This window comes from Aythya ferina, assembly GCF_964211825.1.
Source record: "Aythya ferina genome assembly, chromosome: 1".
NCBI classification, from domain to species: Eukaryota; Metazoa; Chordata; class Aves; order Anseriformes; family Anatidae; genus Aythya; species Aythya ferina.
Window position 1 is genome coordinate 35060841 of NC_140296.1, and position 144179 is coordinate 35205019.

Consider the following 144179-nt stretch of genomic DNA (forward strand, 5'->3'; position numbering starts at 1 on the left):
AACAAAAACAATCAAATCACAGATCAACAATTGTGTCTTTTATTCAAATGACCACCACATGGTACTAAGTTTAGTCCGTATGCAGTATGTTTGCTCTAGGCTAACCCTGAAGAACCACCCTACAAAATTTAATCTGGAGAACAAACGTAAATTGACAGTAAAATCACATTTAGCAGCACGTATTTCTAGGGGTGTGTAGGTAATGGTGAAGTAGTAGAGAGAGTCCTCTTAGGATGAAAATTCAGTCCATTGCTCTGTCAATGATACTTATGTAAAAATATTTATTAGCAAGTTTTGTAGATGACAGGCTTTGGTGCAATAATAAATGAAGACAAGGAGAGGTTATTTCTGTGCAACTGGAATAATCTGGGTGAATATCCAAAGTGGGAACCATTCACTAAGACTGACTGTAGTCTAGTGTGGTGAATCCCCCCCTCTGAGATTAATTAGTCTCCTACTCTGAACCGTTCTCTGGAGGATACCATCATACAATCTTCTTCTACTGACTACAGGGGACCCTAGGGAAATTAGCCTTTATAGACTAAAATTAGCCTTTGGAAATAAATTCCCTTTCCCTGATCTGACAAATATATACATATCTCCAATGTGAATAATGCATATGCTTTTAGAACTTCTTGCAAAATATTGCTTGGGAAAGAAGGACTCTTGACTTCCATAGCACAAAGAATATACCTGATTTGGAATCTGTGAGAAGCACAGCTACTCTCTGGTCTAAGACATAATGGTAAGCCCTCTAAAAAGGAAAATCAACAGAATGTATAAGAGACAAGAAAAAAATGTATTACAAGAAAATGCTGATCATCGATCATCCCTTAGTACATGTACTTGGAAGAAGTCTAGATTTGCATGTATTACTGTTGCTTCCATTTTTCCTAACTATCAGATAAGGATAACTTGCTGTCTAACTCTACATAGTCACAACCTGTATGAACTCTGTCACTATAAAACCTCTTTGTCAGAGAACCTGTCCTCTTAATGGGCAAGCATTCTTAATGCACAAGCCCACGTGAGGGCTGCACCAGAGCTGATTGCCTCGGCAAGTGTCTACAAAATGGCGGCGACGCCTGATTTAAACATCCCGCCACTGAAGCTACTGGCCCTGCCCCCCACGTCTCGTCAGAGGGCCCACGAGAGCTGCCGGGCCCTGGCAGCTCCCTTGTTATTGTATGATTCTGTGCAAAGACACAAAAATTCCTTGTGATTTTGTTGCTTATAAAATAATAATAATAATAAAAACCTGCAAGTATCCTCACTGTGTTTTAAGATTAAATGACTAACTATATTTTGAATAGTAAAACTGAGACATACTTTATTCTAAAATAGAGATGACATACAGACGAATTTATTAAGAGGGAGGAGTAGTTTGTACTTACTTTGTATTCCACATCATAACCCAAACGTGACATATGGATGGTTCCTCTGTGATCTGCAGGCGTCTGTTTCTTCAGAAACTGTCCTCTGCAGATTACACAGTCATTTCTGAAATATTCATAGAAAGAACAGATTTCATTTACCGAGCTTTCTGAACATAAGTAATAAGGCAAATTTATATTATTTAAACATAATTCCCAAAATAGAAGATCATGTCTGCAGATGGATACCAATACCATTCCAGAGAAAAACTGCCTGTGAGAGCCAATAGGTATGGTCTGGCTTTATAATCATCTTGCTTAGATTCTAAATTATCTCAACAGATTTTCTTTGATGAACAGCAAGCTGTAAAGTGAAGTATAATTTAGGCATCTAAGCTTTGACTTTTAAAAATGTTGTTCATAGATACTTGAATAAAACTTTCTGATATGACATCAGTAGGTAAGTCTTGATTGAAAGTTTGAAATGTCTAATGTTTGTCAAACATGTTAATAATTGCCTTTCCCTCTATAGATTTTCTCATATTAAATCAAGATATATAATTTAGATACTTGGTGTGGAAGTTGCAGATTTGAGCAATTTTAGAGCAATACCTATATTGCTCTAGTTGGTGTTAAATTGATCTAATTATGCAGCCCTTGATTTCACCAGCTATAAAAATGCAGAGGAAGATGACAGCATCATTGCTGATGTCCACTTTAGAACTGGAGGTTTCATGCAGTTATCAACAAGGTCAGAAGGGGTTACAGGAAATACCCTATACGGAACCTCGTGTTTTTCTCCTGTATGTCTTTTTCTTCTTATAATTCTGACATAGGTAAACTGTTGTTATGCTTGAAAATCAGATATACTTACAGACATATCAGTTAAGACTTTCCTTTCTAACATGTTTTCCTTCCATGTACCTAATAAAAAGCAGGACAAGAACTGTGCAGCATATGTACTACTGGTTTGATAATGTTAGAATGGAGATAGCAAGATCAGAAGATGGAAAGAACTATATGAAAAGACAAATAAATGTAATTTAAGACTCATATTTGTGATTTCTTTTTGTTGTTATATATTCCCATGGAGACTCTTCCCTGTCTTAGAGCCTAATAATGTAAAGTTAAGTTCTTCTCTGTAATAAGAACAGTTTAATGGTGTTTATGAGCCCACACATTAAGACATCTTTTTTTTTTTTTTTTTTTTTTTCCCCTCAGGTAGGCTTTGTGTCATTTAAAAAAAATAAAATAAAAAAGTGGATGTTGAAGATGAAAAACAAAATCTGTGAATCAGAAAAGCAAAATCCGACATCATCTTCAGTGGATAAATCAGGTTCATTTTACTTGTGATCAGTACAGTGACTTAATGTACAATTCAAAAAAAAAAAAAAAACAAAAAAAAACCATCCAACACAAATCACCTCTGTACAATTGTGCATGCGATTTCATAAAACAAGTCAGAGACACAGCATGAGGTTAAACATATCTATATATTAGTAAATTATACACATAATTAAACACAGATTTGACTTCAATTATTCTTATTTTGTAAGACATATAATACTCAAAAGTGATAATCAAATGTAGGGAAAACAGAAAAAAAAATAAAAATCAAATGCAGGTTTTCTTATTTCAAGACCTTAACCTTCAAAAACAACCATTTGGAAAATTTTGATTTAGGCTGTGTCATTCAGTCTTTTTGTAACCTTGTCTATTTAAGGAGACTCATGGTCATAAAATAATATAATCTAAAGGAAACATTTCAGGAACAGTCTTCAATAACTCATGATGTTTGCTCTCTATAGCCTTCCTATGCTTCAAATGTTTATATAGTCTTCTCATTTTACTATTACTTTTTAAGAGGATTCTGGGAATGTCAAGGCAGAAGAAATATTTCTTTGACTTTTATGAGCTGATTGACTCACCTTAAATAACAATAATAATTATTTTAAATTTTAAGTAAATGCAGAAATAGAAAATGAACAAAATGAGTGCATTGAGAATGTAAAGTATTTTGGAGAATACTGAGCCACTATTAACCAAACCTCAGCTTGCTTTCTAGTCACATATCTTAGTGCATTTCTACTTTGCAGTGTGTTTTATTTTCAGTGTTTTTATGCAGAAATACATGGGTGTTTTAAACCAGAAACTCCTATATTACACAGAATCACACAGAATCACAGAATTTTCTAGGTTGGAAGAGACCTCAAGATCATCGAGTCCAACCTCTGACCTAACGCTAACAGTCCCCACTAAACCATTTCCCTATTACTTCATACGTAGAGAAAGAGATTATCTTTTTTTTTTTTTTTAATCTTTCTTTCTTTCTTTCTTTCTTTCTTTCTTTCTTTCTTTCTTTCTTTCTTTCTTTCTTTCTTTCTTTCTTTCTTTTTACTCATTTTGACTGTATAAGTGAACCTAGCATCTGTCCATTCTAGGTCAAATTCCTGAAAAGGTGGCTCAAAAATTTCAATTGTGTGATTTCAAAAATTCAAAAGTGCAATGTTGTGCTTTTTTCTACACATGTACTAGCTTATTTTTGAAAAGTATGATTTAGTGTTTATGCAGAAGTAACATCTGCACCATTTAGTAAGACAAAGATGATGCTTGGACTCTAAATTCCAGTATTTGGCACAGTAGCAAACAAGTTGACAACATGCAGAAGGAGTATGCACAGAACATTGGTACAAGCTTTCCATGCTGTACCATACTTTACTCTTTCTGCAAAAAGTTCCAGAGAATGCTGCCTCTTCCACAAAGATTGCTGACACAGCAAAAAACATCTGGGTTTTTCTGTAAATACAGAACTCAGACAATTAACTCATGTACAACACACACGTCATCATATTCATTTGCCATTTTCATGGTGGCTTGTCCTTTCTACATTTTATTATTCATTTATGATAGCTATTATATGCCTTTCAGAGTCTATCTGGCTCTCCTGAGGAATATTTATGACTATTATAGGGCTCTTATGAGAAGACCTAACGATAGTTATTGCGGAAACTCTGTGAAATGCTACATTAGTGCAGAGATATGCTGGTAGTAAAATACCTGAACTTGTTTCAAAGTATCCCTTGATGGATATTAAAATACAGGATTTTTCTGGTGAGTTTCTGTATCTCCTCTAACCCCATCACCTCACAGAAAAGAGTATTTCTGATTGGAAGTTTTATATTCAATGATTGCAGCTGGTGCCTGAAAGCAAGAGACTTTGGAAAAGCTTCCACTGAGGAAAAAAAAAAAAAAAAAAAAAAAAAATTCAAGGTATTTTCTCCAGTAGTAGCATAGCAGAAATAATGATAGGTGAAGATAGATGTGCTAAGGATGCAACTTCTGACACTCAGGTACTCCTTTATTATCCTTAACCCTTCTACCTCCTTCTATTTTAAAGGAGGAAGGGTGATGACTTGATGTGAATCTGAATATTGCAGTACTGCACCACCTTCTCTGAAGGAGATACTCTGGAAAGAAGATAAAGAAATTGGGTGGGTGGTGGTGGGAGGGGAGTTCATAGGTTTTGCTGGCATTTATCAATGACTAATTTCATCCTTGCATCCATAACCACGAATAAAATTGCTGAATAATATTTTGCTGATCCACAGCCATTAAAATCCTTTCTATGCTTCCCCTATTTTGGCCTCTTTATGTAAAGAACAAGTAGACATTTCAATTTAGAACCAGATTTTCTAGCACACAAGTGGTTGTTATAGGAGCAAGTATTCCATGCTGCAGGAAAATCTGGGAAACATCTTGGGTGGAAGGTGAAAGGAGAGAATTTATCAGTTCAGAAAATTAAAGAAAAAAAATAAAAATTAAAAAAAAATAATAATAATGAAAGAAATATGAAAGCAAAGGCTTGATATGGGTACAAGATAAAGATAAAACAATTTGGTGCAAAATTTGATTTACATTATATGGACTATAAATGTCTGTGATGGGTTCATGTCCTATGAATGCAAGAAATAGATTGCATTATACCCAGAGAAGTTGTGGATGCCCCACCCTGGGGATTGTTGAAGACCAGGTTGGATGAGGCTTTGAGCAACCTGGTCTAGTGGAAGATGTCCTTGCTCATCTCGGGATGTGGGGGGGAGTTGGAATTAGATGATCTTTAAGGTCCCAGTTTATATGATTATCACCTTATACAATTATCACAGCTGCTTAATACAATTGTTCCAATTGTACAGGTTACACGGTATCCTTATTAACTTTTTGGAACAGAGTCTTAGTGTTTCAAACTTAGTTTTTTTCTCACTCTAAAAAAAATTTGTTGAAAAAGTCACTCAAATGTTGCTGAAAAATTTTTTATATTTATATTGTCTGGGCTATATAAGCAGTTTAAAAGAAAACTTTTATAAGAAAATAGCAGTTAAAAGAAAGCCAATGTCTTGGAATGCAATGTACTGCATTTGGACCACTCCAGCATTTATCTTGTGTAGAAAATCTTGTGGCTATTTGAGGGAAACTACAGAAAGAGATTTGCAGTGACTAATCTGATAACAGGGAAGATGATCTCCACAGGTATCTTCCTTAATTAAAGGAGAGGAGCAGATTCCACAAAGAATATGTTTCAGAACAAGGGGCTCTTAATCATCACTGAAGGTGTCTTCCTCCACTGAAGATGCCTAAGAAGATTCTTCTTCACAGGTAAGTCAGTCTTTTTGACTAACCTTTCAAAGGCTTGTCATACTTCATTACAAGATGATCCTTTTAAAATATTTCCTGTCATGGAGTGTGTATCAGTGTTTAGGGCTCTAGATTTATCTTTCTTTTTTCTTTGTGGCATATTTTTCCCTTCTGCCTCACAGTTACAGGCCAACACTTTTATACAAATTATTAGAAAAAATGTTCTTTTTAGACCAGGATGAGTGTCACACCACAGGAATAAAATATTATCCCCACTTTTGTGTACCCTTGACCATAAGCTGACTGGAACAGGAATTATTTTTTTCTTCTGATCCACATGCAAAACCCAGCATACATATTTAGACAACATCAAAGAAAAAAACAATCAAGCAAAACCAACCAACCAATCAAACAATAAAACCCAAACACAAAGTGACTTAGTAAGTAAACTAATTGAAGTCAATAATGTCAGTTTACTCTAGCTGAGGATCTGGCCCTGAGTATTTATTAAGTGTGGGATTAAGTGTAAATAAATCATATTGCACTGTTGGAGTGTATGGTAATTGGGTTATTTTGTTTTCTGAATTCCCTGGCTTTTGCTCTTCTGGTTTACTTTAATTAACAAACAGCATGAAGCTTCTCAAACCTGTCCTTGATGTTCATTCAGCAAGAGGGAGAGCAAATGCCAAACTTTAACCTATAATTCATCACAAATAGTGAGATACCTTATAGGAGGTAGCAGAAAATATATTCACTCACATTTAAATTAAGTGTTCCAAATAATGATTTAATCGAAAATTAATAAGCCAGTTATTGCAGGTTAATTAAATGCCACTTGATGATTAAAAACATATTATTTATTCAGATTAACAACTATTAGGCAGTAGTGTAGCCCCACACCCTGCTGTGACTTATGGCTTTATTATTGCTTTAAAAGACTGTCAGCGCTCTGTTGTTGTTGTTGTTATTGTTTTTCCCTTTGGTTTTTGTTTGTTGTTTTGTTTTGTTTGTGTTATGTTCCTTTTTAAAAAATGTTATGAGAAAGTAACCCAAAATTCATAGCATATGACTGCTTTCCCCTAACAGAGACTATTTATGTACTTTTGGGAGCAGTGTTTCTAAAAGTTCAGCTATAACAATGGTAAGGAAAACACCACTGAAACATTTCAAGTACTGTACATGTCCATACATATATAAAATAATGGGAACATTTGCAAAGAGTGTATAAAAAATAGCATAAATGAAAGTAGTCAAATATTGAGTCTGTAAGCTTCCAAAGAATTTCTCTGAATTGCCCTGTGGGCCAAACCCAATTAATATTCAGAAGAGCTGTACACCTATATATGACACCTACATTTCAACGTAATGTGTGAATACTACCTTGTGGTAGTCAGGAGTGGATGCTGGAAAAATTAGCAGCACCAATTTTTTTTTTTTTTTTTTTTTTGTCCTCTACATTACAATCTTTCTTTATCCATATTTTCTTTTATGAAAGTCTTTTTAACAGCCCTTTAATTCTTATGTTTTGCTATGCTGATACGTTATTTAGAATTCCTTGTACACGAAGGATTACCATAATAGAGCAAACTTTTCATCCATACTAATGCACAGTATGAGCACCATCTTTTCCTGTCTTAAATCCAAAACTACATTAAATCAAAGCAACTGTTCAAATCAGTTTTGCATGCACGGTAGGACAGCAGGGTTTTCCCACCTTCAGTTTGTACAAAAAACTGCAGCCTGGCAAGTAGCCTATTACAATTATATCAGTCTGGAAATATTGCACAGCTTTCATGATGTGAGGGAAGTGGCAGAGTTGTGTATGCATATACTGTTTTTTTGCTACTTTTGATTAAATGATTTACATTTTCCTCAATGAACTGTCACTGCACTAGAAGACTTTACTGTACAAACCAGGGGCACTGAGTTTCCTTCTGCAATTTCACAACACCTCTGAGTGCAGTAATGACATCTCTTTTTGCCTGTAGTAAAAGTTTTCCTTCCATATTTTCTTAGAAATCACTTATTAGAAATTCCAGCAACAATTAATTTCAACAACAATTTCAACAACAAAAAATGCTTTCTGGAGACCAATATGATATTAGAAATTTAGAACTTGGAAAAAATAACTTTATCACCTTTACAATGTTATAGGATGTTATAAACTTTTGTATTTTAAGGGTAGCTTAACCTAGATCCAGAATTTCCATGCATCAGCCCTGTGACATGCATCAGTGAGCTTGAAAAATACTGGGCTGCCTCTCCCTGACTACAAACTTTGCTGTCCTAATACAGAATTCACTATACCCTCTTCTGACATGGAACCCACTTGCTTAGGCCAGCTTTGTTTAAAAGATAAGAAAGAGAGGAACCAATAAAAAGATGATTTTTTTACTGTGTTTTACATCAAAGACTTTCTATCAAACCAAGACAGACAAAAATATTCTATGAGCTAGTTTACAACTATTGTAGAAAGTCAACTGTCCAAAGCATAAAACACAGTTTATTTTCAGTACTGTATATTGCATTGCCAATGCCATTCTATAAAATAAACTTATAAATTTCTAAAATCAAAGGCAGTAGAAATAGCATCACATTGACTGGAAAACACTTTATTCCAGCATACACAGCTGTTACAGCTTCTGAGAGGGCAAGAACACAGAGAACCAGGTCTCCTTCCAATCTTCTTCTCTAAAGTTAAGGATGGTTTAATGACCACCATTCTTCTGGATCCATAAGGTTTATAAACAGTCCTCTAACACTACAGTAGTTGAGTTAAATGTTATTTTACAGAAACAAAATCTTCCCAATCTATCTAAGGCTTTAAGAGAAAGATAAACATGCAAGTGAAAGGGTCTTGAGAAAAGAATCAGTTACACAAGCTTATATTCCTTCAAATTCACTGACTCTTAGGCTTGAAGAGAAGACAGTTAATACCTTTGTTTTCACAGAAGCTGAGTGTATAAGTGCTTTCTCTAGCAGTCAAGAAGGTCAGGCTTTCCTAAAGGCAATAAGTAACAGAAAAAGTGTGAGCTACCATGCTGAACAAGAGGGAGGACCTTTTCTTGATGAAAAAGTCAGCAATAAGAGAGGAGAATCGAATGTCATTTATTTTACTTTTCCTTCAGATGGCTCCAGCAGGCAGCTTCAGCAACTTCTCTGATCTCTGCAGTACTCATTAAAATGATATAAGACTGTGTGAGGATACAAATGGTATTTTTCAATAGGTGTCAGGATCTTCATATTGTTTGGGTTAAGCATCTGAAGATATTTAGTAGTAAAGGTATTTAAACATTTAAGGATTTCCATTTGTATATAGAAATATCTGGATAGTATATAGAGTCATTTTGTGTAACTCCATGTGCCATATATCTATTGAGGATGTAACTGGTCAATGGTTCTATGTCCAAGTGACAAGCCATTGACAAGCAGTGTCCCTCAGGGGTCTGTTTTGGGACCAGTTCTTTCCAATATCTTCATCAATTACATAGATGATGAGACTGAGTGCATGTTCAGCAAGTTTGCAGATGACAGCAAACAAAACTTGGGGGTTCTGATAGATGAAAAGCTTGACAAGAGTCTTGTTGACAATGTGCACTTGCAGCCCAGAAGGCCAGCTGCATCCTGGGCTGCGTCAAAAAAGGTGTGACCAGCAGGTCAAGGGGGATAATTGTCCTCCTCTACTCTGCCCTCATGAGGCCCTACCTGGAGTGCTGCGTCCAGGTTTGAAGCCCCCAGAACAAGAAAGATGTTGACCTGTTAGAGGGAGTCCAGAGGAGGACTACAAAGGTGATCAAGAGGGCTGGAACACGTCTCGTATGAAGAAAAGCTAATAGAGCTGGGGATATTCAGCATGGAGAAAAGAAGGCTCCAGGGAGACCTCACTGTGACCTTTCTCAACTTAAAGGGATCTTATAAAATAGATGGAGAGGGTCTCTTCACTTGGGTAGATAATGATAGGACAAGGGCAAATGGTTTTAAACTCAATGAGGATAGATTGAGACTAGATATTACTTAGAAAATTTTCACTGTAAGGGCAGTGAGGCACTAGAACAGGTTGCCAAGAGAAGTTGTGGGTGTGCCATCCCTGGAGTTGTTCAAGGCCAGACTAGATGGGGCCTTGGCCAACACGATTTTGTGGGTGGTATCCCTGCCTATGGCAGGGGGGTTGGAGTTGGATGATCTTTAAAGTTCCTTTCAACCTGAGCCATTCTCTGATTCTATGATATGACTCTTAGAAAGACACACTGCAAATTATAAATTGCAATCATGTTTCTAGCAGCTTGGTATACCTCAGAGCATCCTCTGCAAACCTCAGCTTGTCCTAAACCTACCTCAGCAGACATTAAAATGATGGAGCAATTAGTACACAGATCACTTATAAAATGCATTGTGTCAATTTTATTAAAATTTCAGTGGATAAGGATGGTAGTGGTAGTGGTGGAAGTAGAGGATATAATTTTTCAAATAACTGAGAATAGATTATCATACATTTCTTTTGTACCACTTTGGATTCATACCATTAATGATTCAAATCAATACTGTTTCAAAGATATGAGATGGTATAAAGATAAAAATAGCTTTCAAACTTAAAGAAGCACATATTAAAATACACTGAGACATCCATACCTTTTAGTGCTATTTAATTCCGACAAAATAATTGAACTTTGCAGATATTATTCTCTTTTTCTGCCTTTCTCTTAGTAGAAAGGAAAATAATTAATCAATGGCACTTCTATTTCAATCATTCCTATTTTCTTGTTTTCATGTACTTAAAAGAGATTATAGTATATTAGTTTCCAATACTTAAGCAAAATACTGAAATACAGAGGAAACAACTCATGGTTTTAGAATTAGTATTTGTTAGTAGTATGACTGTGTTAGTGACAGCTGATAAACAAAGAAGAAACTTTACAGACATCTGCAATTTCAAAAGTACCCTATTACAGTTGTCCTTTTGCTCTTTTTTGAATTTTTTTCTACAACTTTCTCTCAAATTTTCTTAAATCATGCTACAACATAGCAAACCAACATGATTTATTTGTTTTTTAGGAGTCCTGTAATTCTTTTGAATTGATACTGTTTTAAAAATAATGAAATGAAAAGAAAGGGGAAACAGAGAACTCTATGAGATACAGAGCTAAAGAATTCTGGTTTCTAATAGATATGTGACTCTTAGTTATTAATGAACTTCCTTGGGGTGTTTTGTGACCATACTAGATACTATAAGTAGTGAAGCATCTGCTCTTCCTTCAGTTCAGCCAGCTTGCTGCTTCGCCCTTTCTTCCTTCAGTGTTCCATTTCACATTGAAAGAAACAACTTGCACCATGCTACATAATAGGAAGAGGGCTGCATCAGCACATCTGATGGGGAAGACAAGTCTCACAATATGGAAAAAAAAACAAACACAGAGTCATGGTAAAATGCTGCAACCTTTTGCTTATTTGTGTTCCTTCCCAACATGGAACCACTTAAAAAACACCTGTCTTCCTTCTGACATCCCATCCTCTCCAGTAAGAAGTATATCATAGGTGATAAATTCCTATGCCATGTTAGACAAGTGAAGGAGTCTGGAATTGGAATCCGTGCTGCAGGGCTGCAGATGTGTGAAATGTAGCCTTCTCTGTTTTGCTAAGTGAGCTTGGAGACTTCATTATGCTGTAGCTGCACCTGAAATACTCAGGTTAGTGAACCAGAGAGATCAGAGGCAAATGGTCAAGAGCTGAGCATTGCATCTCATCTCATCACAGAAATGATGTAAAGGACAAAATATTCAAAAATACAATGAGGTTAATATACAGGGTATAAACAGGTATAGGGATCTGCAGGAGTCAGGAATGTCAGGGAATCTCTAACCTCAGGGTCAGAAGGAAGTCATGATCCTGGAGGTAGGTCTGGTTTGCTTTCTTAGAAGAGAGAAACACAGAAAGAGTGTGGGGATGTAGACAAGGAGGTATGAGAAACATTTAGCTTCAATTTGGGGAAAATGTAAAGGGTGGATAATGGCTTTAGTCTACATGGAAATGTTGTGTGCAGGAGGGACGGAACTACCATTAAAATGTATAGTTGCCTTTCATTTCTCTGTAACCCTCATCCTTCAGAGACTTTTTGCAGAGACTGCTGAAACTATGAAAGAAGTTAAAAAAATCCCAAGAGGCAAATTTGTGAGTGCTTCAGTCACAGTCTTCCCTCTTATAGCAGCCTATTTTTGTAAAACTTTAGGACAAATCAAGATATTTGTGAAATGCAATTGAAATTCATCAATAGGCTGAAGCATTGGCGTGGCTGGACTTGGAATGCAGGCATTCCCAGAGCCACATGCTGTGATCTCATGCCTTGTGTGCTAAGGAACCAAGATAAAAGGGAAAGAATGAACTCCTGTAGGACATATTAAGTGCCTTTTTCTTTCTCTCTCTCTCTCTCTCTTTTTTTTTTTTTTTTCTTTTTCTATGTACAACAGTAAGAAACGCTATGAGACAACTACAAAAAATAATTTTTAAAATCTGAAAAAAAAAGCCATTTCAATTTGCAATTAAAAAAAAAACAACAGTTTTTCTCTCTCAAATGTCTTCCTCAAAAGAAGTTATTGAAAAATATTTATAGGAAGACACATTCTTCAGGGATTCTTCAGGGAGAATTTCACCATTCAAGACATTTCTGTCAGCTCTAGTGAAAGTGTTTTTAAATTGACATAATTTTGTGTAATCATTTTTTTTTTTTTTAGTTATTTTTGTTAGGCTATTTGAGTAGCATTTTTTTTAATTGATTAATTAGGGAGGCTTAGAGTTTCCACTATGAATACTAGAGCTTCATATCAGTGTTAAATTTATATATATAATATAAATAAATATATATATAATATATATAAAACCTTATATGTATATAGGGTTTTAAAATTGTTCCTGTCCTCCTATAATCATTAAGCCAGATTGATATATAGATAGATCCAACAGACATATCTCTCTAGAGTACAGCTCACAGGGAGGCTGCACAACCAAACACAAACACCTAAAGGAGGTGTCAATTCAAAAAAAAAAAAAAAAAAAAGTCCAAAATACATTGATACCAAAATAAATAAATACTATTATCAGCAAAATACATTGATCCAAAGGAACTGATATGTTGCATACATAGGCAAGAATGTATTTTTGTGTGTGTATATGGAAAATATTGTGACCAGTCTGATGTTTTCCACTACAAATCCTCTCTTGATTCACTTCTGCCTTTTTCCTACTGACACGTGTTTGTTCTTGAGCTTAATTGAATCTCACGTCTGCAGCCTTGGCTGCTGTTTTGTTCCTTTAGACTTTTTTTTTTTTTTTATTCTGGCTCTAATTTTCTCTTTGCACACATTTTCGCACAGCTCTCTGCACTTTCTCCCTCCCTGAGGTTCACCTTTATCTCTCTAAATCTCCTGTTTCCTCTACTTCAGTAGCACATTGTGGTGACCCCCTCTCACCCTAACAGCACTTGACCATACTCATCTTCCTTGCAGTAACATTTCCACCACAGAAGAGCAGTTACAATAACACCAAACTATTATTGTATATTTCAATGAACTCTCATTTCATGAAGAAAAGAAGTCAGTGTACCAAAAATATTATGCTTCAATGCTTTCTAGATGAAGCATTTTAATCTTTTAAAGCATTCTTTAAAGATTCCCTTTGATTTCGTTTCAGACTTACAAGCTCAAAATAAATTAAAATAATTCTAAATGAAATATTTTAAGATAACAATAATGTTCAATTTATTACTTTTTAGCATGCTTCTTAGATAGCAACAAGTAATAGTTATAGTATAAAAGCAAAAGTTTACTTCATAGTTTTTCATCCAATGGACAGAAACCTGAACACTCCTGTGATGGATTTATGAGGAGAAGAAAGGACAAAAAAGGGGTTAACTTAACTGTTTAGCTGCTGTTCCAGCAGTCTGTTTTCCATTCTTTTTGTGTGGCCCAGAAAAGCATGACTTGCTAGCACAGCTCCTGCCATACTTTTGGTGACTTCAGCTGCCAGATTCCAGACTGAATTTGATAGGTTACTTGTGCTGCTGTACTATGAACATCAATAGCTTCAGAGTTATGACAATGTCTAGGAAAGTAATAAAAAACAGTCAAACAAATAAAAACCAAAACACCTGTCTGCTGGAAGGTTACTTGATCCAGCAGTGCCTTTAACCTACATAGGAAAAGGGATAAGGAGTAGAAAACAAGGATGCTCCCCTGACAGTCAGTCACTGGAAGAATATAATTTGCTTCCCTCTATTGTATAGTATTTAGATCTTCATGTCAAAACTAAGGCTGTATTTTCCAGATTCTTTTGATTTAAGGTCTAATTTATGTTTTGTTTTGTTTTGTTTTTCCATATATATATGGCCAAATTTGTTGTTCAGTTTCACAGTATCTGTTAGTCATCACAAAATCCTTTGCTTTGGCCTTGACAATTGCCCTGGGTACATCTTTCCTTACTTGTACCCAAAATGCTATTTCAAAGATCACTTTTGTGGCCTGTTCCTTTGACCATGAAATCTTTAATGGACTTTCCCTTATCAAATATAAATTGTTTTAAAAGTTAAACTTCATCTTCAAGGTTTTATACAAATTATTTTCATCCCAGATTTTTAGGTACCTTGAAATTTCTCCCATGTTACTCCCATACTTGGAAGATTTTCTTTTTAACATCTATAAAACTTTATTTTCCCCCTTGAAGTTTTTCCTTCTAGTTCTTCTTGTTCATGATCCTCTTGGTGAATTTGACAATAGACAGACAATCTGAACATTGTTCCAGTATGATTAACACTGTAAGGGTGTGCCTGTATTTCACTTTTACCTGTTTCATTTTAGCGTCCCTTTGTCTTAGATTTTGGTTTTAAGCTTCCAGGGAAACAATCTATCTATTCCATCTGAACAGTATCTAGGAACAAAAACTCCTGACAAGGGCTCCCAGTTTGACCTATGATGCAAAATAAAACTAAGAATGATAGCAAAACAACAGCTTCAAGTCAGAATGAATGAATCTGAGCAAGAGAGAGAATATACAAGGTATCTACTCCTATTACATTTTTTTTTTTTTTTAAATAGTATCTCATGTAACCTATGACATATGTGACATATTGTGTTGGACTAAAGACATCTTTCTGGGCTCCATAATATAAATATAAAAAGGATGTTAAGAAACTTGAAAAGACCCAGAGGAGGGCAACAACGCTGCTAAAAGGCTGGAAGCCATGTCCTACAAGGGGAGGCTGAGAACATTTGGATGGTCTAGTCTGGAGAAAAGAAGGATAAGAGGTGACCTCATTGTTCTCTGCAACCTCCTGAGGATGGGAGGTGAAGAAAGAGTTGTTGGTCTCTTATTGGTAACCAATGACAGGACAAGCAGGAACTGAACAAATGTGCACCAGAGGAGGTTCAGACTGGACATTAGGAAAGAGTTCTTTACTGTGAAGATAGCCAAACACTGGAACAGGTTTCCTTGAGAGGTGGTTGATGCCCCTGCCTGTCAGTTTTCAAGAGGCATTTGGATAATGCCCTCATTAATATGCTTAAACTTTTGGTTAGCCCTGAAGAGGTCAGGCAGTTGGACTAGATGGTCTTTGTAGGTCCCTTCCAACTGGATTGTCTGGGGGATGAGAGGTTGAAGAACAACACTGCAGAAACGTATCTGGGGGTTCCAGCTGGCAGCTAGCTGAACATAAGTCAACAATATGCCCTGGCAGCCAAAAAGGCCAACCATAATCTGGGGTTCATCAAACAGAGCATAGCTAGACAGTTCAGAGAAGTGGTTGTGCTGCTCTACTTTGTTCTGGTGTGGCCTCACTTGGAGTACTGTGTGCAGTTTTGAGCACCATGGTATACAAGAGGGACATAAACTATTAGAGACTGTCCAAACAAAGGCTACAAAGATGGTGAAGTATCTAGAAGGCAAGATGTATGAGGAAGATCTGAAGTTCTTTGTTTTTTTTTTTTTTTTAAGCCCATGCAGAGGAGACTGAGGGGAGGCCTCATGGCAGCCTTTAGCTTCCTCAAGAGGGGAACGGAGAGGCAGGCACTGAGCTCTGCTCTCTGCGGACAGCGACAGGACCAGAGGAAAAGGCATTAAGCTGTGACAAGGGACATTTAGGCTGAATGTTAGGAAAAGTTTCTTCACTGAGAGGGTGGTTGTGTGCTGGAACAGGCTCCCCAGGTCACGGCACCGAGCCCAAAGTAGTTCAAAAAGCATTTGGACAAGGCTCTCAGACGTATGGTTTAATTTTTGTTCTGTGTGGAGGTAGGAATTGGACTGCATGATCCTTGTAGGTTCCTTCCAACTCAGGATATTCTATTCTATTCTATTCTATTCTATTCTATTCTATTCTATTCTATTCTGTTCTGTTCTGTTCTGTTCTGTTCTGTTCTGTTCTGTTCTGTTCTGTTCTCAAACATCTGTAAAACATCTTTGACCTAAAGCACTGTTGATCTCTTCTTTCTATGCAATGATGAAGTTTTCATCACACCCAACCACTCTATCACTGTGGCTCAAATAACTGACCAGCTGTCTTACTCCAAACAACCTTGATGTATTTCTTTGTCTTCTGTTAGATTCTCAGAATCTTTTCCTCAAATTCTTCTTGAAGGAACAGGGTATAAGACATTGTAAGGGCTCCATATAAATACAGCTGAAACATCATAAAATGCTACCCAATTGGCATTGGGTATTGGTAGCTCCTATCAATGGCAGAGGGAGACAATACCCCTAAGCAATAAAGGAGCAGAAATAGAGAATCCCTTTATTTATACATACCTGATAAATATTAATAAGGAAAAACAGTTGCAAAAAGACCTTGTTACTATATATCTATACCAGCCCGCACTAACAGGAAGACACTCCTTTGTATAGATGTCTGCCTGTTTTTTTCCCCTTCCTTTTAGTATTTATTAGGTCTTGATTGGAGAATCACAGAATCACAGAATGGCTGAGGTTAGAAGAGACCATTGAAGATCATTTAGTCCAGGCCACTGCCGAGCAGGATCACCTTGCACAGGATGAGCACCCAGGTGGGTTTTGAATATCTCCAGAGAAAGAGACTCCACAACTTCTCTGGGCAACCTGTTGCAGTGCTCTCTCACCCTCACAGTAAAGAAGTGCACCCTCATGTTCAGCAGGAACTTCCTGTGCTTCAGTTTGAGCCTGTTGCCTCTTGTCCTCTCACTGAGCACATCTGAAAAAAGACTGGCTCCATCTTCTTGATACCCTCCCATAAAATATTTATACACATTGATGAAGTCTCCCCCCTGTTCTTCTCTTTTCCGGGCTAAACAGGCCCAGTTTGATCAGCCTGTCCTTGCACAACAGGCGCTCCCATTCTCTAATCATCTTTGTAGCCCTCCATTCAACTCACTCCAGCAGTTCTATGTCCCTCTTGTATGGAGGAGCCCAGAACTGGACACAATATTCAAGGTGTGGCCTCACCGGGGCTGAGTAGATGGGGAAGATCACTTCCCTTGACCTGCTGGCAACACTCTTCCAAATGCACCCAGGATATCGTTGGCTTTCTTGGTCACAAGAGCGTATTGCTGACTCATGCTCAGGCTGCTGTCAATCAGGGCACCCAGATCCCTTTCTGCAGAGCTGCACTCCAGAAGGACACCCCCCAGCCTGTACTGGTGCTTGGGCTTATTCCTCCCTAGGTACAGGACCCTACACTTGTCTTTGTTGAACTCCAAGAGTTTTCTCTCAGCCCAACCCTCCAATAATTTCCAGTCTCTGAATGGCAGCACAACCCTCTAGGGTATCACCACTTCTCTGAGCTTGTTTATAAGGATGTTATGTGAGACAATGTCAAAAGTGACTTTTTATAGGTGACACCCTTCTCAGGGGAACAGAGGGCCCTATTTGTTGGCCTGACCCTACCTGTAGGGAAGTCTGCTGCCTCCCTGGGGCCAGGGTCAGGGACGCTGCCAGAAAGCTTCCCAACCTGGTTTGCCCCTCTGATTACTATCCTCTTTTGATAGTCCAGGCTGGCAGTGATAATACTGAAGAGAGAAGCCTGAAGGCTATCAAACAGGACTTTAGGGGACTGGGATGGTTAGTGGATGGAGCTGGAGTACAGGTGGTGTTTTCGTCTATCCCTACGGTGGCAGGGAGGGGTACTGAGAGGACACGGAAAGCCCACCTGATAAACACGTGGCTCAGAGGCTGGTGCCAACACAGAAATTTTGATTTTTTGACCATGGGGTGTTTTACTCGGCACCCAGCCTGATGGCTGCAGATGGGTCCCACCTATCTCTAAGGGGAAAATGGATCCTAGCCCAGGAGCTGACAGGGCTCATTGAGAGGGCTTTAAACTAGGTAAGAAGGGGGCCAGGGCTCAAATAAGGCTTATTAGAGCTGTGCCAGGGGGAATAATGGCTAGGCTGTGAGAGAAGGCAATGGCCCAACTGAAGTGCATCTACACTAATGCATGCAGCATGGGTAACAAGCAAGAGGAGCTGGAAGCCATCATGTGGCAGGCAGGCTATGACTTGGTTGCCATCACGGAAACATGGTGGGACCACTCATGACTGGAGAGCAGCAATGTCTGGCTATAAGCTCTTCAGAAGGGACAGGCAGCACAGAAGGGGTGGTGGTGTGGCTCTCTATATCAGAGAGTGTTTTGATGTCATGGAACTTGAGGCTGGGAATGATAAGGTTGAGTCCCTATGGGTTAGGATCAGTGGGAAGGCCAACAAGGCAAGCATCCTGGTGGGGGTCTGTTATAGACCTCTGAACCAGGATGATGAGACGGATGAGGAACTCTACAGGCAGCTGGCAGAAGTTGCAAAATCATCGGTGCTTGTTCTCGTGGGGGACTTCAACTTCCCTGACATATCCTGGAAGCACAACACAGCATAGAGAAAGCTGTGTAGGAGTTTTCTGGAGAGCGGGGAAGATAGCTTCCTGACACAGCTGGATAGTGAGCCTACCAGGGGAGGTGCCCTGCTAAACCTTCTCTTCACAAACAGAGAAGGACTGGTGGGAGATGTAGTGGTCTTGGACCCCACTTCCTTCTAGGGTCCTAACCCATGGGATTCTTCCAACTAGATCCCCGAAGAAGCCAAAATTTGCTCTCCTGAAGCCCAAGGTTGCAATCCTACTTTTTGCCCTGCTTCCTCCTTGCAAGATCCTGAATTCCACCATATCATGGTCACTGCAGCCAAGACTGTCCCCGACCCTCACTTCTCCAACTAGGCCTTCGATATTTGTTATTATAAAGTCCAGCATTGCACCTCACTTTGGTGACTTCTCCACCACCTGTGTCAAAAAGTTGTCATCAATATACTGCAGGAACCTCCTGGACTGTTTGTGCCTAGCTGTGTAGTCTTCCCAGCAGATATGAGGGTGCTTGAAATCCCCCATGAGAAGCAGGGCTTGTGACTGAGAGGCTATTTCCAGCTATCTGAAGAAAGCTTAATCTACCTCCTCTTCGTGATCAGGTGGTCTGTAGCAAACACCCATAACAGTATCAGCCATGGAAACCTGCCCTTACTCATAAACTCTCAACTCACTTTTCAACTACTCCTAGACAGAGCTCCACGCATTCCAGTTGCTCTGCCACATAAAGAGTAACTCCACCACCCCACCTTCCTGGCTGGTCTTTTCTAAAAAGCCTGTAGCCTTCCATGACAGCACTCCAGTCGTGTGAGTTATCCCACTATGTCTCTGTAACTGCAATGAGATCATAGCCTTGTGACCACACACAGATCTCCGGTTCTTCCGTTTGTTTCCAATACTATGTGCATTAGGATGTAAGCATTTCAGGGAGCTAAAATGTTTGCTTCTCGTGATGTGCGTGTTTGTAATAGAAACATGTCAGATGCCTTTCCTTCAATACAGCTCCTCACAGGACAGACTGAAGGGCCTCACTAGCATGCAGTTCCTCAAAAATTGGCGTGCAGTCCCATAGCTTATCATTGGTGGGCCTGGTTTTGTCCCTTTCCCCTTTAAAATATAGTTTAAAGCCTTCTCAATCAGCCTTACTAACTTCTGGGCAAAAATCCTTTTCGCCCTCTGAGAAAGGTGCTCCCCATAAGGATCCAGTAAGCATGGTGTCACATAAACCTTCTCATGATCAAGAAACCCAAAACTGTGTCGGTGGCACCAGCCTTGGAGACATGTATTGATCAGCTGGATCTGTCTGTTCATTTCAGTATTGGTACCCTCTACTGGACGGATGGAGGAAAACACCTGTGCACCTGATCCTTCACCAATTGCCCCAAAGCCCAGCTCTTGGGCTACTCATTGCCATCTCATCACTGCCAACTTGAAACAAACAAACAAACAAACAAACAAACAAAAACAATAAAGGGTAATAATAAGAGGGACTTACCAGGTGAGTGAGTTTCTGAGCAACGTCTCTTACCCAACCCTCATTTCTTGCACAGTGGCTGTGGCTGTCAGTTTTGTGGTGTCACAGGCTTTTTTAGACCATCTTTTAGCTAAAGAAACTACTAGAGAATTGGTTTATTTTAATTTGTACCCATGCAGATCTGGCCTAATTTTACCTTGTTATGGTGATGGAGCGTCTTCACGTCTGCTAAAATTCAGCTTCCAAGAGTTCTGTATTAGAAACAGTTTAATGTTTTCCCCTTTATACTTCTTGTACACATAGATATAAGTCAGAATGCTATATTCTAATCAGTGGAGTCATTCAACAGCTCTAGTTAGTTTTCTATTTAACACTTAATTAAAAATAAAATAGTCTTTTCTATATCTATATGATGAAAAAATATTCTGGAAAAATAGTCACTAGGCAAGCTTATAGATAGATAGATGAGTCATCAGTTTAGATCTTCCTTTCCCCCCTCCATCTCCCCATCTCCTTCCTCAGAAAAGTAGGAAAAGTATTCATAGCATTCATAGCATTCATTAGGTAAGGAGGCCATTTTTTTTTTTTTTAAAGTACCTGTAATTACTGAATGTTGCCCAATATACTCACTTAATCTTTTCAATGTGTTAAGTGTCACTTTATCTACCCTAACAGATGGAAGCTGATTTTGCACTACTTGAATTTTGTAAATTGATGCTGCCAGGAACAGCTTTGCAAGTGCTATTGAACTTTCACTGGATAAGATAACTTAGATCTTTGTTAATTGCATAGAATAATTAAGATTCCCTGCAAGTGGAAACCTTGAACAGGTACATGATGCTTAGAAATACAAAAGGTGTTCAAGAATCATTATCATATCAATGCAGCATATTGATATTATTGTAAAACAGAAATATGACAGGTGACAGAGCAGTTATAAAACAATATGAGCTGTTTCAGCAAGATGCATATTGACTTCAGACTATAGCAAATAGACTTCTGTTACTTATATGACATTTTCTCTTAGTGCACACGTTCCATTCTGTGACCCACTTTTGCTGCTTAATTCAACAAACACAATATAGTATGTGAAAAAGAGCAATCTTTCGGTGAATGTCAGAAGCCCATTGCTTAGGTTGCCAGGGAAATTTCCCGTTTGGTGAGTACATGTTCTGAATGTTTCATTTAATGCTTGCATCCAATTGCTTGGTTCTAAGTGCTAGATACACTCCACATAAATCCAGCCTTAATTTACCTATCTTTAACTTGCCTTACCCAACTGAAACTCACCTGTCCTAGACAGTCATGCAACTTTCTTAATTGCTTTGACAATCTGACATAATGTTGCATAGATTTATTATGTATCTTCTTCCCTAGATTTTTATTTTTATTTTTATTTTTTTTTAACAATGCCCATACATCCACTGAGACCCACTGAAAATCAGGTTAAATATCCAAGACATCTAATTTCTTCCTCTGTCTTTAGAGTTGCCTGAAAAGTCACTGCATGGTCACGTCTAGTTTTCTTGGAGATGGTAGTTTGTGATGCTATTGCTTTTTATGTGAAGCTTCAGTTGTTTATGGTATAAGGAGACAGAACTAGTGCTCCAGAAATACTTTCTGATGGATCTGAATAATCAATTCATGCTTAAACTCATAAATCAGAGCAGATGACTGCTCATAGTTCTCCCCTTTTACTTCTGTTTTCTTTCAGTTTTCACCTATGAAAAAGGATTAATATTATTTCATTTATCTCTTCATAGTTTACAAACTTTTGTGTGTACGAGCTTCTGTTACAGGTATTGTAATCACAAGACATAGAATTTAAAGTAGGGTGTGGTGGTTTTACCGTGCTGGGCAGCTAAACCCCACAACCGCTCTCTCACTCCTCCTCCTTTAGATAAGGAGGGGGAGAAGTAAAGCAAAGAACAACTCACGGGTTGAGATAAGGATAATTTAATTAAAGGGAAATAATTATAATAATTAAATAAAGACTACTATGAACTAAACAATTTAACTAAGGGGAAATAAAAGGGAAAGGGGAAAAAGGGAGGAAAACAAACAAACAAAATAAATGAAAGCTATATGGAAGTGCAGAGGAAAGAAATTACTCTCTACTTCCCACAAATGAGCGATGATTGACCACGTCCTTGAAGCAAGGCCTCAACGCACGCAGCCGGTGTTCGAGAGGAGGACCGACGTCTTCTCAACGAGAGCCCACCCCTCCCCTCTTCTTCCTGTTTCCACCTTTTATTGCTGAGTGTGACACCACATGGTATGGAATATCCCTTTGATTGGTTTAGGTCAGCTGCCCTAGTGATGTTTCTCTCCTCACTTTTTTGCCCACCCCCTAGGAGGGTTAGAGAAAGGCCCAATGCTGTGCCACTGCTGCTCAGCAGTAGACACAACACTGGTGTGATAACACTGCTGTTCCAGCTACAAGTACAGAGTACGGCACTGAATGGGCTGCTGCCGGGAAAGTTAACATTCCAGCCAGACCCAATACACAGGGACATCATGTAAATATAAAATGATATTAATGTCACATTAATATTAAATTTTAAGTTGTACATTTGAAGGAAACTGCCATGTAACTTATGGAACTTAAATGAGAACAAAAGATAGATTACTCTGAAAAATGTATATAAACACATGCACATATTTAAGTCTTTTCCCCAGAAGTAGGCCATATAGTAGCTTGATTTTGATATGCTTGCGTGTCATAGGCTGCTTTGAAACTAAGTCAGAGAGACTCTGTATGTCCTGGTAAACTTAGCACAGGCTGATGTGTAATATATGCAATAAAGCAATGCAAAATACTCTGTTGTATATAGATCTCTTTGTCTTTGTCATAGGAGTTCATGCTGTAATCACAGAATTCTAAAGTTTACATTCAAAAGGGACAATATTCTCATTAAAACAGAAAGCCAAAATATTGTATTGGTGTATTGGAAGGACAATGATTTTTTTTTTGTGTGTGTGTGTGTGTATGTTTAAAAGTAACATAAACATACATATAGAGAACTCTAAGAAAAATAGGCGGATATAAATTTACATTACAGGATTATAATCATAGGGAGATTTTAGACACCTTAAAATGTTAGAACACTCACACCTGGGATTCGGTCCAGATTTTTTTTTTTTTTTTCAACTTAAAAACAAAATTAAAATCTCCCTACAGTTCAGAAGTCTTAACATTTAAACTTTTAATTCTTCAGTAACCAAATAACTGGTAGACAATCAATTTAGTTCTTTAGTGGGAAACTAAATACCAAAACATAATGACACACCATATTGGATATATAATTCCAAATATAAGAAATGGAATAAGCAGCATGACTTGCAACTGAAAAGCAAAATGTATTTCTCCTATCCCATAGCAAAGAATTCTATTTAGACAGAAACATACTAAAAAACTGTTTCCTAAAGCAAGTATCATGAAAGCTTTCTTTGATGATTTCATCAAAAATTCTGAAATGCAAAGGTCAAATAATACAAGAGATTTCATAGTTTTTCACACATCCATCAGAAAACTTTAGGGCTGATGCAAGCTGATGAACTAAGTTTTAATGGTTTATGGTCAATCCATTTTGTACTGATTACAGTCCAAGAAGCTGCATCCTGCCCTATCAGTTATACATCTCAGAAGACTGCACTGTTTGTAGTGGAAGTGACATACTATCTAATGGATTAATATATGCAGGCAAAAAATCAAAAATAAAAATAAGGACAAACTCCAAATATTAAGAAGATATAAAATGAATTACAATCCTTGTTTAGCTTGTTTACATAAATGACAGAAAATGTTTTAAAAGATTTCTAGAAACTAGATCTACATTGAAAACAACGTTGTAGCTCCAAGAGAATTTTTCAAAATTTAGTATGCTTTTAGTTTTGATATGGTATACGTAATATCAATAATGAATAATACATCAGTGTGATCTAATTCTTCTCCCAGTAGTTCAATATCGAAATAATACATTTTTTTAAACCTTCTCTTCAGCATTTATACATGAAAATTCTGACAGTCTTCCTTTCAGAGTAGGCTACTTTACTCCTTTAGGAGTGACTTGGATAAAAGCTAGGCATTTTTTTATATTTTATCCAATCCACCTTCTATTCAAAGGAATAGAAAAGCAAGACAAGGATTAGTTCTCAGCAATGAAAATGTAACAAAGTAACGTGGAACCCTGAGGAACAGATAGGTTAGAATGTTTTTAAATGATTTAAGCTGTATCTTATGTGGGTTTCCATGCAAATGTCCCCAACTGGTATCTGTTTGACTTAGACTGATAACAATACACTTCAGTTATGTGTTCCCTGCAGTGCAGATAAGGCGATACCTTCTATTCAAATAAAAAGTAGATTTTGTTAGAACTGTAAATAATGGGGAAGCTTTGGACTCAAGAATCACTTTCTTGTATGGAAACACAGAATAATAAACACAGACTTGGTTTTTACTTTCCTGACATAAGAAGAATTTTATGTTTTGACCATTGAGATTATTCCCTGAATCATAACTTCAAGACCAAGACATCTTCTAGTCTGTTCTTACTTTGTGCAGAACTGCAGTGGTGGTGAATATGGCCAATCAGATATGGAAAGAAAAGAAATCAGCACATTATAGGGTCCCTTGAGAAACCTCAACAATTTTATTTCCCCTAGAACAGAATGCTCTGGTCAGGTCTCAGGTAAACCCTGGCTAACTTTTAAATCTGTGGCTGTTGTGAAAACAGCTCTTAAAAACTGTCAAGTGCACATTTTTCAAATTTAAATGAGAAAACTCATTTTGTCTATCACTTGAATGGGCCCTGGATGTTCCTTGTTTGGAGAACTCATCAGTGAAGATAGCACATTATAAATATTTTTCTTTTTCTTTTATGTGATACCTTCTGTTATTTTGTATTTAAGTCAAACCAGAGGCAATTAATGTCACTTTCAAAGGTATTCATTAAATTTGACAGCTTGTTTAATATTAGTATATGACAACTGCTCACTGGTCAAGTCAACTTATTTCCACATAGGACCATTTGCAATAGTTTTAAATCTTGTTGCAGTCATTTCCCTCCAATATGAATCATAAAGTTCAGCTAATATATATTAGAAAATTAAGATCAAATAATTTATTTTAATTTATGACAGCTGAAGTTGAACTGAATAAGATTCACTTCCTTTTCCAGTTGCATTGATCTAACATGGTTGTTGCTCTGCTCAGGTGAAGTACTAATATAGCATTAAAGTCATCAGGTAGAGAATCATGCAGATTTACATTCTTTGTTTTCCTTCTTCACTTGTTATTTTTATGAATTCTGAAAGCTTAGTTCACCATTTTAACATAGTTTTCAGTTAAAAGTGCTCTTAAAAATGTTTGTGTGTATGTATGAAAAGCTTGTAAGTTCAGCTCCTAAAAGTTGCCTAATGCACATGGAACTTTAATAATAAATTACATCTTCTGAAGATAGGACATATTTTTGTTCTTAACTGTCTGTGAATACACATACACAATTTTATGTCTGGTAAATGGTGTTTATTTACTGTATGTTTTCTTGAAACTAGAATGGGAACAAATACATTCTCATTCCTCTAAGAAATATATGTAGACTTCTTTCCATTCTTTCCTACAGCCTTAGTCAATACTTTAGTGCAAGAACACATCCTTGAACTCTGTCTTCCTTCCTATTGTTAAGTACCACTACATAAAATTATTTGTCTACATGTTAAAAATAGATTATCACACAATATAAACATGAATAAGACTGAAAATGAGAAGATTAAGGTTTCTAATTTAGCACAAATTTTTAATAAGGTAGAGATTTACTAATGATAGCATGTGCTATTGGAAAACAGTTCTTGTTCTGCATTGTTACTGAGTGCCATAAGTCAAAACACTTAAATATATGCTTAAATTCTATCATAATGAGACTGGAGAAAAACAACCCACAATATCTATCCATTGATAACATAAGATCGGATCCAGGTTTAGTATGGTCATCACACCTTCGCAGTTATAAAGTTACTGCCCTATCACATCTTTGCATACTGCCCAATGACATTTTGATGGGTTGGCTACAGCCCCAGAATCTTACCTTCACCTCAGCAAATCTGTCCTGAAGTGTCACCAAGAGATGTACATCAATATGTCCTGCTTTCCCTAATGACCAATCTTCTGGCCAGATCTTTACTCTGATTTTATTAAGCAATCATGGTTTGTTTTGTAAGCAGTATTGAACTTTGGCTGAAAGTGGTTCTTTCCTCTGTTAATTCCGTAGAAATTATTTATATCACTGCAATACTTGAGCAGGTGCTGTAGATGAAGTTAGCAAATAAAGTTCTTGAGTCATTAGTCAGCTAAATGCAGCATAACAATACAAGTAAATGTAGAAATATACCATGTAACTAACCAAGCATAAAATAATTTGGTTTGCATCTAGGAAACTATCCACCTGACAGAGTATTCTGGCAATACCTGCAGTGGACTATTGATGACTTATTTACACAGTGAGCAAGCTTCCCTGAGCCCACTAGGAAATGCTGTAATGCTCATTGCTATTCCATCCCACAACAGGCAATGGATGAAAAACAGTCAATGATTATTAAAGTGGTGCACTTCAGACTACTACAACAAAAATTGTCTGAAAGCACAAAAATATGTATCTATGCATTCAAAAGCTTAAATAGTTGAGTACTCCTATACTTTAAAAATTCCAATCTGCATTCTACCCCTTAATTCTGGCACTCTGGAGACATAAAAAACCTGTACATGAAAGAGCAGGGGTAGATAAAAAAGAACAAAAATAAATTAAAAACAATAATAATTTTAAAAGAATGAGATACAAACTATCCAGACATATTTCAGAGGAAAGAAAAAAAAAATCTAAAAAGTGAGATGATGAAGAGAGATAAGCATTCTAAATCACAAGACCAAATTTTTGTGCCAAGAAAAATGGATTTAATCTGGCAACATGATCATGATTTTCAGTTATTTCAGAAATAAAAATATACTAAATGAGTATGCCTGTACCATAGACTCTACTTTTTTTTTTCTCTCTCTCTTTAGTCTGCCAAAAAAAAAAAAAAAAGAAAAAAAAAAAAAAAAAAGTGAGTTATTTGGACACAAAAATAGACAGACTGGTATAGCCAGCATTTAGTACTCATGCACATTTCACAATTAAGATGCATATCTGGTTCCACTACTACCACATCTTTGAGTCAGACTCTTCATTCCTGTTTATTCATCAGCATCTGAACTGGGATGGTCAACAAAGGATTTTAAACTGTGGAAGTTGTGGAAACAATTTTACAATACTGGCATTCTACACATTCCCCTAACCCACAAACCATTACTGAAAATAACTTGCTGAAAAATCAAACAAGCCTTGACTTGACTTCATTTCACTGCTGGATACTTTCAAACTGTAAGTTTCCATCATGTAAAATGGTAAAATTTTCCGTACTAAGCAGGGTCAATGAAGTTATAGCAATGACATGACAAGAATTAACAATTAACTTAGTCGAAAAATTGTAGAGCAATATAAATCCACAGTGAAAATGCTGATTCATCTAAACAGAAATCTTAACCAACTGAGACGTATCCAGTAGAACTCTCTCTCGTTTCCTCACAGCTATTCTTCTCAGCTTTCAGGTGAAAAAGATTCTCTGTAGCTGCAAGGCAATGCCACAGTGTGGACTTTAGACAGATGCTTAAATCTTTTGCTATTCTGAAAAACCCAGAATGAGTCATTTCTATGTAGCAGAGGAGAAAAATCTCTAGAAAATTCCCCCTACACTCCAACATAGTCTGGGATAAAAATAGTAAAAGAGAAAAAAGTCATACAGATTTCATTTTGACATTTCCAAAATGGAATGCTTCAAATCAATAGTGTTAAAAATTTCAGCATTCTTAAAATAATATTTTTTAACTTTTTGTTTCAAAATGTCATTACAATGTTTAAAAAATGCACCAGATAAAGAGGGAAATAAATAAATAATTAAATAAAAGACAAAGCTTCTAAAAAAATGCAAAATAAAATCTGTTTGTTCCAGTTCAAACAAAACGTTCCCTTTTGACAAGCATGACTTTAGTGGTCATTTTGCCTCTGTGAAATTTTCACTAAATTCTCTTTCTTCACATGCATCTTTTCTTATTTTCACCTAATGATAATAAGAATAATAAATACTGTACTTGGTGAGTGTATTTGGGTGTATATGACAAGATTTGAGGCAGGTAGGGGCAGCACCGTGGAGCTCCTTTGTGAGGAGAGTCCGAGGCTGCCCCATGCCAGACACAACCGGTTCCAGCTGGCTCCAAGGGCCCTACTGCTGGGCACAGCTTGGCCCAGCAGCCAAGCTGGTGGCACCTTGGGGACGATGTAGCTGCAGATAGTCTGCACCATGTGGAAAGGACCCCCGCCAGAACAGGGGAAAAGTGTGAAGAGGAAGGAGAGGCAGAGAGGAGCTGTTACAGTCTGACCACAGCCCTCATGCCCCATCCACCTGCACCGCTTGAGGTGTGGGCATAGACAGAGGAGGCTGCGAAGAAGGATGGCAGTTTAGCCAGGAAGAGCAGGGAACAACGGTATTTTTAAGTGTTTGTCACTACACAAATCTATTTTACTCAACAATAAATTAAATTATTTTTCCCCAAGCCAAACTTGTTTCTCTCATGACAGTAAGTGGTAAGAAATCTCCCTGTCTTTATCTTGAGCCACAAGCTTTCTAATCTCATTTGCTCCCCCAGTCCTGTTGAGGAGAGGGAATAAGTGAGCGTATTGGTGGACACTTTGCTGTTAGCCAAGACTAACTCACCACAGCAGGTTATTTAAAGGGTGCAGTACTCTTAAAAAAAAAAAAATATATATATATATATATATATGAATATGCATATGCACAAACGTATGTATGTATGTTTACAAACTGAAAGTAAAATTTACTAAAAGTTTAGCTTACAGTGATGTATTTAACCAACCTGAAGTTCAGATATTTTTATAAACGATTTGGATGTAGGAATAGAGGGTATTTTGAGCAAGTTTGCTGATGACACCAAACTTGGAGGAGTTGTGGACTCGAATGAGGGCGTAAAGGCCTTGCAGAGGGATCTGGACAGGTTGGAGAGCTGGGCGATCACCAACCGCATGAAGTTCAATAAGAGCAAGTGCCGGGTCCTGCACCTGGGATGGGGAAACCCTGGCTGCACGTACAGACTGGGCGATGAGACGCTGGAGAGCAGCCTAGAAGAGAGGGATCTGGGGGTCGTGGTAGACAGCAAGTTGAATATGAGCCAGCAGTGTGCCCTGGCAGCCAGGAGGGCCAATCGTATCCTGGGGTGCATCAAGCACGGCATCGCTAGTAGGTCAAGGGAGGTGATTGTCCCGCTCTACTCTGCGCTGGTGTGGCCTCACCTCGAGTACTGTGTGCAGTTCTGGGCACCACAGTATAAAAAGGACATGAAACTGTTGGAAAGTGTCCAGAGGAGGGCTACGAAGATGGTGAAAGGCCTGGAGGGGAAGACGTATGAGGAACGGCTGAGGTCACTGGGCCTGTTCAGCCTGGAGAAGAGGAGGCTGAGGGGGGACCTCATCACAGTCTACAACTTCCTCGTAAGGGGTTGTCAAGAGGCAGGAGACCTTTTCTCCATTAACACCAGTGACAGGACCCGCGGGAACGGGGTTAAGCTGAGGCAGGGGAAATTTAGGCTGGACGTCAGGAAGGGGTTCTTCACAGAGAGGGTGGTTGCACACTGGAACAGGCTCCCCAGGGAAGTGGTCACTGCACCGAGCCTGTCTGAATTTAAGAAGAGATTGGACTGTGAACTTAGGCACATGGTCTGAACTTTTGGGTAGACCTGTGCGGTGTCAAAGAGTTGGACTTGATGATCCTTAAGGGTCCCTTCCAACTCAGGATATTCTATGATTCTATGATTCTATATTATGTAGTGTGCATTCCCAAAGTGTAAAGCAGAGTGGAGTGACTTTGCATGCTACAGTGTTCAGGCTTTTTGTTGCTCCTCTGGAACAGTCCTGTAAAATACAGTTATATTCTGTGTGTCTGTGCTCAGGACCAGTCTGTGTATAGTCCTGTGTGTAAATTCAATGAAGTTAGTCCAGAGAACTATTTACTTACTTACTTACTTACTTACTTACTTTATTTATTTATTTATTTATTTATTTATTTTTCCCTTTAGTACATGAAGCTGGCAGCCAGTTTAACAGGGATCCTTCCTTTTTATTATTTTATTTTTTTTTCTCCATAGAGAAAGTGTTAGAAGTGCTGGAGGATGAGGACAATGAAGAGGACTCAGTGCTCATTTGGCGTAGAATCAGCATCCCTGGCTCTAAGCAAGAGGGATAGAAAGGCAAACATATTCTTTGCCTTCCTTTCACATTCCTTTGATTATGGCCAGAAATTTTCATAATTATTTGATACATAAATAAATAGGTTATGCCCTCTAATGTGAAAATCCAAGGTCTGTGTTTGAAATGTCTCACATCTCTTCTTTGTGGGCTAGGTATGGTGGTTGCACACAGTAACAAAGTATAAATTATTCAGGGATAATGATACAAGAACTCAGGAAGGACTTTAAAAACTTGCTGTCTGCAAGGCACACCTGTGCTTCTTTACTTATTAATACGCATTTCTTTGTTTTTGGATTTAAATATAGAACATTGGAAAGGGCAGGTTGGGAGAGGATAGGTTTTGAAGATGCTACCAGTAAAAGTTACAAAAAAAGAAAGTGAGGAAATATTTTCAAAATAACCACAAAACCAAATCTTCAAACAAAGCAATGCAAACCCAAAATTGAAAGAGGAAATCTCTACAGTTATACTCTGGCATCTGCTAAACAGCTATATCCTTTTGGAGATATAAGCCTTCATCCTGCCTAAAGAACTGCAGAGTGTTGTAAGAGCAAAGTAAAATGTGTTGAACACAAGAGCCTGACTCTGCACTAATGAAACTGCCATGCTGCTGAATTACTCCTGCCTAGGAATACTCTTTTGGGTACAGTAAAAATTATAAATGAGAACAGCAGCAGAAGTGATACATATAAGGGGAACTGAGCTCTGCACCATATTTGACATGCTGAAGGTTGTGTATTATCATGGCTTATTGAACACACTGAGTCTCTGCCTACAGCTCTGCTTACCCACTGCCCACGTGAAGAAGTGAGGAAGTAACCTGGGGACAGGTTAGCACAGGGTGCACAGAACAATACTCAGGGCATCACCTTGTCAACACACATCACACTGAAATGGCACAGACCAATACACCACTGCTTGTGATATGAAAGCAATTCCAGGAAAGGGTATAGTTACATAATGTATTTGGATCTCAATACAGCTGAACACTAGACAGCCACAAACAGTTTCCTCTGGTAATGACCCACAAATTTTTGTTTGCTAGAAACTTCCTCACCTTATTTAATCATATTTTTTCTATTAAAAAAGAGACCATATATAACACAGAAAACTCTAACTCATCTTCACATCAGAAATGAGAATATATATTCTAAAAATTTTAAATACTAATTTAAGTACTGTAGACTTCAGATTCAAAACCTGTTGCCTAACACTAGAAACATCTATTTTTACATTTAAAAGTTGCTTATGAACCTTAAGTGTCTACTTGAAACTGCCTACATCTAGAGAGTACTGAACATATAAGACCCCAGTATATATATCATCTCTGACTGTGTAACAGCTAGATATTTTCTTCTCTTTTATCACTTGAGACTGAACTGACTTTTCAAACCATGCCTGTTGGGTCGAACCTCACAGAAACTACTGGTGGAAGATGTTGTACTCTCTTCTGCCTTTTCTAATTTTTACATTGTAGGTTACTGGTTAGAGCATTCACCTATGCCCCTGGAAGACCCAGTTTCAGTTTTCAGTCTACCGTAGGGAGCTGAACCTATATCACCAGAAACATCTGTTAACCAATAGGCTATTTGTTATTCAGACCAGGTCTTCTAATCTGTTTTTAAAAAATTCTGCTTATATAAAATTTTTGCAATATTTATGGAACAAGGATTTGAATTTTTTCACTCTCACTCTAGCTTACTAATTACCACCAGCCTATGACTAAACTTATCATTTCGTATTGAGGAAGCATTTTTGCTGTCTCAGCATGTCTTAATACATCAGCTTATGGTCTTTAATAGGCATCCATATAACAATAAATCTGATCATAAAACACCTAAGGTGGAATTTATTTCACCAAACTTATGCAGCTAAACTACCTTTATTATTAGACAGGAATAAGCACTTTTAGTGTAAGACTCTTAACTTTAAGTGGTCATCTGTATTTGATCAGAAAAATTTTGAACCTAAAAGAACCTTTCTCTCGTGAACTGTAAAAAGTATCTGAAGTGATCACCTCAGCTGTGGGTGACATTTGCAGATGTCTAAAGTTCAGTGAGGTAAATTCCACAATTTTCAGTATCCATATGTGTGTTTTTTTGTTTGTTTGTTTGTTTGTTTGTTTCTGGATCTAATGTTAACACCTATATGGAAAGTTGGTTTTGTTTGTTTGTTTGTTTGTTTGTTTATGAATTATTTGAACAGCTACTTTATTATTATTATTATTATTATTATTATTTTGGATCAGATTTTTCTTTATCAAGTAGATAAAAATTCCTTCATGATTTTTATCTTACAGAAGAAAGAAGGATAGCTGTTGCTCCCTTCCTTATCAAGTTTTAAAGATTCATATGTTATTTGTGCCTGAAATGCAACTTTTCCCTCTGTGTTAGGTTTACAAACCCAAGTTTTGGTATCAGAGCAAGGCTGCAGGGGTGGCCTCTTCAAAGAGGCTGCCCCATGCAGGATACAGCCTCTTGCAGCCAGCCCAACTGCAGAGCACAGTTGTGCCCAGCTGCGAATGCCTTGCAGACACCATGGTCATATGAGAAGGATATGGAGGAGGTGCTCCAGGCACAGGAGAAGAAATTCCTCTGCAGCCTATGGAGGAGCCATACTGAAGGCAGGTGGATTTGCCCTAAAAAAAGCTGCAGCCCATGGAGAGGGGCAGGTTTTCTGGCAAGAACTGCAGTCCATGACCCCATACTGGACACAGGGAAAAGTTTGAGGAGGAAGGAGTAGCAGATAGGAAATGTTATGGACTGACATAAACCCCCATTTCCCATCCCTGAGTTGTAGGGAAGGAGGAAGAGGTGTTGAGAATGTTGAAGTTGTGTAAAGTTGATTCTGGGAGAAAGGTGTGAGCTGGTTGAAGGTGTTTTAGTTTTTATTTCTCACCATCCTACTCTGTTTTTGTTTGGCAATAAATTAAATATTTTTTCCCAAGTTTAGTCTTTTTGCTTGTGATGGTAATTGATAATCGATCTCCCTATCTCAACAATTGAGCCTTTTCATATTATTTTGTCCCCATTGCCCTGTTGAAGATGGAGAGTGAGTAGTTGGGTTGGCAGCCAATAGCCAGCCAAGATAAACCTACCACACCATAAAAATATGCAAGGAGAGGGAATATCTGTCTCTTTTATCCAAAGTAAGTTAATGAAATGTTCCTGTTTAAAAGATGGAGTACCAAGAGGTCCATGGATTTAGATAAATTTGAACATTGTCTTTTGAGCACCATTGTAGTCTACTTGCTGTTGGGACAGAGTTGTCTTTGCTGTAAATTGCTGTTAATCAATCTTCATTCATGGACCAAGACTGATATGAGGTTACAACGACCTGTGTGACTGAATACTTCGGACAGCTTAACAGTTTCTAACCCTCTTATTACATTGCCAGAGAGGTGACAGTTCGACTGCGAGTAGTGTAGATTTACCAGTAAGATGTAGACCCACATCATCAGAGTACTTAGCCTAGAAATTTGCCTCACTTTTTTTTCAGAGGAACATTAATATTTTTCCATTAACTGCAATAGCACAATAGCACTTTATAGGCATAATTGGATTCTGTGATAGTAAGCAATCCTCCAAAAGTACATTGACATCTGTGGTGAATATTTATGAAGAATGATAATAAAAATAAAAGTAAAGTAGACACTAGAATTTGATACAATATTTTTCTTCTGAATGTGTTTTATGAGTTATTTTTCCCTTCATTTTGATTTCCAAATTATGCATATGTACATATGCATAATATAATATAATATAATATAATATAATATAATATAATATAATATAATATATAATTATGCGTATATATATATATATACGCATAATTAAAAAGCAATTGTAACTGAATGTGGTTTCCCTTCTTTACCTTTCTTCTCTGCTTGCTTGAAAGCTGAACAAGGAGGAAAATCATACTTAAATGTGTTTATGTCTTCACAGAACTGAACTCCCAAAGAATTGATAAATTAGCTATTTACATGCAATTGATAGAACTGTATACTCAAGTAAAAAGCTTAATGACTTAACACAATTGTGAAAGAGGCCTGGCTCAGTGCCAAAATACTTAAAGCCAGATCTTTAGCTGGTGGAAATCAACAGTGCTATGTTGGGTTCAGTGAAGCAATGCCAATTTTCACCCGCTGAAGCTCCAGTTCTTTATATTTACCTAAAGGTTTACTATAATATGGTTCCTTTGTCATGCTCACTGGAATGTGCAGTCATGACTAATGTGGACACTGCTGCATAAAGGTTGTGCTGCACCATTCAATAAAACCTTTAAACGAAACACCTGCAGCCCATTAGCTAGTAACTAGCCATTACTAGTTAGCAATGCAGGTGGAAGTGCAGGTTCCCACAAGAAAGGCTTTTCCATACCTCAGCAAAATGGGTTCTAATACATGGGATTCTGTGTAACATTGTTGAGCTATTGCTTTCACACTCACTGCATAGTCAGTGCTTTCCATAATTCAAATGTGCAAACTGCTTTGGGGGTACTTGGAGCAGATGAAGGGTGTGATGTAAAACCAAATTCTCTTTATTCAATTTGTGAAGATTTGAGTTATACTTGGCAGTATGGAAGAAAATATTTTTGTATGTCTTCAGACTAACTCCTGTGAGCAATTTTTGTGCTGTTTCAAAGTAATTTAGCTCTGAGGAGGGAACAGAAGCAATGATCATCTGTCCAAGATCAGAATTAATAGGGCCAGTATTGATCAGCCACAGCTCTTTACTCAGAGCTCTGGCCAGAGTCAAATGTAACATTTCTTCACATCTGCCTTTGATTTTTCTCTGGAGAATTTCAACTAAAGATGTGCCAGATAGTCATTTAATTCTATCCGTCACTAACTGGGGGGAAAAGGGAGGGAAGAATCCCAAATCAGTTAGATAACTGAAACAACTGTGGTCAAAAGGAAAACATCTGTAACATCTGTAACATCTTTTACATGTAAAAGTCAAAATGAAAAGCTCTGGTTCTCTGCACTCATTAAGTAACATATAACTTTTCTTTTGCACACTTTCTAAGGACAAAATTGAGGTGTAAAGTACAAATTCCAAACCCATTCATTTACCATTATTGTCATTAGAAGTGTTTCATAATTACAGCAATGTTACTAAACAAGGAATTAACCTATTCATTTTATGAATAAGCAGGAAGTAGTTATTACATGGTGATCTAGATATCCTGGAAATAATCTTACATGCAAAAATGAAATTAATAGCCACATAAAAGTGTATTCTGATTTCACAAGTCAATTTGAGTTTTGAGAATGGTTTCACTGGAGGCAATGGTGGGAAATATAAGATGCTGATGGAAGACCCTAATAACAGGGTATGTTTATGCTGAAACCATTCAAAAATCCTCTCCCTGTATCTAGCAGCTGGAAAGTTGGGAACTCCTTATTTGAGCCAGAATTCATCTAATGGATATATCTAAAAGTGCAAACAAAAATAGAGTAGACTGTACAGAAGTCTGTAGCTATCAGGTTTCAACTGAAGATGCAAATAACTGAAGGAAAAAAAAAAAAAAAAAAAAAAAAAAGTGGCCTTATTTCAAATTTATTTGAAGTGTCATAGAAGAATTACAGCTCTCCAGGATGGTTTCATCCACAGTTATCAGTAGGCCAAGACAGGGATACCAGGGCTATTGACTTATCATGGTAAGAAGGCATTAGTAGAGTTTGTTTAGAGGAAAACTTCATAGCAGATTCCTGTTTGGTTAGCACAGTATTCAATGGTGTGAGAAGATAAGGGAAAATGGGCTCAGATTGCAACTGAAGCTGAAGAGCTTGGACATAAAATACAGGTGGGAGGATTCAAATTAAAAAAATAAGAGAGTTGTCACAGCTATTTCAATGGGCTAACACATCAGCACTGACTCAGCAGCACTTGTGCAGTGAAATGATTCAACAGCATATTCCCCAAGTCCAAATGTACACTGCCTATGGCAATTCTTCATGCTGCAGAGTTTAGGGAGTCTACCTACTGCTAGATATGTAAGTGTTTTTTTTTTTTTTTTTTTTAAACCGGAAACTGCTAGCAGTTGAACAAAAATCCCACATGTATTCTTGAAAATCTGACTTTAGACATTCAGTGTGAACAATGCTGTCAGCCAGCAATGAGATATCAGTAAACATGGTAAGTTTCTGAATGACCTCACATTAGTAACTAGTTAAAGTGGTTGCAGTAAGAGAAAAATCCGAGAAAAACTAATTGAGATGAGTTAAGTTTGAGTTGAGATGAGTTAAGTTAAACAAACATACAAATGAAAAAGAAAAATCAAACAAATAAAACCCTCTGTTTTACAATTAGAAAAATAAAAAGTATTATTGAAGTACTATTGGTACAAGGATAAGTAAAAGCATTGATACATAAATGTGGTATTTTATATGAGGCATTGTTTAATTCTGTATGTTTCTAGCAAAATAAAGCAATTAAATTCTATTTACCTACTCTTACCCAGGATTGCACTACTTAAAAGACATTAAAATTTTGAGTTAGATATTGAGACAGTGCAATCCAAAAATTCAAAGGATGTTAGTACTTCTTCATTTTATTTAATTTCAGGTGTTCAGCTGAGATCAGAGTCCAGTTTCTCTGGAATTCTTCTCTAGTCAAAGGACGGACAAATCTAGAAAATATTTCCTCTAAAATAAGAATGGGAATATAAGTAACATAAAGGTAAAGGAGACTTCCAGCTTCCTTGCAGATGTGAATTTATGTTTGTCAAAGTAGGTAAAAGCTGACTGTTGTCCTTAAATGTGTAAGCAGTGCCTACATTAGATTTGAGATATTGGAAGAGGTAGATGGATGAGTATTTATGTGAATTGTAGCTCTCATGCAGATGCCCAAACATACACCAAAACTGTGTGCTGTATGGGGGCACTTGTGTGTTGGAGGGGGGGTTGCTCTTTTGGAATTTTTTTGATTATCAAAATCAAACAATTTGAGGCAGAAGTAGTTACTCTCTCTACTGCTTTATTCTGAGAAAGAGAGTGATTATAATATCTTTAGTTCCATTACGGTTTAGTTCAGATTGAGAATCTTAGCTGAATTCCAGATGTCTAGTGAAATATACCCAGGCCTACTAATAAAAGTCACCAAGGATACACAGAGATTTAATGCAGTGTTTGCAGATCTGCAAGTAATGACTGTCAGACTGAGATAGAGGAGTTACAGTACTTCATTAGCTTATTTGGAAGAGCTGTGATTTTAGACCAGACAATATCTAACTTGGATCTAGGCATCTAAACTGTAAACACTTCTCAGATATATCCCCCATCCCATTTTTTTTTTCCAGGTACAGTGAGATCTATTAAAGAAACAATAATAAAATAGTATTTACAATCAAATGAATATTTGTTATGTGCAAAAGCAAAACATTTATCTGAAAATCCCTTTGAAAGAACATAACTGTGTATATGAAGAATCTGACTGGTTCTGTATTTTATTGGTGCACTTACTATGGCATTAAGGAAGATCAGCTGAATTCTTTGCATGATAGCAGAAAGGAATAAAGGGAAAGTACTGCAATTTTGTGAATCATTGTGGCTTTCTTTCAGTAAGATTTACATATTTTGTTTCCTCTTCCTTGCAAAATTCTTTCTCTCTCTCTCTTTTCTTTTTGTTGTTGTTGTTGTTGTTGTGGTTTAACCCAGCCAGCAGCTAAACACCACACAGCTGTTCACTCACCCTTCCCCTCCCTCTCTGGGATGGGGGAGAGAAATGGGAAAGTGAAGCCTGTGAGTTGAAATAAAGACAGTTTATTTAGATGGGAAAATAATAATAACAATAATAATAATAACAATGATGATGATAATAGTACTACTAATAATAATGTGTACAAAACAAGTGATGCACAATGCAATTGCTCACCACCCGTTGACCGATGCCCAGCCTAACCCCGAGCAGTCCAGCCCCAGTTCCCCGACTAGCCACCCTTATATATTATTCAGCATGACGTCAGATGGTGTGGAATACCCCTTTGGCTAGTTTGGGTCAGCTGTCCTGGGTCTGTCCCGTCCCGGCTCCTGCTGCACCCCCAGCCTGCCCATTGCTAGGACAGAGCAAGAAGCTCTGAGTATTTATGTGAATTGTACTCAGATGTCCTTGGCTTGGTGTAAGCGCTGTTCTGCAACAATTAAAACATCGGTGTGTTATCAGCACTTTTCTCATCCTAAACCAAAGCATAGCATTCTACCAGCTACTAGGAAGAAAATTAACTCTGTCCTAACTGAAACCAAGACAGGTGTGTGTGGGGAGATACGTCATTTTACACTGTAATACTCATTTAATGAAGCCTTTGTGACTACAAAGGGTAATTTGTTGGAGTACACAAATACAGCACTGTGTAACTCAGGTGGGTCTTTATTACAGAACAAGCATTTGCCATGTGGGCCTTTACAGGCAGTAAGTAGAAAAGCCTATAGCAGGTTATTTTACATAGCTTTCCATTTTTATTTATAGTATTTTGCTTTTTAAAGGAAACAAACAGAAAGGTACAGAAGTAAATTAAAATACCAGTCTTGACAATCACAAGGATGGGACTGCCTCTTTTTAACTCCCATGCTAACAGCAGAAAAGTGGTTTTATTTTCTGTCTGGTGCAGTAGCACAACAGTACCACGGACTCGTGACAGGAGTAATTTAAGCTTCTCCACCCTGCCCATAATGGAGTGCTCATTCTGGGTACAGGAGGATATGATCCTAACACTGGGGATGCTGGGGAATCAGAGCTTGGTAGGAGCAGACTGGAGAATAAGCACACAGAAAGAAAAATAGACGGGAGCTTCAGAGTTTCAACATAGGGTTTCCTGCATAGGGAAGATTTATGGGACTCAGCTTGACTGCTCTTGCACATGTCCCAGTTTAAGTGCTCCCAGGCACATGTGAGGATAGAAGAATGAACAATATATTTTCTGCAGTGGAGGACACAAATTAGGAATAATAAATTAGTAATATATATAAAGTTCATAATAACCCCAAGCAGAGATACAGACTGGGAGAGGAATGGTTGGAAAGCTGCCTGGCAGAGAAGGACCTGGGAGTGATGGTGGATAGTCGGCTGAATATCAGCCAGCAATGTGCTCGGATGGCCAAGAAGGCCAATGGCATCCTGGCTTGTATCAAAAACAGTGTGGCCAGCAGGGCTAGGGAAGTGATTGTCCCCCTGTACTCAGCTCTGGTGAGGCCGCACCTCGAGTACTGTGTTCAGTTTTGGGCCCCTCGCTACAAGAAGGACATCGAGGTGCTTGAGAGAGTCCAGAGAAGGGCGACGAAGCTGGTGAGGAGTCTGGAGAGCAAGTCCTACGAGGAGCGGCTGAGGGAGCTGGGTTTGTTCAGCCTGGAGAAAAGGAGGCTCAGGGGCGACCTTATTGCTCTCTACAGATACCTTAAAGGAGGCTGTAGTGAGGTGGGGGTTGGTCTGTTCTCCCACGTGCCTGGTGACAGGACGAAGGGGGAATGGGCTAAAGTTGTGCCAGGGGAGTTTTAGGTTGGATCTTAGGAAGAACTTCTTTACCGAAAGGGTTGTTAGACATTGGAACAGGCTGCCCAGGGAAGTGGTGGAGTCACCATCCCTGGAGGTCTTTAAAAGACATTTAGATGTAGAGCTTAGGGATATGGTTTAGTGGGGACTGTTAGTGTTAGGTCAGAGGTTGGACTCGATGATCTTGAGGTCTCTTCCAACCTAGAAATTCTGTGATTCTGTGATTCTGTGATTATATCCTTTCACTTACATCCACTATAAGAGTTAGGCAACACTAAATTTGGTTAGATGCTTACCTCAAGGTCATCCACACCTTCCCCAAATTCTGACCAGTCTGTTAACATTCCTTCATCTGTTCTCAAGTCCTGAACACCTCTTCTCTAAGACAAGAAACCATCACTTTCACTTTTTCTTTTACAATGATACAACTCTTACAGCACAGAATAAGTGAGACAGCTCAGAAGAGGAACTTCTGACTGTAATTTTAAGATAACCAGTCTTTGGTTTATACACAAATATTTTTGTTGCCCTGTTGTTCTTCCTATCACTGGCTGCTAGCATTACTGTGCTTTATTTCCTCCTTCATCATTTGTACAGTAAAACTGGGAATCACAAAGATTACAAATTATTATGTTCAATCCCACTCATTTCCTGTCAGCCTGCTGATATAACTGATCCAGAAGGAACTTTTCATTAAGAACTGCAGTAGGAAAATCTCTTAACACTGGATTTGAATTTTCATGGTAAGCACTGGATTGGGTAACCTCCATTACATGTCATCCAGAAGGGAAAATATGCAGTGGTTGTGTCCTAGCAGATGTCTGGTGACAAATATCACTCATCTCTGTGGCAATCTTCTCGTGTTAGCCTTCTTGAGACTACAGATGAGATTAGGATTTAAAACAGAACACTTTTTCAATCTACTTTGTAGACAGACTTCTACATAGGTCCTGCTAGACAATCCTTTATTCATCTGTCACCTGCTTTTAAATCATTTTAAAAAGTAATGATGAGGATTTGTCTCTCCCCTCCCCTTCTTATGGTGAATTTCAGCAAATCTTGAAAAGCCTTGGATAAACAGATCAGGTTTTAAAATGAATAGCTAGAACAGACATTTTAATTATGATTTTATTTTTTAGTTATTTGTACAAAGAATATAAAGATCATCAGAGAAACCTCTACCAATACCTTCTTGAAGACTTTTCAGTTCAGGCTCCCATCTCTACTGAAGTTAATTGAAAAGTGATTCCAGGACTTTACTCTTATCTTTTCATTAGATGCTACTAAATTTGGCATCCCTAGCTTGAGGGCCTTTTTCCATTATTCATAGGTCTGGTAGCTTTGCAGAGGTTGGATGGAAGGACTTCCATAAGCATAACTCTTTCATTCCCACCATCCCCTTTTCAAGCTGCATTATAAAATTTTACATTTAAGAAAGAACATTTAAATGTACAGTTCTCTCGTCAGGGAAAATGAAAGTAACTCTGTATTATGTTTATGGATCTTATTACCAATGTCATGAATTTTGTATTTACTCTGTGTTTAGTAACACAAAACTCACATTTCTGTGAGCATTATGAAACTTAAATGGTCACGTAAAACCCAGCTTATAGTGTGAAGCCATGGAAAAAAATGAGGTCCTTCTAATTTTCAAAGCTTTTTGATTGAATTCTTAATCAGTGTAAATTGCTACAGTTCTTTTGGGTTTAGTGCCTTTTTTTTTTTTTTTTTTTTTTTTTTTTTTTTTTTTTACAGGTTCTTATCTTTTGACTTTATCAGTTATCTGCACTTCCAAGATTTATCAGCACTTCCAAGATTTTGGGTAGACAAAAAGAACTGGCTTGATTTCAAAGTTGCTTGCTGTACACACACATCAGATTGTGTGCTGCCTTTCTCCTATAGGAAAGTGAAGCTTACAACTCTCTAAAATGCATTATAAATTATTAAACTACTAAGCCTTAGTAACATATCCATATTTTTTATGAAAGCAAAACTGTAAAATAGGTAATACTGATGGTGCATCACAGAATTTATTATTATTATTATTATTATTATTATTACTATTACTATTATTATTATTATTATTATCTTTAACTTCTAGTAATCCTTTTCTTTATGGGCTTAAAGGAAAAATAATGATATCAAGGTCTTTGGTGGCTCTAGGACATTTGATTACCAAACCAAACTAATATACCAAATACCAGTAAACTATGAGCAGTAGACTGCTGTGAGCTATTTTTCAACCAAAAGGATTAGATTTGTCTGTTAGATGGGTCTGACATCTAGTATAGATTTCCAATGTGTTGAGTTTCACCAGTCATAGTTCTGACTTTGTGAGAAGACTTGCAGCTTCCTTAGGGTAGAGTATGTCCCGTGATGGGGAGCTAACACATGGACCTTCAATCCCTGGAACAGAAAATCCTCTTTACTACATGTTTTTAAGAAACCTTCTGTTGGGTCGTGAGGATGATGAGATACCCATGTAAGCATGTTTTCTGGGACAATTTCCATTACTGCTACATAGCACATTGATGTGGTGTTTTTACCGTGCTGGGCAGCTAAACCCCACAACCACTCTCTCACTCCCCCTCCTTTAGATGAGGAGGGGGAGAAGTAAAGCAAAGAACAACTCACGGGTTGAGATAAGGATAATTTAATTAAAGGGAAATAATTATAATAATTAAATAAAGACTACCATGAACTAAACAATTTAACTAAGGGGAAATAAAAGGGAAAGGGGAAAAAGGGAGGGGAAAAAGGGAAAAATCAAAAGAAGGGAGGAAAACAAACAAACAAAATAAATGAAAGCTATATGGAAGTGCAGAGGAAAGAAATTACTCTCTACTTCCCACAAATGAGCGATGATTGACCACGTCCTTGAAGCAAGGCCTCAACGCACGCAGCCGGTGTTTGAGACGAGGACCGACGTCTTCTCAACGAGAGCCCACCCCTCCCCTCTTCTTCCTGTTTCCACCTTTTATTGCTGAGTGTGACACCACATGGTATGGAATATCCCTTTGATTGGTTTAGGTCAGCTGCCCTAGTGATGTTTCTCTCCTCACTTTTTGCCCACCCCCTAGGAGGGTTAGAGAAAGGCCCAATGCTGTGCCACTGCTGCTCAGCAGTAGACACAACACTGGTGTGATAACACTGCTGTTCCAGCTACAAGTACAGAGTACGGCACTGTATGGGCTGCTGCTGGGAAAGTTAACATTCCAGCCAGACCCAGTACAATTGACTACTGAGTTCAAGTAACGAGGCAGGTCTTGTTCTTCAAGGCTTGTAAAATGGGTGGGTGGGGTGTGCAGAGAAAGAGAAAAAGATGAAACAATACATTCTAAGCAGTTTACATAACTTTAGTCTCTCTCTCTTCCAGGGATGAAGTAGGAAGAGATATTTTGTTGAAGACTAGCACTGTAGTTTGTAAGCAGAAGCACAGAAGGACTATAAAATAATTACAGGAAAGTAACAAGCAGTACTTGTTAATGAAATTCAATTTTGATTTATTTTCATAAAAGTACCAGCATTATTTATGTAAACAATACAAATTGCATCTGCTATTTAGCTTTGTGTGAGATTTTTCATATCACTTAGGGAGAAAAGCAATTTTAAGGTTATCATGTGAGTGACAAAGACATTAATCTGACAAGATATGCTCAAGAGACCCAAGATAAAATTGTACACTTCTTTTTGGCTCTTTCACCCATAATTTCATGAAGCTCAGTGTAATTAACACACTTCCTGGGATTTAAGTAACATTTGTTGCTTATCCATCAGAATGCAAATTTGAGAATTATATGGATCTGTACAGGAGACAGCAACAACTGTTCCCTAGGTAATAACTTGTGCACTGTTTCTAAGCAGGAAAAAAAAAAAAAAAAAAAAAAAAAGAGAGAGAGAGAACAAGAAAAAAAAGAAAAAAGAAAAAAAAAAAGGGGTGTGCAGGGAGGTGACAGATAAAGCATTACTCAGGTTTTATTAGGATGTTAACATATGTTTTACAGCTGCTGCAAATGCAGAAGGCAGGTATGTCATAAAATTAACAAAAATTAAATGGTTTATTGCCATCTTGAAAATTTGACACCTTGTTTTCATTAAAACTATATGTAATAATGAAACCTTTAGACAGTGTGTGTGTATATAAATGGGTGTGCAATCCGATAACAACAACAACAACAAAACCAGTAGGTCAGCAGCATCTTTTACTTCTTAACCAGGAAAAAAAAGCTTAATACCAAAGAGAATCAGTAATTATAGGTATGCATAGGTTTAAAATGTTCATGTGTTTAGAATACAGAAATACATTCAAGAATTCAAATCAAGAATTTGTTTTCTTCAGCAGTAGGTCAGTGAATGATAAAAGATGAGATTGTTTACTTCGCTGTCCTACACTCCATCTCAGAAGACAAAAGAATGTCCGTAAAGTATGATGAAAGATCAAATGGTCTTGATTACCTATACTTTTAATTATGAAATTCACAAAATAAAAATAAATCCCATGCCGACCACAGATTATTAGAAAAGAGGGAGCAAATTATGAAAATAATTCATTAGCCACTTCTTTAGAATAACCCTCTGAGAGAGGAAAAAACATCGGGATTTTAGATTTGTTTTACTTCATAATATTTGAGTACAAAGTGAGTAAAGGCACAAATGCATAATGTACGGTAAACGTATGAGTTGAACAAATGAAATGGGGTGTACAACAAACTACTTTATTAATGCTTCAGGTTTTCCTTGATGTCCTTCAGGTGCATTTTCAGCTTCTCTAAGGATTATTAGATTTATCCTCATCTGCTCTTATTTTTCCCCCTAAAGATTAAATAAATAAATAAATAAATCTATACAAAAAAAGTTTTCCTTAATGCATTTGGCATTGGCAGGACACTAATCTGAGAAAATTCTTAATCTTTCATCAACACAGAATGGGAAATGCAACTAACTTATCCCATATGTATCTTATTTTTATTCAACCACCACTAAAATTTAAGGTATTAAAACTACTCCTTTATGTTTGTAGTTCAAAACATGATAAAAAAGACTGAATTGCTAAACTGCCTAAAACTGCATGCAAATCAAATCAAAGTCCTATTACCACACATCAGAGAAAAAAGTTGTATATTGCCATAGGTGCAGAGTGCCATAGGTGCTTCTGATTTCCAAGCTTTACCGTGTATTTTTGCTTACAGAAAACCACATATCACCTGGAAAGAAGAATAAATTAATTTTTTAAATGCTTTAAGAAAGATTTATTGATCATACGCAGATTGGAAGCACTCAGATGAGCAGTGAAGCATCACTATTACAGGTACATTAAAGGAGGCTGTAGCGAGGTGGGGGTTGGTCTGTTCTCCCACGTGCCTGGTGACAGGATGAGGGGGAATGGGTTTAAGTTGAGCCAGGGGAGTTTTAGGTTGGATCTTAGGAAGAACTTCTTTACTGAAAGGGTTGTTGGACATTGGAACAGGCTGCCCAGGGAAGTGGTGGAGTCACCATCCCTGGAGGTCTTTAAAAGACGTTTAGATGTAGAGCTTAGGGATATGGTTTAGTGGAGGACTGTTAGTGTTAGGTCAGAGGTTGGACTCGATGATCTTGAGGTCTCTTCCAACCTAGAAATTCTGTGATTCTGTAATTCTGTGACTATTGACGTGAACATAGAAATAAACAGGAGAGGCATGCTAAAAGAAACTCAAGATAGGGGTTTATCCCAATGGGAGAGATATGACATTTATGTGCAGTAAATAAAAACACTCTGTCCAGCCCAATTTTCATGCAATCAAACTGGAAGAAACACTTTCCAGTGCTTCTTTACTGATGTTCTTTTTATGTCTGGGCAGTTTTTTCCTCACAATCTTTTCCTGGGCACTGTGATTGTCTGCTTCTAACCTCCCAGCTCACCCCTCTCCTCCCCTCCCCCTCCCTGAATCTTAACTCAAGTGAAATTACAGTAATTAATTCATCAGACATAGCTTGTTTGCTACAAGCTGGATTCATTCAGTGTGTTCCTAGTGCAACACTAAATGCCTTGCCTCAGTAGATTTTAAAGCTGAAGGCTGAATTGTGCATGTATTTTGAGTGTTAGTGGTCTGCTGTATCAAGTGAAATCACCTATTGCTAGGCACTCAGCACAGATAATTCTGAGAAATGTAATTAATTCTGAGAAACTTATTATATCTAGGATTTTAAGACTCACCATATGTTTATCTTTATCTTTATCTTTATCTTTCTGAAACCCACTCCTAAAATACTGAGCAGGTCAATTTTCATTTGCACATTTATATGGCTTTCTGACACCCGCTTCCCAATAACTGGAGCCATAAGTAATTCATTCTTAATCTATGTAACTAAAACAGTGATTTCTACATCCTTAGTTCAATATGCCACTTTGTCAAAGAAACACTGATATATTTTGAAAAGCCTAAGACATGGCAATAAGTATGTTTGGATGAAACAAATGTTGTGCAGATAGGTGTTTTGGTAGTTGAGGGAGTAAAATCTTCATGAAATATGCAATTTAAGTGTTTTAAAATGTGTGATGTAGTTTAAAATTATTTTCTTTATAAAAGATCTGTTCTGAGAAGCTCTGATTACCACTTTTTTTTTTTTCTTTTTCTTTTTTTTTTTTTTCTTATATAGGATACATATTTTTTTCTCAAATATATATAGGATATTTCAAGCTCTTATTCTGCAGAAATCGTATTCTTCTGGTAGTCAAGATATTTTATTCTTCCTAAAAATGCATGCACATTAAGCTTCTGTATCTGTTTGCCCTAGAATTAAATTGACTCAACAGTTACTTTAAAAAGTTACAAATAAGGAGTTTTAATAGAAATCCAGATTCCTCACACATATGAATATATTTTTTTTGCTTATGTTAGAAAAAGCTACGGTAAAGTACCAGGCCTTACTGTCTGCTTTGACTGAGTTAAAATCAGTAGTTCTTGTACAAGTGGAGGACTAAATTCCAGTATCATCAGCCCTTTGTCTCAGGTCAATAGTCAAAAGCCCTAATGCTATTTCCTAGATGTGCAAATATGCTGGCAGGTATGAACTTGCTGATTTCAACTCTTTTAGCTGTGTTCGTGAACAGAAATGATGTCTGAGCTATCCAGCATTCAAATTACACAGAACTTTAAAGGTCAATATCACCATCTCCAACTGCAGCCAGAAATTAATAGGAAGTTCATGGGCTGAAACTCTTTCTTTTATCTGGTCTAGCCAAGCATCTTGGTAAATATTTTAACTACTTAACCCTCTCGGACATCCATCATTATTGAAGTCCAGTCTGTGAGTCACAAAGGTGTGGATAACTATGGCATGGTTCATACCTAATTTAAATATTTGTCTTATTCTCATAATGTTGTAGGAAACTGATCAGTACCTTTCTCTACCTTTAATTTCCTCAGTGATATCCTGAAAACTTAAGTAGAAAACAGGAAATGAAAAGGAGTTTGGAAGAATATTCAAAAAAAGAACTTGGAAGTATGTGTCATTTAGCACATTCTGCCTCCACATACCCCTTAGTATATGGTAAACATCAGATAGAATCATATAATTATTTAGGTTGAAAAATACCTTTAAGATCAAGTCCAACCATCTACAAGTCCACTTCTAAATCATGTCTGTCAGTGCTATGTCCACGCATCTCTGAAATACGTCCTTGGGTGGTGACTCCACCACCACCCTGGGCAGCCTGTTCCAAAGCCTAGCCACTCTTTCTGTGAAGAAATGTTTCCTGATATTTTTACTAAACCTTCCCTGGGGCAATTTGAGGCTGTTGTCTTGTGTCTTATCATTTGGCAACCTCCTTTCAGGTAGAAACTAAGTCTGTACAAAACATATCGATCTTCATGCCAGTCCTAAAAATCCACCGGTGGAAATGATTCATGTTGTATAATTGGTACAGAAGATTTTATAGGTTCATTCACAACTGCTTTAAATCCAAGATTTTTGAATCTGATAGACTTTTTAACACTCTCTAAAATGCTTTGGAAAATTCTTCCTGGCATTTTCTGTGCTGTGATCTTTTAGATAACATGGAAGGCAGTCAGTTTCACAGATACAAGTGGAAATATGACACTTATAAATCAATCAGAGATGACTGATGCATAAGGAATGCAGGCAAATTCCTTGTATGGAAAGACATGGATTTTCCCACTCAGGATATATATATATATATGTAATTGGTATTGGTAGAAGCTGCAGTTGCTGCAAGGAAATCTGAGTAACTCAACCTGTTCACAATTTCAGTGTTTGGGAATTGGATGCACTTGGTTTATAGCAAGGTTTGTGTATTGTTAGGTCACTGAAGTGCTTTTACCTTGCATATCTCCCTTGAAAGGTCAAAATATTCTCCTTGAGTAAACCTTTTTAAAGAATGAAAGTATTTCTCCCAACACATGCAAACTACCTTTGAACCAACAGAGCTTCATGTCAGAACTTCTCAATTCCTTTTTCAGAAGTGTCTTATCTCTGGAGAATAAAAGCTATAATCATCTCATTTCCCATAGCCTACCTTTATACCGTGTTACTGGGGTAACTTCTCTAGTAGCCTGTTTTAGTAGTAGTAGTAGTATTTTGTCAAATGAGATGGACATTGAAGAGTTCTGGTTTTGCTCAATATGTTTAATTCTATGAAGTAAAATAAAGAGCCCCATATCTAATACAAATGCATGATAAACTTCATCCAGTTGATTATACTTATTTCTGCCTAGATGACATTATTCATTGTATTAATCTTGTGTTTACCTTCTAATTGTATTTATGTTGCATACAGCAAATATAGCCTTAAAATAGGTTTCATCAGAGAAGTAAACTAAAGTAAGTCATTGTTTCTAAAATCTGTTCTCTTTAATTCTAGTTAAAAACTTCCCCTCCCCTCCCCCAGCTCATTGGCCTAAGAAGTAGCAATAATTGGCTTATTACTATGTAGTATTTGTGAGCATCAACAGTAAGAATGTTTATACAGTTGTTATGTACCTATAGGGCAGAAACATGGTTTCTCTGAGCTGTATGTAGCTTCGTAATGACTCGAGTCATTGCTTAGGTTCTTCATACACTGTGAAATATGAAATAAATATTATATATATTTGTATTTATGTTTATATGTGTATTTTTACTTACATAGTTTACATTTACATAAATATTAATATTTATATCAATGTTTATATCTTCATTTATATATATTTGCACACCGTCTGAAGTACAAATCAAGAGCTTTGCTGTAGAAAAGTATATGCCTCAAATAAGGAGCTTTGGTCCAATCTATGCATAGATTAAATAAAGATAACTAATTGAGATCAGTACAACACTGACTTATGCTACCTGAAGAGCTGACCCCATATATTAGAAGAATGACAATTTTTTCATGTTCAGGTGTCACAGGAACAGAAGATCCGAGAAGAGTGGAACTTCTTGATTGGATCAAAAGTTCAATCCCAGTCCTATTTCCCTTTCTCTGTGGTAAATGCTGTCCTATTAAGGAATTTTTTTATTTTTTTTTAAAAATATATAATTTATTATATAAATGAATAATAATATAATTATTATTATTATATAATAATTAATGTATTATTAATGCATTATATAATTAAGAATGATAAAATATGATTATATTTAAGAAAATAATAATTAATAATAATATAATAATTTTTATATAAATTCCTTTATATAATCCATGACAGTTTACTTGCTTGATTGAACTTTTTTATAGTATCTTGTCAAAAGTTGTTTTTCTTTGAAAATCCAGGCACAGTGTATCAAGAAGATTACCCTTATAAATATATTCTTTCTGTACCCAACTAAGATCTTTTAAAAGCCTGTTAAGAGAGAATTCTCTCTACTAAAATTATCTTGATTCCTCCCCATTTTTTTATATTTACCTGTGTGTCTATGAATCCTATTCTACCAACCTACCTGTAAAGAATCAAATATACCACTTCTCAATTTTCCACATCTTCTCTGCCTAGTTTTTCTACAGGCATTGTAAAAAAAAATGGTATAACATTTCCTGACCTTTTTTCTTCTCATATGGAAGCTGAATTAACTCCAGTTATTTAAGACCCCCTGAGTGAATACCATATTGTCTTGGCAATTTACCTCTTTGGTCTAAAACCACTTCTATTGACTCTTTAATTCAAGATAGTTCCTCCAGTTCATCCTTTGCAAAGAAAACCGTTGCTGCAGGAACCTCCCAGAACTCTTCATCTTTGAGTGTCAGTGTGTCATTTAATTTTTCTACCGTGGTCTTATCTCTTTTGAGTTCTCCTGTTACACCTCCATCATCTATCAGCTCTGCAGACTCTTTGGCAGACTTTCTCATGGGTTGGAAAAAAGGCCTTTCACATGGCTTTCTTAGCCTTTCTTTGGTCTTAGCTTGATTCTACATTAAAGTTTCCATAGCTTATGATATTCTGATTGTTCTTAAGTGAATATAATTTTCACTTTCTGACCTTAAGATTTTAACTCTAATAATTTATTTGTTGTGCTTTTTATCAGTACCACATATTTGTTTATTACAATGACCTTTACAAAGTTTTAATGACTTATTCAATAATTTTCTTTTAAGCTTCTCCTTGTAATTTCTTTTCTTGTCTTTCAAATGATGCTTATATTAATAAAATTACCCTGTTTTATATTTTTATATATATGTATATATTTTCTTTTTAACTCCTGTAGGAAAGAGGAATTTGAGTGTACTGTGGTCAGGATTTCAGAATGGCTCTTCAGTAGTAAAAATTTAAGTTCTTTTGCTCTGTTCAGAATTAAGTAAAAAATAGCTGTTTCAAGGGGCAATCATTACAGTATCTAAAATTAGTTTTTACAAAATGTCCCCAAATTACTTTTTGCCAATCTTCATGGAAATAATTGAGTTCATTATTACTGAGTTTTCTGCCATTGTAATCTCTCTCATCTCCCTTAGCATGTCCCAGTCAATATACCTATCTTATTCAGGTGATTAATAACTCTACCTTCCTACAATATTCATTCTATTTAGACACAAAATATTCAAATCAGAGGGAATGTTTCTTGTTGATACAGTTAATTTTTTGCCTTGCTTGACTTTATCTGCAACTAAAGCGGTAAAGAACCTTGGGATTCAGGTCAGAGGATACAGGGAGGGCTGTGACCACATTGCGTAAATTCAGTTTTCTTTAGAGCATAATGTATATGCTCACAAGGTTTACTACTTGGTCCAGGACTCATACGGTGCCTGTTTTCTGGTCTCAAGATGTGATTTTTATTTTTGTGCACACCTTTTGAGTTCAAAATAACTGAAACAGTATTCTCGCTATGCTGCAACACATCAGAATGGGCACTGGAAGACAACATAGTTTGGGTGGAGACATCAACATATCCTTGAAGGAAATATATTCTTATATACCTGTATTTAATATAAAACCAGAGGCTACTGTTTGTTTCACTTGAAAAAACATCTGGGCAGTTGACAGTGTACATAAAAGAACATAAAATTCTCAGTGAACTTGGGATCTGGGCTGTTTGACAAAGACATATCTCTGTATTTACATAACTTAAACTATTCACTAGCCAGTACTGTCTGACCTATCACTCCTATCTAATCTATAGTCTGATATTCTATATAGATATTATATCTCCATATAATATCTCCATATATCTTCACTTCCATGAAGTTTATTATATGCCTTAATTTTAAACTTAAGAGAACACATATATTTTATCAGGATTTAACTAGTCATTTTTAAGGTGTTCTGACTAAATCTGACTAAATATGTATATATACACATATATATATATATATGTATATAATCTCCCATATTCACATGTTCACTATGACCTCTATTTTCTCTTTTAAAAAAAAGAAAACAAGCAAACAAACAAAAAAACCAACCCCCTCAAAATCACCACTACCAAGAATTAAGGTATTTTAATTTACTATAGGATAAATGTTCAAGATCTAATATCAAACTTACCAAGTTTTTCCGCATAGATCAACTGTATGATGAGGCCATCATTCAGTCTGTTACAAAAGACTACAACTTAAACCTTGTATTTCCAGGGGTTATTGCAGCAGGTCAAGCACTCTTTAGTATTTGTGAAATGGCAAATTCAGCATAGCTTGCCATAGTGGTATTAGAACACATATTTTCAGTATAAAGACAGTCTTTGCTACATGACTGATGTTCCAATGGGAAATTTCAGCTTCTCATTAGCAATGGGAGTTGCTCCCAGAGATATGAATAGATACTTCACTGACATGCAGAAGCAACTAAAAGACTTGCAGTTAACAGGTAGGTTTTGATTCTGACCTAGAAATCTTTAAATGATTTTGTGCCTTCTTACCTGAGAAACCAACTTTCTGCTGTGTTTTCACCATTAGAGACAGCTAAAGAGCTTGGGTTCACACATTCTAAGTTCACAGGGTGATAAGGCATTTGTGCCAAGCTTCCAGTCATACATATTGAAATATGTTTCTTCTACAACTAAAGTTTCTACAACTAAAGTAAACTAAAGTCTAGATTTTCAGTCTTGTTAAAAAAAATATACCCAGAAAATTAATGTAATTTTCCGCCCTTTTTTGAGGCATATAGGATTCACTGGGAGAGATCTAGGAAGGCTATATGTAAAGATCATGGTTCAATTTAGTCTCAAAAATCCTATTCTCTTCTTGTTACTTTTGTTTGTTTGTTTGTTTGTTTTACGGTACAGTATCTAAGATATAGAAAGAATAAAATACACATATTCAGATATAGTCTCAAAATGTATATAAATCTGATTTGTCATAGTGGCCAGGAAATTTGGATTAAAAGATATTTGAATGAATAAGCAAAAAAAAACATAAATTTTATATATATATATATATCTCATATTGTCAGCCAGCACTGTGAAATCAGTTCTTTCAGAGAAGTGGTTTTGCTATGTGGTGTCCAATAAGAGTGGACATAGTATCAAGGATGTGGCAACAGCCAACATATACATGCATTTCTTTTTTGAATATTACAGTATTTATGTGTTCTGTGTATGTCCAAATATACCTACAGGCTGGGAGAGGAATGGTTGGAGAGCTGCCAGGCAGAGAAGGACCTGGGAGTGATGGTGGATAGTTGGCTGAATATGAGCCAGCAGTGTGCTCAGGTGGCCAAGAAGGCCAACGGCATCCTGGCTTGTATCAGGAACAGTGTGACCAGCAGGGCTAGGGAGGTGATCGTCCCCCTGTACTCAGCTCTAGTGAGGCCGCACCTCGAGTACTGTGTTCAGTTTTGGGCCCCTCGCTACAAGAAGGACATCGAGGTGCTTGAGCGGGTGCAGAGAAGGGCAACGAAGCTGGTGAGGGGCCTGGAGAGCAAGTCCTATGAGGAGCGGCTGAGGGAGCTGGGCTTGTTCAGCCTGGAGAAGAGGAGGCTCAGGGGCGACCTTATCGCTCTCTATAGGTACCTCAAGGGAGGCTGTAGCGAGGTGAGGGTTGGTCTGTTCTCCCATGTGCCTGGTGACAGGATGAGGGGGAATGGGCTTAAGTTGAGCCAGGGGAGTTTTAGGTTGGATGTTAGGAAGAACTTCTTTACTGAAAGGGTTGTTAGGCATTGGAACAGGCTGCCCAGGGAAGTGGTGGAGTCACCATCCCTGGAAGTCTTCAAAAGACATTTAGATGTAGAGCTTAGGGATATGGTTTAGTGGGGACTGCTAGCGTTAGGTCAGAGGTTGGACTCGATGATCTTGAGATCTCTTCCAACCTAGAAATTCTGTGATTCTGTGATTCTGTGATTCTTCTTCAGTGGACATTTTCCTTTTCTTTATTTTTCAGAGCTTTGTTCTATGCCCATAACCAATAATAAATATGCACGAGGGATGAGTCTTTAATGAAATAAAACCACTGTTATAGTAGCATGAGAATAAAATATTATTAATTAATAAATTAATCAATATAACTAATTCTGCAGTGATGTACACTAAAGAGACAATATTGGAACCTGCAGAACAACTGGCAGAAAGACAAAAGCCCAGAACTGCTTCAATCACACCTGACTTCTGCACATCTCCTCATTTACTGACTGTAACAAAGACACACTTCATTTCTAAGACTATGAAAATGTTTCTAAGTGAGTTATCATTAGAAGATTATACTGTCATCTTCCTCTTACTAAAACTACGATTGAGGACAGAGAGGAATCTTCCTGTGTTCTTTTATATAACTGTAAAAAAATGTGCTCAAGACATATTGTTGTAGAGCTAAATAACTTAAAATTAATGACTCAAATGAATAAAGCTGGGGAAGTAAACTGTAAATGCAGGCTTACTGAAATGCACACATTTAAAAGTGAAACAATATGTCACACAAAATTACATTATGAGGTGCCAGCCTTACAGCTGACTGTTTCATGACATTCTTAAAACAGACAAATACTGTTTTTATAAAAAACTTTATTTATTTATTCATTTATTTTTTTTTGTACAAACTAATTCTGGACTAATTCCTCAGTATTATGCAGCTCTGACTGATCCCTGTTTAGAATTTTTGGATTTGTATAAGGCCAAGAGTTTTCTAATACACCTGCCTGTTATTGTACTGCATCTCCTCAAATGGACAGTGCTTTAATGAAACTTAGTGTAGAGACGCATCAGAAAGAATCTAATGCAACTTAAAGGTTTACTTTAAAAGTAGGTTTTGGAACATGCTGATGTAAATATCTTCTGCAAGTCCCCAGGGCAGTCTGTGGTAAATATGAAGTCTTTTTCTCATCCACTTGACAGAAGGGTTTTATGGTTCATATAAAGATTATCCTGGCCATGCTAGACAGATAGTCAAAAGTAAATACCTCAGCAGAAACAGCTGTGATACAATAGTCATTTGTAATTTAACATACATCCGTAACTTATATGTACACATATAGTTATTACCTACATAACTAGGTAATTACTATTACCTACAGAAATTACCTGAATAAATTTGTTTCTTTGCAGCGTTTCAATTTTCACTACTTTTCCATTCTTTCCAGTCCCTTTTTCCCTATTTTACATATGCTTTTTTTTTTTTTTCTGTCTTTTTATTCTTTTCTTCCTAACTTCCATGTCTTTTAGATTTTCCCTCTTTTTTATCATTATTTTTCATTTTTGTTTATTTATTTTATTTCAGTTTTTATTGTCAGGCTTGCTACTCTGTCATTCACAGAGTATTTAGTCTTCTTCCATGCCTCTTTTCTAGCCCAGAATAACATTGTCTCTTAATCACCTGCACACAGTACAGTACAAATATGCAAATTTTTGCTCTCTCTTTCCACCTTATTGACCAACACTAGCCCTGAAAAATATGTTTAAAAGGACTCCATTGAAGTTAAAATACCTGCACCCTCTCACACCCTTTGCAACACAGGGAAAAAAAAAAAAAAAAAAGGATTCTTTGCTTTTTCTTCCTCTTCCTCTTGAAACATTTGTGAAGATCTATACTGCCTATAAGGAGATCATACAAGCATTAAACACCTACCTTAGATGTCTTCCTATCCTCTGTATCTGAAGGTGAGCTTTTTTCTGACCCACATATGTTAGCATTTCTGCACTGTGCAGCAGAAATGGCTCCAAAATCAGCTGTTAATTCAGAAATTGCTCTTAACATCAATGGGACTCTACTTCTCCATCCTGTAAGAGAAAGATAATGATAACCTAACATGTCAACATGTCTGTTGAGACACCTGCTTCTTAGGTGGCAAACCACACCACCTTCTTTCTGTATTTATTCAGGAAAGAAATTGAAATCACTGCTGCTCCTCAGGGGGCAGTTACTGTCTGGTGTTTAAATGCCTCTGTATCTGTGTACCCTTTGGAATGTGCATGGAGCTGATAAAAGCATATTGCAGTTGACATTCCACAAACTTACGGTTACTTGTTTTCATAGAATCTTAGAATTGCTTGTATTGGAAGGGACCTTAAAGATCATATAGCTCCAAACCCCCTGCCATGGGCAGGGACGCCTCCCACTATACCAGGTTTCTCAAAGCCCCATTCAGCCTGTCCTTAAACATTCCCAGAAATGGGGCATTCACAGCTTCTCTGGACAAGCTATTCCAGTACCTCACCAAACTCTGAGTGAAGTTTTGTGCATCTTTGCACTATATTCATAGAAAAAGACTTTTACTACAGTATCCCTCCATGGAGATTCTGGCATTGGTAAAGAAGCATGTATACAACTGAAGGCCAAAAATAACGTGTCTGTAATTGAAATAAATTTGTATAATTGGATAGATGAAGAATGGAAGACTAAATTGTATATAGCAGAAATATTTAAATAATCGAATCAATTGATAAAATTATATAATTGAAGTTTTGTGTATTCTGTTTTGTCTAATATTTATTCTAATCTTTCACTGTTGATTTAGACCATTTGTTTTTTATCTTTATCAATTAATAATAGTAAATGTCCCCTGTTCTCCTAATATTTCTTTATATATTTCTAGACAATAATGGCTTTTCCCCTATCTTTTCCATTTCTTTCTTTTATTTTTTTAAAAAATTGGAACCAAAACTGAATGCTCTGTCTTAAGCCTGACAACTGTCAAGCAGAGCTGGCTAAGTACTCTCTTATTGCACATACAGTATGCATAGTTTTGTGATGTTATCAAACATACTTAGATTTAGTTAATCTAAAAAGATTAACTAGATCAGGCCTTTTTGTGTGTATGTGTGTGTGTGTGCACACGTGCACATGCTGATACTGATAATCAAATATATCATTTTTACTTGTTAGGATTCTCCTTACCTAAAATAATTTCAATTTGATGTAACTGAAGATTAAAATCCATCATTTCAGATTTTTGGAGGCCCATCTCCAATCCTAGCAGCACTGTTTATATACTGTAAATTCATTAGATTAGAAAAAACAAGTGCATCTCTACCATGCATTCTGTACTCCAGAAGCCTCTCAGAAGGGTGAGAATTAGGAGTTGATCCTGATCTGTATCCTAGCATCTACTTCAATGTGAAGCTCATAGCTTCACAAAAAGCCCTTTGAGTTGCTGATCCAAACTAAACTTTTTATGTGAAATACTCTTGATTCACACAGAAGATTCTTTTATGTGAAAGTAAGCTATCCTGACTCACACAGTCCAGGAAAAATCAGTATACCTTCTTACGGCATTGCTGGCAATTCAAAGGGTGGATAAAACTTTTGCAGGGATTTGTGCTGTTTTCTATTTTGTTTTAATTTTTTGTGCCACTACTTAAAAAAAAAAAAAAAGTATCCAAGGAAATGTAAATTGTATATATATATACACATATATATACATATATATATAATTGTATATATATATATACATATATATACATATATATATAATATATATATGTGTGTGTGTGTGTGTGTATATATATATATATATATATATATATATTGATTAGCATACTTTCTACTTCTTTTTCCAAGCACACAGAGAAAATAGTAAATAAAATTGGACTCAGGACTCATGACCCGGAAAAGACCTCTGTAGACCATACCTGATACTTCTTCGTAACCTGACACTGAACCATTAATAAGTTCTCTGTGGGTTTTATTTTGTTGTTGTTGTTGTTGCTTTTTTTTTTTTTTTTTTTCTCCCAGCATTGGACTGTATTTATCAGTGACTGCATTTAATCAACATTTCTCTAGTTTCTTTATGAGAATGTCATGTGGAACTGTATCAAATTATTTATTAAAATCAAGACATACTATGTCCACAGCATTTCCTTGCCCACTAAGCTTGTTATCCTATCAGTGAATGAAATGTGTTTAGTTCAGCATGATTTGTTTTTGATGAGCCCATGTTGCCTATTTACAAGTTATTTTCCTTCAGGTGATTACAGATTATCTGCTTTATTAATTGTTCTAGCAATTTATCAAGTGTTGAGTTTATCCTTATCAGTCTGTACAGTTTTATCAAATAGTGTAAAGATAACTGCCCATATTGAACATAGTGCAAATATATTTAGAAAAATATTTAATTCTTTAATGTTTAATTCTTTATCTAAATTAAGAGGGTTTTCTTTACTTTGAAATTCATGATTGTAGGTAAAAAGTTATGTAGACTTTCAAAGTTATGATTGCAGGCAAAGGGATGATTGCAGGAAAAAAAAAAAAAAAAAAAGGCAAAAAAATTGACAAAAGTTTTTACCAATTTAGACTTTTTTTTTTTTTTTTTTTTTTTTTTTTTTAACCAATATTTAATAACTTAATAAAGTAACATCTGTCACAGAAAGGAATGTTGTTATAACTTTGTGTAATGCCTTGACCCCACTACACCAAGTACACATGAGGACCTGTCCGCATGTCAACTACTATTTCATTGCCCTACCCCTTCACAGATGCTTTCTACAACACCTGGGCCATGACCCAAGGAAATTACTATCAGACATCAGAGTATTCATCAAGGAAATCACTGATATTTAAGACTTATGGTAGATATCAACTTTAGCCTGAGATGAATTGTGCTTAACATTGTTCTACATTGATTATGAAGGGACCCAGAGTGATCTAGTCAGACATGAACATTTACCTTCGTTCTCTTTCAGAATTTCTGGCCACTCCACTCCAAAGCTGAATGAACTTTCACATGGGACGATTCCCATGTAACTGCACATAGCCAAGCAATCAGGCATGAGACAGAGATTTACCTTTGCAGCTGTGTTCTTTTCCTTCATTGATTCCAGAATATTTAGAACCCAGATTTGTAATGGATGCACTCCTTGACAGTCAGATCATAGAATCATAGAATCATAGAATCATAGAATATCCTGAGTTGGAAGGGACCCTTAAGGATCATCAAGTCCAACTCTCGACACCGCACAGGTCTACCCAAAAGTTCAGACCATGTGCCTAAGTTCACAGTCCAATCTCTTCTTAAATTCAGACAGGCTCGGTGCAGTGACCACTTCCCTGGGGAGCCTGTTCCAGTGTGCAACCACCCTCTCTGTGAAGAACCCCCTCCTGACGTCCAGCCTAAATTTCCCCTGCCTCAGCTTAACCCCGTTCCCGCGGGTCCTGTCACTAGTGTTAATGGAGAAAAGGTCTCCTGCCTCTTGACAACCCCTTACGAGGAAGTTGTAGACTGCGATGAGGTCTCCCCTCAGCCTCCTCTTCTCCAGGCTGAACAAGCCCAGTGACCTCAGCCGTTCCTCGTACGTCTTCCCCTCCAGGCCTTTCACCATCTTTGTAGCCCTCCTCTGGACACTTTCCAACAGTTTTCCAACAGATGTAAAGCTGTAGTTTCTATCAGTAATCTAAAAGCCACTATTAATGGGAAATGAGATTATTTCCTTCATTCTGTTATCAATTGCTTGATGAGAACTCTAGGTCCTGATTTAAGTAGTGTCTAATTAGCAATGGTGTAAAGGGTTAAAACTTTTTTAAGGTAAATTAAATTGCATCTGTCCTAGCTATTGGTGATTTTGTCTTTGTTTAGATTTTCTTAGTATAATCAGTCAAAGATGTTTCTAATAGTCAGAATTACAAGAAATAGTTTTGTACTACTGATAAGATAGAGGAAAGTGAGTGAAGCTCCTCCCAGTAGATATTTAGCAAGATTTGAGAGTAAAAGCCTTTATCCAAAGAAACCCTTGTAACAGCTGCACAAATAAATAATTGTTAAAAGGAAAGATCTTCAATTTGTTGTCCTACAAAGAATTCAGAAAGGAGAAAAAAAAAAACAACACACCAAAAAACACCAAAAAAAAATATATATATATATATTTTTTTTTTTTGGGGGGGGGGGGGGATGGGTCGTTTATATATATATATATATGTAATATGTATATGTGAAGAAGTATGGTAGTGAGCCCCTGGGCCCACTACAAAACAAGGCATTGATAAAGGGAGCCTTGGCCTTTCGAAAGCAAGGCCTGACAAGGTGAAGAACAATCTTCTGCTTGAGGATGAAATATTCATAGAAAACCATCCTTATTTATACTTATTTTCAGACATAAATGAGGTATTTTTATTTATTTATTTTATTTATCCCCTGTAAAAAGCAGGAGAGAGTAATGGTAAGAAACACCTCAGTTAGATTCTAAAGCCAACTTCAGTGGCTCTTCAGTCAGGCTCCTATCTTAGTCAGACATTGTTTCTATAATGGAGTATATATACAGTACATAGACATATTTGGAAAACTGGCTAGGAATACTTTATTGAGCAAGTGGGAAAAAATGGATAGCAGAGAAGCATACTTAAAAATATAAATACTTTTGCCCAGAAAATCCAAAAAGTGTATTAATCTTCACCTTCCAAATACCAAATCCTTCTTCCAAAACAAGGGTTGTTTATAACTTCTCAAATAACTTTCTTCTATATGGATTATTGGCTTCTGTTTATTAAGATTGTTGGTTGGTTGATTGGTTATTTTTTGTGTTATCATACAATTCAGTATAGGTTTTTATAGACAGTGTATTTTACCAATTTATTTATTGGAAGAATCTGAAGCATTTTTATTATCCCCAAATCAGCCTTCAGCTCACCAGGGAACATCAGCGTAAACTGTTGAAATTTTAGCAGTGCTAGGGAAAAAGATTCTAAAAGGGAAAATGTGGCAAAAGCATTGAATTTCTAGTTTTGCTTCAAACAATACATAGAAAAACCTTGGTTTTTATCCAAGACAAATGCCTGCAGTGGAACTTAGTTGGAATATAGGTCCTTAAGTCCAAGAACATGATCCTTATAACTTACAAGGGATAGCAATAAAGTTCCCTAGCTGCATTTATATTGAGTGTCCTTAACTGCAGCTACAGTGGAAAAGTAGACAGAATTGGTGACTCATTCAAGTCTGAAGAAGTTGAAATCCTCAAGTTAGCCTTTCTTCTGACAAAATGATCCTTTCATTCATTCATCAGGAATTTCACTGCCTGATCAGAAAGCCAGGATGAGGCATCTCAGATCACACTTAGCCCAGAGGAATGAATAGTGAACTAAAGACAAAGGAAAGAAAAAAAAAAGCCACAAGTTTTCAGTATTTTCTCAGGCAAATCAAAATGCATATTAGATTTCATCTTCATGTTCCAGCTTATGATTGCAGCAATATTTCAATCTCTGCCATGTTCAGTCCTGTTCTGTCCTCTGTTTCAACAGTTATAATTTTAATTTGTAATAGCTGTAAGTTTTTGGATCACTGGATCTATTGTGTGTATATCTGCCTTCAGACACACATACAGAGTTTAAGCATGTCCACTACTCATCCAGATTTATAATTAATAATCAGTGAGAAAAGAGGATGTAGAAGAAAGAGGAACTAACCAATAAAATTACTCAGAGGAGAATGGACACTCTTCTGATGTCATAGAACATGTATCCCAATTCCCCCTTCCAATAATAATATAATATTTTGAATTTAAATCAAGTAGTAAACTACGAAGGTTAATTAAAGAATCACATAATCATGGAACTATAAGTTAGAAAAGACTTTCAAGATCATCAAGTCCAACCATCAACTGCCCTTACCAAATCTCATCGCTAAACCATGTCCCCCAGTGCCCTATCCATACATCTTAAATACCTCCATGAATGGGGACTCCACCATTAGGAGTCCCCCATATTGGGCCACTTTAGGAGCCCATTCCAATGCTTAACCATGAAGAATCATAGAATCATAGAATATCCTGAGTTGGAAGGGACCCTTAAGGATCATCAAGTCCAACTCTCGACACCGCACAGGTCTACCCAAAAGTTCAGACCATGTGCCTAAGTTCACAGTCCAATCTCTTCTTAAATTCAGACAGGCTCGGTGCAGTGACCACTTCCCTGGGGAGCCTGTTCCAGTGTGCAACCACCCTCTCTGTGAAGAACCCCCTCCTGACGTCCAGCCTAAATTTCCCCTGCCTCAGCTTAACCCCGTTCCCGCGGGTCCTGTCACTAGTGTTAATGGAGAAAAGGTCTCCTGCCTCTTGACAACCCCTTACGAGGAAGTTGTAGACTGCGATGAGGTCTCCCCTCAGCCTCCTCTTCTCCAGGCTGAACAGGCCCAGTGACCTCAGCCGTTCCTCGTACGTCTTCCCCTCCAGGCCTTTCACCATCTTCGTAGCCCTCCTCTGGACACTTTCCAACAGTTTCATGTCCTTTTTATACTGTGGTGCCCAGAACTGCACACAGTACTCGAGGTGAGGCCGCACCAGCGCAGAGTAGAGCGGGACAATCACCTCCCTTGACCTACTAGCGATGCCGTGCTTGATGCACCCCAGGATACGATTGGCCCTCCTGGCTGCCAGGGCACACTGCTGGCTCATATTCAACTTGCTGTCTACCACGACCCCCAGATCCCTCTCTTCTAGGCTGCTCTCCAGCGTCTCATCGCCCAGTCTGTACATGCAGCCAGGGTTTCCCCGTCCCAGGTGCAGGACCCGGCACTTGCTCTTATTGAACTTCATGCGGTTGGTGATCGCCCAGCTCTCCAACCTGTCCAGATCCCTCTGCAAGGCCTTTACGCCCTCATTTGAGTCCACAACTCCTCCAAGTTTGGTGTCATCAGCAAACTTGCTCAAAATACCCTCTATTCCTACATCCAGATCGTTTATAAAAATATTGAAAAGTACCGGCCCTAAAATGGAGCCTTGAGGGACCCCACTGGTGACCGCCCGCCAGCCTGACACAGCCCCATTTACCATAACCCTTTGGGCCCTGCCCGTTAGCCAATTGCTCACCCATCGTATGATGTTTTTATTTAGCTGTATGGGGGACATTTTGTCCAGTAGGATCCTATGGGAAACCGTGTCAAAAGCCTTGCTGAAGTCCAAAAAAATCACATCAGCTGGTTTCCCTTGGTCCACCATACGGGTGATCTTATCATAAAAGGAAATCAGGTTCCTTTATTGGAACAGGTTCCTTTATTGGAAAGAAATTCTTCCTAATGTCCAATCTAAACTTCCCCAATGTAATTTGAGACTTTATAGTGATTGACTGTTTTTGTTTGTTTGCTTGTTTTTTTTTTTTTTTTTTTTTTTTTTTTTTTTTAATTTCAAAAAGCCTATAGATTTTCTCAATATTACTGGAATTATTTTTGCCGTTACTATAAAGGGAATTTAGGCAGGAGACCTACCTTTTTCCTTTTTTTGTTGCCAAGATGGTTTCAGCTTGCTGTAATGTTGGCAGCTCACCCAAGTTATGTTCCTTTAATTTCTTGTAACTCTTGGGCAACTGCATCCATATTTATGTTGACAAATGAATTTTTTTTTTTTCTTTGTAAGTTTAAGTATTTCACAACCTTTCAGGATCATTTACTTATTCAGTATAAAGAGCTAGTAAAATATGAGATCAGAAAAGCGGAGCTTGAATGTAAACATAGCATGGAAGTTGCACCTCAGAATTTTTCATCAACAGAAGTGAAAGTAAGCTCTTCATAGGCTCATCATCTCATCATCTCATTTCATTTTCTCCTTCTTGGCTTGCTACTAAGGGAAGGAAGAAAAGGCTACAGCAGCCCTATCTCCTTCAAAGGACAGATACAAATCCAGACACAAAAGTTTTATAAAGCTACCTTTGCTTTCCTTCAGTTCTATTGCCAAGACAAGCTCCATACAAGAATTGAACTTGGCTTGTGGAATAGTTTTTTGTTGTTGATTTTTAAATTATTTTTATTTTTGTTCTGTAGCCAGCTAGTACTTGTTACATTTTGTCTCTTTTAATTAGTAAGCACTGATATTGCCACTTAAAGTATCATTTAAAAAAAAAAAAAAAAAGCACTTTAAATCAATTTCTCGGGAGACCTGATCTTCTGGATCATAGTTGGCAATTTCCATTTCCACAAAGACATTATAAAATGCTACCAACTGAAAATTAAGTTACTGGCAAAGTGAGAGTTAGCATTTCAGCTCTCCAATAATGAAATGATTCTTTGGCAAGACTCCTTCCTCAAAATAGAAAACCAACAATAACAACAACAACAAAAACAAAATAGTATTGCAAGACATAAATAAGGGTAGAAGGTATAGAATATGAAAAAAAAAAAAAAAAAAAAAAAGAAAAATATTAGGAAATAGTATGATTCCTTCAGGAACTATGCAGGAACTAAGTATGATTTAAATTTAATCTAGATTCTGCAAGATTTCACTCCTCATTAGCTACTTGGAACCTACCATTAGAGATGTGATCTTTTTGTTAGTCTGATAAGTATTCTTATAACCTCAGCCAATTTACAACTTCTCATGTTGATAGAAGTCTACGTATTGGAGAAAAGGGGATAAACACTTTATTTGGGCAAAATTTAATTGACTCCCATGTCTTTTGATGATTGCGCAGTAAAACTTGTTTAAACTTGAAATGTTGCCATGTCAGTCTCTAAGATGGGTAGATTAATTTGACAAAGTAAAAATGTATACAGTGGGATCACCTTATGAGGCCTTTACAGTCAATGCAGAGATACAGAATGTTTTTAGATGCAATTTGGTTAATCTTGAAGCAGATAACTAAAATAAGTCAGACGAATCACATCCTAAAAATGCCTCCTGTTCTCCACTGCAGTACTGAATACCAGCACTGATAGTACCTATACCCTCTGAGATCAATATAGCTTTAATAACACCAAGAAAAAGGTTTTAACTACAGAAGCTTACTATTTATGTTACCTTAAATTTACATAATCAATGCCTCTCCCAAATCGCCCAAAAAGGCAATTTTTTATATTTCTTCTTTTTTTTTTTTTTTTTTTTTTTTTTAATTTTTAGAAAAATCTTGTTTAGAGCAACATTGGGTAGCTGTGCTAGAAGTCCTTCTCAAAACAGGAAGTCCCCATGGCAATTTTTGAAGCATTAAAACATCATTTTCCCTGTGAAAAGCCTATTTGAGTATTTTTTTTTTAATGCTATATTAAGTTTTCCCAACAGAAAATGAAGCTTTTAAGCTTTACTAAAACATTAATGGGGGCTTTCTACTCAGAGATCTGGAGTAAAACTTCAGCTGGAAGAGTTTGATTCTCTGTGGCCTTGTATGTTGAGCCTCCCTGTTACAGTGGAGTACCTTTACACTTTTCAGGTAGTGCAATTAGATTTCATATATTCTTCAAGGACACTTTACACAACCAAAAAGAAATAAAGTGGTTTTAATGCATCTCAAACTCGAGCTTTTTGCTGTAATCACTTATTATTGTGTAAGTCAGTATGAAATATTACCAAGGACAAACATACCATTTCCTAATGTCTTTGAATTTCTTTGAAAAACTAGAGAAGATGATGATGAGAAAATAATGAGGTCCTCAGCCAATAAATTTGAATGTTGCTTCACATATATCTCTGGTCTCAGAAGAAATATGCTTTCCTTGCATGAATGTAATTGAGAAGAAATTCACACTTCTTAATACAAACTAGGAAAGCATCAGATATGAGAAGGTGTTGACTAGTACAGATGCACAGAGAGACTTCTAATTTTGCTGGTTTTGATTAGCTAATGAATTGGGACAGGAAGATTAAAACAACCAACCAACCAACCAAACAAACAAACAAAATAATGGAATGTGATGTCATTGGTCATCCTATTCTCATTGCTGCCCTACACTAGAATCCATTCAGGAGAAAGTCATGTTTTTAACTGTGTTTATCAGAGTTTTCAGCTTGTGGTCAATTACACAGTAGTCCTGGAGATGTTTCTAAGGGATCTAAGATAAATGACCGGGAAGATCAAATTCACATATCTTCCACAGCAAATGAAACACATTCCTAAACATCACCCAGAAATCACTAATGCTTGAAAACTTCTTACATGAAGTCATATTCAGCATAGTTATGACCAATGATATATCTGTTTGCATGCTGACAGTTTATTTGGTATGATCTCTCCTTAATCATAGTCCTAGTCAGTTATGTGACCTGTATGTGATGTATTCTTAGGCTTTATTTTAGTAGTTTCATACTGTGTCTATTAATAAATTGAAATTAAGTTTGGAGGGCATGCTATGTAGCATATGCCATGTCCCTAAGAGGCACACAGCTCCATCTGGAGTGTTCCAAACAGTTCTCATGCTGCAAAATGTAGGTGGCGAAGGGTGTACAGTACTTCTCTTAGGAACTCAGGCATTCAAATGAGTGCTGATGTATGGCACCAATAACAAGTGTGATTAAATGCACAGAACTACGACTAACTAAAACGATGTTGGAAAAAAAAAAAAAAAAAAAAGAGCTTGTTGATTTTTGGATGCCTGTTTTGTTCAGAATTATTTATGCAGCTAGTACTACTATACTACTATAAACAGCTAAGTTTTCTGGATAGAAATCAAGAAATACAATCTTAGTGTCTGGTTAAATCATTGTCTGATGCACCTCCTAGGTTTCAAAACACTGATTAACAACAGGCTAACATTGCCTTCAAAATTACTTTTATCACATTGCATAACCAGAATGACAGACTAACATAATTAAAAGGGAAAAGAAAACCAGCAAGACTGTAGCCTGCCACTAGGTCAAGTAGCTCATTTTTTTGAACACTTGTCTTCTAAGTAATTTATCTTTTTGACCCAAAGATGTGAAGCTTCTTATGAAGACTGAGAAAAGCCACTAGGGAGCAAGCAACTGATCAGTGAAATGAAATAAAACCCTTAAAAAAGGACGTTTGTGTTGCTTTTCATATTATGAAACTATGCAAACTACTTTAGATTCCATTTATCTCTCACTGTAGTAAACAGGAGAATTCACATAGAATTCACATTGACTTTGGAAAGCATAACTTTGTCTCAGTGTTTTTTTTTTTTTTGTTTTTGTTTTTTTTTTTTAAGAATAAAAGAATTCATTTCTTTGCATATCTGTTGTTTTCCAGAGGGATAAGGCTTTATTATGGAGAGTTTTGAAATTATCTTATTTCTATGAGCTGGTGATAAATATGCCTATATATGTGCACCTAATGGCTACCTCCACAAAGACATATTTGATTCTTCGCTCCTTTACACCAAATGACAGAAATAAGGAATTTTGTTGAAATAAACAAATTTACCAATGTAAAACAGACATAATAGAGAATGATAATCTCTGTGACTTTAATGGAAATGACTGTAGTTAGTTTACATGGCAAGGCTTTGGTCTTTTGGTCCATCTTTTGGTCTGAGCACTGCAGGGGTGGCTTCTCTGAGAAAAATCCAGAAGCTGTCCCAATAAGGGGACCACCACTGGCCAGAGCTTAGTCAATAAGCCACTGTGTTTGCACCTCTGTGAGAGCAGATTGAAGAAAGGAAAAAAGCCTACTGCACAGCAGCTGGGAGAGTGAGGAGTGAGAAACAGCCTTGCAGACACCAATGTCAGTGCAGGAGGACAAGAGGTGCCCCAGTCATGCAGCAAAAGTTCCCCTGTGGGCTGTGGAGAGGCCCCTGGTGGAGCAGGCTGTCCCCTTGCAGCCCATGTGTCCCATATAGAGCAGATCTCCACGCTGCAGCCTGTGGAAGAATCCCCGGTAGAGCAGGTGGATGTGGCCTGGAGGAGACTGCAGCCCAAAGAGCCCCTGCAGGAGCAGGCCCCAGGCTGGAGCTGCAGCCAGTGGAGGGGGGCCCCCACAGGAGCAGGGGATCTGTGGGGAGCTGCCACCTGTGTGGGACTCATGCTGGAGCAGTTTGCTCCTGGGGGGTGGACCTGTGGTATGGAACCATGCAGGAGCAGTTCTTGAAGAGCTGCTGCCAGTGGGCAGCCCACACAGGCTCTGTTTGGGGAAGATGGAATCCTGTGGGAGGGACCCTAACTGGAACAAAGGCAGAGAGTGACCATGAAGGAGTGGTGGAGACAAAGTGCTATAGACTGACCACAGTCTCCATTCCCCCATTCCCCTGTTCCACTCGGGCGGAGGAGGTATAAGAGGGTGGATGGGATGAAGGTTTTGTTTGTTTGGTTGGTTGTTTTTTTTTTTGTTGTTGGTTTTGTTTCTTTCCTTTGTTTCTCACTTCTCCAGCTTGTTAGTAATAGGCAATAAATTTTACTAATCTCCCTATGCAGAGTCCGATTTGCCCATGATGATAATTGTTGAGTGATCTCCCTGTCCTTATCTCAGCCCTTGAGCCCTTTGCATCGTATTTTCTCCCCCTTTCCTTCTGAGGAGGAAGAGTGAGAGAGAGGCTGTGGTGGAGCTCAGTTGCCCACTTGAGTAAAACCATGATGACTTATTCTTCAAAGGAACAATAAAATGTTGCTATTATGATTTATGATCCTTTTCCACTTATTTTGTACGGTGCAAATGTCAACTGAGAGTGAAGGGCAAAGCAGGATGATAACATGGTCTAGCAAGTAACTCCCATGTGTTCATCCATTTTTTGCTGTTTACAGCTTCTCACATTTATCACACAGTGCACCAGCCAGACTGTTCATCACTGTTCGTCACATGGTAGATAAGTCAGTGATTCTTACCGGTTAATGGACAGTGTACCCCACTTGCTGATTGATATCTACTGAGCACTGCATCTTAAAATTACTACATAGTAACACTTAAAGTTTAAGCAGTCTGGAGTACATCATCGCTTTTGGAGGTCACCTCACCAGGTCAATCTCCTGATCTAAGCAAGTCTAACATTAAAGTTAGGTCAGGTTGCTAAGGGTCTTGTTCAGTTGAGTGCTGAAAGGGGAGTAATCCCATAGCCTGTGTGGAAGACCTGTTCCAATGCTCAGTCACCTTCACTGTAACAATTGCTTCGATTATATCCAGTCATAATTGACCTTGCAGCAGCTTCTGACTGTAACCTTTTTCGCAGTGCATCTCCACAAAAAACTCTGTTTCACTTCTCTGTAGCCATACTATAGCTTGTTGAAGACAGCAATTTAAATTTTCTCTACCCTCCCCCTAAAATACCTGCTCCTGACTTCCTCAACTTCAAGTCATATTCCATGTGCTTCAGTCCCCTAACCATCATTGTACCCTCATTTGGGCTCTGTCTGTTTTGTCTCTTTCTCTTTTACTATGGCAAGCCCAAAATTAGGCACAGAATTCCAGATATGATCTCAGAAAGGTTGGGAAGAGAATAATAATCAATTCCTTCCTATTGTGTGTACTAATGCAACCAGAGTGTGGTTAGGCTTCATCACCACAAAAACACATTGAGGGTTGCTGTCCACTGAGCATTTTTCAGGTTGTTATCTACTAGACCCACAGACCCTCATCCTTTATGGCAAAGCTCCTTTCTAGCTAATTGACCAGCTTGTTCATTTGCCAGATGTTATTCTGCCACAAAGGCAGGAATTTGTATTTGTCTTTGCAGAACTTTTTTTTTTTTTTTTTTTTTTTTTTTTTTTTTTTTTTTTTCCCATTTCTCCAGCATGTAAAGATCACAGAATTTTCCTAGGTTGGAAGAGACCTCAAGGTCATCGAGTCCAACCTCCAACCTAACGCTAACAGCCCTCCACTAAACCATATCCCTAAGCTCTACATCTAAACGTCTTTTGAAGACTTCCAGGGATGGTGACTCCACCACTTCCCTGGGCAGCCTGTTCCAGTGCCTCACAACCCTTTCAGTGAAGAAGTTCTTCCTAACATCTAACCTAAAACTCCCCTGGCTCAACTTAAACCCATTCCCCCTCGTCCTGTCACCAGGCACGTGGGAGAACAGGCCAACCCCCACCTCGCTACAGCCTCCCTTGAGGTACCTAAAAAGAGCGATAAGGTCACCCCTGAGCCTCCTCTTCTCCAGGCTGAACAAGCCCAGCTCCCTCAGCCGCTCCTCGTAGGACTTGTTCTCCAGGCCCCTCACCAGCTTCGTCACCCTTCTCTGCACCCGCTCAAGCACCTCGATGTCCTTCTTGTAGCGAGGGGCCCAAAACTGAACACAGTACTCGAGGTGCGGCCTCACCAGAGCTGAGTACAGGGGGACGATCACCTCCCTAGCCCTGCTGGTCACGCTGTTCCTAATACAAGCCAGGATGCCGTTGGCCTTCTTGGCCACCTGAGCACACTGCTGGCTCATATTCAGCCGACTATCAACCATCACTCCCAGGTCCTTCTCTGCCTGGCAGCTTTCCAACCATTCCTCTCCCAGTCTGTAGCTCTGCTTGGGGTTATTGCACCCCAGGTGCAGGACCCGGCACTTGGCCTTGTTAAACTTCATGCAGTTGACCTCAGCCCATCGGTGCAGCCTATCCAGATCCTCCTGCAGAGCTTTCCTACCCTCAAGCAGATCGACACACGCACCTAATTTGGTGTCATCTGCGAACTTACTGAGGGTGCACTCGATGCCCTCGTCCAGATCATCGATGAAGATATTAAAGAGGACTGGCCCCAGCACCGAGCCCTGGGGGACGCCACTAGTGACTGGCCTCCAACTGGACTTGGCTCCATTCACCACGACTCTTTGGGCCCGGCTATCCAGCCAGTTTCTAACCCAACGAAGCGTGCGCCAGTCCAAGCCAAGAGCAGCCAGTTTCTTGAGGAGAATGCTGTGGGAAACAGTGTCAAAAGCCTTGCTGAAGTCAAGGTAGACCACATCCACAGCCTTTCCCTCATCCACCCAGCGCGTCACTCTGTCATAGAAGGAGATCAGGTTCGTCAGGCATGACCTGCCTTTCATAAAGCCATGCTGACTGGGCCTGATCGCCTGCTTCCCCTGCAAGTGCTGCATGATGACTCTCAGGAGGATCTGCTCCATGAGCTTTCCTGGCACTGAGGTCAAACTGACAGGCCTGTAGTTTCCCGGGTCTGCCCTCCGGCCCTTCTTGTAGATGGGCGTCACGTTTGCTAGCCGCCAGTCGATTGGGACCTCCCCCGATAGCCAGGACTGTTGATAAATGATGGACAGTGGCTTGGCCAGCTCCTCTGCCAGTTCCCTCAGTACCCTTGGGTGGATCCCATCCGGCCCCATCGACTTGTGCACATCTAAGTGCCGTAGCAGGTCACCAACCAGTTCTTCATGGATAATGAGGGCCACATCCTGTTCCCCATCCCCTTCCACCAGCTCAGGGTACTGGGTATCCAGAGAACATCCGGTATTGCCGCTAAAGACTGAGGCAAAGAAGGCATTGAGCACCTCCGCCTTTTCCTCATCTCTTGTAACTAAGTTTCCCCCCGCATCCAGTAAAGGATGGAGATTCTCCTTAGTCCTCCTTTTTGTGTTGATGTATTTATAGAAACATTTTTTGTTATCTTTAACGGCAGTAGCCAGATTGAGCTCCAGATGAGCTTTGGCCTTCCTAATTTTGTCCCTGCACAGCCTCGCTACTTCTTTAAAGTCCTCCTTAGTGGCCTGCCCACTTTTCCAAAGCTTATAAACCCTCTTTTTCCTCCTAAGATCAAGCCACAATTCTCTGTTGAGCCAGGCCGGTCTTCTTCCCCGCCAGCTCGTCTTTGGGCACGTGGGTACAGACCATTCCTGCGCCATGAAGACTTCCCTCTTGAAGATCGCCCAGCCTTCCTGGACCCCTCTGCCCTTCAGAACCGCCTCCCAAGGGACTCCACCAACCAGTGTCCTGAGCAGTTCAAAGTCAGCCCTCCGAAAGTCCAATACAGCGGTTTTACTGGTCCCCTTCCTGGCCTCGCCAAGAATAGTGAACTCCACCATTGCGTGGTCACTCTGCCCGAGACAGCTCCCGACGATCACATCCTCCACCAGTCCTTCTCTGTTTGTGAAGAGAAGGTCTAGTGGGGCACCTCCCCTGGTAGGCTCACTAACCAGCTGTGTCAGGAAGCTATCTTCCACGCTCTCCAGAAACCTCCTAGACTGCTTTCTCAGGGCTGTGTTGTGCTTCCAGGATATGTCAGGGAAGTTGAAGTCCCCCACGAGTACAAGAGCTGATGATTTTGCAACCTCTGTCAGCTGCCTGTAGAATTCCTCATCCGTCTCCTCATCCTGGTTCGGCGGTCTATAGCAGACCCCGACCAGGACACTAGCCTTGTTGTCCCTGCCGATCCTAACCCAAAGGGACTCGACCTTGTCATTCCCAACCTCGAGTTCTACAACCTCGAAAGACTCTCTAATATAGAGAGCCACACCACCACCCCTTCTATGCTGCCTGTCCCTTCTATAGAGCTTATAGCCAGGCATTGCAGCACTCCAGTCATGAGACTGGTCCCACCACGTCTCCGTGATGGCAACCAAGTCGTAGCCTGCCTGCCGCACGATGGCTTCCAGCTCCTCCTGTTTGTTACCCATGCTGCGTGCATTGGTGTAGATGCACTTCAGCTGGGCCATTGCCTTATCCTCCGGCCTTGCCATTGTTCCCCCTGGCACAGCCCCAACAATCCTAGCCTCAGCCCCATCCCCCTTCCTACCTAGTTTAAAGAAATCCTTCTGATCCCTCTGATCAGAAATTATTTGGTCCATAATCCTTCCAGGGAGAATTAGGCTAACCAGACTATAGTCCCCTAAGTCCTTCTAGTGCCTTTTTTGAAGATGGTTGTGATGTACACATTTTTGCAGGAAAGAAAGCCTCTCCTCAATTGCTCCAAGTTTTCAAAGATACATTGCCTGCAAAGTTAGTCAGATACATCAGCACCCTTGAATATATCCCATCCTTTCCCATGGACTTGTGTATGTCAGGTATTCTTAAGAATACTCACACTATCTTTTTCTATTTATGCCATTACTCTGTTCACTAATGTACGCAGTTGAGAACAGGAAGCCGGGAGGCCTGAGACCAGCCTTTGCAAAAACAAAAACCGAGGCAAATAAAATATCTCACTTATTTATTTATTTATTTATTTATTTATTTATTTATTTATTTTTCCATTTCATACACATTGGGATGAACTGTTTTTAGCTTAGAGAAGGTTACCTTTCCAATTCCGGGAAGGTTTCCTTGCAGTTCTGGAAATGAGAATTTGAACTTATGCATGAGCTATTCAAAAAGGACAAATCACAGAACTGGAGACAGTTGATGTCATTACTACTTGGTTGAGAACAACAACCTGTTCTCCCTTTAAAACTAAGCTAGGAAAATAACAATGTGTTCATAAAATATGGACAACAAGATTAAGTATAATTTAATTTGTCATTTAAATAAAGAAAGAATTCTTAGCCAGACTGTTTCAGGGATCTTTCTGGTTGGAACATGTAGGAACATGCAGAAACACCTAAATCTTGTTCTATTTGTAGCTCTTGAGCCACTTGAAACCTAAGAGCACTGAAGTCATCATTCTGATCTCAAATCCTTTCTCTAACCAGTCTTTCTATTTGTTGAACCATATCTCTGATTCTGTCTTACACCGGCCGCCACTGATATCTACCTCAATACCTCACATGCCAACTTCATCAGAAGTTGTCTGTAGACCTCTTTCAATGAACTAAGAGTTAAAGATCTCTTTTAATGCCTTGAAATCTCACTTTCTGCCACACTGTACGGTATGGCTAAGTTAGTCATCAGGTTGATTATCTATTTTAAAAATTTATTTGTTAAGATGTTACATCAGAGTTCAAACTCTAGTTGAGTGACCAAATGACCTAACTGTGATAACACACCCATTCTGTCACAGCCTCTCCTGCTTGCCTTGTTTATTTCTCAGTAAGTCACACTTCAAATCTCTATTCAAATTCCTCAGTTCATCTATATTCTATTAATTTTATGGTTATTTCCACTAAAAAAAAATATAGATAGATAAAAAAAGAGAGAGACTGTCATAGCTCAAGTATATTGACAGACAATCTATCAATGGAATAGCTGGGAGCCCTCAAATTCCTTATAGGATGGTTAAATGAATATTCACTAAAGACTTTTCTCACACTTCACTTTGACGTTTCCTTCCCTGAAAAGGAGGCTTCTGATCTGAGTGTGATGACTCAGGGTGTCACTGTCTTATAGACTATTTGTCTATAAATATAAAATTTGTCAATATCATAAAAATACTTGAATAAAAATGGACTGGCTGGATAAATTGTTGGGAGTGGAGGAAAAAGACAAACGTACACAGCAGTTCTAGGGCTCTAGGACAGAAGCAGAAAAGATGAGATATTTCTTTGAAAAAAGCTTATCTAGTAGAATTAATATTTTTTTCAGTTTTAAAATCCCTGTTGTGTGAAAGTGATTTCAAGGTAAAGGTTGTGTGAGAAGATTATATGACGCAGGCATCCCACAGAGTGAGACTGTGAGTGGAACTGTGGGATAATATCATTTATATATCTAAAAAAATAAAAAAGAAAGAATGGTTTAATATACTCTGTATCTGCTAGATGAGGCCAATACACCAGCTTGTATCACCAACCACAGCAAGGCCGATGATAGTGGTATCGACACTATGATCATTACTATGATCCTAGGTATTTAATTTACTTACATAGAAGTGACAGTATTTTATAACTGTTTTCCTCTGTAAAACTAAATGACAACCTAGTGTATTTGTTCAGAACATATAAAAATCCATTTTGATACTGATATCCAGTTCTCAAAAAAAACATTAGTAAGACAGTTAATTAGTGACTTTGTTATTAGATGTCGTATGCAAGAAAAACAAACACCCAAAGATTCCCCTTTGCCAAGACAGGGACTGTAATAGATGTAATATAACGTATAGAAATTTCTACATAATCTATAACATACATTACCAAAACCTGCAGATTTAAAAATGAGCTACAGTAGAAGCATGGACATAGTTTATGTAAAAGCATAGGTTGTATTCTAGTCTTTTTTTCGGTACCCTACAGCAGAGAGGGAAATAGGGGTACATTTTCCCTTTAGGTAAGAGTTTAAAGAATACCACAATTGAGCCAATTACCACCAATTGCAGAGAATAAATAAACAGTAAAATCAGTGAAGAGGAAGAGAAATGAAAAACACTGTAGTAGTGACCTTTTCATTAGAAAATCCTGCCAAAAGGAATAAGATTTAAAGAGTGTTTCTCCTGTTAAATACTGTTCATTGTATTTAAAATGACTTAAAAATCTCAACTATTCAAGACATTTCCTATATCTGACAGCTTATTAACAGCTTTGTTGCATTGCATCTCATTTATTTATTTATTTATTTATTAATTATTATTATTATTTTCATCTCAAAATAACAGAATGTCTTGCATAAAATGTCTTTGCAGGTTTCCTTTTTTTTTTTTTTTTTTTTTTTTTTTTTTTTTTTTTCCTTCCTAGTGATTTTTAATGTAATGTTTTACTTCTTGTTTTCTTCCCTAGGTTGATGACACATTATCAGTTATTCCTAGATACTTATTTATTTATTTATTTATTTATTTATTTATTAAAAAAAGAAATATATCAATTTCTCAACCCTTTAGGAAAATTTAAGTCATAACTCAGGATAATGTGTGTATATTCCACGGGTTTCTAAGACATAATCACTTATGATAAATGAGTTTAGTTGTAAGTTCTACTAATATATAATCATTTTTTCACAAAGGAAGAGAGGACATGAAGTGCATGAAAGAAGTCCCATTGAAAAATCACAATTCGATTTAAAGTGGGACAGCAGCTCTATAGCATGATATATATATGTGTGTGTGCCTATAATGCACCTTAGCTTAACAACTCCCTTGTTAGCTTGTAGCCACAGAACCAAATTTTGCTTTCATAAACTCATATACCTTCCTTACTGATTTAGGTAAATTCATGTACACTTTGAGGGCTGTCTTGGCTCAAAATAATGAATCTTTATAATTTGTTTTTGATGAAATGGCTGCATGTAGCAAAAATAGGTTATTTTTGAGGGCTATGAATAAACAATATTGAAGTTTTTTCAGGTTACCTGTTGTTACATTTGGGAAGTCTTCAAAAACATTCCTAAATCTGCTCATCAGAAAAAGGAATACTGATGACCAGACAAAAGATTAGGGAAATTCTGTCGGTCTCCGACAGCAGTGGTGGGTATGCCTGTGGGAGGTGTGCCCAGGTTGAAGAACTGCTCCGCCAGGTAGCGGAGCTCTGGGAGGAGGTGAACAGGCTCAGGAGCATCAGGGAATCAGAGGGGGAAATTGACTGGTGGAGGTGCACTCTACCCTCTCTGAGGCAGGCTCACGAGCCTGCCACAGCACAGGCGTCTCCTATTATGCAGAAGACGGAGGTTCCCTCCTCCTGCCAGGCAGCGGGAGGAGACCTAGATCAAGGGGGGGAATGGAGGCAGGTGCCTATTCGGGGTGGTAGGCGAGCCCTCTCTCTGCCCACCTCACCTTCTCATCTACCCTTAAATAATTGATATGAAGGACTAGAACAAGACAATCTGAATGACAAAGTAGATAAAAACCCGTCCCAGTTGGAGGGGGCGCCTAAGACAAGGCGACCTACACATCGCATTGCCACATCATCCTTCAAAAAAGAAAGAAGGGCTATTGTTATGGGGGGCTCCCTTCTGAAAGGGACAGAGGGACTGATATGCCGACCAGACCCAACCCGCAGAGAAGTCTGTTGCCTCCCTGGGGCTCGGGTGAGAGACTTTGCCAAGAAAGTCAAGCGCCTGGTACGGCCCACTGACTACTACCCGCTACTGGTCTTTCAGGCTGGTAGCGATGAAGTAGCAACGAGAAGTCCGAAGGCGATCAAAAGAGACTTTAAGGATTTGGGGCGACTACTTAGAGGATCAGGGGCACAGGTTGTGTTTGCCTCTGTCCTTCCGATAGGGGGGATCGAAGCTGAAAGGCATGATGTTCACATAAACTCGTGGCTTCGAGACTGGTGTGACCGGCAGAATTTTGGTTTCTTTGATCACGGGAAGGTCTATGCTACACCGGGCCTGATGGCACCGGATGGGATGCGCCTCTCTCGGAGAGGGGTAAGGATCTTTGGTCAGGAGTTGGCAGGGCTGATAGATAGGGCTTTAAACTAGAGTTGAAGGGGGAACGGGCTAAAACCCTTTAGACACGCCGGTGAAGACCTAAGGGATGGTACACAAGAATCAGAGGGGCTGTGTGCCAGTGAGGTCCTTCGGTCAGATCCACAAGGTGCTGAGTGTAAGGAGACGCACCTGAAGTGCTTCTACACGAACGCACGCAGTATGAGGAATAAAATGGATGAGCTAGAAGTCCTGGCCCAGTCCCGCAACTACAACATCATCGGCATAAGCGAAACCTGGTGGGATGAGTCCTGTGACTGGGGTGTTGCGATAGATGGTTACAGGCTCTTCAGGAGGGACAGGCAGGGTAGGCGAGGTGGTGGGGTGGCGATGTATGTGAAGCAGGGGCTGGACTGTGTGGAACTTCAGGTCGGCAATGGCAAAGTTGAGAGCCTCTGGGTAAGGATCAAGGGACGAACGAATAAAGGGGATGTCGTTGTGGGAGTCTATTACAGACCGCCTGGCCAGGACGATAGCGCCGATAAATTATTCTTTACAGAACTAAGAGAGGCCTCGAGATTAACTCCCCTTGTCCTTATAGGGGACTTCAACTTGCCAGACATTAACTGGGAGTGCCACACGGCTGACACGAGCAAGTCCAGGAGGTTCATGAAGCACCTAGATGATAACTTCTTGGTGCAGGTGCTGACGGAGCCAACTAGGAAAGGTGCCCTCCTAGACCTGTTGCTAGAAAACAGAGAGGGTCTGGTGGGAGATGTGGTGATTGGTGGCCGCCTCGGTCATAGCGACCATGAAGTGGTTGAGTTCAAAATTTACGGTGACAGAAGGAAAAGTGCCACCAAAACCTCATCCCTAGATATGGGGAAAGCGGACTTCAGGCTGCTCAGGGAACTAGTCAGCAAGGTCCCCTGGGAAACTGCTCTTGAAGGCCTCGATGTCCACCAGTGCTGGTCATTCTTTAAGCGATGCCTCCTAGAAGCACAAGATCAGGCAATTCCTAAATATCGCAAGTCAGGCAGGCGGGGCAGGAGGCCGGCGTGGCTGACCAGGAACATTCTAATGGAGATTAGGCGGAAACAGAGAGTGTTTCGCTACTGGAAGGAGGGCCAGGTGTCATGGAAAGAATACAGGGATGCTGTTCGTGTTTGTAGGGAGAAAGTTCGTGTGGCCAAAGCACACCTAGAGTTGAAGCTGGCTGTGTCTGTGAGAGAAAATAAAAAGGGTTTTTTTAGATATGTGAATGGAAAAAGGAGAACTAAAGAATACATAGGGCCGCTCCTTGATAGGGAAGGTCTCCTCACAGACAATGACATAGGCAAAGCAGAGACGCTTAACGCCTTCTTTGCCTCTGTCTTCAATGCCGATGATGGGCTTCGGGACCCAGGGTGCCCTGAGCTGGAGGACCGGGACGGTGAGGATGACAAACTCCCAACCGACCCTGAACGTGTGCAGGATTTGCTACTCCACCTGGATCCCTACAAGTCCATGGGTCCGGATGGGATTCATCCGTGGGTGCTGAAAGAGCTGGCGGACGTCATCGTGGAACCTCTCTCAATTATTTTTCAACGACCCTGGGAATTTGGAGAGGTCCCGGTAGACTGAAAGCTGGCAAATGTTGTGCCGATTTTCAAGAAGGGTCAGAAAGAAGACCCTAGCAATTACAGGCCTGTCAGTCTCACGTCAGTGCCTGGTAAAATCATGGAGAAGATGGTTCTCGAACTTATTGAGGCGCACCTGGGGGGCAAAGCAGTCATTGGTCCCAGCCAGCATGGGTTTGTGAAGGGTAGGTCCTGCCTAACTAACCTGATTTCCTTTTATGATAAGATCACCCGTATGGTGGACCAAGGGAAACCAGCTGATGTGATTTTTTTGGACTTCAGCAAGGCTTTTGACACGGTTTCCCATAGGATCCTACTGGACAAAATGTCCCCCATACAGCTAAATAAAAACATCATATGATGGGTGAGCAATTGGCTAACGGGCAGGGCCCAAAGGGTTATGGTAAATGGGGCTGTGTCAGGCTGGCGGGCGGTCACCAGTGGGGTCCCTCAAGGCTCCATTTTAGGGCCGGTACTTTTCAATATTTTTATAAACGATCTGGATGTAGGAATAGAGGGTATTTTGAGCAAGTTTGCTGATGACACCAAACTTGGAGGAGTTGTGGACTCAAATGAGGGCGTAAAGGCCTTACAGAAGGATCTGGACAGGTTGGAGAGCTGGGCGATCACCAACCGCATGAAGTTCGATAAGAGCAAGTGCCGGGTCCTGCACCTGGGACAGGGAAACCCTGGCTGCACATACAGACTGGGCGACGAGACGCTGGAGAGCAGCCTAGAAGAGAGGGATCTGGGGGTCGTGGTAGACAGCAAGTTGAATATGAGCCAGCAGTGTGCCCTGGCAGCCAGGAGGGCCAATCGTATCCTGGGGTGCATCAAGCACGGCATCGCTAGTAGGTCAAGGGTGGTGATTGTCCCGCTCTACTCTGCGCTGGTGCGGCCTCACCTCGAGTACTGTGTGCAGTTCTGGGCACCACAGTATAAAAAGGACATGAAACTGTTGGAAAGTGTCCAGAGGAGGGCTACGAAGATGGTGAAAGGCCTGGAGGGGAAGACGTACGAAGAACGGCTGAGGTCACTGGGCCTGTTCAGCCTGGAGAAGAGGAGGCTGAGGGGAGACCTCATCACAGTCTACAACTTCCTCGTAAGGGGGTGTCGAGAGGCAGGAGACCTTTTCTCCATTAACACCAGTGACAGGACCCGCGGGAACGGGATTAAGCTGAGGCAGGGGAAATTTAGGCTTGACATCAGGAGGGGGTTCTTCACAGAGAGGGTGGTTGCACACTGGAACAGGATCCCCAGGGAAGTGGTCACTGCACCGAGCCTGTCTGAATTTAAGAAGAGTTTGGACTGTGCACTTAGGCATATGGTCTGAACTTTTGGGTAGACCTGTGCGGTGTCAAGAGTTGGACTTGATGATCCTTAAGGGTCCCTTCCAACTCAGGAGATTCTATGATTCTATGAAATGATCTTAAGATTAAACTGTATTGAATAAATATGTATATTTTGCAGTATAATGGAAAACAAAATCCTATATATTTGTGTGGATCACCTCACTTATCTTGCTGTCTTCATCTTTTTACTACACTTAACAAGAAGAGTCTAAGAACTATTATGAGGGGAGTCTCAATGTAACATAATTTTCTCTGAGACAAAAATTCTTTGAAATACAATGGACAAATGTCAGCTTAAAAAAAGTGTTGGAATGTATGGAATCTAATTTTTTGATAGAACCAAACTTTTAGCATAACAATATAAGTGAAGCTGTTATATAGAACAAGATATTTACCAAAAGAAAGATGGCAACAGGATTTTAATTAAGTTGACTTAAAAAAAAAAAAAAAAAAAAAAAAAAAAAAAAAGCACACTTAAATTTTACTTCTCCGTCCACTCAAATCAGCTGCTTGAATGTTTCAGAATTTTATTCTCAATCAGATCTTCTCTTCCCTATTCTGTTCCCACTGACAGTTCTATGAAGAGATTTAATTATTATATTCATTGCTTGCTTCCAGATATAGATATGGTTCCTTGTGTGAAAAGCCAACGTTCTTATTGGTATGGGTGCCTTGTTCTCATTTTGCCTGCTGTTTTTTTTTTGCATCTTCTGGGTCAGGGAGGACCTCACCAGTTTGACTGCCATCACCATGTTTCATCTACCCACTGCTGTGCTACAAAATGAAAAGCAACCATGCTTGTAAAAATAAACCCTTTTTCTTATTAAAGGAAAAGCGTGTTGTACTCTGCTATGACAGTCTAGTCAATTCCGTGAGCCATTTTAGAGTTCCCACAGGCTGAAGACTTGGATATTTGAGAAGTGTCAATACATAAACAATTTTGGCCAAGAGCCCTTATGAAATATAATTACCCTAATAAATTGATACAGACAATTCTCGGCCCATGCTCAAGTTCTGATTTTTTATACCTCTTTCCAAAAATAACCCTCTGTGGTTGCTGAGATATGATTTTATAAATGATTTTTGAGACAAGTAATTTCTTGCATTTTTTTTTTCTTTTTCATAACTACTTGCCTTTGACCATTTGTGTTTGAACATTTTTTGTTTTATTTCTCATATAGGAGTATAGGTGAAGATTTTTATTTTTATTTCGAAAGGGGGGGGGGGGGGGGAAGGAGGAGGGGAGGTCTTTCTTCCAGTGTCCTCCATTTTTCTATACCATAAGCTTCAGATCAGAAGCTTATAAATTTATCTGGCTGGAATTTATCTGGCTGGCATACCAGATCCCCTGATTCCCCCAGACCCTCTGCTCCTGAGTGGGCTCCTCTCCACAGGCTGCAGCTCAGGTATGGGGCCTGCTCCTGTGGGGGCTCTCCATGGTCTGCAGTCTCATCCAGGCCAGTCTCCTCCAGGGGCCTCTCCACAGCCCACAGGGGAACTTCTGCTGCATGGAGCACCTCCTGCCCTTGTTCTGCAGTGACCTTGAGGTCTGCAAAGCTGTTTCTCACTCCTCACTCTCCCAGCTGCTGTTGTGCAGCATTTTTTTTTCCCCTTTCTTAAGTCCGCTCTCCCAGAGGCCCAAGCAACATCCCGTATTGGCTTGGCTCTGGGCAACGGTGGGTTCCTTTGGAGCCTGCTGGAACTGGTCCTTATCTAACATGTGGCACCTTCTGAATTCTTCTCACAGAGGCCACTCCTGCAGCCCCCTTCTACCAAAACCTTGCCACATAAACCCAATACAATTTCATACAATTAATATATGTGTTGTATACATGAAGTTGAATTCTGATTGCTCAGCTCTCCTTCATAATGCATAAACTTCCCTGAAAATGAAGAAAGGAAGGGAAGAAGGGAAGGGAGGAAGGGAGGAAGGGAGGAAGGGAGGAAGGGAGGAAGGGAGGAAGGGAGGAAGGGAGGAAGGAAGGAAGGAAGGAAGGAAGGAAGGAAGGAAGGAAGGAAGGAAGGAAGGAAGGAAGGAAGGAAGGAAGGAAGGAAAAAAATATACATATATATATATATATATTAATTTTGTACAAGTCAAAGTTATAATATTTGCATTTAGGAAGAAAAACATTATATTTTCCTATCACTAAAGAAGTTTAAGAAATGTGGAATAAAAAAAAAAAAAAAAAAGGAAAAAATAGATTTTTATAGGAAGAACAGAAAATCACAAGCTTTCACTACTGAGAGATCCTCTTTATGATTTTTATGATTTTTATGCAGCAAACACTGAATGGGCATTTTTCAAAATGTTCTGTTTTAAAATCTCCAGTTTTCTTCTCCAAACTGAAGAATTCTACAAAGTAGGATGTCTTTTAAATTTCACCTGCAGTGTGAGCAGATTCATCTTTTCTATTTTGCAATAAGAAAATAAGATTATTATCTTCTTTTAAGTTGTATTTCTTTGCTCTAATTAAGAACCAAAACTATTAACCCATCTTTGGATTTGTTATCATATTGAAAGGTAAGAAAAATGAAATGTACATATTGGTATTAGGTATACAATGAGTAAAACATATTTTTGTCTCCCCTTGCAGCTTCATGGTAAAAGGTTTCTATGGATTAGTAGTGGATTAGCCATGCTGAAAGTTAGAACATTTTTCAGCTGAAAAATCCAAATAGCCACATAAAGAATGGATTATCCTCCCAGTCTAGACGGAGGAATATGGTTGATAATGGTATTCCTTAGAGGCCTAAGTGTGTTCCATGAGGAAAACACTGTGATGCAATATGTCAAAAAATAAATAACAACATTTAACCATAAAGATGTTTTTACACCTTATACCAGCCACTGGCATTGCAGAATGCACCAGTAATTCAATTGCAGGGAAATCAACAGTGTAAAAAATTATATAAAATTTTTCATAACAAATGAACGTCTTTATTTTCTAACCCTGTGAGACAAAATAGATAAAAAAACTGAACATATTGGCCTCAGTATTAACATATTGCCTTGAGTATAAGCAAGTAACCAAATGGGAGCACTCATCCTCCATTCTTTAAAAACTAAACCAAGTGGGACCTGGTCCAGGATGTCACTGAAATTATCATGATTCCTACTGATTTCTGGGGGATACGATTAGACACAGTTTACATATATGCTCCAGAAAGATGTCAAATTCTCATACAGGATCAACAGCTAGAAGCTCACTGTCATACTCCTACATTGAGTTAAACTGTAGAGTTAAAAATTTTTGTTTTATTATGACTTGCCACATACTTATCACTAGTGAGTAGGAGTGTTATACTAGTTGTATAATTCTTCTCTTTGTAAGGGAAATGTTAATTTGAATTTTACAGCTACAGGTTTAAGCTTTATAAATATAAAAGAATTTGCCCAAAGTGACACAGAAATTTGTCTACATCTGAAAAACAGTCCTCTGCATTCTGGATATAGGTCAGTGTTTTCATTGGTATAGTCTTTCATTGCACTGGATCTGACAGGCCAGGATGCAAGCTCTAGCAGTCAGAGGAGAAACATAAAGATTGGCAAAGGATCTCTTAAGTGACATAAGCATAAAAACCATCTGACTTGTATAGCCCTTTAAGCAACAGTGCAAGTCTTTATTAGGATACCTACAAAGGATAAAACTTTGTCTTCCAAATGGGACACAAAATGTAGTCATTGTGCTGTGTTTTACTTTAAATAGACCTCAGTGCTTACTACAGTCAAAAAAAACTATGTAAAAGTAACCCTGATAATTTAATGAGCTTTGAAAAGAAGTGTAGCAAGCACTATTTGGTGAACATGTGAAAGACTCCATCCTGAACTTTAGTGAGAGACCTGACATATCCTGAAAGTACCTATTTAACAAAATGTTGGCCCAGGTATCTTCATCAATCTACACTTCAAAAAATCTGTATTATTCCACTTTTCCAGTAATATTCTGAGGGGCTAGAAAGAACCATATTTTAATTGCTCTTTAACTAGGAACCTGTCTTCTATAAGGAAAAATAAAAGATCTTCAATATGCTTATATTGTAAAGAGATTTTTTTTTTTCTTTTTCCAGATTTACAATGATTTTGTTGACTACAGTATTTATGTATTCAGAAACAGACTGGTGTATGGAACAAATAAATAAGAAATACTACTTTTGTTCAAGAAATAATGGCAAGTATCCATTGTCTTTCACTGAGTAATGAAATTTAGTGAGATAACATATTTAAAAGACAAAATCAGCAGTGATGAGTAGTTGTGGTTTAACCCCAGCATGCTGCTTATTCACTCTCCAGGTGGGCTAGAGGAGAAAGGGAAAAATGGAAAAATGGAAATGGAAAGGTAAAAGCTTGAGAACTCATGGGTTGAGAGAACTCATGGGTTGAGTTTACTAGGTAAAGCAAAAGCTGCATGGGGAAGCAAAGCAAAACAAGAAATTAATTTGCCATTGTCAGGCAGTTGCTCAGCCACTTCCAGGAAAGGAGGGTTCATCACATAATGGGTTTCTTGGGAAGAGAAATGCCATCATTCCAAACATCCTCCTCCTTCTTCCTTCTTTCCCCCAGCTTTTATTATTCAGTATGATGCCACATGCTATGGGAGCATATCTCTTTGATCAGTCTGGGTCACCTGTCCTGGCTGAGTACCTCCCAGCTTCTTGTGCACCCCTAACATCCTTGCTGGCAGGGCAGCACAAGAAGCTGAAACACCGTTCTGTAACAACTAAAAACATCACTGTGTTATCACCACTGTTTTCGTCAAAAAATCCAAAACACAGCATCGAGTGAACCACTATGAAGAAAATTAATTCTGTACCAGCCAAAAACATGATACAAGTGATACAAGTGATTCTCGCTGTCTCTGTCAGAGAAACCTATTCCACAGGTGATTACTGTTCTGTAAAATAAATGGCTAGCTATCTAGTTTGGGTACATATTGAGAAGGATTTAAGATATAGCCACATCACATTCTGCACGTCCTGTTTGCAAGAAAAGGAAACCATGTGGGCTGAAAGAGAGAAGGTAGCACACTTCTCTGAACCAGGACTGCAGGATACACAATGCAGTATCTTTATAGTGAAGTCAGAACATAACCCCTCTAGTGTAATAAGTAAACTTTTGAAGATAAAGATTGTCAGTGTATGCAATTAATAATTTTGACTTACGACTTATACCAAAAATGGGCAAAATCCAACATCTTTTTTTTGCAGTAAGACAGACAAGGCATAACCCAAACTGCCAAAGTTAGTCAGAGGGAATTCTGAAAAATAGGCTGCGAGATTATGAAGAAAAATTGACCTAATCTTTTTTAGGTACTTATGCATCAGAGATAATATTTATGATGAATTTAGGAAGTCTAATTTCATCCATAGCTTAAGAAAAACTTTTCCTGCAAAATTCATCCTGAACTCAAAAATTTCTTGAACAAAAAATATTTTCCCTAGTAAACCTCAAACTCAAAAATATGCTCTGTCCCTGTAGGCTGAAAATATTTCATTTACTATATTCATTATGTATTATTATATAATAACTGTTCCTTCTGTAAAGTTTTCCACAGTAACAGTTTACTTGACTTTGTATATGTTCTGTAGTACTTTTTTTTTTTTTTTTTTTTCCACCCAGACACTCAGACACTGGCAGTCTCAGAAATCAAGGGAAAGAAACAAAACTGGGAAAAAAAAATCAAACAAAATAAAAGTAGAAATACAAAGATGCAAAGCCAGCAAACACACAAAATTGTAGCTTTCTAACTTTAAAGATGTGGAAGAGAAAAGGCTGGAAGAATTGTAATAAGGCTGAAAGTTAAAAAGTGCAAAGATGTGGGAGTGGAATCTCAAAATGAGACAAAAGAAAGAAAGAGAAAGGCCAAACAAGAAATGTAAATTATCATAATGAAAACTAAAAGCCTCCCTTCATCTGTCTTAAAAATAGATACTAATGTTTTGCAGATTAACTTTGGTTTTGTAATTATGGACTTACGGAGAAATGAATGTTGGTGAACTAAACTGCTCACTTAGGGAGTGTAGCTAAATCCATGGCATAGCAGAAACAGCTGCTGCCCATTATACTTTGCTTTTTGATGATAAGTGGTAAGAAAGGTCAGGAAAAGGTGACCATTCAGCACTTTTTATTATGAGGTAATGACTCCAATGATGTTATCAAAATAATTAAAAACACCATCAGTCCCATTCTCTCTGAAGACACTTAACATTATTTCCATTTCTCCCTGCTGTCCTAAAATGTATTCACATATGGAGTAATATTGGGGGGGTAGGGTAAAAATGGAGCAAATCAGAATAAAGGAAGATTTTGTGCATTACATACACAGTCTAAATTCAAACTTGGTAATTCAGTGTTCTCAAACTCCATGTTTGAATAGAAGCCATTATTCTTTTTCTTTTAAAAGGAACAGCAGTTCCTGCTCTCTGTTAAATATTTGGCTGGAAAGCTTTTTCCTTACCTTATTTACAAAGCAGATATGAATATTCATGAAAATATCTTCAATTTCCTTTGTCTTTTAAGTCATCCCATATGCAAGGGGATCCTAATATGTCATCCTCATAACACACTAATATTTTTGTGGTGGGTTATCCTTGACTAGCAGTCAAAATGCCAAGCTCCCACACAGCTGTTCAGTCACCCATCCACCTGCTGGACAAGGAGAGAAAATAAAAAGTACAGGAATGAGAAAGTCTGTGGGTCAAGATAGTGCATGGGAAATCACTTACCAATACTGTCATGGGAAACATAGACTTGGTCTGGGGAAAATGAAATTAATTAATTGCTAAGTAAAATAAATATTTTGGGTAGTGCGGCTGGGTGATGAGCAGACTGGAGTGGAGAAAGACTTGGGGGTATGAAAAGTTTGACCTGGAAATGTGAGTTTACAGTCCAGAAAGCCAATCATATCTTTGCCTATATCCAAAGAAGTGTAGCAAGCAGGTCAAGGGAGGTGGTTCTCTACTTTGCCCTCATGAGAACCCACTCATAATATTGCATTCAGCTCTGGGGCCCCCAGTGTAAGAAAGACATGAGCCTGTTAGGGCAGGTCCAGAGGAAAGCCATGAAGATAATCAGAGGGCTGAAGCATCTCTCCCATTAAGAAAGGCTGAAAGTGTTGGGGTTATTTATCCAAGAAAAGAAAAGGCTCTGGGGCAACCTTCCAGTACCTAAAGGGGACCTACAGGAAAGATAGGGAGAGACTCTCTACCAGGAAGTGTAGTGGTAAGACAAGGGGTCATTATTTTAAACTAAACTAAGGTAGGTTTAAACTAGATATAAGGAAGAAATTCTCTACTATGAGTGTAGAGAGGTACTGGACTAGGTTTCCCAGAGAAGTCGTGGGTGCCCCCTCCTTAGAAGTGTTCAAGGCCAGATTGGATGGGTCTTTGGGCAACCTGGTCTAGTGGAAGGTGTCCCTGCCCATGGCAGGGAGGTTGAAATTAGATGATCTTTACAGTCCCTTCCAATCCAAGCCATTCTGTGATTCTATAATTCTAATATTCCTCCTGTTTTCCTGATCTGTATTACACTCCTTTGCTCCAGACATCTCCACCCAGCAACACAGAGAGATGAAGAATGGGGGGTTGCGGTCTCTCTGTAACAGGTCCTTTCTGCTGCTCCTTCCTCTTCACACTTCCCCCCTGCTCCAGTGTGGGTCCTTCAGTAAAAGGTGTTCTTATTTGGGCTCTCCCCAGGCTACAGGGATTGTCTGCTCCTCTATTTAGTGCCTCCTACTCTTCTTCCCTCAATGACCTTGCTGTTCCCTCTGCAGTTCCCCCTTTTTTATTCCCCTCCTTTTCCTGTGATGTTTTCTGCTCTTTCTTGAATACAATTTCCATGAAGTGCTACCAACATGACTGATTAGCCCAGCCATGCCCTGCAGTGGGGCTGTTGGATCCAGCTTGAACCATATGTGTCTGGCATGGGGCAGCCTCTGCTTCTCACAGAGGATGCCCTGCAACCTCTCCCAGTATCAGCACCTTGACATTGACACCCAATATATGTATACCCCATTGGAATACAAAATTTGGCATATTAGAAACATTAAAATTGAAAGCCTTCAGGTAAAGGACTGTTTTTTACCAGTTTACTCAGTAAATTACTCAGTACTACAGCCACTGATCACATGACTTAAAGATCAGGTCAGTTGATTGCATCACATTAACTGAACTTGTCAGGAAGACTTTTGCTTTTCTGTTTGTTTGCTTGCTTGCTTGTTTCACGTTGCTAAGATGCTGGTGCCTCACTCAGTTTACAAAATAGGTAATAGCATTAATCTTTCTCATTTGGAATCAGCCATTTCTAAGGTTCCCAGTAATTTCTGCTGGACTCTAAAAAAAGGCCTAGAAAGTTCAAAGTCTGTTTTCAAGGCTCAGTGTTCAGATACATTCCTGTGTTTGATATTGTGCCCATAGACCCACAGGTGTTGAACTCATGAGAGGAGTAGAAGAATCAGACCTGTCCAAACCCACAAAACATTCTGGAAAATAAGTACATGCATGAGACATCTAGCAGCAATGCTATCCTCCGGTTTCCTTTCTTCATGTGGCACATTAGCAAAATAAAAAGAAAAAAGCATTATGACCACAGAGAAAATTTCCTGCTTCTTAATTTCTCTTCTAAATAAGACAAATAAGCATCTTATGGGCCTCACTCATACTTCAGGAAAGGATACACTATTTTTTGCACCTACAAGCAGAATGATGTTCCCATCTCATCGAGCTTTAACTAGACCACACCAAACAATATGCAGTGTATGACAGAAGATAGAAGAACTTCCTCTCCTGGTTGAGAAGACTTGATAAACTGTAAGTGCAGAGGATTTTAGAACAGAGCGTTTGGAGACTATAACATATTTTTGTTTGTTTGCTTTTGTTTCAGATTCTGGGCTAGCAAATCATTTTATAGATTTTAATGACTAATAGAAATGTTACTTAGGCAAGAGAGAAAAACAAGGCATGTGTTCATTCAGCCACTGACCCTTGGAAGTCCTTTAAAACTTAAATAGTGTCATATGTTAGTTCCTTTCTCTGATGGGTAGTTCGTATAAAATGGTCTGCCTTTGAAGTTAATATTTCCTACATCTAAAGCTCAAAAATAATAATAATACCCCGTATGAAATACAAAAGTAACATAAATTGCTGTCATAACTGTTGAGTGAAAATGCAATTCTGTATATTGGCTAAAATGAAAAATTAAAAATACAGAGCAAATAGTGTCCCAGTTCCCTAAACTGCAATGTAGATGATCCAAACAGACTAGTAGCATCGGTAATAAGAGATAGAATATTTACCTCTTAGAATTGATCAAGTTTTGATCACTAGCATATATGGACTAATGCATCAGTTACAGGGAAAGATCTTTAGATGATCAATACGAAGAGGGAGGCAGATAAATAGGGTATTTTGGATTTCCCTCTCCAGGCTTTCAGAGGTTTCTATGGATATTGACCATATAGGAAATACAGACAGTTATTTTAGACTTGCTGGATTGCATCTCTCCTTATCATAATGCCATAGTCATATGCCTCAGGTATTTTTGAAGTGATTGCTGAAATCAATAGATTTCTGCAATGCAAACTGATGACATTAACTTGCTTGTCACATGAAAATGTATGCATGATAAATCAATAAGTATAATAGTGCTTAGTAAGAAATAGTTTTTCTAGACCCATTGTACAACTTCTAACAGTATTAGATTGCTTATTCCCCATAGGGAAGAAATTTTATTATCTTGCTGTAGCCTGAAAAAAGATAAGTAGGGTTTAAAAGTAAACAACTTGTACGTGAAGTAGCTATTTTTCATATATTAAATTTGTAATTTAGAAATGTTTGAAGCAATGGAGAAACTAGTCTCCAAATAATAATAATAAAAAGTAATAATGAAAAACCAGTCTGTGAGAGTGTAGCTAGAACAAAATTCTTTATACTTGAACAACCATTTCCAAATTGTCTATTCAAGCCTATTTCCAAAGGTCACTATGAAAACATTAGCATTTAATCAAAAGTAAGAACATAGTTTTTCAACAAGTTAAAACTAACTAAAGATGTCAGTTCTTCCTCACAATCTTGTTATGGATAAAAGGGGAAATACCATCTAGCCATGATTTTACTGTTAGTATATTTAAAGCCTTAGCCATGTAACCAAAATACAAATTATTATTATGAGTCCAATTACAATGGACACTAACAATTGTTGTCCAAATTATCTAATCTCTACCTCATGAATGGTCCAGTTACAGTGTTATGCACTAAATTTCTACTATCTACCTACTTCCTCTGGAACCTTTCCCAGTGTATCCCAGTGGGTCAACAGTGGCAGGTTTCCTCAATTTAATGTAAAGGAAGCACTATGATGTGCCATCAGTACACTGTCTCTGGGATGCATCAATACTAATCATTGTGAACCCTTCTTTTTCAGTCTTGGGTTCTTCTTAGGGTTGTTTTTATATGGTTCCATAATGTTGCTATTATTTTCATTGCCTCATTATGAAGTTATGAAATTAGCCTCAGTTAAAGGACAAGTATAAAGACATAACATTTCTTCTTATGACTGCCTGAGTTTGTCAGATCCCTAGAATATGTGGCATTTAAAGAGTCAAGTGAGAATAGCCAATAGTCAGGGAGCCAGACTACCAATAGTCAGGTAGTCACTTGGACATTAGACAATTGCTGTAATAGCTAAAATCAACTCAGACCAAGACAAGCCCAGATAACTGCTGAGACCCTGCAATGTCAGGTCAATACAGCTTCTTCGTCCTTTTACAAGTAATTGCACTAATCATATTTAATGGGCTACAGGTATATCCACGAGAAGAAGATAAAATGTTATCATTTTTCTTTTATTAGTTCCTATGCAGCCAAGAAAAGTTAATTTCAGTTATTAGTCTTGAAAGATTCTGTATTTTCCATCTTTACATTTTATATCACCTGCTGTTCATAAAAAGCAAAAATTCAGCTAGCTCTGTGATTCACAGAGTATTGGATTGGACTCCATCTTATTCCAAACCATTTATCCTCCTCCAGCCTCATTGTTAGGTTAAGAAATGCAAGAGACAGAAGTTTTGACAGTCAAAATAAGTTAGGAAACCTGACATGTCCAACATGTCTCTGTTTACTATATGGTATCCATAAATTCACATCTGCTGTAGCTAGAAATGGAAATTTAGTTGAGTCCTACATATTGTAGATGCTGAGTAAGCAAAAGTCAAAATACTGCTGAAGTAAAGCAAACAATACAAAATGATTTATATGTGCAGTGTCAGTATCCCAGGTGGATAGACATGAAAACATCTCAGAAGAGACAAAACATTGAAAATATATGGAATATTTCCCCACAGAGATGCAGATGGTTGCTTGTCTTCTCTGCCGTGTTTTAAACTGTTAGAAGTAACTGTGTCTTGGAAAACAGGCAACATTAATTCATCCATATATACCAATATGAGAAATTCAGAGGGCAAAGTCTCCGAGTTGTTTAATGGTGGCAGGAAATAGGTGATGCTTTGCATGCACAATAGCAGACATGATGGCACATGGGAGCTCTGTTGGGGTTTACTGGCAACAGTAAAATATTTTTATTTACAATCTGTCTGTTACCTTCATTAGTACCAGATACTTCAATAGGTGATAGGAATATATATGTATATATATGCGTGTATACATATATATATGTTACACTTTATATATGTTTCTGATTCAGTCTATTTATTATTCTGCCTTATTGCATATAAAATATTTTTGTGTACAGCATACAGCAGCAATACTTTTATTTATAGTAAAGTGATGAAGGTCAGATGGCTGAAGTGCTAGGTAAAGTGAAATCAGCTTGAATTTGTTCTAAACATGTATTATTTTATATACTCTTGTTTTGGTCTGGTACTTTGGGATGAGTGGGATGGGGTTATTGTTACCATATACCATTCCAAATAAAACTTACTCCTTGCTTTTGTTGTTGTTGTTCTGCATTGTCTAGAGACTTATATCTCAATATAGTACATCAAACACTTTAAAACGGAAATGTGATTTTAAATACCAATTGAAAATGTTGTATAAGCATACTTCTATGTAAACTTACAGTTTTGCAAACTTATGGTATGAGGAACCTAGACTGTAATCTTACTAGGGTGCAGTGCTTCTCAGGAGAAAGATCCCATGCATGTTGTTTTGGAAACCATTCAAGAACAACTCTATCATTTTAAACTCAACCATTTTAAAAACAAATCTGCTACTAGTGCAATTTGAGCTGGAGTAGAGACATGAAGTACTTTTAAAGCTTAGATGAAGCTTGTAAGATAGTAGACAGCCTCATTTCCATAGCAGCCAAATTTTATGAAGCCCTAAGCCAATTATTTAATTAGCTAATTTGCTCAGTCACAAATAATTTGCACGTAGCTCTAAATGTCAGATTTGAAAACACTAGGGAGAGTTAGTCCTAGTGGAAAGTATATTATTGAGACTTGAATTCCCTTACAAGGTTTTTTCAAGAAATCTCAACAGGTTTGAGAGATAGAGATCAGTTTCCATTGGTGATTACATTGAGGAGTGGGGAGGAAAGAGGAGAAAACAGTAATGTAGTAATGTGAATCTTAATAGATAATAAATGATGAGTTTGGTTGCTTAAATAATGTTCACAGATATACCGTATCTCTATTATTTCATTTTAATTAATTGAAAAATTTCTGGGCCTTTTCATGTTCATAAGACAAGCAGACTTACCCACTTTCCCACCAATATTAGGAAAGGTGATTTTAGCACTCTGGAGGAAAAAGAGTGTTTACATTTTCCTTTAGCATGTATCCTTTCTAGAAATTTATTCTGTACCAATCTCCAAATCTATTTTGTTTTCCAGAATTCCACGTCTACTCTGCTCATTAATCCTTTGTTCCTGCATAGTGCTACTTTTCAAACTGTCCTGCCTCCTAGTCTTGTGTGTGCTTTTCCTGTAGTTCTTTCCATTTTCCAGAGTGAGAAGAAAGCAAAAGAACTTCAAAACTTCCAAACTGTCTTTTGCCCCCTTGCCAATGTACTATAACACTAAGAAAACTGGTGAATTTCTTCAACGTAGCTTTTGCTACTGAGTGAGAACAGCCATTCTAAAAAAAAAAAAATGTCTTTCTAAGAACCCATATCCCCACCAAATCAGGTAATTTAAGAGACATTCCTGAGTGCTGGTAACAGCATGGTCATAGGGAGGTTAGCACAGTGAGAGAAGCTTTGGAAGAGTTCCTTGTGGGTTAGCATTAACAATTTCTCCCCATCAACTGACATTCCCACAAACATTTTCAAAATATCCTTGCAGAAGCTCCCATTCCCCACATAGCACAGTTTTTACATGTCTTCTAATTAGATCTCATTTTCCTTAGCACATTTTTTCCACTTTGCAGATACTTCTCTCTCTGCACAGATACATTTGATTTCCTCTATTAAGACTATAGGTATTGAGTTTTCAGGAGAAAAGATAAATACTGCTCACAAGTTGGATGACAAAGGCAAATCAAATTCAGCCACCAACATGGCTTTTGTAAGGTCTGAAATCCTGATTTCTGAATACTAAGTGATTGCACAGAGATATCTGAATGTTTTTGTTCTTGATGGTTGTGTTGTTGTTGTTTATTTATTTTATTTTATTTTAGTTTAGTTTATTTTTCCTTTCTTTAATGAGCTTCTCTGTGCAACCTGTCCATTTAGCAGTTACAGTCAGGTACAGTTAAGGAAATATAATTTGGACTCTTCAGCCATGAAGGACTTCATGTACTAGGGGATGTGTTAAATGTTACATATAAGCAAATTGTGTTCACTTCAATTTTGCATTTGAAAATGGTCAACAGAAACACAGCACTGTGGAGAAAGCAAGAAGTTTTCCTGCTGTTGTTTTCTGTAGGTTCAAAACAGTGTCAATAATCCAGCTACATGGACACATACACATATACCAGACTTCTTCAGCTAGCATGTGTAACATAATGACATATCTTGTAATTTCCTCTCACACAAACGCTCCCACAGACACACATACGTAACTCCATTCTTTTTCAGCTATCACAGAAATATATGGGTTTTGCTTCACAAATACAGAAAACAGGCTGCTAAGCTACTGTTATTATCTCTATTCTCTGTTTTACTGTGTTTGTCGCTTCTAGAGACAAAAGGATAATTAAAATGCTTCTGTTATATTGTAAAAAAGCTAATTAAATAAAGTTAAAAATAATATCAGCAAATAAAAAATTATCATAAACAACAACAACAAAAGAACAGCACTCAAGGCCAAACAAGCAGATGCCTATCAATCCCTAATCTCTCTAGTTTTACACATAATTCATCCCTTATATAAATGCTAAAGGTAAAATTGGCACAAAGGACATAGATGTTTATCCCCAAGCCACAGCAATAAAGCTGGCTTCATGTGGTGTGATAAGTAAATGCAGATACATATTAAAGGTATTATTGGTGTACTACCTTATTTCTTTCACTTTGTAGTCAAAACCTTCCATCTGTTGTACAACATTAAACTCCCCTGTTTAATCTCCTCATTGTTTAATTTTTATTTATTTTTTTTTTTTCAAGGACCAGTTTCCATGTTTTAATCTCTTACAGTAACAACTGTCCACCTTGTCTATGTCATTCTCTTGCAGTTTCTTTATCATCTACATATATCTGCTGTGTATAGTATATGCAACATCTAGGTATATCTACATATTATCCAGATGAAATATAGGAGGAAAAATATTATGACAAAGAGTCATAATATTTTCTCTAAATATTACATAAGTATACAATACAATGTGTGTACATCGGAAATGTATATACTAATGTTTCGTAACAAATAATGAATTTTGTTGGTGTATGACTTTATACAATAACTTTATGTGTGCATGACTTTATGGTATATGACTTTATACTTTGATATGATGAAAATGCTCTATATTTGAATTCAGCTGAAAATGATGATTACTATTTTTAAATATATAAGAGTTTGACCAAGAGAAATTACTCATTTTGGCTGCCGTTTTATTTGATAGATACAAATTAAGTGGTTATCTGCTGGTTTGTGTTCTTGCCCTTCTCTGGACATATTCCAGGGCCTTGATGTCCTTCTTGTACTGAGGGGCCCAAAACTGAACACGCTACTCAAGGTGTGGCCTCACCAGAGCAGAGTACAGGGGGATGATCACCTCCCGGGTCCTGCTGGGTCCTACTATTCCTGATACAAACCAGGACGCCATTTGCCTTCTTGGACATCTGGGCAAAGTGCTGGCTCATGTTTAGCCAAGCATCAACCAGCACTCCCAGATCCTTTTCTTCTGCACAGCTTTTGAAACACTCTGCCCCAAGCCTGTAGCGTTGCATGGGGTTGTTGTGACCAAAGCCTGGTCACTGGCACCTGGCACTTGGTTTTGTTGAACTTCATCCCATTAGCCTTAGCTCATTAATCCATCATGTCCAGGTTGCTCTGCAGGGCCTTCCTACATGCCAGTAGAAGATCAACACTTCCCCCCAACTTGGTATCATCTGCAAACTTACTGAGGGTGTACTCGATTCCCGCATCCAAATCATCAACAAAGATGACACTGGTAGCAATACAGCCTTATATATTATTTTGCTGTTGTTGTTGCTGATGATGTTTTCTTATGACTGCGATATAGAACTGGTTAGATAGCTTTAATTAGTACTGGTGGCAAGCTGTATTGTGATATTTTGGAATTTCTCTCTGTATTTCACTTTTGCAGGAATCTATGACTTTGTTTCTCTTTCCTTGATTTAACTTAAAATTTATTTTAAATGAAAAAAAGATGACTATGGACATTTTAAAAAGTTGTATAATCTTAATTAGGGAGAATCTATTAATTTATAAAATTAAATCATTGAAAGAAACCAATTTGACTAGCAGAGCAGTAGTACATGCATCTAAAGGTAAAAGAACAGATCCTCAGCTTGTCATGACAGCTGACATGCCAAAGAGATAGCTTTCTGCACTACCAAAAGCTAGTCGCTCCCAATAAAGGTGTTTTCCTGAAATCATGTAAATATTCACAGGAAAGATATGGGTGAATTGCCTAAGGAAACTGTTTGAATCTCATGCTCATGCAGACATTTTGAAAGGTGTAATTAAAAGGAAAACATTCTAATACAGGGGATAGGGGACAGTGCATATCAAAATGAATGTGTTAATAATCAAGAGTCTCACAAGCATAAGAAGCTGCCAGTCCCCTCTAAGATAGATGGGAAGTTTAAAGACTTGTAAATACATTGAGATTGGGTTTTTACTGTACTTGAAGCTGATTTGAGTAAGTTTACTTCAAAATAAAGGTAGAATTACCTGTCTTAAGGCTATTCTCATCTTACTCATGATTTCTGGAGGCTATAGCAAACACAACTTTTTAATTTGTTTTCTTCTCAAGAGTGAAGACAAACCATTAGAAGACAAGACGATGGAGGAAATGTGTATGAAAACAGTAGTTTGACAGTCTCACATTTTGTAAGGTGTTTTAATTAACTTCATAAAATGGGATTCATCTCACATATCTTCAGACAACTAAAAAGTAATTATCTTTGTCTGTGCCAGTCATCTAATTTCCCATTCTTGGCTAAGAAATAGGCAGTTGAATCCCCTTCTAAAACAAGTCTCTAAAATCTCCCTTTGGAGGTGTCAGTATCCCTCCACTCACTGTATATAGGGAACCTTGGATTACCAGCTTAGATTTAGGTGACTCACTGGTACCTAAACTTAAATGAAATGAATATCATCCATTCTCCCTGTGCAGCTATTTATATTCTCTCCCAAAAAGGCAACCCTAATATGTCAGTATAGAATCACAGAATCACAGAATTGTTTAGGTTGGAAGAGACCTCTAAGTTCACCTAGTCCAACCTTTGACCTTACACTAACAAGTCCTCCACTAAACCGTATCACTAAGCTCTACAGCTAAACATCTTTTAAAGACCTTCAGGGATGGTGACTCAACCACTTCCCTGGGAAGCCTATTCCAATGCCTAACAACCCTTCCAGTAAAGAATTTGTTCACATCCAACCTTCCCTGGCACAACTTTAGCCCATTCACCTTTGTCCTGTCACCAGGCATGTGGTAGAATAGACCAATCCCCACCTCACTACAGCCTCCTTTAAGGTATCTGTAGAAAGCGATAAGGTTGCCCCTGAGCCTCTTCTTCTCAAGGCTAAACAACCGCAGCTCCCTCAGCTGCTCCTTGTAAGACTTGTTCTTCAGACCCCTCACCAGCTTCAATGCCCTTTTCTGGACACGCTCCAACACCTCGAAGTCTGTCCTGTAGTGAGGGGCCCAAAACTGAACACAGTACTCGAGGTGCGACCTCACCAGAGTGGAGTACAGGGGGACAATCACTTCCCTAGACCTGCTGGCCACACTGTTTTTGATACAAGCCAGGATGCTGTTGACCTTCTTGGCCACCTGAGCACACTGCTGGCTCATATTCAGTCGACTCTCAACCAATACTCCCAGGTCCTTCTCTGCCAGGCAGCTTTTCAACCACTCATCTCCCAGCCTGTAGTGCTGCTTGGGGTTGTGCAGGCACTTGGTCTTGTTGAACAAGGTCTTAGTCTATCCAGATGCTTCTGCAGAGCCTTCCTACTGTAGAACAGATCAACTATTTGACAGGGTTTTTTTCTTCTGTTAAATAGTACTAGTTTGTCATACACACTGTATAATAATAGATAAGAATCATAAAACCACAGTATTACTAGTCTGTAGAAAGTGATGCTATGAACACTCTGAATTTTGTTTTTTATTTGTTTATTTGTTTTTCAGTGAAAACACATAAGTTCATGATAGGAGTTTTTTCCAAATGCTAAAAAAATACATAAATAGTGAAATAAGCTTTCTTAGTTCTGATACCAGTTCTTCTGGATAGATTTGTGCCATTCACTATGCAGTAACATCCAGAGAAAAATATTAAAATTAAGCATCACTATGACGACTTAATGAACAAAAGACCTTGTCTCTGACAAATCATGGTTGAACTGGTGTCAATGGGATTATTGCCATTGACGTTCACAAGACCAAAATTTGGAATCTTGTTCTTTCAGACTATGTCAGATCAGAGACTGACATTCTGAATTAAACTGCATACCTATAGACAGATTATATGGAAAATCAAGGCTTATCTTGACTGCATAAACAGTAAAATAATAGAATAATGGAATAGTTTGGTTTGGAAGGGACCTTTTAAGATCATCTAGTCCAACCCCTCTGCCATAGACTTGGACATGGATGCCATGGACATCTTTCACTAGGTCTAACAAGTTTGAACACTTTCAGTGATGGGGCATCCACATCCTGTGTCTCACCATCATCATCTTGAAAACGTTGTTCATTATATCCAATCTAAATCTACTTTCTTTCAGTTTAAAACCATTGTTCCTTGTTCTGACATTACAGACCTTGGTAAAAAGTCTTTTTCTGACTTTTTTGTAAGACTCCTTTAAGTACTGAAAAGCTGAAATATGCTCTCTCTGGAACATCTCAACAACCCCAATTCTCTCCAACTTCTTATATATGAGAGGGGTTCCAGCTCTTGTGGTCCTCCTCTGTACTCACTTTAACAGGTCCATGTTTTTCTTGAACTCAGGCCTCCAGAGCTGAATGCAATACTCCAAGTGAGGTTTCATGAGGGCAGAATAGAGGAGGAGAATCACCTCCCTTGATCTGCTGGCCATGCTTTCCAATATTTTGCTTTCTGTTATTTTCTACAGAGGTGTCTCTGCAGTGGTGATAGACAGTAGTTTAACCTGTCACTTGTAGTGAACTTCTTTTGTTATTGGCTTCTATATTAGGAAAGGTGAAAAAAACAGAAGGCCAACGTTTCTATTCAGGATATTGTATTATCCCATTTTATCTATATAGAGTGGATAAAGGTAAAACTGATATTGGAAAATGAGCAGACATTTTTACTTCCTCTTTGCACTTTCTGTCAGGTCCCTTCACGATATGTTTGCTTTTTTCATTATCAGTGAAATTCCACTTCACAAGTTTAATTTGAACCAAAGTCTTTGTTGTTGCTGTTGTCAAAGTACAAATGACCTGTAGAGCAGCCCAAGGAAAGCTCTACCCTATTTTAGGCAGAGTTCTGTATTTACCATGGTAACTATATCTGGAATACCTAATTTCATCCTGCCAGGTTTTAAATCTTACTTAAAATAAGCATGAAAGTTTGCAGTGAATGACTGTAATGCTTGTGTCCTGACTTCCTAATGCCAACAAAGTTTTGCTTGCCAAAAATAAGCCAAAGCAGTCTTAAAACTGCTCTAACTTACAAGTCAGAAAGTTAGAGGATATAAATTACTGTTTACTCCACTGAGCAGGTACCAATCAACAACAACAGCAAACATGCATACATACACACACAAAGTCAACAACAGGACTGCCATGCCCAGTTCATGAAACAAGTTTAACTCATCAAAGTACACAAGTCAGTTAGTAAGTAAATACATAAAGTGCAACATGTAAATAAATCCTACATTCAAACACCAGAAATAAATAGAATGAAGGAAGCCACAAATGTATATATATATATATATTTTTGATCGAAAATAAATACACAGTGACCTGTCTGGGTATCAAACAAAATGTGTTTGGTTTGTTTGGACTTAGATGACAAAATTTGTCTATGTGGTTATAGGATGTCTGTCTTTAGCTATACTGTTTCCTAATATTTTATTTATTAACCTTCCAAATGAGTTTGACTTTGAAGATACTGTCATAGAAAGCATAAAAAATATATTTTTCAGAAACAGAAAGAATGTATGGTATGCCTGCATGTTTTCAGCAAAGTCAAAGAACTTTAGTTCTTTAGAAAGAACTAAAAAGAATTTTAAAACTAAAACTAGTTTTAGTTTATTTTTTTAGTAAACTAAAAAGGATTTTTTAAAAGGAACTAAAAGTTAAAGAACTAAGTTCTTTAACTTTGCTAAATGAACTTTGCTAAATGAACTGTGTGCTCATTGAATAATTCTGGCCTAAGAGTTTCAGATCTATTTTAGAATTATAGTTTTCTGAAGACACTTCATATTTATAAAGTAACTGACATTTCAACAGCTGCCTCAGCAAAAGAAAAAACACTGCAAGAGCAGAGATGCTTTCTGCTTTCAAGAAGGACCTACCTGGTCAAGAGGTCAAGACCAAGGAACATTGGCAAGCAGTCTGCAAAAGTTCTGAACCTACTCTGTAGATAAAATAACTACTCCTTCCAGAATTCTCATTGGGGTAGATATAGGATATTGAGGGAAAAATCTCAACAGAATGTTATATTATTAACTGACAGTGAAGCGATTAAATAATTAAAGTTTTCTGAGTAACCATTGCTAACATAACCATATTTACATCATCATGTCCTCTCTACTTGCCTACTGAAAATCATTCTGGAAAAAAGAAAAAAAAAAAAAAGTCATTAAAGTGGTTAATTGGAAATAACACTGTTTTTTTTTGTTTTGTTTTGTTTTGTTTTTGTTTTTGTTTTTTCATTTCCCCTCCTCTCTAAAACTCCGCATTTGTTTATCCCAAGACAATGTGTGTGAGGCTTAAGGGATTCACAATAATTAAAAATAAATAAATAAAAAAATCTGGAACTTAATTTCAAAACTATTGTCAACAGCAAAAAGACTGAATACTACCTGAAAGATGAAAATCCCTATATCTCACTTTTAAACCCTCAATTCATTGTTCATCTCCAGTTTAGATTGAAATTGTATAAAGTCAGTAAAAAGCAGTATTCTGTATTCAGAGAAACAACTGAAATATTTTGGGGAGGGTGTTTAAAGAAGCAACAAATAACTTCAGCTTTTGGAAAACACTGAGACATTGGAATATCATAGCTAACCCTAAGGAAGACACTGTAGAAGACATGAGGCAGAAAGATTGCATACTGTGCCTGAAATCTGTGGAAGCATTCAGTAAACATTATGAACTGCATGGTTCAGCTGTATTATATACTCATGATACCCTAGTATGATATATACGTCTACTTATCATGCAGAGAGGGACCAGCTGTAGCTCTTAAGAGCCTAGGGCCCCTTCGAGAGACAGAAGGAGGAAGTACAGGCCTTGAGCAAAGTGCCTAAGAGGCATTATACTTTTGAAAGCAATTTCTTTATCATTCAGCAGAATTATTACTATGGAGTTTCAGGTCAACATATTACCATAAGATGTCAGATCTTATGGGAGAGAGAAAATCTTCTTGAAAAGTGACTAATGTAAAGCACAGACAAAAAAAAAAAAAAAAAAAAAAAGGAATAAAATGAAAACAAATTTATGTGTTACATTCGAAAATGAACCACTGGACATAAAATACTGTCTTCACTCATACTTTCAAGCTTCAGTTCAATTAATTTGGGGCTTACATTAACAACTATTGTCATTCATAATGTTAACGTAACTAAGAGAATCTTATTTGTTATTCTCTATGCCCTTGGCAAACATTTAAACAAACACAGAAATTTGTTTTCATGACACTTGCAGCAAAACTAATGGAAAAGTCGCTATTGCAACCTCTCCAAAATCCAATCAAATAAATGACTCATATTTCAGCTGTTTATTTTTTTTTAACTTCAATTTTTCATATCTTTCATTCAGTTTATTAACTTTAATCAACCCACTGTTATTTACTATTCTACAAAGTATACCCCACTTTACATACAATACACACTAACATAAATTTCTGATACTTATATGAGGCAAATTTTCATTTTCATTAAAATATTCAAATATATATGGTGGTGTTGATGATGACAGTGATGAAGATATCAGGCCCTATTATCATCCCACATACATACACTTCCCACATTTTTCTACTTGAGATTCTAGGAGTTCATTGCATTGAAGGTATCAGGTTGCACCTGCAATTCTTTTGTATGCTGCTATAGCAGGATTGTTATGGAAACCTGTGGGGTATGTGATTTTAATTTTTGTTTCTTTTCAAGACTAGAATGAGTTAAAGAAAGGGATGTTTCTTGCATCTGCATTATTACCTGAATTTAATCTACAAATGAAACAGTGTGCTTTAAAATATACTGATATAACTAAAAATTGGAAAAACTTGGTATATGATTATGTTCTAAAAGTCATCACAACAGAAAACAACAGCAACAACAAAACATCACTATTTTAGCCCCCAAAATACAGACCAAAACAGAAAAACATTGGAACATTTGGACAGTATTAAGTATGTAACTGTAAATGACCCACTGTTAATATTTGATGACACTAGCTGTGACAATAAGCAGTGTCTGACTTACACAATGCTGTGATATCACTGCTAAAATGACAACTGGAAAACATGAAAGGAACTCATACATTTCAGCAGTACAGTTCACATTGAGTTAACTTGAAGACGCCATCACATCCTTCTAAATATACAAGGCAGAGACCATCAGTCTCTTAGGAATCCCAGATACTTTGTCTAGATATGAAAAATCTTAAAACATTTTAGTATTTTATACATTTGTGACTGGCCCCTAAACATGCTATTTATGATACTTATATTACTGAAAGACTATATTTTTTCCTGAATTTATTCTAACATAAGTTAGTTTCAAATGTTTGTTTTTGAAACTCATTTTCACTGTTTTCAAGAGAAGTGGACAAGGCCGGTTTTATTTATGTATTTTATTTTGGTATATGAAGTACTATGGAACAGCCATTAAGTTTTTCCACTAGTCTTTACACAAATAGAGAGAAAATGTAATGTCTGTTCTTATAAAAAAAACAATCTGTTGTATAAAATTTCCTTTATAGATGTCAGTATTATGATGGCCAAAGGATTACAAAGAATTGCGATGAAAAGTAAGTTGGGGTAAATCTCAGTCAAAAATATGCTAAAATATTGTAAATATAAAAAAAATTAAAAAAAAAAAAAATCTATTTCTGTACTTATTTTGACTGTAAAGTGAAGCCTGATATTTATCTACCCTTTTCAGTTAATCTTCTTTCTACTGGTTATCTTTGAGACTAGTAACCTTATGATTCCTTTTAAACTCATCTTTAATAAGCATGTACAGAAGACTAGATGTGGTTTATAATTTGTTTATTAAGTTTCAGACTTCACTGGGGTTTAAAGTCTTTCTAACCCTCTTTCCTTATACTCTATATAAGGATGAAGCAGCAAATAAGAGACTTTGTGATCACAAGATTTCTTTTTTCCTTTAATTTTGAGCATGAATCATTTTACATGTATGGATGACAGAAGTCATTTTTAATTTGTCTTTCACATCATTTAGACATTAGTTAAAGCAATACATTGTTTATTAAGAATTTCATGATGGCTTCTAAATCCACACTAAACCATAAACTTTATCTTGGGTGAAATGTCAAATCTTGCCAAATGTAGCCAAAAATATGAAGTGTTTTATTTTAGTGCCCACTAAATACTTTAAGCAAATGCAAATAAAATCAATTTTCCTTTTCATTATCATAATGCAAAAGGAGAAAGTATTATATAGCCTTCACATGTAAATCTATTTAACCTTGATTAATAACAAAAAGGACTTTTCTTTCCTGCTCTCATCTCTTTCATATCTACCAATATAAGAGTTAAAATGGCTTTAAATGAAAGTTCAGTTGTTAAAAAAATTATTTTTTTTCAGTTTCTTCTTAGTTAATTTTTTTCGTGTATGCACACAGAGAAATTAAAAGTAAAGGTTTTGCAATAATTTCACATTCAACATGCTGTGTATCTTAAACTATGGAGTTTTTTCCTAACTTATTTATTCACATAACTTGTATGTGGCTAATACTGAATACTCCAAATGATTGTACAGTCCCAGTATGATGACACTGCAAAAAGAGTTACTTATTCTTTTCATAGCTTAATAAAATGTTTTTTGTTTGTTTGTTCTGTTTTTTTTTTGTTTGTTTGTTTTGTTTTGTTTTGTTTTTCTTAAGGTAGTATTTACTTTAGATGTCTGTCTTCATTCTCCTGGGTTTCCTTCATGACTCTGTTCTAGACTGATAATGCTACATAGTAAAACAGTAACAAAATATGTATGAATAATAATAGGTGAAGGAGCATTTTAATACCTGCTGCTTCTTCTTCTTTCCATTAAGATATACAAATACTGTAATCATACCACCTCTCCATCTTCTTTTAAATAAACAAAGCAGATTGAATACTTTCACAGTAAACAATTTTTTTTGTTGTTGTTTCACAACAATTCAGTTTTATAGCCTCACGAGGCTTTAGTAGACTATCCTTTAGCTTATTAACCTCAGCAAAACTTTTCTCATTATCTTTAAGATTACACCTGCCAAACAACACTGAAAAAGACACATTATTGTCTTAGTCCTACTCACTGTAGTAGTACTCCTACAATTTATACATCCAAACCCCATATTGCTCTTTCTATGTTTGAGAGCTAGAGTTACCTCTTTGTTGACAGGTCTTATTCCTTTCCAAAGCATTAACTTTCCATTTTCAGTGGGGACGCATTCCTATTTCCTAAATAAACACATTTACTGTATTGAGATTATTATTGAAAATGAAGTATTGTCAGATGTATACACACACAGTGGCCCCATCTTAATTTTTTTGTAATAACTCCACATGACTGCTTATGTCTAACATAGTTTATCACTCCACCACTTTGTGTCATTCACATATTCTAAAATTAATTATACATTTACTTCATTTGTAAACAGCAATAACAATACAAAACCATGAGTTTACCAACTGCAACCACCCCTTTTAATGATGATTTCCACTGACATCCACTTTTAGCTCAGTTCTTATTCTGTTGAGCTTGAACTTTGCACAGTGTCTGCTGGACTCTTCTGGCTCTAAAATCTATGACTTCCTGAACATTGTGGTTCACTTACTTTTCTTGAAGGGCTTTGGAGATCTCAAAGCACTATCCTCAACATGATCCTAAGATATACCATAATGAATATCAAAAAAATATAGTCAAATCCCACACAACGCTACCTCAGCCATGCATATGAAAGAATTATTCACTCCTCTGTGCTGAAGTGGTCATATCTGTTCCTGATGTTTTTCACATCTATCTAAAATGGAGACATTTGTCCCTGGGGGGTGTTTAAGGAAAAGCTTGGACCTGGTGCTTAGAGACATGGTTTATTGGATGATATTGGTAGTAGGGTGATGGTTGGACCAGATGATCTTGAAGGTCTTTTCCAACCTTAATGATTCTATGATTCTATATCCATTGTTCTGAGGTGCTTAATCTTAAGCAAGGCCATTGAGCTAAATTTAAGAGTGTTGGATCAGATATAAGAGCCTTGGAGGAAGATGAATTTAAATGATCAAATAATCCCTTCTGAGCTCAAACTCTATGACATTTTTCATGCACTTCATTTTGACTAGCATGTGGAAAAAAGAAGTCTTTCTGGCTAAAAACAGGAAGCACAAAACACTCTTTTATTTTTTATTTGTAGTCATTCAAATTTTCAATTCCTTCCCTCATCTTGCTATCTTCTTATGTCTGCACCTTTTCCTGCTTGGTTTTTGTCAACTAATTTGGGGCTGCATTTTCAAGACTATCTAAAACTATCATTGTTATGCAGTTTTTCTGACAGATGAAGCCCTCATTCAAAGCAAGATGAATGGGATGTCAGTTTTCCTTATCATGGGATCCCCATTAAGTGATCTAAATGAGAACTAAGAGAACTAGTCACATATGGCTTTAAATAGGAATCCAAATCTCATATAGTGTTGAAGCTACTGCTAGAACACCAAATTTGTCATAAAAAGACTTGTCCGCTTGGAGTTCATTATGGTAAAAGCTAAGAGTGTTTTATCTCGGCACTCTTGAGCCCTCCTATAGTAGGTATGTGTGCTAGTTACAGACCTTGGGAAAAAAAAAAAAAAAAAAAAAAAGTGCTTTTGCAGTGTTTTCTTCCTGCTTTCCTTTGGACTGAATCTCTATGGAATATCTCCTCCTGGCAAATAAGTATTTCTTTTCCTTGTTTGTCTTTTTCAGTTTCTTTGTTAAACTTGGAGGTGTGTTTGCAATGTCAATTCAAAGTCCCTTGAGACTTGGCTGAGACTTGAGGTGAGGTGTTAAACTTCACAAGGCTGAATTGGAACACTTAAGGTGAGAGACAGGGTTTTAATCACTTGCACTGTGGCTGCCACGCTAGAAACTTTGTGACCTCCGCTGAGTTTTCTTTCAGTCAGAGTCCAAAATCAATAGAAGTATTCATGACTGGAGAAATGACTTGTGTTTAACTTTGGCCCCAAAGTTGGGAGGCATCAAAAAGCATATTTCTCTAATATCCAGTTTACAAACTGTGACTCTGAAACCATGAATTTTACTGTTTTGAACTGCATGTTTTCTAAATAATTCAGAACTGCAGCACCATCATTGACAGAATATTTAATCCTCCTGCTTCACATTCTTATTTTCCTCACATCATGAAGATTTGATCTTTTACTAAGTAAAATGCACCTTGACATTTTTGTAAGAAATTCCATTATTATTACTATTATTATTATTATTATCTTAAATATACAGTCTTGGGATTTGGATGGATCACCTGTAGTCTTCCAAATATTTTATTTTAGCATATTTAATACTTATTGCAATGATAAAACTACATATATAAGTAAAATATAAAATATAAAGATAAAATATATAAAGTATTACATTGTGTAGATGTTAGAAAATAAAATGGTTCAAATTTAATAGCCAACAATGTGCTTTTTTTTTTTTTTTTTAATGTAGTCCTGGTTAGCAAGTGTTGTTGAATTGTTCACAGTTTAATGTAGAACACATTGATATCAAAGCTATATTGAGAACAAGCTGTCTAGGCTAAAACATTAATTGGTCATATACGCACTGTAATCATTTATTTTTATTTATAGCATATGTATATCTCACTGCAACCCAGTAAAATATTCAATAAGGTGTACAAATAAACTCCTTAGATTGCGCTGCACACAATTTTGTTGCAATTATCCCAGGGGTATGGGACAGTGACATTTTGATTATTTCACTCATCATCTGTGTACTTGGATATGAATAGTTTTGAGGCAGAAAGAAATGAAGCTGTGACCATAAACACCACATGCTTCCTGATGGGGATCCTAGTCCTGCAATTGTATCTCATCTTGTGACTTTAAAAGAGCTTGTAAATTGTAGGATGATTGTCAATCCTGTTCATGTCTTTTTGTTAACCAGCAAAGTATGCTGTAAATATATGGCAGTAGAGAAAAATGAAAAATACCTTTTTAGGCATTTTTGTGGCCTAATAGCGGGAATTAGAAAAATATTCATCACTTATTATAAAGTGAATCTGAAGCCCAGCCCTGTTTGGTGAAAGAAAAGGAAAAAGTTGATACAGATACAATGTTGTGCAACTCTGATGTCAGAAAATAACTTTCTACAGAAACTTAATCTGTACGCAGCAATATTTCTTCAAGTAGCTATCACTAAGAAACACTAAATGCAATTTCTGGTGATTTGAGTTTGATGCAATATAACAAGATTAAAGGACAAGTGAAAAGTATTCTACATATGTACAAACCATCAGCTGCACAAATATAAGATGGGAAACAACTGTCCAAATGGGAATGATCTGGGAATTATAAAGGATTTCTAACAGAGTGTGAGTCAACTGTGTCATGTTGTTACAAAGAAAGCAAATATCAGACTGATATGTACAGGCAGAATATGCTCTGCAAAACATATCCAGTAATCCTTCTGCTTACTCAGCACTGTTCAAATCTTAGTTGAAATGATGTGGCCAGCAATGTGCCCAGCAAGTCAGATTCAGAGGCAAATGTAAGAGCTGAACTGTAGTTCAGATATGTGGAAAATGCTTTACAGCAGTAAGGACAGTAAGTATCAGAACAAATGTCCTTGGGACCTTGTAAACCTTTTGGAAGCATCTGAGGTTAGACTGAGGTTAGACTGAGGAATCATCATTCAGGAATGATGACACAATGACAGCCAATCCTGCTTTGGACTGAAGAATGGGGTAGATCCTTTCTAGCAACATTTTCTAGGACTAATCACTTTCATTTTCTTAGATAGGTGAAGAAAATGGGTATATAATATCTCATTAGGTTTGTAGTTAGAGACAAAAACAAACAAAAAGATTCTTTTTTTTTTTTTTTCAAAAAAATCTTCAGCAAGACTTTTGAATATAAAAGGTTTTATTTTGTTCTGAATGAAAACAAGCTTTGTTGTTCCTTTGATCTGAAAAGAAGTATGCTTTCCAAAATAATGTTCATCATGAGACAAACTGATTTTTTTTTTCAAGTTAATTTAGTTTATTTTTTTTTGTATGTTTGTTTTTCTTTAATGTAAACTATTTTATCTCTAAAGAACAGAAATCTACACATAAATCCCTGCAGTTGCCTTTAGTGAGCACTGAAAAATTCACTTTCACAAAGTTTGCAGATGTTTCCTTCGATTATTCATAAAAAAATATGTAAATATAATATTGTAGGAAGATTAGTGCAACTGATGGAAGTGTTTATCTACTTCACGCAGTTTAGCAATCCATGGAAGCAGGACAAAGATCAGGGTGTGCTGTCTGACCAGCTTTCCCTTATAATTCATCAGCCAGGCTTTGTCTCTCTAGCAGCTAAAATCATAATGTAAAGGCTTTTTGTTGTTGTTCTTGTTGATGATTTCAGAAAGTCCAATGGGAACTGATTATTATTGTTATATATGTTCTGTTTTCTGCAGACATAGTCACTTTCTTAGTTTTTTTTCTTTTGTTAAGTTCCTGAAAGTGATCTTATTTTCCAGATCATGTCCTTTATTGAATCTTTACTGAAGTTATATCTACAGAGAGACATACGTGATTAAATGTTATGAGATTTATTTACTTTGTTTGAGTAGTGGGAAAAAATACTGCAATAGTCATTTTTAAATTATAATTTCTGACATGAAAGAAGAACGTCAGGATACTATTTCCCTATAGCCCTTTTCAGGCCTGCTAGATGGCTTAGAAAGGTGTTAATATTAGTCAGAGAGAATCAAGACTTTAAATCAAACCTGAATGTCTATCTAAAAGATATATTGTCTCTCAAGCAGAAGATATGAACTTGATGCGTGAAGTATTGGTTCAGATTTTATGGCCTGTTACACAGTTGGTTGGAATAGATAATCATAATGGTCTTTCCATCCTTACAGTATATGAATCTGAATTCAGAATGAGCAGATTGGGAAGCAAAGGAAAACTCAATGAAAGTAAACAATCTTAAAACCAATAAAAACTACTGTAATAGGGAAAAATAAAATAAAATAAAATAATAAAATAAAATAAAATAAAATAAAATAAAATAAATAAAAAAATAAAACCATGCACACAAATAAATGCTCCTTACTTTTTGACTCTCCTTAACAGAGTAAAAATAAATAAATAAATATTTTTTCCCCCTTCCTCAATTTAACTCCTAATTAAGCAAAACAATAATAATACAAAAGTAAGAATCTATGACTTTGAAAGGTGGCCTCACACTTCCTGCTTTCTTACCCATTTCTGTGGCAGCTGACATGTTGGCCAGCTCATTAGGATTTTTGAGATAAAGTAAAAGCAGGCTGGAAACCAGAAATTATGCTTTCTGGCTGAATGATATGGATTCATAAGACTAATAAGAAAACAAGTAACAAATTTTGTGGTGATACATGAATCAACAAAGAACTCAGTAGTGTTTCTTCCACTGCATCTCTTCTGCTGTGCTAATGGTCACAGTAAAAATTTTCTGTAGATAATAAGCAGCAGATAAGAGGAGAGCATACAGGGAGCAGAAACAGTAAGAAGTGGCCATTAAAGTCACAATTAGAAATATAACCTTATCTTTTAACAACAGAGGTGTTAACACAGTAGACTGACCTCTCAGCTCACCACATTGGTGCTTAGAGAGTTCATTTAAAGTAGTCCTCAGCTGGCATGATTGAAAATATCTTTAGCAATGAGAGAGCATAGCATATAGAAGAAGAAAGGCATTAATTGGCTATACCTGTATTACTGGATCTGGGAGTGCTTTCAAGGTAATAGTTGTACTGCATCTCTTTCTCTCCCCTTTGGAAATCCCCCTTCTGCCCTAGATTTCATGTAAGGAAAGGCTGCAGGTCAGACAAGTGGTATAGCTTACTTTAAAAAGACCTCCAGAGTCCTTATTGAAGTACCTCCCAACAGCCAATAGATCACTGAGTTATAATGTCTTCTATTGCAAGCAACTATATTTTGTAATTACATCCCAATTTGGGGAAGCTACAACTTAAAAATATGTTCTCACTCACCTATGTTTTCAATACTGATATCTGCAATAGTGAAACATATGGATATTAGGAGTCTTGTAATTTTTGGACAAATTTTTGGACAAAATTGACAATGTTTATCTTTAGTCTTGTGAAACTTATTAATTAGCTTAAATAGATCTTCTTTCCATTTCCATTTCACTAGGCTGAAGTCTTCTCCAACACAAAAGGTTTTCCAAACTCTTGATCGTATTAGTAATAATTCTGAATTCATATTTCTTTAACACAATGAGAAATGTTTATAGTATTCCAGATAGACCTCACGAGTAACTTGTAAAATAGCATTAAAGCATTATTCGCTCAAATACTCTCAACACCAATTCTGCATACTATAAGGAAATTACCATTATGTTGTGAGGATGAGTACAACTGTGTTTTTAGCAATCAATACGAAAAAGGTAAAGAAAAAATGAGTTAAAAAATTAAAATGGTTATAGCTGAATTAAAAAGTAATACTCTGGTTACATAAAAAAATGTTTGACTTGAATCCTTCAGTTTCTTTGACTTTTCTGAAGTAAGATGTTCTTCATAAATGAAAGCCAAAATAAAAGATTTTGATTTCAATTGTTATATCTAATACATTATATGCATTCATTATGCTTAATATTTAACAATGCTTATATTTATATTTATATGTTTAATGTTTATATTTATATTTAGCAATGGTCAAATAGTTTGAAAGGATATATAATTGTTTCCAGAACTAAATATGTATGCCCTTTGATTCCATAAAATTCATTAAGACATTGACTTGTGTTCTGATGCAAAGTGTCAATTACTCAAAATGTAAGAATTTCTCATTGGATGTCATTTTCTATATTATTGCCAACTCTGATAATACAATTTCTGTAAGGTTGAATCCTAATGACTAAGTAGGCTGCTTCTACCCAACTCATCAACATTTACCATTTTCTTTTTAATGTGCACCTATGATCTTCTTTTGAACAGTGTAGCTGAGGACTGAAATCCAGCAAAGGCTCCTGGGACAATCTTTCATCTAATTTTTGCAGTGTACTTCACAAATATAGAAAGGAAATAACAATGGAAACATGTCTTGCTAAGATATACATTTTCAAGCACAATTTAGAGACAAGTTTTGGCACAACCACCAATTAAGAAATTTTCATTCCCACTGCATGTAGGAATACAATAGAACTACTGTTACTCCACTGTGCAAAAATTGAACACAGACAAATGTTGTGATATAGTGTAAACCTTAGTCTTCCTAAATTAGCAATGGACCTCAAAGGCAAGTACAGAACAAAACCCACAAGCCAGCACAGCACAATGGTGGTTATAGAAGTGCTCTTCCAGTATTGCAAGCCAAGCTATACTTGTGCTAAATACAAAGCAGCCACATCAGTGTGACTCAGTGACTGTACCATGCAGGAGATCTGAACTCAGGGAGGATTTCATCTCTTATATTCCCATGTAATGTTTCTTTCTTTGGGCTCTAAACAGGGCACAAGATTTTGGTCCCAAGAGTTATACCTTGGTGTATTTCACTCGAGGATGCCATCAGATCTCAAAATGACTTACACTTGCATGTGTGTTCATGGAAATGAGAAGTGGAAAGATGAAGAAAAATTATTTGTGATAAAGCTGCTTTCCACTGAATCTTCCTCCAAAGATCAGAGACCTCCATGAATTTTCTGTTATTGTCAACAAGAATCAGAACTGATGTCAAGTGAATTAAAATCATAAATAGAAGGAAAAAAAGCTTCATGATGCTATTTCAGTGGTTTTTAGTTTGTTTGATTGACTGATTATTTTTCTGTTACACCAAGCCATATTATTCACATGACATTTTGCATCATTGCATGGTTGCATGTAAGCCAAATCCTTCATGAATCAATGATCAATCATCCAAGACATTTGGGCTTGGCATTCAGATAAATCCAGACACACAGTATGGCTAAAATAGCATGATAAATTATTTTCTTGAATTATTTCAGTGCTCTGTGCTTTTCATGCATGATGAGATTTGGATTTTTTCCAAACCATTTATTCAGATCTACATCTTTCTGTGTGCTTTTAATACCACTGAAATGAATTTTTCTTGTGATCTCTTGGAGAAACAGAAAATGCAGTGGAAAAGTGGACAACATTGTTGGCAGAAAAATCTGTAATTCCAGATGGAAAATACCATTGTGAGAAAAATCGCATGATTAATGAATTGATTAAAAATAAGTTATACTCTCAAACTAAGCTTACGTTAATAATAAAAGCAGGAACCTTCCTAGAACAGTCCTAGGAACATTCTTAGAACATTTCTATCTTTACATCTAACTGACTGACAAAACTGAATGCTTTACTACTCAGTATAAATTCAATAGCAAAATTTATTTTCCTGAATTTGAACCAGTTAAAGTCTATATAAATCACAGAAAATAAAAAGAAAAAAAATATATTAGAAAGTGTCATTAATACACAATACACTTCTGTTTCTTCACTGATACTTTTCAAAAGTTTCCTTTTGAGTGCTGCTGTGAGGTCCCCCAACAGACATCTCTCCTCCAGACTGCATAATCTCCACCACCCCTCAGCTTCGGTTTACTGGGCAAATGTTCCAGCCCTGACCACTGTGGAAGCCCTCCACTGGACTTGCTGCAGTTTATCAACATCTTTATCCTCGTAGCCTCAGAAAAATAGTATTTTCTACACAAGCCATATTGCTTGTGATCCAACATTTTATTTTTGTGTAACAATTCTTTCTGCAAGGTTGGCAGTCAGGTTTAGTTTATAAGTAAGTGTTAGTATATAGAGACGGATAAATACTTCAGAAAATAATTGTTTACAGAATAAGTAAGCATTCCCAGCAGATTTAACAAGATCTTTACAAAGGAGCCCTATTGCATTCCAATAAATCAGTTACATTACAATGATTGTCCTGGGTGCACCATCCATGGAAACGAAGATCCACTAGATCATTGCTCCCTATCCCTGATAAAGAAGAGATGGTGCAACAATTTGCTAAAAAAAAAAAAGGTCAAAATAATGTCACCTATGGGTAAACCTTCTGAGCTGGACAGCTAAAAATAAGAATAATCTCAGAAATCTGCTATTGAAATGAATAAATAAATAAATAAATAAATAAATAAATAAAAATCTATCTCTATGAAACCTGGCCCAAGTAATCATTTCAAATATGTGAAATAGTAGAGATATGAAGTAAAATACATTCCTGATTTAACATTCAGATTACATATTACTCTTACTCTTAGTAATTATGATGAAAAATATAATGATGTATTATGGTGTATATTACAAGTAGTCTTTCTGCCAAAACTAATGCTTAATTAATAATTATTTTTAGAAGAAGAAAATGCACCAACCAACCAACCAATCAACACAAAAAAATAATATTTTAGCAACAACTAAATCCAGGAAAAATGAAATACCAATGAAATTTGCAATAGCTGCACATCTCATAAGGGTAAGGAGAGAAAAGTATATTAAAATATGTCTCAAATATGAAAGCAATGATTTATTTGAGGTATTAATATTAGTGTTAGGTGCTGAAAAGTTTTCATTCAGCAACAACATGGACATATGCACACATCCTCTCCATTTGCTCTCTGTACCATCCCTCAATCTTGTTTCATCTATCTTTTTATATTCACCCCCTTCCTGCCTGTCTTGAGAACAAATCTTTCAACCAGGCCCCAGAAGTCATGGATTTTCAGAGTTTGTTTTCTCCTCCACCTTACAAGGCTATAATAGTTGTGTCCAAGAACACTTCACTTCTGTCCATCATAATTGAAGATGAGCTGCCACCAAACACTGCTCACCTAGTTATAAGAAGGAGTAATGTATCTGGTGTTGCATAAGCATCAGGACAGCCACCATCTGAGCCACAGATGCACAAACAGTGATGTTTGCTAATGAAGAAGACATATGGAAGATACAGCTAGATAACGACGATCATGAATAACCAAACACATTGAGAAGGCAACTAGATTCTGTGGATGGATGAAACAGAAGTGTGGTGCATAATGGAAAGAAAAAAAAAAAAAGTAATTATTTGGTGTGATTACTTAGGTACTTAGCCTCTATGCTGACGAGCACACTATTTTTAACAAATCAAACAGATTTTTGAATGAAAGGAAGAGAGAATTCAGTGGAATAGACAATTCATATACAGAATCTTGCTTACTCTGTTGAGCAAGCTGTGAATATCATCACTTGTACTCTGGAGGTGACTGGCTCTGCTCGCTGTACAAAGAGCCTTGAAAATTAGATTAGGTACACACCTAAATTAGAAATGGCTAATGTTATTGGGATTATTCCCTTCCAGTTAATACCATTAAAAAGTTTATTAATGCAGACACAACAGGAGCCAGATCTAAATACTAAGCAATAGACAAGTATCTAAAAGCTGCAAGTCAATTTCATCGTGCACAGACTGATAGAGGACAAATTATTCAGCCTTTCTTTTCTCCTAAGGACACTTTTTTTTTTTTTTTTTTAAGTACTGCCTTTTAATTTCTCTTTAGCCAAGTATTGATTTCAGGTAAGTGCTGTGATTTCTGAGAAACACTGAAATTTAGGATTTATATAATGCTGTGTCACCTACATAACACTGTTACTTCTGCTCTTGACAGACATCAGCTCTCTCAACAGCAATCCAGAGCAGTTGCATACATAGATGTTGCAGGAAGAACGGCCGAAACCACGACAGACACTAGTATGGTCAGATCATGCTCCATGTTATTACCCGAATTTAACAGGGGCAGATAGTGTCTCACACAAGATTATAGGTCAAAAGCACTCAGAAAAACAACCACAAGAAAAAAAACCCACCTGCAAGAGAACAACCCCCTTGTGATTAGCAGTCACGTAGACCTTGTCCTTGAAGCCAGCTGCTGGTAACAATATTTTTCTAAATTCCTCAATTGGGCAATGCGGGAACACTGTCATGGGAACTTCTCATAGTTGTCCTGGTAGCTTGGTTTGTTCAGCTGCAGCAAGCCACGGGATCTTTGCTGTTTCAAAAATCCCTCAACACATAGACAGTTTTAGAAGACTGCAAAGCTTTGGGCTTGGAGATGAAAACAGTTTTTTCAAGAAAAACTGGGATTCCTAATTTGGTAACAGAACAAACAAAAGAGAACAATTTCACCTATGTTTTATGAGTGTCTGCCAACCTGACCTCTTGTCTAGAGAAGTTTGCTTCCTGCCAGGGGCTCAAATACAAGATATCATGGAAATGCTGCTAAGAATTGTCTACGCATCAGACTATTACCTTCTGCTGCTCATCCATGTGGGCACTAATGATACAAAGGGGAAATTAGAAACCATCAAACAGTATTTCAGAGCCCTTGGGGGATGGTCATCAAGGGTATGGGAGCCTAGGTCGTTTTCTCCTCAACCCTAACAGTGAAAGGGGAGGATAGGAGGAGGAGTAGACAGATTTTCCAAGTTAACAACTGGCTGCACCACTGGTTTTGGTAACACTCGAATCAGCCTTCTGTGTCTATGTGGTTTCTAAGGGACATATGAGATTTGGAAGGTCCTGATTCCACATCTTACTGGCTCTACTTGTTGCTACTGCTATCTGCCATAAATTGAAGATATGCTTTCTAGTAGCTTTCTCTTTCTTACCTTCCCAGGAATAAAACCATCTTAACTAGGATATACAGTTGGTGTGAGATTTTGATTTGTTGAATTTAAAACAAAATAACAAAACAAAACAACAACAAAAAGCAAAGATAAAGACAATCAAGATGTAAAAGATATTTTCTTGTCAGAAGTGATATTAAAGGTGGAGGTGTTATGGATGGAAGAAAACGACTGGTGAGAATACAGCCCACACCCATTATGCCATCAGAATTGCAGTGCTTTGTCCTGTCTGGTGGCTGGAAGTAAAGAGATTTAAAGAATGAAAATGAAGGAGAGTAATATTCCAGAGACAGCTGATAGTCTCTGACCATGTCTAGATTACCAGAATTAGGAATGCTTCTAACTACTTTGTTCTTGAGTACATTCTAGCCACATATAGTTCCATACTGGAAACTTAAGAGTCAGGTTCCCCATACTTACCTTTTATTTCTGTAAAGTCAAAATCTGGGCAAGAAGGTTAGTTGATAATCATTAAGCACTTCCAAAGGTCCAGAAGGAAACCCACAGGTCTGTCCAGCAGGTTTTGATTCTAGAAAAGAAGCAATCCCATATGTTGTTGGGCTAATTACACAGAATCATACAGAATCACAAAATGTTAGGGATTGGAAGGGACTTTGAAAGATCATCTAGTCCAATCCTCCTGCCAGAGCAGGAACACCTAGGTCATATCACACAGGCATACATCCAGGTGGGTTTTGAATGTCTCCAGAGAAGAAGACTGCACAACCCCCCTCGTCAGCCTGTTCCAGTGTTCTGTTAGAACTGTCTTGTCTCCATACTCTTACCACCATATGCTTCTTGAATGCTTGATGATGCATTAAGGAAAGGAAAGGCAAGGAAAGGAGTGACTCTGGATCGCTTCTTAGCCTTAAGCAAAGCAGACTGTATCTTCTTGGCCATCTGTCTCTCTTCCCCATTTTTTTTTTTTAGGGTCACAAATCCTTACCTTTTTTCTGCCCTTATAAGCTGTTGCATTATCATGAGTAGCTTCACATTGAGATCTGCTGATTTAATTTATGTAGTCCTGAGATAGGACTCTCAAAATGTTGATTTAGAGAAAGTACTTCCAAGTAATACCATACAACTGTATAGAACAATGACCTAAAACATACCATCTAGCCATGAGATTGCTAGCATAGACCTAATAATCTCTGCCAGTTGTAGCTTCCAGTCATGCAACATTACTACTTTATCCAAAAGCCTGAGACCAGGCACTTGAAAGGAGCTGTCAGTCACTGGTTCACACAAAATAGAACTGACCTTAATCAAGTCATTTTTTTATGCAATGGAAGGAGATACATGGAAGCATATGACATATATATATATAGTCTGTTTCCCTCAGAAATAAAACAAGAAAAATAAAGTGAAATTAAAAGAAATGAGAAAGGTAGAAGGGAGAAAGAAACGGGACAAGTAATCTGATTTGAAACATGAAATTTCAATGATAAAACTACAAAAAAAAGAAAAAAAAACTTTATTTTGGTCCTGCAGATATGTTTTTGAAAACAGTACTTTTCAAAAACTGTACAACATTTCTCAAACTTTTTTTTTTTTTTGAAAGTGATTCTGATCTGAAAACTTAAAGCTGACATGAAAATTATTTCAACAAATATAAAATTATCAATACATAAACCTCCCTATTCTACTGTAGTACTGTAGAAAAGTTGAAAGTTAAAAAAAAATAAATAAAAAAACTCACAGCTGAAAATATCCATGTATCTTGATGCAGACATAGAAAAGGCAAAGAACTAAAAAGAACTAATCTCTTCATTTAAATTGACTTTTTTTTTTTTTTTTTTTTTAGTGAATGAAACAGATCAAGTTCAAACGGAATTGTCTACAATCAGTATGGATAAGCCAATAGTGTCATCAAATTGTCCCACTATGAAGGATTCCAGCTGGGATATCTCTATACAAGTGTTTCGTTAAATGATGCAGTCATGAAGCAAATACAGGCATTGAGTGAATGTTTGTTTCAGAATGAATGCTGTTCATGAAAAAAAAAAAAAAAAAAAAGAGAAATAGAAAGTAAAACATAGAATTAAATGAAGATAACTATGTTGCATGACCAAGAGAGTTGAAAAGAACATGTAACTTGAGCAATATAGTCATAGAAATAAAAAATGATTTATAATTTCTTGCACATTTGGGATACTGAACAAAAAGCCTTAAGATCTGAGATGAACTGAAGAATCGGTAATAACGAGAGGATTTGAATAGTAACAAATTCAGTCCAAGGAAATAGACTTGAATAATTTGCAAGTGTTCTCTGAAAGAAAAGTATATAAAAGAAAAAGATTCAAGAAAAAAAATCTGCTATTGATACAGAGATGGACTACCTCACAATATAGATACCCAACATTTGAGAAAACAGTGGCTTCTGTGGGAAAAGCATAGTACTTCTCCAAAATGACAACGATACAGAGTCTTTATTATAAATGACTCTAAGCCACAAGATGATTTTTAATAAGTATAAATAATAGAGATCTAAAAGCACAGAAATAAAAAATGTATATGCAGTATAAGAGAAAGCTGGTGAACAAGGCAGCAGAAATAAAACATTGTTTTCCTCTTCATGCAAATAAATAGATACATTTTCTTCCTTTCTTCCTTCTCCTTAAATCACATAAACAGACAAAGAGACTCAGAAGCATCAGTAGCTGTAGAAAAGAAGAGAATCACATGATATCAGATTTTATCCTATCCATATGGTATAAAAAGTCCAACAGATGAGATTTTTTTATGTATTTTTTCTGTGACTTCAAGAAAATATATAAATGCATGAGAAAACAAACAAACAAACAAAATACAAAGAAACAACAACAACAAAGCACAAAGCAAACACACATAAAACATGCCCAACAGTGGTTGAAGTGCTGGTTTGATAAAATAATTGTTTTTTTCAAGGAGATGCTGAGCAAAAAGACAGGACTACATGTAGATAAAATAGTATCAGAAACATAGAGGAATGCTGAAACTTGGTACATCACAGACAGAAGAGATACCGTAAAGGAAAGGAAATAAAAAAGAAAGACACTATCAGAAAGGAAGCACTGGAATTTATTTATACTGTACAGCAATCCCAAGTATTATTGATAAATACAAGATACTGCAGGCATTGATACCATACAGAAAGATTGATGTATATCAACAATTGATATTGCATTCTGTATGCTTTAAGGAAAAACAATATCTCCTTCTATAAGTATAATAAAGATTAAAGTAAAATAAAATAAAAAATAAAATATTTTAATATAATATATAATTTAAAAATAAAATTATAAAATAAAATAAAATAAAATAAAATAAAATAAAATAAAATAAAATAAAATAAAATAAAATAAAATAAAATAAGATGTTTTAACAAAATACAACTTGGAGACGTTCAAGATCCAAAAGATTTAAAGAAAAATTGGTGAAATTTTAGAAGGTAATAATCCTAGATGTAGTTGCTGTATAAGATGTATTAATATTTATTTATTTTTAAAGTGATATTCTAGTTTATTTAATGGTGTATGAAAGCAAAAGATATTCTTCACATTATTTTTTGTCACTTTCTTAATTACTCAACTCATCATAACTGAGCATGGGTAATTATTATTTTCTATCCAAAATTGCTGGTCCTTAGATTTACATTTTCCTAATCATGTCCACCTTGTTCATACACCTAAAGATGCAAAGAAACTAACCTTTGTCAGATAGAGATTTAGACATGTAAAACCAGTGTGGTGGTTTTACCGTGCTGGGCAGCTAAACACCACAACCGCTCTCTCACTCCCCCTCTTTAGGTGAGGAGGGGGAGAAGTAAAGCAAAGAACAACTCACGGGTTGAGATAAGGATAATTTAAATAAAGGGAAATAATAATAATAATTAAAGAAAGATTATTATGAACTAAACAATTTAACTAAAGGGAAATAAAAAGGGAAAGGGGAAAAGAGAGGGGGAAAGGGAAAATTAAAAAAAAAGGAGGAAAACAAACAAACAAAACAAATGAAGGCTATGTGGAAGTGCAGAGGAAAGAAATTACTCTCTACTTCCCACAAATGAGCGATGATTGACCACGTCCTTGTAGCAGGGCCTCAACGCACGTAGCCAGTGTTCCGGAGGAGGACCGACATTTTCACAACGAGAGCCCACCCCTCCCCTCTTCTTCCTGTTTCCACCTTTTATTGCTGAGTGTGACATCACATGGTATGGAATATCCCTTTGGTTGGTTTAGGTCAGCTGCCCTGGTGATGTTTCTTTTCTCACTTTTTGCCCACCCCCTAGGAGGGTTAGAGAGAGGCCCAATGCCGTGCCAGCACTGCTCAGCAGTAGACACAACACTGGTGTGATAACACTGGTGTTCCAACTAAAAGTGCAGAGTACAGCGCTGTATGGGCTGCTGCAGGGAAAATTAACATCCCAGCCAGACCCAGTACAACTAGGTGCTGGATTTATTAAGCATTAGTATTATGAAAAAGCACCTTTGAGAAATTTGACTGAATGAGAAAGAATTCCAGAAGAATAAAATGTATGAGACAGCATTTCTGAATTTTAGCTGAATGAAACAGCAACTATGTCCTCCCTTGTTTTCACTCAGTAGGATAAACTCTACATCACTACCAGCTGCACATTCAGTGAGGCTAGCAAACACAAGTACAGAAGGCATAAATGTATCTCATACATAGGCTGGGTTTTTGCTAAGGTAGACCTGAAAAGAAATCTGCAGCTTTAATTCAGAGACACATACATTTTCATATGTATATCTGCAGAGCTCTTTTTTTTCTTTTTTTTTTTCCAGAAGCCCAAGATTTGACTTTGTGATTTGAAATCTGAAGATAAAACAGCAAGCAAAACAAGAAAGATAGGGAGTGAGATAACAAGATTAAGACTTAAAGATAGTATTCAAATCTGTCAAGGACAAGAATTCAGCAGATTATTTGTCTAGACAATGACTAAAATAACCAATTTGAAGGACCTATTTTCATAGTATGTATGTGACCTTTCCCCTGCACACACCTTTTTTTTTTTTTTTTTTTTTTAATTATTTTATTTATTTATTTTTTTAAATTTCAGCTGTAAATTCTTCCTACTTCCTCACTTTGGGAGCTGGAGTCCCTGAACGTACTGTTCATACCAGACATCTTCTACTTCCTGGGAGCTGTATCTTCTTGAAGGCATTTCCAAGAGTGTTAGTATTTAGTATTTTAACCAAATCCTTTGAAAAGACCTATATCCTTTCAAAGTCATATATCTCATCTTAGCTCACTAATCTCTCAAAACCTGGATGGCTCATAACCTAAACTGTTTAAACTTTCTAAAGTGTCAAAAGTTTAACACTTCATGCTTCCACCCTCTGTCATTGAGCACCAGAAGTCTCCATTGATACTCTCCCTCCCCTTCTCCTACAACTTCTATATCATGGCCAAATTTTTTCTGGACATTCACCACATTAAAAATAAAAATAAAATAAAATAAAATAAAATAAAATAAAAAATAAAATAAAATAAAATAAAATAAAATAAAATAAAATAAAATAAAATAAAATAAAATAAAATAAGAATTTAAAAAAATCCTGTACATATCTACCCGGTGTAGTTTTCTTCTGACAGTCAGTCAATACAACTCCTCCATATCAGGACTAAGAAAACAATTTACAACTCTAACATTTATATGTGCAGTTTATATGTTTCATATACAAAGTAATTTGTATTCATCTACATGTATGTATGTACATATGAACACTGGTATATCAATAAAAGTATACCACCAATATCGAAGATTAAGAAATTTGTTCCACGTGTAAATGTCATGTGTAAGTCACTTAAAGGAGATATGAATCTTTGTATTAGCTGTAAAGCTTACTACAGGTCTGTCCCTTTTACCTTATTATTCCCCATAATCCTAGAATTTATTATTTTCTTTGTTCCTCTGCCATTTATATTTCTATTCAATCCTTTTACTGAAGCATTCTAGCATAGATACTAGGCCTTTTCCATAAAGCATCCAGAAAACTTGTAGCTGTTGCAGGTTAAAAGATTTAGCTGAACTTTAAATCTCTATTTACTGGAATTTCTCTCTAATAAAAAAGAAAGTAAGCTGTATAACAGAAAAGAGTAACATGTCTACTCTCAAGCTAGCTCTTAAGGCAAAATGGAATGAAGACACTGGAAACTTCTGTTGTACATAAATGATTCACTGTGAATTGTTTGCTCACTTCTAATCTCCAATTGTTAAGCCTTTTTCACAATGACTTCAAATAAAAAAAAATAAATAAATCATTGTTTTGTTGTAGTTGTTGTGTTCCTATAAATGATTCTATAAACTGTCTGCAGGCTCTTGCATCAAAACATGGTTGTCTAAAACTCCCAACTTATTTTTCTAATTTCCACCATTTGGTTGTCTTAAATTTTCTTCCAAAAATCTCCTTCTGTAACAAAAATCCAGAAGAGATTTCAGGTGAATCAGTGAAATTAGACAGCAATTGTACTTCTAAATCCAATTCATATGGGAGCACTAGATAAACACAAATTAAATATCACCAAACAGTATAATTATCCATTAAAAAAAAAAAAAATCCTTTCGAATTGCTAAAACCCTCTCTTCCTCTTAAAAGACATGAAATTAATAATAATAGCTGGTTTGTATACAGCCCTGTTGATATTTGTATGACGCCCCATTATGGGGAATGAGGTCTGGCTTCCTGCCAGATTCTGACATAGCCACAAGCTGTTTCAAGTACCAGCCAGTATTGAACCTGTCAATCAAAATATGTTTCCTCTATCACCACTGTGGTATTTTATGAAATATCAGAATGAGATGCTGCACTTGTATCTGATCTAGTGTGAGATGCAAAGTATCACCCAGGTGATGAGTCACATTTTTAGTACTCAGTGCCCATGGGTATGCTCACATCAGGACTGTTCTTGGGAGGCTAACTTTCCACTGGGTAATTTGGAATCCTATCAAAAGTCCATTGAAGTCAAAGGAAATATTCCCATTGATCTCAGAGGGCTTTGATCAGGCCCATGGCGAGCATGTACTTTAGCAGTCTTTTAGTGCTCTTGCAACATGTGCAGCCAAATGAATACACTTAATCTTTTCAGCAAAAATAGCATGAAAGTCAGCACAGTCCAGCTGACTGGAGTCAAGAGATCAGAAAGGGACTTAGCAAGTGAAATTTGGCACTTCAAAGCCTTTTTAGTTGCCACTTCAACCTTTTGGCAAGCAAGAATGTTCACAATTGCCTTGACCTAGTTGCTGTTGATGTCTTAAGTCTGTCAGTTCCAATGCTTCTGCAGGTGAGGTTCCCAGAGTGCTTAAAATAGTGCTGTGGCACAAAGCTGTGATATAAAGCCATCTTCAAGTTACTTTTTGCTAGTGCACCTAAAACCTGCCAATGTAAATGAAATAGGTGTCACTCTACCAAGCACAGAGAGTTGTTCTAATAAGTGTGTTCAAACCATAGCTAATCTTTTCCATGATTTTCTGGACAAGACCCTTGCATTTCACATGCACAAGTCAAGAGTGATAACTCTTCTCTGCTGGAGAGTGTTTTTTTATGCAGGACCTCCCACTGTCACCGTTCTAAGCTCTGTCATTTAACTACAGAGGGTTTTAAATCTTGCCTGCTCTTCTTTGAGGTTTTCATTTTGCTCTAATTATTAGATTATTGTGAATAGTGGGCAGAGGCAGTCATTTCTGTTCATGCTACAAAGGACTTATACTTCTGGAAATCCCAAGATTTTTCCTCTCAGTAGAAAGCTGTTTACTTGAGGCAATCCTTTCTCCCTTAAGAAGTATTTCAGTGAGCCTCTCTCACAGATTGCTGATCTCTGTGAATCTCTTATCAAGGAAAAAATATGTGTAGGAAGTTATGAATTTGGCAGTGAAGTTTGAGGAAAACACTGTAGAAAATGTCAGTGTTGAGTTTATGTTGTGTTTTTGTTTGGGGATTGCTTCAGCTTTTGCACCTTTAAAACTACCCACTTTGGGAAAACTCCCTTATAATGTCTGTCAAAAATAAATAAATAAATAAATAAATTGAATTCAGGAACTACAAAGTTCAAAGCACATCACCCGCTGCAGACCCAGAAGAAACAGTTGGTCTCTTAGCTAGTGTGTTTAACTCTGCTTTTATAATCAAAATTATTTTAGAATTGCACCGAGACCAGACTTCTCTGGAAACAGACATGCAAATTCATGCTTCTAGCTGGAGTAAACTTTAACTTTTTATTTTATTATTATTATTTTTTAATGAAGTGACCTAGTAAGCGAAATCTTAAAATATACTAGAAAATTGTTGGTAAGACATGATAGCTCTGGCTGCTCTACTGAAACATTTTAAAAGGTACTACCAACAGATTCTGCAATTTAATGGCACTATTCTGTGGTTTTGAAGTGTATTTGAAGGTATATTTTTATACCTATGCTTTGGAATATTTTTCTTTTTAGGGCTGCATGTCCATAACTAGCTACCTGTCTCCTTACTTAGGCACTGCAAAATGTACTCTGGCTTTCAGAATCAAAAATCACTGGGGATATACACCACTCCAAAAAATCAAGTCAGCAATGCATTATGTTTGAATGCTAACAATGTGCTTTGGATTGCGTATGCTAAGGTCTTTATGCTTTGTATGTTGCAGAGTGCTCATTAAAATGTCTATAATCATGGGGCAGAGTAACTGATAGGTGCTTGTCCTGTTATCAGAAGCAAAATCTCAATTTCTGCAACAGTCCATTACTCATGTAAGGTAATTTGTCATGGACTACAAGCTGGTATGATTTTTGAACTTTTGCTGGTCCTGTATTCAAACAGATGAAGGAGAAATATTTCAAATATATTAGTGACTTAGGGGCTTGAAGCAGACACTTCAAAACTGATTCATGCCAATTGTGTTTTTAAGGTTCTAATATGATAGACAAGAATCACAAAAAACTTTTATACATACTTGGCTCTGACAAGAAATTTGAGATTATTGGGGTAACTTTGATTACTACATAATAGGACAAGAAGCACTGGTTTTAAACTAAAAAGAGTGTAGATTTAGATAAGATATTCAGAATAAATGATTTACTCAGAGGGTGGTGAGGCACTGGAACAGATTGCCCAGAGAAGCTGTGGATGCCCCATCCCTGGAGGTTTGCAAGGCCATATTGGGCTTTGAGGAACCTGAACTAGTGGGAGAAGTCCCCGCCCATGGCAGGGGAGTTGGAATCAGGTGATCTTTAAGGTTCCTTCCAGCCCAAACCCAAAATGATTCTGTGATATTTGAAAATGTGTCTGGAGTGCCTAATTTACTCTGGTGATTTTTAAAGTGCTACCTGTTGTCTTTTTCCTCTGAAATTAAATTTGCATCTATGTGCTGGGGGAATTTTGAAAAACTTTCTGTTTGGGAAATGGTTATTACTTCAAAGATTTGTGATTAGAGGAAGTTTTGACAAGGGTTGTGCTTATGAGGAAGAAAGGCTTTGAAGAGGGCCATATGTACAAAAAACAAAAAAAACAAAAAAAAAAAAAACAAAAAAAAAAAAGATGAAGAAGAAGCTTAAAAGAAATCTGTGATTCAGAGAGCAAGCTTTAAAATGATCTGTTTTGGTAGAGAACTTTAATTGGCTCTGCCTTCTCAGACCACTGTATTTTTTCCCCACATGTTTATGATAGGGAATTGATGATAGGGAATTGTATCTTTAAGATTTTTTTTTTTTTGGCTTGTTTCCTGCATTTGTGGGTTTTCCACAGGTTATGCATTGCAACATTTTAAAAGCTTCTAAACAAATTTTAGCCATTTGAATATTTGGAAATCTGTGATAGAATCAGAAACTGTGGAAAAGGTGGTGGAGTACTACCTACCAGTACTTTACTGTAGAAACAGAGAGAAACAGAGACTGCTGTGTAAATGTTGCCATGGTGAATAAGATGGGAGTACTTTGTGGCTGGCAAACAAGAACAGACGTTTTCCAGACTCGTAATGCTATGTTCACTTCTTACCTGAAGGAATAAGGTTGTTTTATATCAATAAAAATTGTTCCTTGTAATAGGAAAAATAAATTTGTAAAAAATCTGTGATTGCACACCACTGGAAAATCAGCAGATGACATTTCCAAGAATTTTAACACCATAGATTTTTCTATACACTGTATCATTTTGGGGTCAGATGAGTTGTTTTACTTTTGATGTTGTTGTTGTTTATTGGAGAGTCACAGGGGTGAGAGGTCAGTGCATTAATGCTGTAATGATACAAGTTGATAAAATATTTGCCTAAGTGACTAGCTACACTCAGTTTGATACAGGAATTTACAATCATCTTTACAAGCAACATTTCATCCTCAATTTTTTTATTGAATTTGTTTTTAGAAATCACTTGCATTTATTTTTGATGATTATAGAGCACTGAACTCCAGTTTCTCCTGCCACTGCTTCTGTAAAGAGAGTCACACTAGCAGTCAGGCATACTACATACATAAAAATACCCTTGTTCCAGCACAGAAAACTTTATTCCAATAAAATCAACTTCTGATCCTCTGCTTCAACTGATCAGACATAGCAGTCTATTCGTTAGTCATGGAGTCTAACCCACAGTCACAAAACAAAATAGAAATCATTTTATCCCCCAAGTGGTCAAACCCTATTTGGTGTTAGACTCTGTTATTTACCTATCTATCTGGTGTTGTGTCATTTTTTATTGCTACAGTTCAGTGACTGTGAAAGGAGGATATGTCTTTTGAAATTCCAGTAATGGATCATGCATTGGAGTATAAGGGCATCCTAGGGGAGCAAGTATCAGTGTGGGGGATTATTCTTTACTTAAGGAAAATTGTTAGATCTATCTAGAAAATTGGCAGCTAACTTTCCTGTCATTCATATCAGTAATCATTTTAGGCTATACCCATTCAGCCCTCAAATTAATACATTCAGCATCAATGAATGCTAAGAAGACAATGATGTACCACAGTTAAATCCAGGGATGACATGGCTGCAGGGTCTTTTTCCAATAAAACAGTCAATGGAAGGTGGAGGAACACACCAGAATACAAAAGGTTATGTCACTGATTCAAGTGCCTAAACTATGCATGTAGACTATGCACCTAAACTTAAATGTTTTTTCATATTATGTATTTCACAAGTGTACATTTAAGAAAGCCTCACTTTAATTTATTGTGACTTCAAGTTCTGAAAAAAATATTTTTTTTATAAATACTACTGTCTAAAAACAATAGAAATTCATCAACATTGTAAAACTGATGAAATTATCTGCACAGTTCTATATATGAATACACTGAACAAGTCCATTAAACTATAAAAATAATTTCCTTTTAAAGCTAGGCATTGAAAAAGATGATGCGATTTAATAATTTCTTAAAATAACATAATTTAATCTGTGCACTGGGTTTGTATTTTGAGATTAGAGATATAGGTTTCTAAAAATCAACAGATCTGCAAATGCGTATCAGGGTACTTGCGTGTTTTTCTTTTTTTGTCACCACAGATGGTACAGTTCAGCTCATCAGAACTTTGATTTAAATCTCTGAAAGTGATATAGTCAATATTGAATTCAGGCATTCATTTGCATCACACAAAAATGAGACTATTTTTAATGACATATAAAAAATTTCTTCTTAAATAAAAGGTAAAAATCAGAAGCTAATAATTGCAAGCAGAAATAACATTGGTAGTAATTGAGTAATCTATTCCTACACACTATAGACGTCTCCTTACCTTCTGCCATATATAGATTCAGATAGAAAATGGTGAAATTTGTAGTTAACATATGAAAAAAGCACTAAAAACAGAACTTGAGATGTTCTGATCAAAAAAAAAAATAAAAATAAAAATCCCCAAACACTTTTTTTTTTTTTTTTAGCTTCAGAGTCCCCAAACTACACACTTTACAAAGCCAATCTTTGCCAAAGGAAGTCATAAGTATGAGACGACATGAGTACATGTGTAAAAAAATAATTTTATATAAACCTACTACATTCCTTTTTGTCTACAACCTTGGGGCATAGTTACATACGCCTTTTTCTTGATTTTAATGTGATCTTAATGAATCACCATTTCCTCGTCTCTCCTTCTAATTTCTAATCCCTGATCCCTTTACTGTACTGCCACTAACAGTACAGCTACGTACATACAAGGAATTTTAAGGAGCTAATCCATATTAAAATAAAACACTATGACACATATTTGTATGGATATTTTATATTTATGTTTTTAACCCTGACTTCTCAGCATTTTTTAGCTCAGCCCCACAGGTATTTCTGCCAGCAACAACTAAGAAAGTACTACATCACATGATAAAAGACAAGCTAGGTATGGAGAGAAACATATCTTAAGCCAGTTTTACCTCTAACCCGTTTGGAAATGAAAACCCTGGTGTCAACTTACATCTTGGGTTAGTACAGAGCATTGCTCTATTTTTTCAGATTATTTTACCAAGGTTTGAGCCACAAACCTATGCTAAGATTAGAAATAGAGGCTTGAATCATTCCAGCTGATTTAAAATAAAAAGTGAATTAGGACAGAATTTCCTGCAAGTTAGATAAAATAACTTTCTGAATATTGTGGAAAATTTCTAAAAAGTTATTATTCATTATGATTTTTTCTTTTATTGATGTTATATCTGTTCAAGTATAGCCTTCGTCAACACAACAGCTATACCTAAATAAATTAACGTCTATAAGCACACCTGCTACTGAAATTGGCCTATATAGAAGTTTATATATAGTATATAAATATATATATATATATATATATAGTATATAGTTTATAGTTTATATATATCTAAAATGATTATAAGAAGTTGTGTGATGTCACATGGATTGCCTAGCACATTTGGTATCTGAATCCTTTTAGACCGTTTCAGGATGCTGTTAAGCACACAGATACTTTGGGGGTATCCTGCACGTCAGCCTTTGGGTTTTCTTCCAGCTGCTTTTCTTCCTCAGATCCTCCAAAATTCTGTAGCTCACATCCAAAAATGATAAAGATTTGGGAACCAACACTGATAATATCTTTCTCTTAGCTCCTTTCTGTGAATTTATCGTTCTGTAGTCTACCATCTTTCCCCATATGCCAAGCTTACTCAGATATCTGCATACACTATGATAACAATGTAGACCTTTACAAGTTAAGATCCTGCTTTCCATTTGAGACAAAATCCCAATTTAAAAGAAACAATTTTCAAATGTTTCACATGATTCATATGGCTTCTCCAATTTATGCTCAACGTCATTGTCTTCTTTCAACTTCGAAGTTAGAAGACTTGTCAGAAATTTCTATATGGTTTACCTTAATGATGCAGTCATATCCCACCCCAGCATTGTAGTAACTGCCATCTGGAAGTGTTTCTCTTCATTTCTGTGATAAATATGTTTATCAAGTCTGACTTCATAACTTAGACACCTAAGCTGAATACCCAAAGTTAGGCAATATCAGTACATTCTTCAAAATACATTATTTTCTAAGGCAACCTAGATTCTAATCTAGGAATGTTATATGTATTTTTTTCAAATCTAAAGCTATCTGAGAAATTTTAAAATCAAATACATTTTTTGTCTCAGTTTTCCATTTGTAAATGCTTTTATTCCAGCTGTGTCTATTTTTCTTATTTCTCATTGATATTTACACATATCTTATATGTTGATTTTTTTTTTTTTTTTTATGTTTCCTTTGAGTATGCATTATTTATGTTATTGGTAATTACTTGCGTTATTTTTGCTCAACACCATCTGTCTGTCAGCATCCATCTGCTTTCTCTTGTTTTAGGCCTAGATTGCAAGCTTCTGGAATACATGTATGGTTCATCTTTTTTTTCCTGACCCATTACAAGTTACTCTTGGGTACTATAGTGCCTTGGAAGCCTACTTTTGAAACAGAACCCCACTGCAAAAGGTGGTCTACAAACAGAATAAAATAACAATGCATGCTTCAATCAGATGGGATAACAAGAACAGACAGACAGATGGCAGAGTACAAGAAGGCAGTGCGATAAAATTAGTCAACATGACAGACATTGTATTACAACATGAACAGCTTTCTCATTTTCCATGTCTTTTACAGACATTATGAAAAAAAAAAAAATCATATTACAGGAAACTCCTTTCAGTGAGGGACATGTCTCAGCACAAGGAGGAAAAAAAAAAAAAAAAAAAAAAAGATGCTTACTTGAAAATTGCTTACTTGAAAATTCTGTGAGGTGGGGATGAGGTGAGGAGTGAAGTTGAGAGGTAAGATTGAAGTAAAAAATTTCAGAAAATGGAGAGCATCTAAAACAGATGCAAATAATTTAATTTGATATCATAAAGGAGAAAGCAGTAAGAAAAGAATGTAAAACTGAGTAGGGTTCTGACCAAAGCGATGAGATAGGAAAACAGTATTTCAAGTAAAATTTCAAATGGCCGTGAGAGGGGCAAAACAACAGGGATGACAGTGAGGTGTAGGGTGCAGCCAATGAGATAGGAGACAAAGGGAACTGTGAATGCTTTGGATATTTAAATACGTTCTTAATACAATTAATAAACTGTAATTGCTGAAGTTACAGGCAGGTGAAAACATTAAGCATAACGTTAAGATAAACGTATTGAAAATCTACTTTATCAATCATAATTTAACATTGTTAGTAGAAGACTAGATGATTGTTTTGGAAGAATTGTCTTCAAAACTCAGGGTTTTTTTGCAGAAGTATGTGGTGAAACATACAGCCAATGTGTGTTTCCAGCAGCCCAATGGCAATGTCTTGATTCTAATTCTTTCATGGGCGGACCAGAAGCAAGTGCCAGTTAGAATTTTTCAAGTTGTCTTAGCTGTCACATTGTCTTCGGTAATTTATAACTTTTTCCATCACTGCCATACATTATTTAAAACTGTGAATCATTTCAAGATAAAGACAGAAAACAAATAAGAGATTGAACAGAGACTTGGTAAAAATACAGCTTCACTGTACTTACAGGACATGTCTGCTCTTTGTCTCTCTATATATTTATAATAGAGAACATATGAGCATGGGTTCTGTAGGTCATAGATTCAGTTATTCTTGTTCACATTCAGTTGACTCTCTGAATAACTGCATTTGCAAAAGACAGAGTTCAAAGAAAGTTTACAGTACTTGCATGTAGAGATGTTCATTAAATAAAAATGAATGAGTACCCTCATCACATTCCAATTAGCATCTCATAATCCTGAAAACATTTTTTTTTTTATCTGAAATTTATATAGATTCCTAATAAGAACTGTGGCAAAGTATATCTTGAGGGTATTGGACTGAGGAATATATGTTGCTTTGTACATACAGTTCAAAATAAATTAAGAGCCTATACATACTTAAAACCAGAAGACACAAGTTTAGACACTCAAATATATTGAATCCATATTCAGCACAAGGTATCTCTGAGCTTTACCTACATATTCCAAATTTGAGGGCATCAAAGCATACAGTTGCTCCAACCATATCTCAGAATATAATTTTATAATCTTTGAAGAATTAAAGAAACACATGCTGCATAGCTTCACACAGGTCTCTTTCTGTTTCCATTACTAGGTCTTGTAAAAGAATCATCATAGAATCATAGAATGGCTTGGGTTGGAAGGAACCTCAAAGATCATCTAGTTCCAACCCCCATGCCATAGGTAGGGACACCACCACAGGTTGCTCAGGGCCTCATCTAACCACCTCCAGGGATGGGGCATCCACAACATCTCTGGGCAACCTGTTCTAGTGCCTCACCACCCTCTGAGTGAAAAGTTTCTTTCTAACCTCCAATCTAAATCTCTCTTTTAGTTTTAAACCATTCCCCCTTGTCCTGTCATTGGGAAGGGGAGGGGAGGGGAGGATAGAGGTAGGGGAGGGCAGGGGAGAGAAAAAAAGTGGGGAGACAGCAAAAGGGACAGTAAAGGATAATGATAAAATAAAAGAATGCTAATGATAGTAAAAAAAAAAAAAAAAAAAAAAAAAAAGCAAGCAAATTAATTCAAAATAAAATGACTTCAGAAACTGGACTTCTAATAAAACCTACAAGAAAGCTAAATATCTGGAAGGTTAAACAGATGTCTCACTCAAAGTAAGTTATCCTTGCTTCTGTAGATTTATGACTGTCTCACCTTCTGTGCTGCCAAGTACAATATGAACCATACTCACTAAAAAGCACAGATTGTATGAATTCTTAATCAATTTTAATTTTTAAACCATTAGTTATCTTTTTCAGTATCTCTAGAAAATCACATTAATAGGTTTCTTAAGTTACATGGGGTGTAAACAAATGAATTCTTCAATGCTACCTCAAGACAGCTATCTACTGATAATTTTCAACCACCAGAATCATTCATCACACTGATAATCTCCAGCTTCAGTGCTGAAGGCCTGGCAGTGTGACTGACATCTGTAAAACTTTGGAGTGGATCTCTGGGATCCCTCTAATTGCCTTCATCTCTTTGCTTGGAACATGCTGCAGGGGGCAGGGGGCAGTGTCTTTTTTCTAGACATTGCATGGGATTTAGAAAGTCCACACATACAAGCCAGTGTAATATAAGATTTACAAGAGATTTACACCTTTCTGGACTGAAAACTGGAGGACAACTAGATTACCTTGGAATAACTCAAATAGGCACTAGAAGCCCATATTCTGATAACTGAATTAAGCTGCAAAATATGAGAGAATTCAGCTGTAGCAGTAGGAACTTACCAGTGGGGTTTTGCACATGTGGAGCTGTTTTCTAAATTTCCATTATGATTCATAAAGAGAAAGGGATTCACCTTGAATATCAAATGAGACCATTATCCTTATTTGTCACCACAGGGTATCATGAGTTGATCCCCTACTTCTAGTGAGAAGAACATGCATCTCAGCTCTCAGTTTCATCCCACCTAAGTGTAAGAATCTAATTAATTGACTTGCACATCAGAACACTAAAAGATAGAGATGAGGCATACGTAGTTGGAAGTATGGGAAAGCAATAACTTTTTTTTTTTTTTTTTTTTTTTTAAACGTTGCTGTCTACAACAGTCATTAGACAACATTACATATTGACAAATAAGTGCAATTTGTTACCCTAAGGTAAAGGCTTACAGTTAGAAGTATGAATCTGGCCCATTACTGTGAAATTGGGTAATGAGTGACGTATGGAATTATATGCCTAAATCCTCTGATAGGCTGTAGGTATCTCTGTTGCTGGTAAGGTTACTGCTTCCTTTATCTCTTCAAGACAGTTGCGATTGGTTTGGCTTCCAGGTTTTACAAAGTAATCTAACAAACTCTATGATTCACTATGGAACCAGGTGGGCTACTTTGATGACATGGAATTACATGACATGGAATCTTATGGCCATTCTCATGTGGGATTTACTATGGTACAGAACCTTATTGCTGTAGAAGATTAACTTAACTGCTGTCATAAAATGTCTTTATCACACCAGAGGAAGCAATGTTAATGTAATTGAAATCTTCCTGTTGAATATAGGCTAATGTAATATATTATCTAACACTTATCAAACCTGAATGAACTGGTCGTGTCATTTTATTTCCTATTGTTTTACGGGTAAGAACAGCATGAAGTCTGCAGTTTCTCTTAGGTACAGAAACTGAAAGAAGACAGTGTGAAGATAAAAACTAGAACTCAGTTGTTACGTGGTGGGAGCTGAAATCTAAAGTAACAGAGATTAAGAACAAAACTCATAATATTCCATTGTCCTTGTTCTTTCCTCATCTAAAGGGACATTTTCTGGCATGAGAATGCTTATTAAAAATACACATGAACTGTAGAACCAAACTGTACTAATTTCCGTAAAAATAAGAAAAGTACTTTGTGTGTAAGTGCATTTGTACACATGTATTTTATATATAAATATAGCAATGTAACATAATTGTATCTAAGTACACAATTTACATATTTTAAATGTATATATTTTAATTTATATTACAAATGTATATGTATATTTGTGTGTTATGTAATGGAAAGGTATGCTGTCTCTTTGCTCTGAACATACAATATTTAATGGTTCGTTTGATAGCATTGATGGATCTCAACAAGGCCTGGCCAAACTTTGGGCTATGTACTATAAAAACAGAGTAGAAACCCTCTTGAAAGGCTTATGAGCTCAAAAGTCAGGGCATATTAAAACAAACAAACAAGCAAACAAAAAGCAAGTTAATAAGAATTTTCAAAGAAAACAAACAAATAAACAAAAACAACAACAACAATAACAACAAAATGTATTGTGCAGTGTGTTCTTAGTTACTTTTCACATGGTAACCCTTTGTCTTGCTACCTCAACTAGTCTGCTGCACAGCCTTGATTTATGATAGGTTTCCTCCTGATATGAGCCATGAAGAAACATGGGCTATCTGAGCAAAAGGTTAAAAAGCCAAAAATAAACAATTTACCATATCTGTCCTACAGTAAATTCCCAGTCCTTTCTACCCCCTAAGAGTGGGACAATTTCTCTTGTGCTTCCTCTATACAACAGCAGTTTTTATACCTATGTGCTCGATCACATAGTATTGTTATTCTACACAATGGTAAGCCTACAAACCACATGATCCCAGAATGTTTTGCTATAAAATAGATTTATTAAATACAGACTATCCTATTCTTTTCATTACTAGACATTTAGCCTGTGAAGCAATTCTTGAAGGGGAAGCGAAAACATATGACAACTAGTAATTTGCAAGAGCTGGATCTGCTTCAGTGAACAATAGCATTACCTGAGATAGTCTTGAAGTCCAATAGTGAGCTCATAGGTCAGACAATACCAGACCTCCTTCAAATAAGAGAATGGCTTCTCTCAGGCACTTTGTATTTCTGAAAAAGTGTGTGTGTGATCTTGCTCAAATAAGTAGAAAGAAGGCAGGAAATACAGAAAAAGAGAAACCTGTGGAAAAATACAATAGAATGGAAAGAAATAATTTAAATTTCTCTGGACCTAGCTAATTATTAAAAGGAAAAGACTGATGTCTCCCATTTAAGTAAATCATTAGTAATTTTCTACACTAAGAGAAATAGCTGAGTTCACAGAGATGTGATAAAGATTTAAGATCATAAGTGCCTAAGTGCAATGCAAGATATAGTGGGAAACCCTCTTAAAAGGCAAATGCAGTGACAAAAACTCCCTATTGCATTTAATAGATAATAAATGAGATTCCTCTAAGTTAACCTTTCACTTGTAGATTTCAGGGAAATGGCAAGGCTGTTTTCAGAAGATTCAGACAGAAATGGATAAGAACTAGAAGGCTGATAGTTTAAATTATTCTGAAGGGTATGACATGCATATAATGAAACACTATAGAGGGTTTTAACTTAACCATGTAGATGTTTTGTGTATGTAACACAAAGGTCAAGGGTCCTTCAACATTAAGACTAAGAAAAAATTAGGCAAACTGTCTTGACGTGCAACACCTGTAATTAAAATGCACCTGATATACTTTTGTTAGTTCCAGATTTCTTTAATAATACAGTAAGTACACATAGTGCAAATAAGATGATGCAAAATGCACTGTCATTGTTAATAAAATAATCATAGAGAAAATGTAAACAATAATGGAACTCTGTGTTCTCATACAAAGATAGGTAGGCTGAAACCTAACAAGTTTTATCACACTTGAAGCATTTCCTGCAAACATCAATAAAACTAACACAAGTATTTCTGCAAACTGATTTTTCTACAAATAAAATACTTACTAAAAATGCATTTTAAATCTTCTCCCTCTTTGTGCTATTTACAGTATTTTTCTGGTCTGCTTCTTCTTTTCTTTTTCTTTTTCTTTTTTTTTTTTTTTTTTTTTCCTACTCAGTCAAGGAAGACAAGAAACTTATATGTTTTATGGACTTCATAACAAGTTTAGTAGCTGGCTGTTTGTATGTTAAAATGTTGTAGCAGTTTGCAGATGAAGATTTAATAACAGGAAAAAAATATATACATGTATATATATCCATATTGATTGTGTTTTAATTTTCCAGGATGTTCATGGACATCTTAGAATAAAACTACCAACAAAACAAAAAAGCAAAAATTGACATATTCTTTATCTGATTTTTTTTTTTTTTCCCCATCTCCCTGGTATAGAACATACGACAACAAGTATTTCCATCTCCAGACGGAAAGGACAGGGTTTCAACAGCTTGTATTTCCAGCCTGTTGCCTTATAATTTCATAGACCCTGATTTGGGCATACACATAAATTCATCTTTAAGCATCTGCCTTCATCTCATTAAGCACATGTTTAAGTCTTTTCTTGAAAAGGGATGCTTTCCAGAAATGATATCTTGAGCGATGCTATTCTCAGCTTCTGACACTGAATTTAGTCCGTAAGTCTTGCAAACTGCGATTAAATGACAACAACAACAACAACAATAATAATAAGTCTTAGTTTCAATTTAACTTATTTCATCTGGTAAATTTTCTCTTTTATTTATTTTTATATTTTTTTAATATGTGAAAGGCATTCACGATACTTGCATGTGTCACATGCTTCCTTCTCTATTCTTCTTTTCTATTATTCTAATGCTTGTTCTACTGTTCTCACATAGTATTTTAATGTTTTTTAATTAAAAAAAAAATAAAAAGATGAATTTAGGTTGAACAGCTAGTTTTCTTCCTCACATTATGCATTCACAGCTCTTCTGTTGTTTTTCTTCGCAGTTGTTGGAGTCATAACACTACCTCTTTTGGTGCAGCCTTATATAAGAAGGAAAAGAGGAGGTGTTACAGTAAACCTAAGACTATTTGCATCTGTTAAAGCATTTAATAAGGTAGGAGTGCGCAGGTAACAATAAGGACAAAGACTTGGTTCAGCCTAAGTAAACCAATGGCAGAACTGCAGCTTCATTGACTAAATTTACTACTGGAGGCCCAACTTTCTGCAGTCTCTAGAGAAACCTTCAGTACTGAGACACCTGGTCTGAGAGTGGCAACATTTTGACAAATTATATATGGCATAAAATTTGAGAAGCATTGAGATCAGTAAGAAAGACTACTGCTATGATATTTAATGTATGTTTGACCTAAAAGTTTTTGTTTGTTTGTTTGCTTTTGATTTTGTTTTTAAGAAGTTTATTAAAAGGGAAATATTTGTATATTCTGAGGCCCACATCTTACTAGTTCCATAGTTATTTCTAATACTGAATGCAAGTCTAAAGCAGAATTGTGATACTATGATCAAATCTGTTAATCCTTATTGATACAGAGCAACTTGAATCTTGGGAGCACCAGCACTATCACCTGTTTTCTGAAGCACTGCATGTGTTACACTTCAAGGTCCTCTTCTTCCCTACTCTCTCAAAAGCATATTGTGCAGTGACAGTAACACAATCTGCTAAAAGTCAGTTCACCTGTATGAAACCGCAATGTTTTAAAATAAAATTAAATGCTAGTAACACTGTAAAATAGTTACCAAATCTGGATAATTAACTAAAATGGTGGGGTAAAGATATGTATCCAGTTTCAGGATAGTAAGGATGAATTTGATTAAGTGATAGAGGACACTAACAAATGGAGCTTTAATCCTTATTTCACAAATCACACTTCAACCCTCTCATTCATTTATTTACTTTCATTATCAATAATCTGGTTTAGTGTTTTATCACTCTCCTGCATTCCTTTCAAGTTGATTACTTTAAATTACAATCTCATCAGGCCATGTGATGCCTGATACTGCACACATGCTTCATCAATAGAGAGTGAAGACAATATCAATCTAAACCAAGCTCTCTTCCTTATAATCTCTGCACCTGGCAGTTTTAGATCACTCAGAAGAGCTACCCATCTGTGTGAAGTGTTCCCTCTGAATGAAGCATGTCTCATAGTGTTTGAAGTCCTCTGATTTTCTAGAAAGACTAGTTTGAGGTCTAGCTAAAATCCAGTATGACTGCTGACTGCCTGAGATACAATGGGTGAAAATGATCACACTAAAATACGATTTGTGAGCTTCTTCAAACAATGCTGATCCTGTGCTAATGTTGACATATTTGCTAATTCTGAAGAGGTTTGGTACTGAATAGTTCTGCTCCTTGCACAGGCTAAAAGTGAAGAAAAAAATATATATTCACCTTTAAAATCTTAATTCCTTCAAAGGGGGAAAATTGCAAGGCTGCATTATTATTTTTTTTAATTTATTATTCCTTCAGTAAAATGCACACATGTTTGTTATGAGTCATTAAAGAAATGTGAATTACAGGGCTCTCATTCTGCAAAAACACAAACTGTTATCACCTGCTTGGAAGGTGTTGGTTCTTTATAACACATTTTTTTATTACACTTATTAATAACTATTGGAGTTTACCCAGTATGAAATTAATATACTTGCATATACCAATGAAATCATTTGATCATATTTAATGATGATATTTTATACTACAGCTCCTTTTATATGTCATTTATGAATGGTTAATGAACATTTTTAAAAGCTTATGCAAATAAGCACAGAATATAATTTATTTTCTGCCATTCCTATATTTCATATGTATATAATAAGAAACGCTTAAGAAACTGATCTACTGTATATGAGCATCTTCACGTATACTAAAAAGCAACACAAGGTTTCAAAAATTTGTATATGCACTGATATTTCTGATGTCAAAATCCTGCTCAACCACTGTATTTCTAGAGTTTAATTTACTGCTGACTCATGGGAAGAAAAAGATATATATATATATATATATATATATATATTAGCCACTTTTGAAATGAATTTTATAATTCAGGGTTATTTACCTTTTGAATGATGTAGCAAGAATTACTCATAAATTAAAATATTCTTCATCATTTGTTACCCACTCTGTCTGCAAAGAAGTAATAAACATGCCTGTGTGCACCTTGTTTCTGAACCAAGTCAAATGTTCTGACAACATCATGGCTTATATCAGTAACTGAGTATGCAGTAATGCTTTAAACTCTTCACTTCAAAAAACAAGCTTACATGAACAATCTACTTTCTAAATCTAACCAGCAGAAATCCTTCCTGAAGGGCTACCTCAGTCTACAATTAAGGATTTCTACAGATTATGTTTTAGGGAATCTTCTGATAAAAAGAAGGTATAATGTCAAATGTTCCTCATCAGCCATGTTTACATGCCTCAAAATTTATGTAAATTACCAGAGTTTATTTAATACAATTCTCAATGTCTACTTGATTTTACTTTGCCAACCTTAAAAAAAAAAAAAATGCCAAAAGCAATATAAAACAATTAATTCTTCAATCTTCATAGGAAATTTATCTTAAATTTTAAAGTAGACTTAAATTCTAGTTGGAATATTATTGGAGAATAAAATTCACGTCTAGGCAGGATGAGATATTGTAAAGGAGTACTCTTATTTGTAGATCAGCCCATAATGAATTCATTCAAATCAGTGATTAAGTGCCTTGCTAATGTTAATTTACAAAAATATTAAACTTAGAATTTAAGATGTTGTAGCCTTAAAAAATACAGACCTTGATAAAGGACTATGTTCATGTTCACATGAATATATATGCACTGCAGAACTACATATTTAACTGAGTTGTATAACATAATTTCTTGTGTATCTTCACTGCCTCATCAGGTCTGCTCCTCATGTCCCATCAAATGCAAACACAAGTTTTATTTCAACATCTTTAATCCTTGAATTACTTCAAACTGTGGTGGCTTCCTTTTTTTTTAATATATATATAATATATTTTATATATATATATATATATTATTTTAAAATCATATTGCCATAAGAATTCTCCTTTCAAATTTGGCATTTCTCTCTCTAAAGCAATTGGGCTGAAGGCCAAAACTGCAGAAGAATCGGTCCTGGATCAGTAACAAGTTTTTATACGCAACCATACTGTGATTTTAAAGTCTACTATCACATTTCTCTACAGAGCTAGAAATGAGAGCTTGTTTTCTTGGAAATGAGAAGTTCCTATCTTCCCACTGGGGTTCCCAGTTCCCCTTTCAAGTTCTTTAAAGACACTAGAAAACAGATGTTTAAAGGCATTATTTCTTTTTTTTTTATGAACAAACGTGCTTCTTAACATGGAAAATTTTCAAGCAATTGAAAATTTGTCATAGTTTAACCCCAAAACTTGGATATGCATCTTCAATAAATAAATATTATTTTTATTATTTTTAAATCCAGTAACAAAAACCCATAATATCCATATTCTATAGCCTCTGTCTCTTTATAGACTAAAACGTCTTTTTCGGTTTCTTTATAGAGTTTTCCCTATTGTTGGGAGTACAGTTTTCAGAACAGGTACTGCTGCAACACAATCTGACAAGGTAGTTTTGCCAACGAAGAAAACAACAACAAAACAAAACAAAACAAAGAAAAAAAAAAAGAATGTTTTCAAGTACACCTTTAATGGGGTAATATATGGGATATAATATATATGGAATATTATATATCTAATAGGATATTACAATGAAAAAAAAATGTTTAGCTTTTTCACCAGAATATTTTGACTGTAGACATAACAGTTTGGATAGAAAACTTTTATTCTCCCCCCTTCCCCCACCCCTTATTATTATTATTATTATTTAAAATAAATTTAATATAGCAGATAATTCAATATTCCAGTAGGGTTATTGATGGTAATCAATGAAAGCATTTTAACCAGTCCTCATCTTTATTGAGATCTTTCTATTATTATTGGAGATTTCAGCAGTGACCATACACCTCAGAAATACAAGAACTTGCAGCATGACAGAGGACAGCCACAGTTTTACAGAACTGGTTATGGTGTGCTGTTGATGTATGTCATTTATGTTTTCATTTTGTTTTGCTATGAAACAATGATTTTATATGGAAAACATATGTATGTTTATGTTGCAATAAAGCAGACAGGATTTGCAGTATAGCTGACTGAATGTTGGTACAGAAAATAGACACTGCTTTTCCTAACTTTCTCACCCAAGCTATACTACTTTACATTACATTAACATAGCTTTTCATGTTTAATATCCTTGCGGGGGAAGCTGAATGAAAAGAAGGAAAAATTGCCCATGCTTAATAATATTAGCATTTAAGTTGTCCCACTAGACTTTAAAATTTGCACCTCATTAAAGCAAAGATTGTGCTTGAAGGACAGATTGCAAGGGGGTAGGAATGGGAGAAGCAATGAACACACCTTTTTATGGTAAATGAGGTAAGAAAATGGAATTTTGGTCTTTAGGATCTGATTTTTTACAGTACTTGTTTAGTTTGCCAAGGTTCAAGAAGGCAAGTAAGAATGAACTGAACATTGAAATAGAGCCTAAAGCCCCATTAAAAGACAGTAGTATTTATGTGCCTTGTTTAAGGATTATGCTTTTTGAATGATGGTTTCCAGCACGGTTGAACTTATAGGGCATCAATATTTTTATTTTTTTATTTATAATTTCAGGGTTCTATATTGGTTCAAAGATTAATAAAATAAAGAAGGTATAGTTGACTTGCAACTTGAATTCCCTGTGGTAGTTAATCTAAATGCTTTTATGGGAACTCCCTCTAGGAAAAAAAAAAAAAAAAAAAAAAAAAAGAGTAAAACCAAAACAAAACAAAACACCTCAGAGTAGTACATAATATTTCCTCATCATCATTACAGAGAACTGTAGATAGACAACTGAAAGTCTGATTATTCTAGTCAGACATCTAAATACAGAGTTATGGACATAAGGGAAGCATAGGGAATTTTTTTGTTGTTATTGTTTAGATGCATACTTGATTTGCACAGGCACAGACATCTGAGATGCCCTGCAGTATCTGAGACACTCATATAGGGCTACCAGCCACGATCAAGAATGCATGAAAAGCCTGGCCTTCATGAAGGGGCCAAAGATACCAACTGGCACTAGACTCCCATGTGTAACCAACTGAATCAAATCCTTAGTTTCTTACACTAAAGCCAGGTAAGTTGCTTATAGTGTCTATTATAAACTTTACAATCCACTAAGGATTCACTTTCGTGCTTGAGGTAAGTATGGACTAATTGGCAGATGAGCAGCTTTCATTCAAGGCAGATTTTGAATAATGGACAGACCAGCTGCGCATCACCATGTCTGTATAGAATTCTCTTATCTACCATTTTCTCCATCCATTTAGTAAATATGGACTCTGCTCAAATGGTCTGTATAGTTAATACACTGTCCTTTGCATAAGTAATGCAATCAGCTCATTCTCTAAAATGTCCTGAGCTTTTGATTCTTTGCTAACTATATTATTAATTTATCTATCTGCTACATCTTTTTTACAGGAAGGGAATAGGCAAATGGAGAACCAGCTGGTATATTCTCCTATTCCAAACAGACAGAGTGCAGATAAATACTTAGCAGTTAATACTACTTCTAACCCTGAGACATGGTTCAAGTCCAAGTTTTCATGCACTAATTGTACTGTTTCAGAAAAGCTTACCTCCTGGAAGCCACTTTCTGTTCACTGGAGTGGCTAAATAAACACAGTCTGTATGATTTGGCTCCCCAGACTAAATTATCTCTTCTGGATGCTTTGAATATTCAACCAATCCAGCTTTTTAAAAAGAAAATAAACATGACAGTATGGACTCTGTCTGGGCAGAGAAAAGGGTCCACTTTAGAATGCAAATTCTTGGAAAACCATAGTGAAAAGAGGGCTTGATTCTATGTCTTTTCTCTGAGCTCTCTACAGACTCTCCTCCTAGTATTACCATTGAACGGAGATGAATGGAGGTGAAAAGCTGTAAAGAAGAGTGGAAGTTTACAGATCTTCTGACCTGGAAGGCTAACAACAGAAATGTTTTCTGCAAATCATTTGTGAGTAACCATATGTGTTTCATGTACTTTGTTAGGTTCTTGTACTGTAATTATGATTGCACAGTAATTCTGGGTCTGTGTTGTAGCTAGCAGCGTGTTCCTAGGAAAGCTTTGCTAGGAGTACTTCCTAAATCCCAGGATGGGCTGAGATGAAGTGCCAGAAATACATTTTGCATAACAGACCACCAGCATTTAAGTCTTCTCGTTATGTGTCCTCCAGGAAATAATGAGGTTGGAAAAGGAAATAGAATTTATCCACACTGAAAGTACACATACTGGAAGGGAAATTCTAAATGCTGGTGAGCACTATTTTTTGTTGTTGATGGGAACACTTAGCAAGCTCAGAGCCAGCCCCCACAACATTTTTAGAGACAACCAGTGTGGATGGCAGTTGTTTCATCCATGGAAGCCACACTGCAGTTCACTATACACAGCAGCAGAGGTGCAGCCAACATGCTGATTTATAACAAGATACATGAAAATGTTCACAAAACACCCTCTCTCTCTATATATATATATTAACATTTATTTCATTTTGAAATTCAAAAAGGATCAAATAATCTCTCATTAAAGTGAATTGATGGTACTCTAGCTATACTGCTCATATTTCATACAACCAACATAATGCATGGACTCTCCATGACCTTTTTGGCAAAATAAACAATAACTAAGGAGATGTCAAATAAGAATGCAAAACTCTGTATTCAGATGCTTTTATTTGCTTAAAAATATGTAAGAACTTCATTTTAACTTTCTGGTATGTGACCCTTGGATAACTAAATAATCTATTCCCTCTGGGTTGGAATTAATGCTGGAATAAATGTTAAAATAAGCATTTTCTTTGAAGATTGGCAATATGGTTAGAGCAAAGAAGTTATATTAGTTATTAGGACACATAACTGATATTCAAATTCCTTTATTTTCTAGAAACAAATATCCTGGAAGAGAAGTAAAGAAGTCAAGTGACATTTATGGCTAAATTTAAGTGGCTTGTCTTTTTTTTTTTGCTTGAAATGATGGCCACATTTACCTTTTGGGAGAGCAATGAATTTCCATCTCAAGTGCTGATATGAAATGACTGAGATCCCTGCAGTTATATATAATCTATCTGGTATTAGCACAGATCAGACAACAGAAGAAAATGTATTATGAAAGGTATTCTTAGTATACTTCCGTCATTGGATTTCTAGTGAGTGATCTTAATAAATCAATATTCACTTCTGCAGGCAATCCTTTGCCATTTCTTACTGCCTTTGGACCAAATCCTACCTTCATTTTTACCTGTGTGGCAATGCAAGGGCAACAGATCTACACACATATAGACAAAAGAGGAATTTTATCCACCAGGACCTAGTGAATGCCTATAGTTTGACATCTTTTTAGCAATGTTCTATTGATTGCCTTTAGGGAGAAGAAGAAAATAAAATAAAAATTAAAAAAAAAAAAGATTTTGAGCAATGACAAGGACTGGGTTTAAGGACTGGGTTTTATTTTCTGTAGGTAAAACAGCATAAGGCAAGAGAAAAACAATCTAGTATTAGCCACTGCTAATATTTCTGTCAGGAAGAAAATGGTGAAGAGGAGCAGCGTAAAAAGTATTTGTTGCACAGAAGTTGCACATGACAAAATAAATAAATAAATAAATAATAAAAAGTTTGAATAGAAAGAAAAAGAAACTAGAAAGAGTAAAAATTCTATCTTGTCAAAGAAGCCTTAGCTATAATATTCACAGTGAACTTGGCTCCCAGACTGTCCCTAAAGGAAGAAGGAAATCTCCTAATGATAATCTTCCAAAAGGGAGAGTCCAACGAGGCAGGATTCCCTTCCTAGTGTTTCTAAAACCAGCTCTTAAGTTTCTCAGACAAAAAGAATAGCACCTTTACATCTTTTAAT

General features: G+C 36.8%; 1 long non-coding RNA gene across 1 annotated transcript; it reads right to left on the reverse strand.

Moving 5' to 3' along the window:
- Nucleotides 1-45259: 45259 nt before the first annotated feature.
- On the reverse strand, nucleotides 45260-119711 carry LOC311430030. The gene is made up of 6 exons (XR_014688503.1): nucleotides 119607-119711; nucleotides 115999-116107; nucleotides 114760-115038; nucleotides 86165-86355; nucleotides 55629-55780; nucleotides 45260-45375 (listed from the first exon to the last, which is right to left on the reverse strand). It is a non-coding gene; the product is annotated as an uncharacterized lncRNA (long non-coding RNA).
- Between the last annotated feature and the right edge of the window lie 24468 nt (nucleotides 119712-144179).